We start from the raw sequence: 121896 nt of genomic DNA, 5'->3' as shown, positions 1-121896 counted from the left end.
ATTTTCAGGGCACTTAAATACATCCAAACATAGCTTGCCCTATCACCACTTCGGGGCAATAAAACCAGAAAAGCCACAGACATTATTATTCATCATCAATCATCATTCATCTCACTCTCCCTTTATGAAACAAAACTCGCGGCTTTTTCTTACAAATAAGAAATCATTAAAACTAATGTGCCATTAGGCTAGTTGCCTCAAAAAATTTTTTTAGTCCGTAATGTTTAATATCAAAAAATATTGGACACGTATAATTTTATTTGTCAATCTAACAAATAATTACATAGTTATGGTGCGTTGAAGTTGCGCACGACGTCACAACGTGCGGCATTTTTAAGCAAGCGTTGACGTCACGGGCCTCTTCTTATGAACTTTGGGGCGCTTTATCTCTTTAAATTTTCATTAGTTTGAAAAAGTGAAAAATACGAGTAGAGTATTTTTTGATAAGTTAACTGACGGACTAATTAAAACTCTTGCTTTTTGACCCAGGCAACATCCCCATTGCTGCTGAAATAACTCAAAATATTTTCGATAAACACAACATTTTCTTAAAAATACTACATCCTGGATTTTCCGAAACTGTAAACACGTTGTGAAATGGACAAAAATAGATTTTGCAATAGATATTTTAACAAATAAGTCAAATTTTACAAATTTGACAAATACCTTAGGCACTGACTGAGTTAGATGCTAAACCTATAATTGGATTATTATTAACTAGCTTTTGCCCGCGGCTTCATCCGCGTGAAATATGGTTGTCATAGATCGTTATAAATTATAGCCTATGTATATGTTTTTCTGGGTTATAAATACTATTACTGTAAAGTTTCATCAAAATCCGTTCAGTAGTTTTTGCGTGAAAGAGTAACAAACATCCAGACATCCACACAAACTTTCGCATTTATAATATTAGTAAGATGTTGCAACCCTACTCATAATCTTGGACAATCTCATAAACATGCTTTAATTTTTTTCAGGTCTCTCACTCACCGCAAGACGAACGAACGGCGAACAAGTGAATGAAGTGAATCAAGTGAAGTGCGATAAAAATCGAAAAAGTGAATAATGCTGTGTGAAGTGAAGTGAAGTGAAGTGACTAGAAGTGGAACGTGTATGATGTGTTCAGAGTATGGATGAGACCAAAACCATACACAAGACCTGCGTGAGGGTCAACTCGGCTGACGATGACGAGTCGAGGGACGAGGTCGACCATGACTTACCAAAGAAGAATCCTTTTGTGCGGGTAAGTCTCACTTCTACTACTTCTATCGTGTAATAGGGTCTACTCCCCACCTTTCGGTCCCACCGCTGCAACTCCTGTGTAGTCAGGATCTAAAGCTTGATTGCTAATAAAAACAAAACAAATATAGGTCAAAATAATTGTGCTTCACGGAACAAAGTAAATAATATACAAAAAACAGCGAAGTGAATTTAATAATAATTGGGAGTCAAAAAGTCATAACATAAAATTAGGCCAATGCCTTATTTCTGAAACTTTGGAACCATCAGGTTGAATCGTCAAACTTGTAATGTCCTTAATTTCACACATCGTAGAAAGTTCACTGAATCGTCCTACAAACCAATGCCCATGACATAAAACGAGTTTGAGAAAATCAATTTGCGACTCGTCCCCTCTTAAATCCCATCTGGACATCAAATCTAGAATTTTTGAGTCGACAAAGTATTTCCCAACCCCTTGTCACTATCGACTGAGTCGCTTCATTTATTACCATGAGATAAAACACACGTGTGGTGTGTAAAATAATTGCGTTTACGTGCGAATGTAGGGGAGGTGAGCCCAAAGCGGGTATACCGCCCAAAGCGGGTAGCCTTCGTTATTCACGTATACAAGCCGATTGGGCACATGTGTGCGTTTCGTGGCAACGCCCGAACTCGTTTCGACACGAATCAGTTTGGCCGAAACATCGGCGACGCGCGGCGGAGCTCCGAGACGCGAATGTTTTTATTTGCCTGTTTCACAAAAAAATATCAAGATATGTGAATATGAATTACTTCATTCTGTTTAAAGTTGTGTTGAATCTGTTACTTGTGTATTATTCTGCATTAAAACAGCGTAGAATTCTTATTGTTTGAGCAACATTTCTGATAAAGATTTTGAAATTATTTTACAAAACGTGAAAAAGTATCTTTTGGGCAAAGCGGGTATGGGTAAAACGGGTAACCGCTTCTTATTCTTATTCTAATTATATATGGATACAAAAATGGTACTTTCATAGGTAATTTTTGTTGTTTTGGCTGAACAAGAATATGAATTGATAGAAGTCTTGTTTCACATGGATGATCTTTTTTTTGGTCTGACAAAATCGGACTTTTATCTCACGTATATCAATATGCAGAGAGCAATAGAATTCCGCACCCTTTCAAAAGTCAAACTGCTGGAGAAGATTGGTGTAAAGCCTTTGAAAAGAGATATAGAACTAACATTAAGAAAGCCAAAGCCAACGTCAGTACCTCGCCTTGCCCAGTCTCGACCCGTTTTGCCCCAGGGGCCATACCCGCTTTGGGCACCCCCTGCGGGCAAACCGGGTAAAATGACCGACTGATTACTTCTTAAATTTTTGAAGTGATTTGTTACAAGAGAAGTGATTTTTAGTTTTTATTACAAAGTTTAATACATACTTGTACGAATTATTAAAAATATATAACTTTGCAACTGCAGTAACGTCTTTTTTATTGACACAAACCTTAAGTTACCCGCTTTGGGCCCATCTCCCCTACTCGTATATTTTGCGTATCAGTTAATTCATGTTGCACTATAAAGTGAATCATCACTTCTATGTATACGGCATCCCGTTTTTTTGCAGGATCTCGTTTTAGTATTAATACGTCCTTCATTACTGGATTCTGCAAATCTGGATTGCCATGGGAATGGGCCCTCACGTTACTGTATTTCGGTAGTGGGTACCATAGGCGTCGTAAGGCAGTTCCCCTGTGGTTGAGGATTCCGGGTGGAGCTCGCGGTTTGCAGGCCAAAAATTCCCTGTTGTGGTAAAAAAAAATCTGTAATGTACGTACCTATATCGGGTGTGTGACGAAAAAAACTTTCGAGTCAGGAGTCAGGTCCAATTTTCTAAAAAATAATAGGTTAAAATTAACAAAAAATTAAATAACAACTCATTGCATAATTCATATTTTATAATCATTATGTAATTTCTACTTGTAATTATTGTGCCTAACTAACCGAACGAAACGTTTAAATCTATTAATGATATAATTATCGTTTAGTGTAAAAAATATTTAATAATGATTTTTATTGCAAATATAGCAGGTATTTCAAGCAAAACGTCCGTCGGGTACAGTAGCCTAAATAGTTTTGACAGCTCATATTTTAATTAAAAAAAAAAATTTTGTAAATTCAATGCTACTATGCAGATTGCAGATGGTACGATATTATAACCTAGGTACTTAATTACTTAAATATTTTATTATGTTCGTCTCCCTTCTTCACATAAAAATACTGGCAGGAGTAAAACAAACGAAGAGAACCGTTAAATCAATTCGCGAAGTAGATCTGAAGATCGTAATCGAAAACGTAACATTGGCGACAGTCGCCCCAAATATTTTTTGTCGATACAGCGGAGCAGACAATCGATCTGTACCAACTAAGTACCTAATGAGAATTGGCACGTAATTTTAAGTACACTACAGACATTTATGCAGTTGCATGTTATTTAGAAAAATAAATTTAACATCTAGTATTTACACATGTGTTTCATAAAATATGACATTTGTTTTACAGGTTCGATAAAAACTTGTTTTTTTCCAAACGAAAATTATGATACACATTTCGTCAAAAATTCTTCCAAAAACATTTTTATTTTCTCTCTCAAAATAGACACAAACAGGTGAATTTACCCCATAAAAATATATTCGGATTGCAATGGGAAAATTAAATGTTGACCAAACGACATAGCAATAGGTATGTTAAAATTATTATAAACTGTTAAAATACACTGTTCTAAATATGTAAAGTTTCGTGAAATCATATGATTATCTTTATTGTATTTTATGACTCTTGATAAAATGGTCACCATGTGAAGCCCAACCCAGATTTTTAATGAATTATTACCGTTATACGATTAGGATTACTTTAGATTAGATAGTAACTAATGAGTCTTTTAGTAAAGATTAAATCATAGCTGTGGCCGCAACTTTGCCTACTCGTGAAAATCTTACTGAACTTTGCGCCATCACATTTCGGCATTTCGCTTCCCACTCGGTGGACCGACGATCCGGTGAAGGTCGTAGGAAGCAGCTGGACTCGGGTAGCAGGACCGGTCGTTGAGGAGAATATCATTGGGGGAGGCCCTTTGTCCAGTTGTAGACGTGTTCTTTTAGTTGAAACGAACAATTGACACACCTGGTGCAGTTATAAAAAAGTCATTTAAGTCCTTATTTTTAACAAACAAGCTTTAAAACGTACTTTATACGTCCTAGTTAAATCCACTATACCTACTGCTTCCAAACAAAAATGTGGGTCAGTGCTGAGAAAATGCAGCACAAGGAATTCAGTCAGCAAGTGATGGTGCCATGGGCAGCGTAACGTTGCACGCTGTGCTGGTCAGATTCAAGTCGGGTCGGATCTGACATTGGAAACCAGGCCGTACCCATGTCATAAGTTTGCCTGATATCTTATCCCCTTGTAATAAGTGTTATTTTGCAATTAAATTATGACTGAAGTGCTCTCGACTATATTTTGAGCTAGTCAAGGCATTTCTTGACAAATTCCTCTTAACCGACCAACTTGTATACTTGGAAACGAGCTGGTGACTTGCGATTTCTCAATAACTCGGAATGGAGTTGTCGCAGTCTACCTGTTTCAGTGCAGGAATGCGGGAAAAGTGCACGGCATTCCCGGGGTAGGGTTGGCACTTTCCCATTAGTTTTCCGGTTTTATTTCCTCGTGGAAAATTAATGTAAATTTCTAATGTTGCTTACGAACTTATGTTAACTTCTCTGTGACGGGATTTGGCAAACACAAAAACTTTTAAAAAAGTAATTACTATTTACCTTCCCGACGTTTCAACTCGGTTGCACGAGTCAAGATCGCGGGCTGACTGATTATGATAATTTTGATAAGTAACTGATTATGAACTTATGTTAATTTTCCATGTGGAAATTTAAACTGCAAACTCAGGTTTCGGGCTAAACCAGTTCGTGACATTGTTCGTCAATGACAGATTTACCAAAGATTTTATATTCGACGAATCAATTTAATATGTATTTAATACATTTTAGACAGCCCTACTAAAATATTTCGACTGCCATATCCACTGGTTATAAGGACGACAGCATATCAATCTTAACACTATAGCACCTTACCTAGCTGTAATAGATGCTATTTTTCAACAAAAAAGTACAGCTCGATATGCTGTCGACTGTACTACATTATTCGTATTCGAATACTTAGCTCACAAACGTCAGTTTCTGCTAATCGTCCTTTGTTTATTAACGATCCTTTATTATTCTGAGTACTTGTCCAGACAAGGGGTGACTCTAAAATATTTACATATTTATGTGTTTAATGGAGCGTAAATCACAAAATAGAAATGGCGTAAAGGACTGATGTGCGTCAGTGGACTGATGATCTGGCGAAGGTTGCGGGAAGCACCAGGACCGGTCTTTGTGGAAATCCTTCCGATTTCGTTATGGACACCTTTGTCCAGCAATCAATGAACGTCTTTTGGTTAAACCAACGATTGGGTTCTCTAAATAGATAATATCTCATGATAAAGTGATATTTTGAAACTAAAAAGTATACTTACTCTTGTACAATGTACAATGTATTGCTACAATGTATTCTGTCAAAGGGCTTCCACTGCTGGACAAAGGCCGGCCTTCCCCAAGGATTTCCACAAGGACCGGTCCTAGCGCACGCCCGCATCCAAGTTGTACTATGCTTTCCCGCTGTTACTATGGTAAATAATAGGTGCTATGAGTCTTCCAGCGACTTGGCCCACTTTTAGCTTGGTCCACGGGCTATGTCGCTGGATTGATTTTTATGTTGACTGTACATAGTAGAAAAGTGTACGAAAGCGGTCCCACCTTACCTGTTGGTTGAGTAACGTCCGTCTGTCTCTGTACACAGTCAGCGACAAACACTGGAGAAAACCACCGGTCTTGCGATATCGCTTTTGCTGCCATTTTTCCTGTTGATAACGTCTTTTTGGCTGGGTTGCACCATCCATCTTAATTACAAACGTCAAAATCTGTCAAACTCCATACAAAAAACACCGGTTATCGTTATAGTTTCGGTTAAAGTTAGATGGTGCAACTCAGCCTTGCCTAGACTTTTACTCATCTCTACATAGAATGGGAAGTATGAAAAAATACTGGTGGTACCCTTCTGAGTGGGGTCCGTGGCCGAGTCCCCCAGTATTTGACGCACCCGTGGTGGACGCCCCCGATTTAAATAAATTTAATATCATATTTTTTTCGGCTTTTGCACTAAGTACAGTCAACGAAAAAAGTTTCACAAGCTAATTATTATACTAAACTATGCATGTTTTACGCTATTTATGCAATCTGGGAGCAAAATTTTAACCCAAAACCAGCAGTAGTAAGAAACAAAAAACTTTTGTAGGAATTATTTTCATTTCATTAGATTCATTTTTGTGTTTAATTCTACTGGCCTAATAAATATTTATTCGTTTATAAACATTTTTGTGCCTGACTGTACATTTGATTAAAAATTGCTTCAAATCGAATTTAACTGACCGGGGGCGTCGACCACGGGTGCGTCGAAAACTGGGGGACTCGGCCACGGACCCTCTGAGTGTTGGTCCCCGACATATGAAATACATAGAACTTATTTTCAATTTCCTAAACTCTATATGACTGCGACTTCGCCCGCGTGTATTTCGTTAAATTGTAGCCTTTGTGCAATTCTAAGTTATAAGGCTGACGTCATGTGACATTGTTAATTGTAATCGGAATCCGTCTAATATTTTTTGTGTGAAGGAATATCAAAAATCTGACCACCGCCTGAAAGTTCGCCGTTTCACAACGGCTGCCACGGATTCGAATCCTACCCCTTTCAAAAACTACTGGACGAATTTTGAAGAAACTTAACGCTATAAACTTAACAAAACGGCTGGTAGAAGCAATTAAAAAACACTTTCTTCACCACTAAATAACCATAGACTATCAGAAAAATAAGTAATTAAACCGTCCAAAAAGAAAGTGTCCGAACAATGAGTAATCAATGGTGTGTTTTGGCAGAAAATAATAGTCGGTTTTGGTAGAAACACGATACTGAGCATTGTCCGCCATCATCATGGGAATTCACTTTCTAACAAAGGCGTTAGGGTACATCAATTAGTTTGTGTTTCACGATTAAAACACGACCCAGGAATATCACTGCTGTTTTAGACTGACCCTTCAACCGTAAATAACCTTAACCGGTGTTTTTGGATGCAGTTTGATAGACTTTTTACTTTTTTTGTTAAAGGTTCTCTAAGGCTGAGTTGCACCACCTAAATTTTACTGTAACTGACGATAACCCGTATTTTTGTATGGAGTTTCACAGACTTTTGATGTTTGTTAGATTAAGATGGTGCAACCCTATGTATTCAGTTATGTGGTACAGTCTTGAACACAAAAATGTGCATATTAAGACACGGGTCTTAACGCGACGTTTATTAATGAGTTACATTATGTACTCACGGCTTGACGTTTCGGCTGCGATGCTGCAGCAATGGTCTGAAGCAGACTGATTTCTCTAATTGTTCTGATATAATGTAACATGGTTGAAATATGTACTTTTTTAAAGGTTGTCTTTAATTTTTAACCTCATTTTAATAATAATATTAGTTGTTGAATACCTACTACAAGGCAGTAGAAAGCCAAAACCGAACCCTAAACATGTGAGTCCGACTCATAATTTATTTAGGTACTGATTTTTTTAGAATAAATAGCTACCTTAATGTGTGCATATTAAGCGTAGTTCATGTGGTAATAGTTAAAGTTTTTCTTGGGCTAATAGAGGGAAATAAATAAATAATTGTGTCGGTTGCGACGACGTAGGTATGCAACTAGCTTTAGGACGCGGCTTGACTGGGAGAGTGGCGGCGGATTTCTTGCGGACTCTACGGAAAAAGAATAATAAGAAAAATTCGTTAAATTATATACCTACCTATTATAAAATCTTCCATTTCTCTACCTTGCTTAGACACACGTTGAAAATTACTATGTCTGTAGAGGTGTTTTATGGGAACTTTAAACCTGGGTTTCATGCACGTGTGAACTGTACTTCATTTGAGAGGAATGATATTTAACACAATTTAGGTAACATAATGTTTACTAAGTATTCTGAATAAAATTCATGATGAATTTATTTTTACAAAACCCTCATTCATTCCAATTTAAATTAAAAATACAAGGCCCTCGTTCAGTAAAACATTCAAATTTTATTGAAAAAAACTTATTGAATGCCTTTTTCATGTTCTATTTTATTAAAAAAGGCAAATTGAAAGCCTTTTTCATTCATTTCAAGATTCGTGCCTAAACCGCTACCAGTGAGGCCACGGACTGCATTCATTCAAGTTATTTATTTATTCTGTGACCCCAATACTCTTGTGCAATACCAAGCCTACATCAACTTATCTGGATTCTGCTATCGAAAAAGTACTTTATATCATCAGCCATTAGGTTCTTTTTAAACTGCCTATTTATACCATTCAGATGATTGCAATTTTTTTACTAGATACCTGTTCATGTTCAGTCATTGACGATTGTATACTAGCTTCTTCCCATGACTTTGCTTGCGTCAATTTTGATACATAAAATAGTCCATTATGTGGAAGACTGCTAGTCTTACGTCACGGGCGCCATATTGAGTCCCGAGTGTAGTTTACGAAGGAAATTAATACAACTTTAAGCCTTGTATTCATTAGGCAACATTTATTGATAAACTGTTTATGAGTAGTGTGAAACATGTTTACCATAAACACAGGTTTCTGAAACTTGGCCACCACGTCTTGCTCTCTACTCATAGCGGGGAGCACGGCAACATGTATCATAAACAATGGTTCTTAACCTATGTTTATTGACTGTTTATAAACTGTTTACAGAGATGATGAAACATTATGAAACATTGCTTATGTGTTCATAAACGTGTTTTTATAAACAGCGTTTATCAACAAATGATGCCTAATGAATACATGGCTTTATCCTCGACCCCAGTAATACATCAAAGAAACTGCTAAAGAAAATCCAATTTTCCTTCTAATCCTGAAAAACGAGTTTTCAATTTTCAAGCTGGAAAATCCTATTTAATAGTTTTGAAATCAATACTGTCAGTCAACGTAGAGTTCGCGACGTGTTGACGTCATATTCCCCCTTGCCATAAAAACCTATGGGATAGTAATTTTGAAAGCTCATAAAAGTTTGTCAATTACAGGTCTAACACCTGACCAGAAAGCGCAGCGCTGGACGTCCACACACAAGGTGGACCGACGACCTCATAAAGGTAGCAGGAAGGCGCTGCATCCAGCGCTACCAACCGGCCTTTGTGGAAATTATTGGGGGAGGCCTATGTTCAGCAGTAGACGTCCTATGGCTGAAATGATGATGAATAAAAAATCTAAAACTGAAAATCTTTTTGACGCGGACAAAGCCGCAAAACCAGCTAGTATGAAACTAATAAAGCTTTCAATGGACAAAATAACTGTCGAATCAATTGAATAGTTATCTTTGGATTAGCGATAGTTATGCTCGAAGGTCGAATTCCGACGAACAATGGACGGTTTTAATTATTTTATAGGGCATTGTAAATGGAATTACTCTGACTGATTGTGAGTGGTTTGCACTGGTTGTGAATTGGTTTGATTGATGGAATTAACTCAGTCACTATCAATAGCATAGTCACTAACTTAAGTTAATGGAATGGAAAATGATCAAAACGGAAGATGCTAACTAATTAACTATCAAGTTTAGGCTCGAGTTGACGAACTAGTCCATTTTTCTCATAATTTTTAACCTAATATTTTGTGCTATTATGCAGACAGCCAGTGGCAGCCAAAAAAACGCTTTATTTATAAAGTGCTTGGATCCAGTAAGTACCTCATCTATCTCTATGATAACTCTAATCAATATCGACTCAGTAGTTTACTCGTAGTTAGGGTTGAGTGAACACGTAAGACTCTCCCACTCGGTGGACCGACGACTGAGGGCAGCGGGAAACCCTGAATGCGGGCAGCACATTGTTAGTGAGAATCATTGGGAGTAGACGTCTTTTGGCTAAAGCGAACCGTTCGTTCATCGCTAACTGCTGTTTTAAGCAAAAGTTAATTGTTGTATGACCTTTGTCCAGCAGTAGACGTCTTTGTTTTGGCTGAAACGAACGTTCGTTCTTCGCTAACTGCCGTTTTAAGCAAAAGTTAATTGTGGTATAGGTTGAGGCCACCTCATCATTTGACAAGTAGGCGGCCATATTACCATACAATGCAACCAATTTGCTTTCTTGTTGGCGTGACCAATAACGCAATTTAATTGAATATTCAGAGCTTTAAAAGTTTTAGTGTAGGAGCTTAAAAGATGTGAGCCCACTTGTTAAGTTACCTACCGTACTCTTTAAAAGTTCATTTGGGTATTTTGGGTTTGGATGAAAATGTAGGTATGGAACTGTCAATTCTATATGGAATTGTCAATTCATCTAGCATAAATAGCAGGAGGACCAAAAGATCATAGAGATTTGGTGTCGTGGTGAAAAATGATAAAATTGGCTTAAATAAAATATTTTACCAGTTTCTACTGAAGCAGAGAGGAGACAAAGGACAATTTAACCACATAGGTCTCGTTAGTGGTGGACATTTGGACCACACTCCATACATTTTTGGTCATTGTCCTTTGTTTGAATGACCAATCACATTTAGTTATTTCCACTACACCTCTCCGTTCAGCTTCAGAGGGCTGAGTGTGAGTTTACATCAAAAGTCCTCACTAGTGAGCGCGTTAAAAAATATATGAAAATTTTAGTTCTTGAAAGATTCCGCTACGGGCATACACAATCCGTCATACATTTAGACTGAGTAGCACCACCTAATTTGACCATAACTCCGGTGTTTTTTGTATGGAGTTTGACAGATTTTTGACGTTTGTCAAAGTTAAAATAAAAACTACGCGCTCACTAGTGACTACGTTTGATGTAAACTCACACTAAGCCCTCAGTTGACAAATCTGATTGGCTATTTAAACACATCTTTGCTGGAAAATGGGACTGATCCAGATCCGCTTGTCAAACATGATTTAATCTATATGACATTGCGCAGCCAGTCAGTTCGTTTAACCCGCTATAAACCACAAATAAAGCTTACAAGACATGTGATTATAACATATCAAAGTATTTCAGATCGAACCGATAGTCTGATGTCATAGTACAACAAAAAATCGCCGAGTCACGATCTCACGACGCGTGCGCACGTTTGTGGCAGTGCCCTCTAGCGAACGGTGAAGTGTAGAATGAACTTGATATGTACTGGTTGGGATATTATTAATTACTTATTACAGGTAAATATACTCTTCTTTAGCTCCAGATCTTGGTGCTATAGCCTTTTGAAATGGTTCAATATTTTGATCAGAACGGGAGCAAACTAAAAATTGTCAATTTTCAGTAAAAACGGTCCATTATCTAGGTCTTTAACTTAAGTTTAAGGTGTAACTAAAATATAATGAACTTCAAAGTTTTATCTAGTAAAATGTATAGTTTATACCTGTAGAAGTTATACAGCCAAAAGTTTAAAAAACTGCCAACATTTCTCAAATTTTCATGCGTTGCTCAGCGAGCGAGCAGTCTTTCGAAGCTGCAATCTTGAACTTGCTGATAGTTTGCGATTTTAGCAATTCAAATAAAGCTACTAGCCGAATGTCGAAGGTATAGATCTAGCCAACTCGAGATCCGAAGAACGCTGATTCGAATCCTGGACTATTGTGGTGAAACCACTCGTGTCGTAACACTACCATAATATTTCGTCTAGTACGAGGGGTTAATGGGACTTGCAATACAAATGATGTACTATTCGGGACTATTCCCACCTCTCGTTCCCACCACTGCAACTCCTGTGTAGCCATGATCTACAGCTTGACCGCCATAAAAGCCCAACCAATGAAGGTCAAGTTTGTCCCGGGGGAAAGTTAAACTGTCATTGGACCCGCAACAAAATTAATCAGAAGAACAATTAAGGTTCGACTTCCCTCCATTGCAAAGCGGATGACAGGTGACAAACAAAGGTTTAGAACCTTTAGGAAAAGATTATGTACCACGGACAATAAATATCAATTAATAGGGCCTATCTTATGAGCAATTAGCAAACCTATCTTATAAAAACATAGGCTGGCCTAAGTCCCCTTTATGACCTAATAACCAAGCCATATAAGGTCTTAACATCCCGATCATATTGTCCGTATAACTCGGCGATGGGTCTCGCACGCGCAAATGTCACCGCGTTCTCAGCTGCGCGGGTCTAAGGTCGCGTGCCTCCGCGCATCTCTCAATGCTGTAGCATTTAGACCCGTATGTATTGTAGCGTTCAATACTTGATTCGATTTGGCCTGGATTTGGTCGCATGCTTAGGACAATCTAAGTCCGTATAACAAAAAAATTAAAGCTATTCTTGAGTTTGAAACTTTTTTTTCCACGACGAGGAAGCTCTTGGCCTGTATCTCACAGTGGTAAGTGACGATCAGGCCGAAGGTGGAAGGTGGAATTTTGAGCGTTGTCTAAGAATATGGGCCAAAGACCCTTATTAGGAAAATGCTGTTCGTCGTTTCAGCTAAATGACGTCCACTGCTGGACAAAGGCCTCCCCCAAGGTTTTCTATAATAAACGGTCCTGCGCTGCCCGCATCCAGGCTCTTCCCGCGACCTTTACCAGATCGTCGGTCCACCTAGTAGGAGGCCTGCCCACGCTACGTATTCCAGCCCGTGGTCGCCACTCGAGAACTTTCGAAGTTGTTGACAATTATGTATACCTGGGACAAACAGTCCATATAGGTAGGTCCAACTTCGAGAAAGAGGTCAATCGTCTAATCCAACTCGGATGGGCAGCGTTCGGGAAGCTTCACCATATACTCACGTCCGAAATGCTGTTCATTTGTTTTAAATTTGAACATAGAGCTCAAGACTATTTTTTTAAGTAATACATAGAGTTTTAAGTATGTCCCTAGATTGTAAATATTTAACAGGAATCTTGTTTTAGTTGTAAAAGGTGTTCTTTTGCATATCTGATGTGGTATCGACTGTAAATCGCGCAAGATAATTTTAATCACTGATTCATTGAGTACCTACAGCAAGTTGAAGCGTTACATAATCGGTAAATGCATCGCAATGTTGCAATCATTGACTCGATCGGTCAGCAGGTGCATCTGCAAATGTTAGTGTTTTGACAGAACGCTTTGAACTCTGAGCCCTGTGTTGCATAACCTTAATATTAGCAAGCGAATGGATTAATATTTATTGAGCACAAAGCCTAAATTAATGACTGTAGGACGATGTCTATCCCTTTATGACTGTGTTAATTCTAGATACAAAAATCGTAGAAAAAATTACCCTAGTTAACTCAATAATTGCTCTTTATTTGATGTCCGAATCATCGATTTTTAAATTATTTCGACATTATTTTTGAACAAAAATTTTAAGAGACTAATGCTAATTGGAGGACCTAAGCAATCATCAATCTTAAAAATAGGATAGATAATTATGAAACCATTTATTTGGATTACAAAATGTTAGTTCAATTTGACATACAAAAGACAAAAGTATCATAAAATTCAAGTGCTGTAGACAAACTTCAGTGAAGTTGTTTACCTAGTTTGAATAGTTTTATTACAACTTCATTATAGAGTTCTATATTGTTTCTATGCATTTATTTGTACTTTTGCAGTTGGAATTGACTGCTTTTTCATTCGAGTCGAACCAACACACGCCTAACGTTAAGCGCACGGCAATGTTTATCAACGCGAAGAGTCTAATGTTGATGTACGAACAGGAGTCTCAGTTTATCACAGAACTAGATAGCGCTGTGCAATGTAGGTACACATCACAGTCATGTTAGCAGATATTACAAATTAATAATATTGTAATTTGAGTTACACGTTTAATACAACTTTATGACGTATGCACTAGACTTGTATTTTTAAAGTTGTAACTTAAGTTACATATAGGGTGTCGAAATATCAAGATATGTACCAACCTAGACTGCATCCCACTTAACACCAGGTGCGATTGTGATCAAATACCTGCCTTGTTATGCATAAAAAGAAATTGCACAGTGTGCTTTACCTTACTTACCACTAGACTTGTTGTTAAACAAAGTAGGTACCTATTGTAATAATTAACATGTGACAGGTGTAAATATATAATTTAGTTGTTTGTACAAGTAACTCATCACTATGATTGATAATCACTTGTAGCATGACTTTACGCTACGCCTTGTTGTTAGTTATTTGAAGTTATAATTAAATAATAATACTCGTCACAATAACCATAATCATTCTAGTAATTTGAGGGGTTTTGCTCCTGCAGTGAAGACCAAAAATTACCTGAATGAACTGAAAAGATAGAAACAAGACAACTAAGGCTGAGTTGCAATAATTTACTTTAACCGTGTCTATAACAATAACCTGTGCTTTTTGTATGGACCTTCACAGTTTTTTGACATTGTTAAAGTTAAAGACCCAGCCTAAGGCTGTGTTGCACCATCTTACTTTAACTTTGACAAACGTCAAAAATATGTCAAACTCCATACAAAAAACACCGGTTACCGTAATAGTTACGGTCAAAGTTAGATGGTACAACTCAGCCTTTATGTTCATAAATGCAATCGGACTACTTTTGTTACTGATATGTACTTATTTTTGATGCCTCTGACTGCATATGTGAACACTTGTCATGTTTCTATCTTTTCAATAATTTCTCCAATATCCACTATGCACCTACAATACCTACAAAGGCTACAAACAAACATTGTTAATATGAATTGTAATGTAAGACCCTTCGCCTACTCAATTTCAAACGGCAATTTCCTCATTATGCAAATGTGCATGCGTTTTTTGTCCACGTATTAATCGGTGCATTGAAACGTGCAAAATTATATGCGTATTGTTGCAGTTTGTGTGATAATAATGTTGGCTACACGGATGGTCATAACGGAACGATGTTTTTCTATGGAATAATTGATTTCTAATAACCATAATAACGTTTTGTCATGATTTTTAGAAAATATTGTTATTATTTTAGTGAATTAAAAAAAATGTTACGATTTTAGTATATTTAAAGTTAAAAAGTGGCAACACTGTTAAAAACTTCAATCTTGTTTGGCAAGGAAGTGGTAATGTGGAGGGGATAGAGAGGCTTGTTGTAGGCCTAGAGCTCACTCAGAATCATTACTCTGTTAGCTTCGATAGAACTCAGACCACTTGACGAATCTATGTCCGATAGCTGTTATAATAATTATTGTGAGTTGAATATTGAGTAATTGAAGTGTAAGTGTGTAAGTGGAAATATACTCGAGTTTGGCTGGAATAAAGTGGTTTCTTTTTATCTCAGAAGTGGGATAAGAACAGAACAAAAGGTATGTAACGCTAATTTCTTTTTTTTCTACGTTTGAAAATTATGAAACTATCTGATCAATTTTTTTTATTATTATTATAACATTTGGCCAATTTTCAAAGTAAATTAACAGTAATTACTGTGTTATTCACTTTGCTAAGGATATTCTTTAGTTGTGCAAAAATGAAATTGCTCAAACGGCCAGGGTATCGGACACATAATACTTATGGTCCAGATTCCTTTTGCCTTAAGCTTACAACGAAAGTACGCATTTTTTTAAAAGTAATTTCTACTGCATGGTGGCAATTTTAAATTAACTTGGTAATGTAATTGATTTAATGGTTTGATTTACGCGTTTAGATGCTGACAAATTTTGTTCTCTCCGTAAAATATAGATTAACTTTCCACAAAGTTTGAATTACCAATGATTTACAATTGAAATAACAAAGTTAAAGTGTTTTTTTTTATTTGAATGGTCTACGTATGCTTAGGTTTAGTATACTGATATCAATTGAAATTATTGCTAGATTGAGTGGGCTATGTATGTTCACTGGACTAGTTAGGGGGCAGTGTATGTTTGGTCACTGGATTTTTGAGTGGGTATGTTTCCCGCTGGATTTTTTGAGTGGGTATGTTTCCCGCTGGATTTTTGAGTGGGTATGTTTCCCGCTGGATTTATGAGTGGGTATGTTTCCCGCTGGATTTTTGAGTGGGTATGTTTCCCGCTGGATTTATGAGTGGGTAGGTTTCCCGCTGGATTTATGAGTGACCTGCATACATTTGTCGGATATTTTGAGTAAGCTAGGTTTGCTTACTGGATAAAGCTAAAATGTTTGTTAATTAAATAGGCTATTTTACTAGATCAAATGAAATACCAATATTTTCAAGATTTTATTTAATAGAAAAGCTACATACAATAATAAAATAGTTTTAGATTGATCATGCCATTTTACATACAGTCTGGAACGGTTTATTTCGGTGAATTATTATAAATTACAGAAACAAATGACTTCTGATGACGAACACGGTACACCACGGGGAACGCCGCCTGGTTTGCTTCCGAAGCGGCGTGGACGAGTAAAGAAGTCTAAGCGGAGAAGGAGTCCTTCTTCTTCCACGTCGAGCAGCGAACCTGCACCTAGGAAGTCGCTTCTAGCGAGCTTAGTAGTGAATCTGAATAACCATTCAATTAATTTAAGTTAAAAGTGGAAAATTATATTTTTAAATTATAAAGCAGTATAAAATTTATAAAAAAAGTGTGCATGCCAAGTGTATTTAAATATTGATATTATATTTTCATCTTATTGATTTATGAAATATTGTATGTATTGATATTATATTATGTTAAAACTCTATTGATTGAATTAATGTATATTGATAATAATATATTTACGCTCTATTGATTTAGAAAATGTATAATGAACTTAATCAGTAGCTAATCTAATAAATGTACCTAAGCGAATGTCATGATTTAACATTATCAAAATGTGTACTAAATTACAATTTACATAATTAAGTTCATGAGATTTAACTATGTATAATTTTTTATACCACTAAGGAATTTATGTACCAGTATTTATTTCATTTATTTAATCAGATCCACTAACTATGTTTAGTTATTTTCATTTTTCTTAAATAAGTGTGCGTCGGGAGACAGCACAGTATCGGATGGCCGAATGTCATGATTTTTAGAAAATATTGTTATTATTTTAGTGAATTAAAAAAAATGTTACGATTTTAGTATATTTAAAGTTAAAAAGTGGCAACACTGTTAAAAACTTCAATCTTGTTTGGCAAGGAAGTGGTAATGTGGAGGGGATAGAGAGGCTTGTTGTAGGCCTAGAGCTCACTCAGAATCATTACTCTGTTAGCTTCGATAGAACTCAGACCACTTGACGAATCTATGTCCGATAGCTGTTATAATAATTATTGTGAGTTGAATATTGAGTAATTGAAGTGTAAGTGTGTAAGTGGAAATATACTCGAGTTTGGCTGGAATAAAGTGGTTTCTTTTTAGTTTCATATTAATAATACCACACGGTGCGTTTTAACTGGTGCGAGACTCCGTTAAAAACATAGAGTCAGTCGTTTAAACATCACATTAATGCTGAGTTGCACCTTTAACTTTGACACACGTCAAAAATCTGTCAAACTCCATACAAAAAGCACCGGTTATTGTCAATGTTACGGTTAAAATAAGGTGGTGCAACCCAACCTAAGTAATTCAAATTAGTGACTTGACAGATGACATGAAGAGCTAAGCATTGGTCACAATGCGTTTCTGCGGTTTGCGGTCAGTCAAAAAAGCGCAGCCCGCACCTGTCAGTTTGCGTTCTTTGCTCGTGCGTGCCTGACCGAACTGTCAAATCGCATCTTCATCAATACAAAACCGACAATGTTTTTCATACACTGCGTTCACTTTAATCTGACCGCAATTCATAGAACGGATCCAGTGTGGCAACTCCTTAAAATATCTTAGTAGTATGCAATTTCAAATGGATTGGATTAGTAGCGACTCTTAGAAATAAGATTCAAGGAGTCTAGAAGTTAAAAAATGCTCATAAAATAAAAACTACTCAACCAAATAAAATTAAATTTTTATGGGACCAAATGACATTCCGCATCGATGAAAACAAGAATCACGTAAATAACCTCCTCCTTTTGTTGAAGTCGGTTAAAAAGAAGAACGGTCATTTGTGACCCAGGCCCGACAGAAACGAGACATACCTCAGTTTTTTTGTCATGTTTTAATTAGTTAAATTATATATTTTTTATATTCGAAATCTATGTATAACACCAAAATATTACCCTTTGTTTTTGTTCAGGCGTCATACAAAAACTAATACAAAATGCCTATTTATCACCAAAATTGGTAAATATATGTACCTAAATGTCTATTACAGCTGCTGTGGAATGTATCTAGGTGACCTGGAGATACAGCCGGATTATACAGGGTGGAAACGAGAAGTTACAAAATCCAAAAATTCAATGTTACCAGCTTCCATAATCTGTAACCTATTATTGGTACCATTTGAAAGAGCTCGTGAAGCACTTTCAGAATCAGTAACTAGTTTTTCGATATCTTGTATAGTTTAGAAATAATCGAGTGAAATCACTTATCGTTCCATATGTATAACCACCCTGTATAATCCGGCTGTATCTCCAGGTCACCTAGATACATTCCCTAGCAGCTATAATAGACATTTAGATACATATATTTACCAATTTTGGTGATAAATAGGCATTTTGTATTAGTTTTTGTATGGCGCCTGAACAAAAACAAAGGGTAATATTTTGGTGTTATACATAGATTTCGAATATAAAAAATATATAATTTAACTAATTAAGACATGACAAAAAAACTGAGGTATGTCTCGTTTCTGTCGGGTCTGGGTTTTTTTTGTATGGGGCGTGACCGTTCTTCTTTACACTTACTAAATAGTAATCGCTATTAAAAAACCAAGCTTGACATTTATTTATTTATTTATTTCATTTATTTCATTTAATTAATGTAATGCTGTTAAGTATCGGACCTTTTAATAGGAGCCTCATGAAGTCTTATTAGCACATAGATGACCCTGAGCTTGGACCCTGAGTTATCATAGGGTAGGTCATGTCATGTGTTGTGTTCCATGATCGAATTGGAATGAAAAAACCGAAGACCATTTTAGGCTGGGTTCCATCATCTTCCTTTGACAAATGTCAAAAATCTGTCAAACTCTATACAAAATACACCGGTTGTCGTTATAGTTACGGTCAAAGTTAGATGGTGCTGTTTTTTAAACTGACTCTTGAATGGACGCTTTCTTTTTTTCTTCCTTTGAGAATACCGCTGTAAAAAAAAATCCCACCTCTCGTTCCCTCCCACCACTGCAACTCCTGTGTAGCCAGAATCTACAACTTAACCGCAATATAAAAACCCAACCAATGAAAGTCAAGTTTGTCCCGGGGGACAGGTGACAAACAAAGATTTAAAACCCTACCGGTTGAAGACAGACTTTGGGTAAGAATTCATTTTCTTGCTTTCTGTTACTGTTGCACACTACATTGCACTCTACAAATCACGACCCCTCAGCAAGGGCCAACGAACCATGCACTATACTGCATATAGATCAATTGCTATGTCTTCCAGTCCCGGCTAGATCCCGTTAGTGTTTGTAGAAGTGCGCCGGCGCTTCCGCGTACGGACAGAACCTCATCCTGTTAAGGGGAAGGCGATTAGAATGGATTATTCCACTTTGTCCACCTGACCCTCGGTGATATCGTTCGTTCGTTCGTATCAGCCGAAAGACGTCCACTGCTGGACAAAGGCCTCCCCCAAGGCTTTCCACAAAGACCTGATATCACCTGGATGAATACAGTGGAATTTTTAGTGTCCTCACATCACATCGGAACCATCCCTCCACGATTTTCCATAATGAACAGTCCTGCGTTGCCCGCATCCAGGCTCTTCTCGCGACCTTTACCAGATCGTCGGTCCACCTAGTAGGAGGCCTGTCTACGTTATGTCTTCCAGCCCGTGGTCGCCACTCGAGAACTTTCCTCCCCCTAACGGCCATCCTCTCTACGAGCTATGTGCCCCGCCCACAGCCACTTGATTTTAGCTTAACTTAATTTTAGGAAGGCGCTTAGAATGGTTTATTTATTCCACTTTGTCCATCTGGCGCTGGGTGATGTCACCTGGATGAATACAGTGGAATTTTTAGTGTCCTCACATCACATCGGAACCATTTCACCCAGCTTTATTTTCCGAGGTTGGAAAGAAACTTTGTCAGATTGAAAATTTTGCACCTTCATTACCTACCTATTTTACGCCTTGCATTCTCTGCCTATGATTGACTGGTAGAAAATGTCTTCTGGCATTAAATCCACAATTGTAGGTACATAATTTCTATTATTTCTATTAGAAAATAGGTAAAGGTAACTTTTTTTCATCAAATGTCTTCTTTCTTTACCCGACTGCGCCAGAAGGAGGGTTATGTTTTTTACTTTAGTTGTAAGTAAATTGTAATCCATTCTAGGTAACTGGTTCCAACCCTTTCTGCTACCATCTGCATCCCTTTTATCAATAGCCTTCCCCTTAACAAATCAAGTGCGCCCGCGCCGACCGCGGGACCGCGACCGATCGCGCGCATTCTCCCGCGACCAACCGCGCGGTGTAGACGTGTAACCAGACCGCGAGTGCAGTGTTCGTATAATAATAGTGTATGTGCATCGACATGTGATTTAATTTGACATTGAGTGACACATTCATTGGATTTCTAATGAAGACTTACGAAGCGATCGAGGTGATTGAATTACTGATTTATTTTTGCGATAATTTCCGTGATTTTGGGTCGTTAACGACAGTGAAATGGCACATTTTCGTAACTTTTCTATTATGTCAAACACGCATCTACTATTTGACTGTAGTAATATTATGTACCTCTAACGTAGCTTGATTGTAATTAAGGATAAATTAATTTTCTATTCCTTTTATAATTAGTTACTAGATAGATACCTCTAGGAAAGTTGGATCGTTAAGTTCTTCAACAATAATATCAAGAGATTGAAAATTGCAGACTTTTTGCTCCGCCAATCTTGGATCTGTACTTTCGACTCATTGAGCTCGGTTTGTTTTTATTGGCGCTTAAATAAATTTCATACTTTCCACTTATCTTGTCTCTCGCTTTCCGAGTTATTTGATACAAGACGGCACATTAGCCTTTACATTTTTGTTGCAAAATCGCTTTTATTACAACTATTTAAGATCCTACAATGTTTAGCTTAAAACGCCGTCTACAAGAGAAACGGCTACACCGAAAACATCTTTGTTTAAATTCTTGGGTGCTTGCGTTTAGAATTGTTGAAGATAACATCTACGTTGATGGTCTTTTGGTAAAGCAGGAAAACATTTTTGACCCAGAAAAATGAGGTGACCGTCATTTGTTTGGGATGAATAGGTTGATGAACTTTATTTGGAGTGATTACGCCCTAAAATTAGATCAAAAACATTTTTTATGAAGTTAGGTTTATACTGACACTGCCTCATGAGCTTAATAAACGAATTTCAAAATGTAATAGCATCTTTTCTCCATTTAAATCCTTTACAATATTTACCTAGACTGTGCCTAGACCTCACTAGAAGTTAAAGCACATCTTCTTTCTACATATTTACTGTCATCATCATTTAAACTGAACTGTAACCAACCGGTCATTATGGAAATCATTGGGGGAGGCCTATGTTCAGCAGTGGACGTTCTATAGCTGAAATGATGACGATAATTTAGTCTATAGGTAGGTACAACTTGTAAAATACTAAATCCTCCGCTCACACACTAATAAGGCTTAATGGACTAAAGCCAAAGACTTAAGAAATAGATCACTGCATAATACAGCAATACCCGTACAATCCCATCCTGGATTATTGACCGGGGCATATCCCGGAACGACAAGAAACCCTCCGGCTATAAAATGTATGGACAGGTCGTAAAGACGCGTGCGCATCGGATTTATAGCAAGGCGTGCCTTTAGAATGTGACACACATTCTTGGACTACAATGATAACCAGTTTTGGCTCTCCGTTTTGAGTAGATAAGCAATTGAGAAGTGTAAAGCGAAATATGAGATGAAACGTAGGTAAATAGTAAAAGTAGTTATGAAGTAGTAGTAAAAGACTTACCTTCCTGCCTTATGTGTCATAAACGTTTTCTTAGGCTGTTGCACCACCTACGGTGCTTTTGTATGGAGTTTGACAGATTTTTGAAGTTTGTCAAAGTTAAAATAAGATGGTGCAACTCAGCTTTAAACAATCGGCTGTCGTAGCTACGGCACTAGATAATCTTGAGTTCGGTGAGACTCTAAAATCTAACTTAAGTTCGATCTTGGTATGCTATTAGCAAGGGACATTTGTATCAAAAAGTCCGTTTAATTATAAAGAATCCGGTAGTAGGTAGGTAGTACAAGAAATTCAATACAAAGCGACGTAAGTTATAAACCATACAAGCCATACATCTGAAGTGGTGCTTGAATGGGATGATAAAATAATTGGGCAAACGCGATAGAAGATTAGATAAATAGAAAAGTAACAAATAGGTTATCTACCTACATACTTTCACTCTTCAGTACCTACGCTCTCGTTGCGACAAGTTTTTTTAGGTATCTTAGAATTTGACGTCGAATTGACCAAAAATTTACTGCTATAACTAAAATTGTACAAAAGGTATCAATCTAGGTTAAGCGAATTCCGTCCACTGCTGGACAATGGCCGTCCCCCGAATATTTCCACAATGATCGGTCCTGCCGTCCTGCGCTGCCCTCATCCAGGTGCTTCCCGCGACCTTCTCCAGATCATCGGTCCACTGAGTGGGAGGACTGTCGTCAAGTTGTTGAACCTCAATATTTACGATAATATAATATCGTTGTCACAAAAAATATCTGAATGAAAACTTTTAACCACATTTTTCTTTCTTTAGCACTCCATCTACATTTGATGGAATAACTTGTAAACTTGACATTTGTACAAACCATGCAGTGACAGTGAGTGTGTGATCCATGTGTATTGTAGTGCGATAATCGGTTGAAACATGATGAAAATGGCAGCTGTTATGATGGTAAGGTTCATTACAATCTAAGCATGGACCTTCTAACTTTATATTACTTTCAATTTCTTCTCATTATGAATCCTAAATACTTCATTAGAGAGTTTTTGAAATTCTCTAACAACCTTTATTTTATTCCGCTTATCTTTACTTCTTTTTATGATATTCTAATCGTAATCATACTCTATTCTCTATCTGTAAATATTATGTACTTTTCAGTAACTTAACTTGCATGGTGGCATGATGATTAACATGAATGACTGCAAAAGGTCAATTTTTATAAATAACGCCTAATTTAGACTCCATGGCTCTGTGATAAGAGTTATAACCTTTCGACTTTTCAGTTCTGAGTCCGACTCCCAAGTAGTAAAAACAGTGTCAATTAATTGTCTGTAGGTGTACGTGTATCTGTTTCCAGTTTCATTTAGACAAGACAATCCGGGACTATTCCCACCTGTCGTTTCCACCACTGCAACTCCTGTGTAGCCAGGATCTACAGCTTGACCGCCATAAAAACCCAACCAATGAAGGTCGAGTTTGTCTCGGGGGAAAGTTCAACTGTCATTTTACCCGCAACGAAATTAATCAGAAGAACATAGGAGGAGTTCGAGTTTAAGATTCGACTTCCCTCCATTACAAAGCGGATGACAGGTGACAAACAAAGGTTTAATAACCTTTAAGAAAAGATATGCACCACGGACAATAAATATCAATAAATATCTTATGAGCAATTATGCTACCTGCCAATAATATTTTTCACAAAATCGCTTAAAAGCACGGAAATTTTTCCTTAGACAAGACAATGTAAAAATCTCCTGCTAACGCTGATTATAAACTGATTGTTAAACATCAAAGATGCTGATAGCTTATTCACCTAAATGCAGCTGCTTCTAATGTACCAATCATTTGATGGGCATTTTCTAACTAGATTAATTAATCTGTTTAATAACTTCAGTGTTATCTGTGGTGGAACCGATGCATCTCCAGATTAAATTGAATTACAATCACGCGATACGGCCATGTTTGCGTCGCCATAAATCTGAAATTTCTATTTATTTAATGAATTATTGTTGATAACTATCTAATGAAAATAGAGATGGAGTTACTTCCCTAATGGGTTTATAGCAGGAACTGATCAGATGTAGTGGACTCGACATGATGGGCATGCAAAATAATCAATAAGGCTGAATTGCACCACCTAACTTTGACCGTAACTATAACGCTAACCGTTGTTTTTTGTATGGAGTTTGAAAGATTTTTGACGTATGTCAAAGTTAAAATAAGATGGTGCAACCCATCCCAAAACTTTTTTATCTACACCGAGAAAGATCTGGGATTGCATTGCATCTCACCCGATGGAAAATGATGATCAGGCCAAAGGTGGAAGCGAGCTCCACCCGGAATCCTCACAGAGGAACTGGCTACCTTACCTCCAACTGCCGGAACACAATACTGTTAACATTGTTGAGACGAAAAACTTTAAGATGGTGGTAGCTAGCCAGGTAACAGAACTAGACCGAGCAGAAAATATTGCCCCCAGTGGAAATCGAACCCGGGACCTCTGGGTCTAAGATAGATTATCTTACTACGAAACTTGCAAGTTGAATTAGTAAATACTTCTTAAGTGTTTTTTATACTTGTTTATGTAACTACACTCAACATCAAATAAACCGCACCTTCCGCGACGCGAACTTTAAAGATTTTCTTCTGACACAATCATGGTACCCCAACAATATTGGTGTTATTTGAAAGCCCAATAAATATCCTTAAAGAAAAATACATTTAATTTCTAAATAAATGATTAACATATACCATAAATGTGACTTGAAAATAGACCTCACTTTGGGCTCACCTCTGGGATCAATTAGACCAATTTTTATGGTTATAAAACCAAATAAAGATCTCACGTGTCCTCTTTAACAGATGGATAGCGATTAATCCCAACTTAACAGTTTTATAGTCATAAAAAATGGCTATAGCGTAACTACCTATTTTTTGAAGAAATGACTCTGGATCCTTGTAAAGACACATTTTTGGGTTAAAAACCTTTCCATTAATGAAATAAAGTTTAGAACTAGGCTTTCAAATGGTACCAATGTTGGTGGGAAGTGGGGATGCATACGTTTGATAAGTGCTTGTCGCGGGAGGTGCGATTTATTTGATGCCGAGTGTATTTTATTTATAACTTAACTTTCCCCGGGGTCTCCAAATGGTCTGAAGGGGAATGGCAAGTCCAGTCCAGAAATGACAGCCCATACAGGGGCGGTAGGAAAATGCTAGTTATTTATAGCCTTCTACTTAATGCTAGTAGCACTGAAGTTAGGCCGTTTCACCGTAGTGTTGCCGAACCATCGATAGCTTTTATAAAAGGATGTTAGCGATTAAAAAATTCTTCTAATAGTCCCGTTAACCCCTCGTGGTAAGTTAATAATACTAGTAAGTGGGTTCACCACAATAGTCCCAGGCAGCGAAGTTCGAACCGGCGTTCCTCGGATCTCGATTTAGCCAATCCGACACCGGCACGCAAGTGGTCGCTATTAGCTGTGTTTTTAGTTAGTCGAACATCAGCAACTCCAATCACATCACATTTATTATTTTCCACAATTTTGATAACCCCGTCTTGCCAGGGTGGGGAGTCTGGGAAATGTACAGTCGACAGCACGTCAACGTAAACACTGTGGTATCTTACGTAGTTGCGATAAGGGCGACTTTGCAACGAAAATTATACATTTTCTGATGTCTGATGTGCTGTCGTCTGTACCTAAGCCAAATCGGATTTGGCCTAGGCACTCCATCTTACCTTTTTCATTTGTGAGCATCAACAATATCGATGTAAAAGTCACGTTTTGAGCTATCGACGGACCATCGACGCTATTTATGAGACTGCTATCGACACTGTCTGGTGCTGTCGATATTCGACTATCGATTGGCAACACTATTAATAACATATTTTCTAAAGGGGCGGTCACGTTACATTTCTAGAGCCAATCTTGTAAAATGTGATGTGTTTTCCACAAAACATTACATTTCCCATTTTCTTTCTTTGTTTGCATTTAACTATTACATTAGACATGACACTGACAAAAAGCCACGTGCCTTTCGTTCACACCTAACACTTCATCATCATCATCATCATCATCTCAGCTATAGGACGTCCACTGCTGAACATAGGCCTCCCCCAATGCTTTCCATGTTGCTCGGTTGGTACCGGCCTGCGTCCAGCGCCTTCCTGCTACTTTTATGATGTTGTCAGTCCACCTAACACTTGACAAGCATAATATTTAGCTCATCAGCCGAGCAAGGATGCCCACCATCATAAAATCTTATCCATAATTTTAGACGACAAATGTATGGGTTTATCGATAAAATGTCGCGATAAATGCTTATCGTGGCGCGCATCTTAGGCCTACTGGAGGGGTTTACTAGGCTACTAATATTTGTGTAAACGAACTAAAGTCGCTGACATAGCCCGACGGATTAGCAAGCTGAAGTGGCAATGGGCAGGGCACATAGTACGCAGAACTGACGGCCGATGGGGCAGCAAGGTTCTGGAATGAAGGCCGCGTACCGGAAAACGCAGCGTGGGACGTCCACCCACAAGGTGGACCGATGGCATCATAAAGGTGGCACGGAAGCGCTGGACGCAGGCCGCTACCAATCGATCAACATGGAAAGCATTGGGGGAGGCCTAATGTTCAGCAGTGGGCGTCCTATGGCTGAAATGATGATGATGATGATGATGATGAATATTTGTGCGAAACAGTACAATATTTTCAAAAAACGTTTATTTTCCGATCCTCCAGTGTGGACAGCAGTTTACATTACTTTGTCACTTGTCGCGTGGCTGGACGACTCATTTCCCGTCGTACTAAGTATAGGGTCCTTCTGCCGCCGGAACAGGGAAACCGTGGAGTCGCACGATAGCATAATTTACTACTTCCTTTACTCACAAGGGGATAGCTTTCGTAGTGGAACTAGTTTGATTGAGATCGAACAATTTAGCATAGATAATTTAAATCGAAACAGCCAGCTAGCTAATAGACTATGAGCTATTAGTTTGTCACAGGATAGGCGTCGTGCTTCAACATATCGGCTTCGTCTTCGTCTTCGTTTCAGCCAAATGACGTCCACTGCTGGACAAAGGCCTCCCCCAAGGTTTTCCACAATGAACGGTCCTGCGCTGCCCGCATCCAGGCTCTTCCCGCGACCTTTACCAGATCGTCGGTCCACCTAGTAGGAGGCCTGCCCACGCTACGTCTTCCAGCCCGTGGTCGCCACTCGAGAACTTTCCTGCCCCAACGGCCATCGTCTCTACGAGCTATGTGCCCCGCCCACTGCCACTTGATTTCATTCAACATACATACAATTACAACATATCGGCTACCCAACATTTATTTCATATTGAGCGTCTGCCCGCGATAGTTATTTTTCACCAGAAATCATCAAGCAAGAATCAACTTTCATGTCTGTTAGCTAATCTAGGAGAGAATGCCTTTTAAATTTAAGATTCTAGCACTTGTAGTTTCTGAGATTTTGTGATAAGTGACAGAGTCAGTCACTTTTATAGTATTTTAGATTTTTTCTATCAAATATTTTTTTTATATCCTTGGACATTTTACACTGCGTTTCTAGTCCCAAACTAAGCAAAGCTTGTCTATGTGTGAAATGTTGTTTAGCTGTGTGTGAAATGGAGTTTTAAAATGCTTCTATCTTCAGCTTGATCATCCCTTACCATGAGATGCAGGCCAAGAGATTTTTCATTAGTAAACAAAATAAAAGTTGAAATGAATGTCCTCTCCACACAATCCCTGTCCCACTCGGGTCATCGCTCCCGACCAGTTGCATAACTGCTGACCTGTCCAGTTCTATGTTTATTCATATATTCTGCAAACGGCTCCAATAAGGCCTCCTAATTAGCAGGATCATATGATTTTATTACTTAATTCCTCGGTAATTTATTCCGCAATGAAACGACGAACGTAATCTCGGACTAGACTAGTCTAGTTGTTAGTTGTTACATATCATTAGTTGGATCTGGTTTGGGCTGGGTAATATGCTTCCGGCAAAAAGTTAAAAGAACACTCCCAGCCATCCCGTGAATGTCGTAAGAGGCGACTAAGGGACAAAATTTAATATGCGAGGTTCTGATACACTTGCACGAAAAGACATCATGAGCGCGAACGGACGTTTGCGCGAAAAAACATGAGCGCGAAAAACACTAGCGCGACAGACATGACTTCTGCGCTAGTGCAGTGGTTCTTAACCTTTATGTCACGAGGGACCATTTTACCAAATTTGTCAGGGACCACCATTTTTTTCAAAATCCTATGAAAGGGGAGGTTGATTTCTCGCCCATTGTGCGCCGTTTGCGTAAATCGACTCATCCATCACGTCACGTCACATGTTTATTACGATGTCTTCGTGGACCACTTGGAATGTCTCCAGGGACCACCAGTGGTCCGCGGACCACCGGTTAAGAACCACTGCGCTAGTGTCTTTCGCGCATGTGTCCCGATACGAACGAATATGTACTCGTATACGAATATCAGGCCTCCGCAACCCGTCTGGCGTGGAGAGTGTCTGTGTAAATCCAAATCCTCCATTTGCGGGGTTTCAAAAATTGTTTCGATCAAAAACAATTTTGTCTCAACTTAACGTAACACCACGTTAACGTGGTGGTTAGTACGTACCCCGTTTCCGTCTGGTAAATTACTGGTAAACTAAGCTAGCGACGACCGATACGCGTAAGATGCGATGTTTATTACCAATTTCATACTTAATTATGTTGCAATCATATTATTATGATAAGTAACATGCATAATGCAAAGCTAGAGCTAAAACTGTATCGATTGCATAATTTAGAAATTCGCATTGATGGGCTGTCGATGTCGACTTTTCGATTTGCGATGCAAATATCGTATCGGTCTAGTAAGGTTTGGTGGCACGTTCACCGGCTCCTAATTATATGACTGATAGCAAATTATTTTCTTTAATCCTTTCTTTCTTTTAATTACCTATTTACAAAAATATTAGTAAAGTCACAGAATAATAAATAAATAATTGTATTGCTACACATATTATGCGAAAACATGTAAATGGTGTATAGTTTTTTAAGCAGTGGTTAATCTATTATTGTTTCACTGTATTTTTTCCAAACAAAATAAAATAAAATAAATAAATAAGTAATAGTGGTATCCTTCCGTTTGGTCAAATTACTTTTCGCCAAATTTCACTTCGCAAACAACTTATCGCCAAAGTTTCATTTCCCAAATGAATTTTTAGCAACTGTACTTTTTGCAACTAATTCATTTGGCCAAATTATCATTTGGTAAAATTTTACTTGGTTTATATAGCAAATGTTTTATTTTGCCAAATATTATATACCAAATAATTTGTTTGGTCAAATTGACACTTCACATACTTACCCACCGTTACCTACGTCGTCGCCGTCGGCCGTTTGGTGTAGTGGTTCAGAACGGACTACTATGCCGAGAGGTTCCGGGTTCGATTCCCGGCCGGGCGGAAATTGAAATGATGAATTTTAATTTCTGTGACGGGTCTGGGTGTTACTATGTATAATATGTATGTATTAAAAAAAAAAAAAAAAGTATACAGGGTGTTAGGTAAATGGGTATATGAGCCGACACTAGCCCATGTTAACGTGGTCATATAAATGGTATGGTGAAGTCAGAAATTTGATATCATCATTTTAATTTTTTTAATTTTCATACAAAATAAATTTTATAAAATCCGATTTGTATGAAAATTAAAATAATTAAAATGAAGATATCAATTTTCTGACTTCACCATACCATTTATATGACCATGTTAACATGGGCTAGTCTAGTCGGCTCATATACCCATTTACCTAACACCCTGTATAAGTAGGTAGTATATCCGTTAAGCTAGCACCCATAACACAAGCATATTAATTGCTTACTTTGGGGCTAGATGGCGCTGTGTGAGATTGTCCAAAAGATATTTATTTACCTACAAATCAAAGCATAAGGCTATAGCTGATGATCATGTATCATGGTTTTCACAAGAATTTTATGTTAAACAAAGAGATTGCAGAAAATGGTATGGTTGCAAAAAGTAGGTATTGCAGAAAATAGTAGGTTAGGTTAGGTTAGAACAGTGACCCTTGCCGCCGAGCGCTAGAATCACCTATATTGTTAATTTATCATTTGGAAATTTCGATAAAAAGAATGAAATAAGAAAATTAATTTAGAACAAATTTTATATTAACTATCCACTAAACAAAATAATAGCCACAAGCTAATTTGTATTTCATTCTATGCACCAATCAAATTATTTTGTAAATAGTTTATCGTGAAATATTTTTGCCAAATGAAACATTTGGCAAAACATACTTTGCCAAATAATAATTTGCTAAACAATAACACTGCGGAACAAAAAAAATAAAAAAATCTGCGGCATCTATTTTGTTAATGGATTTTGTAAATACTTGTATTAGACATAAATGGTGTGCATTTACTTTCTTTGGATTGACTCTGGTTCTTGAGATAAACGAGACACAAGAAATCAATGAAAAAAATTAAACGACCCTCCCTAAACTTATATTAATTTGATTATACCCACTAAGTTTTATGTGGTTTTATTTTCTACTCATGTATTAGTGTAGTTGTAGTTACAACAATTTAGATCAGCTACTAGACCTTGAAATTAACAGTTTGTGTCTTTTAAATTAATTTTTAAAGAGCTTTTTTGTCTCAAAAATATGAGTTCATTACGAAAACCTTGCGTTTACAATCCCAACAGTTTTTGTTAATATGTGGCTTCTAAACTTACAAAAGCAAAGAAATAAGATCACGGAGGTAGTGATAAAAACCTACCAAGCACACTGTCTTATAAAACTTCCATAAAATAATAAATATTGGGGGTCCAATATCGTCTGCAAGACTCGTGAAGACTCTTTGCCATACTGGAGTCAAGCTGGACGTAAAAGACTTCAATTTGGAAAGCCAAAGATATGAACTGAGCTTTCTAATCACTAAAATGATCAAAAGTCAGCCAAATTAAATTCCTTTACGTCCTGAAACGTCCGTTTGAATACGGAAAAATAAATTCGATTGACCGCAAATCCGTACTCTTATTAAGACACTGTATTTGTAAACCACATAACACAAATTGAATCTGAAGCATGGCTAAGCTTTGTATTAGTAATCAAACAATATTTGGGGAGTCATAGAGCACCAGACTTTTCAAAATTGGTTGTTTGAAAAATTTAACACATAAGGATCTAATTTGAGTATTTTTTTTTTTAACAATAGCCATTTGGACACGTTCTCCCATAATCTGGGTGATTACAGTGAGGAATAAGCAGAACGGTTCTACCAGAACATCAGGATAGTGGAAGAATGATATCTACGGTCAATGGGACCGCCAGATGATGGCTGATTACTGTTGCCATAATTATGGAATTTTCCTGACCAAAACCATAACATAAAAGCTTACAGAAAAAGCTTTTTGTAGTTTTTTTTCTATTATTTGACGAAAAGCAAATATATTTTTAATTTTTATATCGTTCTTAAATAGGATCTTAGTGTAAATATTTTTTTTTATACAGATTGGTATTTTAATTTTGTTTTTTTTCATAAAAATAGTTAATAGTATTTATCTCAAGATCTAGAGTCAATTTGACAAATCTAATATTTTTCTAGTATTCAGCACACTAGTCGCATACAGAATTGACTCTAAACTACCATGCCGCAAAATGACTGTTCCCCAGTGTAATATGCCAAAAACGACATTTGCGAACTAAAAGTTTGCAATAAGTTGTTTTGCCAAATGAGAATTTGCCAAATGAAAATTTGCGAAACGTTGTTTGCGATGTGATAATTTGGGAAACGTTTTTTGGCCAAACATTAGTAATCCAAGTAATAGTAGGTACCAAGGTATTGCACAAATTACTGGGACTGTTAGTTAACCCCTCGTACGTACTAAGCTAAATTTTTTCCTTCGTGATTTTGTCTCTTGACACCAGAAGCCGTAATTTTGAAGGATTCAAATTCTAATAGTCATTCCGTACAATTTTTAAGAGTTTGAGTGGTTTTACATGCAAAATGGAATTGAAATACTTCAAAATCATAATCATCATCATCAAGTTTATTTAGTCTCCACTGCATGAGTATGATCCTCTTTAAATTACCCTTAGATTAATAAAACCTAGATGAATAGTCTTCATACAAACGCTTCGTCAAGAGTGAGGCAAAAATCTTATGTCATTAGTGTCAATTTTGTTGGGGAGTGTAGACAGTGAAGGCGATTTTCCCGAAAGTAGGGAAATTTTTAATACGTTTTTAATTATTTTATAATTAACAAAGACAAAACGCATCATGTACTTACTTATTTATTGAATTCAAAGTACCTACCTACCTAATTACAATAAGATAAATCGACTTAAAAGTCTCGATTTCATAAAAAAGGAAGTGTATTTGTACGGCGAACAATTGGGAAATAAATTTTCTTGTTACTGGTATCATTCCCGTATTTAATTTTTGAAAGCCAAATTCAAGCAAAATACGCGTCGAATCGTAGTACTTACTTATGAAATGTAACACTGGTCACTTTCTTTCGTTTTTCTGATGTATTTAGACACCCTTTCTTTCACATCACAAACCATCTTAATTAATTAAAAGTCGTCGGACGTGTTTACCAATTTTTCACTTTGACAGTTCATATGACGTTTACGAGTGAGCCATTCAGGCTCACTAAAATCTGCCTCACCTTTTGTGCACTGACTATCTATCTAGGTTTTATTAATTTAAGAAATTACCAGAGACGAATGGATTAGCCTACATAAAAAGTCAGCTGCTGAATTTATTATTCAGTTCTAAAAGCTCACAATTTCCCTACTTCGCGGTATTGGCCACCGTAACTCCGACCAATTTTATGATTTAATTTTAGTACTTTATTTCCATTCGGCCTTCAAAGTTACAACATTTTATTATTAACACCATTAATTAGTGCCGTGTCACGTCGCTTTGACACGCCGATATCTTTATGGTGTCTATAATAATTTGCATATTTGTTATGGTTTCGTGTTACTTCACCAGCCCATTGGCGGTACTTTTAGGGTATTTTATGGTTTGAATCTTGCCTTATAAGGTTTCTAATATTGCTGTGAAAACGGTCCTAAAACGGTTACTAAGAACCGCGGTTGCTGGAACAGCTAGGGACTGGAATTCACTTCCTGCTGCTTTTTCCCGAGCATTATAATCCAGGTCTCTTCAAGACGAGAGTGAATAGGCACTTACAGGGCTATGTATACCATCCTAGATTGCAACTCACTTATCATCTGGAGTGATTGCAGTCAAATACCTGCTTTAATTGAAGCCACGATAGCCGAACGTTGAAGGGGTCGGACTGGCTGACTCGTGATCCGGAGACGCGGGTTCGGTCCCCGCCGCCGCTCGACTATTGTGGTGAGCTCACTCGTGATACAAGCATATAGCTTAGAACGAGGGACTAATGGGATTAAGGTACAAGTCCAAGATGGACTGCAGACCGCAGACTGCAACCGCAAGCTGCAAAACTCTATCTGCAGCGCGGCGCGCGGCGTAGCTGCAAGGCCTGCAAGCCGCGGTGGGGATTTTTATAGAGATTTGTTGTTGGACTTGTACCTTTAGTAATTTCTGTAGTAACAAATTACTAATAATCTTTAAAAAAGATGCGGTCTGCGGTCAGGTCAAAGTAAATGTCGCAGGCCGCATCCAGTGTGACATGTCCTTAAGCCACGATCCAATCACCAGTCGATGTTGCTAATTGCCATTCAGGAAGCCATGTTATCATTTAATTTTATCGTAATTCCACGTCTGTACTGGAAGTGGACCCCGACAAACTTGTTCTTAGTTAATCTAAGACCTAAGTCTATGCTTCCGATTCCAATCTGCTAATCACTGAGTGCTTGTATCATTTCTCTTTTGCCTTAGAAGTTAATATTTGAAGATTTAACAGAAGCAGTTTTTTTATTGCACACATTACTCTATTTTATCCATAACGAGGAAGCTCTTGGCCTATATCTCACCTGATGGTAAGTGATGATCATGCCGAAGGTAGAAGCGAGCTTCACCCGGAATCCTCAACCACGGAGGAACTGGCTCTTACCTCTAACTGCCGGAACACAACAATGCTGTTAACATTGTTGCTATGGCGACAGACTTAGGTAAGATGGTGGATGAACTAAATAGTCCCGTTAGCCCCACGTAGGTACTAAACTAAATATGCTTGTGTTACGAGTGGGCTCACCACAATAGTCGAGCGGCGGCAGGGATCGAACCCGCGTTCCTTGGATGTCAATTCGCCAGTCCGACTCCTTCACTTTTCGGCTATCGTGGCTTCAAAGTTTAGTATTCTTACGAGTAAGTTTTGTGTCCTCAACCCGTATGGCCAGCTTAGGGAATGTAGGTCATATTCTCCCATTTTCCTTCTGGGAAATCAAAGTGGGCGTGCGTAACTACTCCTGTAGGACTAAATAACCAGATAATGATTTTTTTTTTAGAAATAACCTGCCTGTTTTCTATTGCCAGTCTAGGGTGACTTAAGTTTTGACCAAACAGTTTGGTATTGATTTTTGAAATGAATTCTTTTTGATTGCCTGTAAGTTCTTAACAAAAACAAAAATAAACATTAAAAATAAAGTTGCTGCAACACTTTCGCGACAACGAATCAAGATAAGACCAGTTTCTGATGACCCAAATCTGATGGTACCGTAAGCGTCGCTTCCGACCGCCGCGTGCGCAGCGATCGGATGCTACGTTCATTGGATATTGACAGGCCGATGATAGTTGAAGTTGAACTAATCTATATCTATACTAATATTATAAATGCGAAAGTAACTCTGTCTGTCTTGCTTTCACGCCTAAACCACTGAACCGATTTTGATGAAACTTGGCATAGAGATAGTTTGAGTCCCGGGAAAGGACATAGGATAGTTTTTATCCCGGTATTTGAAATAGGGACGCGCGCGATAAAGTTTTTCTGTGACAGACAAAATTACACGCAGGCGAAGCCGCGGACGGAAAGCTAGTAAACCCATAAAACTCATATTTTTGCAAGTTTAAAAAGCACTTTTACACAGCCCAGTATTAACCCTACCACTGCTTCGGGACAACAAATGGGTCAATGCTGAGAAGAAGCAGCAGTAAAGAGTCATAACATGTTTTTTTCAACCGAAGAACTAGCTTTCCCTAGTTGGTGGGGTTGCTGCACACAACCTGCACCGATTGGACCAAGCTAATATAACTATCCTGGATAAACAGGTGGGAAAGAGAGCTGGGATTAGTTTTCAAACCGAAAATGTCCTTGTGGACAAATGTCTGGATTTAACAATGATCGTTCCAGCGCTGTACCTACAGAAGTTTTTCGCAACCTCTACTCATTGGTTCACCGAGATTTCGAGAAGGTGTTTGTCCCAATTCCCAACGGCCTGTTCTGCTAAAACTGTAAAATAGATCTGGGGACAAAAAATGAACACCGACATACCTACATCATAAATTCTTACAATATGAATGTGATGATTCATCATAATTACTTAATGAAGAGTAAAGTAAAAACAGCTGCATCATAGTGTGCCATTCTCCCAAACATGTTCTTTAAATCATTTACATAATGATTATTAATATTGGCTTAAAGACTATCTAAATTATTTAATTTTCGTAACAACTCATCTATTTGTTATGTGCCATCCAACATATTGCTGCGTTAGTTATGGACATTGAATAAAGTTCATTTATTAAAACAAATATTAATGGTATTACTGTGTTATATGGGGGTAAAAACAATGTGGTAAATGCAAAAAACTAACTTTTAACTGATGACTATTTTCTTTGTTACAGGTATGTTTCGATACGCATTTTTATTTTAATAATAACGTCATACGTATCATCAATTAATCGGTAAGTACTTAGGTGCCTATCTTTTTCGTTACTTGTGAACCCTTATTTTAAAAAGCATGATCGCTGTAATCTCAAATTTAACAAACTATTCAAATTAACATACTTCTTTACCGTCCCTAGTCAGATGTATGTGTCAACGCGAAATTGTGAACTCTGCCAGTTTATAATATAACGCGTTAGATTGTAAACTAACAGTGGGTTTGGTTAGGTTAGATTGTAATTTAACTACCTACGTCAGATTACAATCTGACGGAATTTACAATTTTACGGTGACATATGCATTGCGTGCATCTAAGATATAAATTAGTCAATTTTCAAATTTCTCTGCATTAACGAACATTCTTGCATCCTCTCATAAACAGTTATCAAACGCAATGGCATTGCAATGAGGGCTATCATTTTTATACTTAACAGTTGGCACCCCTGGCGATTGACAGGACCTTACTCTACAGTGGCGCCATCTTGATGAGTGCAAATGCGATAGTCCTCCTACCACTTTAGCGCTCACCAGTTGGTGCCACTGTCTTTGCTACTACCAAGTGACAGGACCTTACTCTACAGTGGCGCCAACTGGTGAGTACTAAAACGATAGCCCTCATTGCAACGATGGGAACGAGTATGCTGCGATACGTCATCTCAAAAATGAGGAAGTGTGAAGTGACGTCACAGCTAGGTTTATGTCTGTTGCAGAGCAGATCCCTCAAAAACAGTAAATAAATTAATATGTAATTAAATTAATGTAATACTTAAATTATAGTCTCCCATCCCATCCCATAACTATGACTCCCATGAGCATGAGAGCTTGCTCCTTAGCACGCCTTAATGTCATTTAGGTTATATTATAACCATCAACATTATAACCGTTATAATGTTGATGACCTAGTGAAATAATATATCGTATGCGTGTAGTTTCTTCTATGACCTTATCGTGCACATATTCTAATGCTTATTTACGTCATTAAGCTCGGAGAAATTTGATTTGCAGCGCCATAGAAATGATGGCTTTTGACAGCTTTTACAGCTTGATTGACGGTAACTACTCGTAGTTCGTTCGTTATGGAAATCCTTGGAGGCCTTTGTCCAGCAGTGGACGTCATTTGGTTGAAAGTGAAAAAATACATTTTGGCAATCGATTTACGAGAAATCTTTATGAATGAAATTTTATTATTCATTAAAACGATACAAACATTCTCACTGTCTCTTATACTCCTCCAACCGGAACATAACAATGAAATCATGTTTAAATAACATTGTTTTTACAAAGTACTAAAGTAACTTTTTTAGTTAGTTCATAAATAATAATTATAAGTAAACATAATTTCCAAAATAATACTTTTTGTTGTTCGAAGAGATGGGTTTTGTAACAGCATGAGAAAACAGATAAGTTTGAATTTAATTTAACAATCGGGTTCCGCATAATGCTACTAGGTACATATAATTATTTTTCCAACGAAATGATAATACATCTTTTAATTACTGTAATCAATAATATCATTATTTGTTTGATAAAACATGACACTGGGAAAAAATCGGACTGAGATTTATGTTAACAAAGCATTGGAATTTGGAGTAAAATATTGCAAAAGATACGAACATCAACTCCTCCTAATCCGTCTGGCTAGAGTGTGAAATCCTGCAATTGAGGACCATTTCCTCTTTTGCAAATTATAGTTTTTCCAGCTCCTGCAGTGGAGACTAAGTGGTCTGATGATAATTGATTTTTTAACCACATCGAGGAAACTCTTGGTCTGCAACTCACCTGATGAAAAGTGATGCCTAGGTAGGTGGAAGCGAGCTTCACCCGGAATCCTCAACCACAGAGGAACTACTAGTATCATAATCATAGAAGAATGTGATCACAATTTCAACTGCAGCTTATGATTTTTATTTTTAAAGTGGCACATCTTTCTTCGGTCCCATAATGGAGATGACACTTGTGCTCGAGGACTAATGGTCAGTTTTCGTTTTCGGAACCGCCGCGGCGCCGTGCGGAACCCTAGCGTTTAGCGACGCGGTCTGTTTGCCTCTACGGAATTCGGCCGCGCGGCGCCGGGGGGAAAGCCTCTCTCTTTGATAGAGATCATGGTGGTAGACCACATTGTTGTTATTACACTAAACTGTAAAGCTGATGTATCTCTTTAGACCACATTGTAGTTATTAGGCTAAACTGATGAATGGGCGTACCCAGCCAAGTCACAGTATCTGATCTAAAAAATCTGACGACCATGAACTGCTGTATTTTCATTATGTGATCCTCTATCTCATCTTGCTTAACTGTGTAAATATTCAATAATTTACCTAGTACTACTACTGTTATTTCTATTTACTTATTTATAAATATTAACCGGCAGACAGTGGTGACTGAGTTTGTTGCGGCGCTTCTTCTCAGCACTTGCCAAATTTTGGTCTCGAAGCGCTGGTAGGGTAACAAGATTATGAGACATGTAAAGGCTCTTTAAGAGCAAAATATTTGATGATTTGTAAGTACTATTTTATTAGTCTAACTAAACGAATAAAGAAATTTTGACTTTGACTTTGTGAACTTCGTGGTTTCGGACGTCACAGAATGTGTCCATAATAGTACAGAATATCAATAAAATAGCAACTTCAGAGAAACTTGATCCTCATATTTATTATTGTACTAGCACATTATTAGATTTATATCATCTTTCGCGGTACCTACTATTTCCTAACGCATATTGTCAAATCACGCTAGCACAATGCATATTTTATATGCTTTCACAAATTCGCTTCATTCCAAAAAACATGATCTTAATAATGCCGGCGCGTATAATGTTATAAATTCATAAATTGTATAAATTCTTGAGCTGTGTTCATGATTTATTGTTAATCTGATGTAGTTGTTCAGATTTTATGAAACATAACTTATTTCAGCGATAACTTTTTATCTGTCGGACATACATATTGGAATTCGAAGAGATGTTCGCAAAACTGACACGTATTTCTAATGAGCTAAAATTTAAATTGAAATACGCGACTACGATATACAATTTTGTATTAAATTCAATTATTATTTGTGATACAAAGAAAAAATGTGAAGATTGACTAAAATAATATACGAGTAGGTACGTGCAGAAAGTTCCACAGGTTCAACTGTGTATGAACCAACCACATATTATTATGAACTATGAACATTCACTTAACCAATTAGATGACGAAACTGAGGGCTTATTAAATAAAGTTTATTTATCTATGTATTACAAAAGTTTTGTTACTTTATTCAATAAACTAACAAAGCTGTTGTAATACATTATAATATTCATGGGTATTTTAATATCAGTAAAAAACATAAAAGACATATTCCGTGTAGGTACGTATGACGTGATATACATACTTTTCACGTTGAAGAAGAAAAACATAAGTATTATAATTTTTAATTGAATGTTAGATTCATGTAAGTACAAAGCAATAAAATATAATTACTTATTACAATAGGTATTGGCAAAGAACTCAAATCGTAAATCCGATGTGAAATACTAGCTCTAAGTCCGTTATAAATAATGCATTTTGAAATAATATGTTCAATATTAATTAATATTTTACTAATACGCCTAATTAGTTTGAAATAAAGTCACTGGCCTGTTGCAGAATAACGGCAAACCAATGCCGAATAGCAAGTTAACAAAAAACTTATTTTGATTTGCAATTTTATTTGAAATTATTTTTAACCGACTTCAATAAAAGAGGAGTTTTTCAATTCAGTTGGTTTTTTTTCTACGTGGGAGACAAAATGTATTGAATTGAATTTCCTTGCAACAAGACAAATATCTCTTGTAGTCTTGTTCTCTTCATTCCATTTTTGTTTCATTTAATGATTAAATCGATTTGAAATAAAATATAAATCGATCGAGTAAAGTATTATGTAAAGAAAAAAAAGAAAAAGAAAGAAAAAATGTTATGTGAGGTTGTAACTTAAATAAAGCGCTTTTAGATAAACTTAATACCCTAATAATATGTTTTTGGAGAGTGTTCAATAACTATTAATACAACAATTTACCTCACATAATGATATTCTTTGATGTTACAATATACAAAAAATTTAAAGCAATATACATATACAAAAAAAATACAAACGCGTGATTGGTAAATTAATATTTTCAACTACTTGTTATACTGCTAAAATATTCAACAATTAGTACCTTAATATACCTACCAAATTGCAATAGAAACTGCACGCATCCGACAAATCCTTCAATGTCAACGCATTTACGTTTTTTAAATCTTACGTAACTCGTTTTCTAATCACTTGAAACATAGCGTGTGCTACACTAATTTTATAATATTGCATCTTTATTTCGTAACTATAGAGCACAAAATCGGTGTGTTTATGTTTGGTTATTTCACAGATTACTGTTAAAACTGCGATTGCAAAACGTTGCTTTTTTGTAATCACCACACAACAAATCTATAATAAAGGGTGATCCAATTTAAGTTTTCTGTATATTTCTATGTAGGTTTGAGTTAATTCTACAGTAAGATTATGTTCACGTCTTACGAACGAATGCCCATTCAAGCACTAGTAGGTATACATATTTTTGATTCCCACTTTAGGCAATTTTTTTTTTTCGAGTTATTTATTCTTAATTAGCTTTATGTTTAGCAAAGCTGTAAGGTTTAACATGATTAAATAATAATTATGTGCATTTCACATTACTAATAAGTACTCTGTACAGAAAACAACCAAAATAAAGTTTAATAAGTACAATTACTTACGATGTAGCACGTGCAGTGTGAACGTCGCGTGCGTAATTTTATTCGTATAATATTAGGTTTTGATTAGTATTGTAATTTATTGGTGTTGTTATGTTTGTCGGCCCGGCCGTCAAGTGGTTTGTTCCGGGTGCATAGCATTTAAAATATTCGCGGTTTTTCTAAAACATAAATGAAACGTGCAATATAATTAATTGCCAATTACATGAATGCTAAAATAATTCGGTAAGCAATGAGATAAAAAATATTAAGAAACTATTTTTATACGAGTTCATAAGAATTTAGGTAGGTATCTGTTTTCTTTGCTACAAAAATGATTTTTTTTAATTCATATTTGCAGTATCTTTTTATCTTTTTTGTTTTAAAATGTTGTACCATTACATTATTTTTTTAATTAACATGGTAAAGTTGAATAATAAACGATAAACTCAAATACTAATATTGTGTAATACGCGTATAAATGTCGAACACAAACTTACAAACACTACTTATTTTTTATACCGCGAAACTAGAATAAATATAAAATGTATTTTCCAAGAGTCACGGCCCCACGGGTGACCCACGCGGCGTCTAACGTGTTAATTCAGTACGCAAATGATTCTTTGACAATTTGACAGTACAAATATTCGTAATAATATAGTATTTTATAAAGCAACTTCAAAAAGGTTCTCAGTATGGTATGTTTTTTATGTAACACAACTTCAAGGCATAAATCTTTCGATATCAAATCCGGTTATTATCAGATAAAAACTGTAACTTTTACCGGACCAGTCTTGGCAAGAGTAATTATTAACAATTCGCAGAGAAAGTGCGGTAAGATGGCCACTTGGTTTGCAAATAGAAACTGCTTTCTAACATGGTCATAGAGGCACTTGAAGGGACGATACTAATGAAGGCATCTTTTGTGCCTTGCCCAGTTTGTAGGGTTGCCACCATAGAGATATAGAGAGATGCCAACTAATGCGCTGAGTTCGAACTGCCATGCCACTTGCCAAATCGAATGACTCTATTGACACTACTTTGTCTCGTAGCATATACATACAACGTACCTACTTACTCGTGTTTTACAGCTCATAAGAATGACAGTTGACTGTGGTGACTGGTGCCACAGTCAATTGTCACATTTATGAGCTGTCACAGCGCGGCTTCCATTTCCGATTTTGTACTAAAGGGCATATGACGTCACTAGTTGGAGAAGTCAATTGACTAATTTATTGATTTCAAAGCTGCAAATTGAATATTTATTGAAAACTCACTATTTTCAGGGCTAGAATGTTTTTTATAAAGAAGTTGTGCCTTGGTTAATGGTGTCAGTCAACTACCCATAATTTTTAAAAGCCCTCGGACGCAATACAACCTCATCTGTAAAGTCCAAAATGGCCGAATGTATAGAATAAAGAATTCCAACCATTGTCCAGTGTTGCGCAGTATTGCCACACCTATTGTGTTTGTTAAACCGTTGGCATCAGGGAAAATAGGAATCGTTGCTATTTATGAAAAAACTAGGGTTTTAGCGCAACTGTCATTAGGCTTTAAATGTGCATTAAATGACATGCACTGTCTGTCACAACGAAACTACTCAGCATGAGTTAAGGGCCTTTAATAGCACACTTTTTATTTTGCTTACCTTGTACCATTTCTGGCCATACCTGCGACTTCGTATGCGTGAAAATATTTTTTCCCGTTTTCGCAACATTTTTCATTGACGCTTAGCTCCTATTGGTCGTAGCGTGATGGTATATATCCTATAGCCTTCGTCGATAAATGGGCCATGAAACACAAAAAGATTTGTTTATGATTTACAAGATTTTTTTTAAATTTACAAAAACGTTTTTTCAAATCGGACCACTTTAAGTAGTTCCTGAGATTAGCGCGTTCAACCAAACACTCTGTTGCTTTATAATATTAGTAAAAGTAAGGATACAAAATATCTTTTAAATACTTACGCGTACAAGTTCTCTTGGCGGCTCGTCAAGCGTGACATTTTCACAGCAAAAGTCGCTCTTATTTCGAGCTGAATAAAGGCAACCTCAAGGTCAACGTGTTACGTCTGTTGTGCTGTTATAATATGGTCATTGGTCAAGGTTCCGCTTCTGGCTCCGAAATGGATCTTTAAATTAATTTGGTTAATTTGTTAATTCATCTTTAGGTTGAGCCGCTTCTCAAAATCTGCTGGTTTTGGAACTGGGCTTTTTCAGACTTACTGCGCCGACAATAAGACTCAATCTTATTATTCTATTGTTCTAACCAATCTGGGAACAGTTATCCAAATATTTTCTTGATTTTTGTGTCACAGCATGTGGGACTTCAAGCTTTTAGCATCAGCTTGAGATATTCCTAGATTACGATGATGTGGTGTGGTTATTGAAGAATTTAACACAAAATACTACAAGAACGTCACACATAATTATTAATACTAATGTAGGTAAAAAAGACAACACTTCGAACTTTACACTACTGCATCATAAATTGTTGTATTAATTGATATATACACACAATTGATAACACAAAAAAAATACTCGCATGTTCTGCAATCTGCACAATTTTCAAATCATCATCATCATTTCAGCCATAGGACGTCCACTGCTGAACATAGGCCTCCCCCAATGCTTTCCATGTTGATCGATTGGTCCGGAAAACGCAGCGTGGGACGTCCACCTAGAAGGTGGACCGACGACATCGTAAAGGTAGCAGGGAAGCGCTGGACGCAGGCCGCTACCAATCGATCAACAATTTTCAAATAAACAATGGAAACTGTCCATAGGTTTTATGAAACGAGTGACTTATCCTTTCAACTATTATAATAGCCCTCAGGCCAGTCACCAGTATTCAATAAAGCGGTGCCATCTTGCCACCTTTAACAAGCTCCCATCGATTCTGAGAAGCCCGTATGACTTTAGAAAGCTATTCGAAACCACAACTTGATGCGCCCGCATCTTTACTATCCAGTCCTCTTACCATTTAATATAAGTACGAGGCAATAAATAGATTGTGAACGCAAAATATGGGATCTCAGTTTTCTTCAGACCAATCTATCTATCGGCCGACAAAAAATCTGCAGTCTGCGGGGTGTCTCTAAGGCTCCAGATTCGAGGCATAAAATATAGTTTGTGCACGCAAAATATGGGATTTCGGTTTTCAGACCGACAAAAAGTCCCTGCGAGCTGCGGGGTGTCTCTAAGACTGCAGATTAGCTCTCACTCAACCTCAAAAGTTAGGTACTAATAAAAAAAGGTAACTTAATTTAATTTAAGACTGACTTGACATTTTAGGCTGATTTGCACCACCTAACTTTGACCGTAACTATATCGGTAGCCGGTGCTTTTTGTATGGAGTTTGCCAGATTTTTGACGTTTGTCAAAGTTAAAGTAAGATGGTGCAACCCAGAGTTCTAGGTCCCACGATACAGTATGGAAATTCTCACAAAACGCCTCTTTTATTTTATTTCCATATTTTATAAAAGCATTGACAGCGCATGAGATATTAGTGATAAAAACCTTATTTCAAGTATAACAAGTAATATAATTATAATCTAGATTTTATAAGCGGCTGAGCGTGTTATTATTTAAAAATTAATGTTAACTAATTCAAATTGAATGCATCCGAAATTCCAGGCTAAGTTTGCACATAATAAGACCTTGATGCTGCAAAATGCCAATTACTAGAGGATGTTATGAAATATTTTCGTTTTATTCGGAATTTAATTAAATTAGTTTTACTTTTATTGCTCGCAATAAATCAAGGCTTTGAAAGTGAAAGAATTTGGGTTCAAATAATAAAGTAACAGAATGCGAAATTGCTAATTATTCTAATGCCAAGTGCGGACGAATCCAGGAAGACTTAGGTCTAAGATGGAGCACACTCATTCTAAAAATAAATACTAATATGTATTATACAGGGTGTCCCAAAAAGTAGTGTCAAGCCGAAACCCAGAGGTTAGAGCATCACTAGGGCTAGGGAAGAAACAAAAGACTGTGAGTTGTCTCCCTTTGTCTTACTATGACCAGGAAATCTATATATTTCACCTAGAATCATCAATTACGTATTTTGTTTGAACCCTAATTTAAAATTCGTCTTTAATGGCATTAGGCAGTCTGCTTTTTTGGCTGTCGTTGATTTATCTAATGACATTTTAAACCTAATGTGAATTTGAATGTCCTTAACCTCGTAAGCCCGGATGTGCATCAGAAGGAACTAAAACTTTGTAGTCAGTAACGCCGAGACATTTTCGGAGGTGATTTCGAAGTATCGCCGGATGTGCCTTCAGAGGAACTAAAACTTCAGCGATAAATTTAAGTTCAAATATTCGCGCCTATCGAAAAAAAAGAGTGATAGTCTATGGCTTAAAGTATTCAAAATCAGGTATCCAAACTTATTAATGTAAAAAAAACAAAACGTCACTGTCAAATTATCATTTTCCTTTGACAAGGTGGTTCGTCCGAGAAGACGTGATGTGCGATTAATTTTTTTTCTTCGCGTTAACGTAGTTTAATTGCAAAACTGATCAGTATAATTTAAGTTAAAATACTGCTAAAGAAGCAAAAAAATTATTTTTCCCAATTTGAAGTAGTTTTGTAAGATTTTTTTTCGTTTGAAAATAATAGTTCTTTGCAAGGAACATTCGGTCTTGATGGTGAAAGTTTTATTTTTGTATATTTTTTCTATTGAGATGGAATTGAGTATTGGACTTTTAAAATTATGATATCATTGAGAAAATTTACCATGAGAACGTTCTGATTTTTAGTTTAGTAAATATTATAATTAACATGAATTTTCACTTTACTTCTTATACATTCTAACCTATCATTAGTGTATGTTATAAAACCGATAGTACTTTTAAAAGTACTAATTATGAAACATTAAATAAAATAAAAACCGTTGTACCTTTTCGGTTAAATTTATTAATATCATTATTGTATCTTTATGTAGTATTAATTTATTAAGAAGGTTACATTTATGTTTTACTTTAAAGCATAAAATACAATTTATTTACTTTTCCTTTTTAAAGTCTGTAATACCGAATGTTCTTTTAAGAGAAAACATTTTTTTATTATTTTTCACCTAAAATAAGCTCTATGCACTATTATATAGGGCCCCTGAAAATATGAATGCAAAAGAAAATCTCTAACGTAGAAATTTTTTTACTCGAAGTGCTCGGCGTTTACTACTTCAAATTATTCGTTCTTCTGAAAGCACATTCGGCGATACTTAGAAGTCGACAAAATTTACTCTTCGGTCTTACGAGGTTATATAAGCGGCAAATAAAATGGCCGTTCACTTTGTCCATTATTCCTAAAATTAGAATACAAAATACAATCAGTCAAATTATTGATTACCACAGGACATCCACTGCTGAACATAGGCCTTCCCCAATTATTTCCACATCGCCCGGTTGACGGCGGCCTGCATCAGGCGCCTTCCTGCTACCTTTATGAGGTCGTCGGTCTACCTTGTAGGTGGACGCTGTTTACGTACAAACAAAACTTTCACTCATACCGTATTTATCTCAATATTATTCTAGCTACTCTAATTATTCTATATGACGAATGAATCTATCTGTAAACGTAATAATTAAGATTCGCACCGGCCAGGTCGGGACGTTACGTAATTAAGTCGGGTCAATTGCGCAAACGCAGCCAATCGACGATTCGATTCCGGTGTATTGACGGTCCGTAGTGCAGATATAACGGCCGTTCATCCCAGACCCCGTTTCTTTGGGGGTCCCAGCTAGTGTTCCCGAGGCCTATAGGCTTTTAGGCTTTTTTTTAAGGCTAGCCTATGAATTAGGGGCTATAGCGGGAAAAAAGCCTAAAAAGTCTTTTAGGCCTTTAGGCTAGGCCTTTTTCATAGCCTTTTTTTTGTCCACCCAATTACTATAGGCTTTTAGCCTTTTTGTAGGCTAGGCGCATATTTAAAAGGCTTGAAAGGCTAAAAAGCCTATAAAGGTTTTTAGTCCTTTAGGCTAGGTCTATTTTATTTAGGAAGAGGTTATATTCGACTGTATGTATTTTTTTTTCTATGTATGTTCACCGATTACTCCGTCAATTTTGTGGACCAATTTTGAAAATTATTTTTTTGTTCGATATGGTACACTTGTCTTCTGAGGTGGTCCCATTGTCACCAAGTCAGGATCTGATGATGGGATCCTAGGGAAATCGAGGACAACCCTCAAATTTTATAGGCACGTATATCGTTTTTTAAACTTTTTAAGTTATTCAAGTATTCGCTCCTGGAATTAATCATGATCTCATAATTTATTGATGAGCTGATGATAGAAGGTAAAACTACTTAATGCTTAGGAGTTGGAGGATAATTATTTACCTATAATAAGGTACAAATAGACCAATAGTTGTATTCTTTCATGTTTTTAAGGTGGGCTGACGGTTTAAGGTCTTTTTAGGTTGCCGATCTGGTAACCTGTATTTTGTAGGGAATATTATTTTACACTAGACATGAAGAATATGGTCTCAATGTACTGCCTACCTTCGGTGGTAACATCAAGGTAATAATTAGTTAACTAAAAAGCAAGAAATAAGTTAAATTTTATAAAAAAAAATATATAAAAAAAGAAATTATATATTTTGGAAACAATGTATAACGTTTTTATTTAATTAGAAAATAAATGCAATACAAAAATACTTGTTTAATTCATACGAAGCCATAGCCTGAATAATGGCTATAGCCTTATAATAAGCCTACTACTCGAAAAAGACTTTAGTCGGAAATAAAGCCTAAAAGGCTATTTTAGGCCTACAGGTTCTTTTAAAACCTATAGGCTTTTTATAATGAGTAGCCTTTTAAAAGCCTAGTAGTCTATCATGGCCAAAAAAAGAACTAAATAGGCTTAATTTTAGGCCTAAAAGCCTATAGGCCCCGGGAACACTAGTCCCAGCAAATTGACGACACTGTAGCAGACGAGGCAAAGAAAATCCGCAAGACTTGGAGCGAGATCAAACGCGAAGCTCAAGACCGATTGCGATGGTGGGCAGTTGTGGACGCCCTCTGCCCCATCTAGCGGACGACTTTAAGGTCCTACACCTTAAGGCAAAGTCAAGTCTTCCTAGACCCCAGAGCGAACCTTAGCCTGAGACAGAGCCGTCGACGAGTGTCCAGGTTAGAAATATAACTCGCGGCTCCGTTTCATTGGGCTCCGAAAGACACCGTCGGCCAAAAAGGGGTTGGATAACATACTGATTATTCTTTTTTCTTTGTAGCTCTTTAAGTACTGAGAAAATTGTTACTATAGGTACTCGTACCCCTTTTGTTCAAGAAAAAGTAACCTCGTGATTCAATTTTGCAAGAGCTTCGCTTTACTTAAAAAAAGTCAGAGCATAGGTAGTGAAATTGACAGACGACAACCTAAACACTCTAGCATTTACTTTTGTTACACCAGGAGCTATTTGGCTAATCTAATTCTGCTGTCAATTATACCTTAACGAGGATTGATGTATTTCACTCATTTGCAAATCAATTTCGTAAAATCTAATGAATAAATAAATGGTCTAGCTAGCGTGTAACAATTTATTAACTAAGCAGGCATGTCGCATGTCCAATCAGTCATACATCAGAGTGACTCAATGTAATGAGACAAAATTTTTGTGACGTTTTTATGCTTTCTTAACTTGTTCAGGTCAGTCCCTCATCAGCATCACTGTATAATGTTATAAATGCAAAAGTAATTATTGCCACTCTGAAGTTTTGCTATTTTTATATGTTGGATTCACTGGAGATTTCTGTTCAATGTCGCACCTCATGTTAAGTGAGATGCACTTTAGAATGGTACATACCATGCCCTATAACTATTCACTCTCGCCTGCCTGGATTATAATGCTCGGAAAAGATAGAAGCAGGCAGTGAATTCCAGTCCCCTTTCTTTTCTCATGATAAGTGTTAGCGAAACGCTTAGGGAGCTGGTGGAATATCTAAAATGTTATGGATTCAAAAATGTATGTTTCTTTCCGCCGGGCCCTACTTATGGCCGGTTTCTTTGGGATATGTCAGGGGCGACCATCCGTGACTGCTTCCGATTGGACGCATCGATTGTCGCGTGACCTTACCGATTTGGATCGATGATTCCGATTGTCCGATTCACTGGAGGGAGATAGAAATGTTTACAAATAAAACTAGTGTGGGTCGTGCTTGCACAGTGGAGACTCAGACTAAGTGACCTGATTGGTGATAATGATTTTTGAGGCTATGGGAAAGGAATAACAAGAAATCAACAATGTAGCTAGCTCCAGCAGCAAGCATTTGGAACGTATGATACACTAAAATCACCAAAAAATACACTTTTTTGTGTGCGTATGTCATCATCATCATCATTTCAGCCACAGGACGTCCAGTGCTGAACATAGGCCTTCCCCAATGATTTCCACATAGCCCGGTTGCTAGCGGCCTGCATCCAGCGCCTTCCTGCCACCTTTATAAGGTTGTCGTTCCACCTTCTGGGTGGACATCGCACGCTGCGTTTTTCGGTACGTGGCCTCCACTCCAGAACCTTGCTGCCCCACACATCATCATCATCTCAGCCATAGGACGTCCACTGCTGAACATAGGCCTCCTCCCCCAATGCTTTCCATGTTACCCGGTTGGTAGCTGCGTCCAGCGCTTTCCTGCTACCTTTATGAAGTCGTCGATCCACCTTGTGCTGCCCCACACACTATGGTTGAAACCAATTCCGTTCTTCCAAATTTGCCCAATGCCTAAACATCTTGCAACTAGCATTTATGATCAAAAATCATAGAGCGTATCAAATAGCATTTCTTCATCGAAACAATACATCTGCCAATTTAACTTTAACGATGCAAGACTGAGGATTTGGACAGCAAATTGCAGTGTTGAAACTTTAACAAGATCAATGAAAAAGTTACATTTTCTTAAATTGCCTCGTTATATTTTGTTCCCAGTTTGGTTAGTTAGGATATTGCAAGTTTCAGTCAACCTGTTTGAAGTATTTTCAGACATCTCCCTTTCTAGTTCTTAGCCCCATAAACGGTTATTATTATCATCATCATCATCAACAGCCCTTTACAATCCACTGCTGGACTATGAGCCTCCTCCACTATAGTGGAGGGTTTTGCCATAATCTCCACGCATGGCAGGCGGGTTGGAGATCGCAGTTTAAAAGATTGATGTTTTTCAGAGAGCGCTGCGGTACGGATATTATAGCAAGTCAAATTTTGAATTATTACACCTGACTGCACGAATAGTATACCTACAACACAGCAACCTTGTGCTGGCTGCTTGTGTATTTGTTGACAGGTCGTTTTCATCCAAAAATTACCAGCGCAATCTGCGCAATATCGTACATAATATAAAAAATTGTGAAAGTGACAGTGAGTTTTATGGCACTATATTATTTTTAAAAACCTTGTCTAGCACATTCATACAAGGCTGACCACTGGCCTATTAATCGCTATTACTAAAAATATCATCATTAGGTTAATTATTATAAAAATATTACATGAAAACCAGTTTTGTCTATAACAGATTTATAACGGCGCACTAGTTTCATTAACATTTGATAGAACGGACACTTATGACGTAATGGTATTTTCTATATTACCGGAATGATTACCGGTTATGATATCCAGGTCACAAGGATATTATAACTGGATTTGACCGGATAACACCGGTGTGGGAAGTGCGGGTAATTTGGTATAACGTTATTTTCGCAGTAAGTACAGTTAACTGGTTCGTGGGATGAGTTTATGGGATAATTATACTGTTGGTTAATTATAGAGACGAAGTATCATAGGTGTATTGTCCGAGAGGCGAACACTTTATTGTTATTAAAAGTTCATTCTGTAAGGCAGTCGGGTTTTTATAATTTTATACTAGCTGTGCGTCAAGCTCTATTTTGAAGCTTGAATAATATTTCCCGTTTTTGCAACATTTCTCTTTACTGCTCCGACCCTATTGGCTGTAGGGCCCCCTACCCTATAGCCTAAAGCCTTCCTAGATTATTATAGATAATAATTTTCCCTGGATTTTTAACTATCTCTGCCAGTCCCAACCAAATTAATTTAAATCGGTTCAGTCGTTTAAGCGTGAAAAGATCTGACAGACAGAGTAATTTTCGCGCTTATAATATCAGTTACTAATGACCGTTTTCACCATCAATCGCAAATTTTTAAGTGACCCCTATGAAAACAGTTCCTGTTACGTATTACCATAGGGATCACTTAAAAATAGGAATTGATGGAGAAAACGGGCATAAATTACTTTACATAGACCATGGGTAACGCTTTCTGCAATAACATTTCCAGTCCATAAAAGCCCTTTGCTAACCACCATTCTATATAATACCTTAATTAAGTTACCAATGAATCCGTATTAACACCATCGATGCCATGGAGGATTGGCTAAGTAATAAAACATGCAGTATGTATGAGGCAGCGGGCAGCCATATAAATCATAGAGCGAATAGTAGGAAGTCTAGTAAACCGTAACATATAGTCTTGTGTTAGGGATGGGATATAGGTCATATCGAGACATCGATAGACCATGGAAAAAGTTTAAGGAAAAAGCTAAGCGCTGGATGCAGGCCGCCACCAACCGCCCTTTGAGAAAATCATTGGGGGAGGCCTATGTTCAGAATGGACGTCCTATGGCAGAAATGATGATGATGATGGAAAATGTTTGAATTGAAGGCGACCAGCAGTAATGAGACGCAGCAAATCGAATTAAACTTTTGTCTTGCATAAGCGTAGCTAATAAAATCTTTCTCATAATAATGTCCAAGACTGCAAATTACTTTTCATAGAGGCAGTGGCAAATTACACAATCTAGTCTAAAATGTTTCATAGATACAGGCATGTGTCGTACCATACCATTTATCGCGAATTCTGCAAAAGAAAGGCACAAGGAAATGCTTTTATCCAATAAAATACATGCTTTATAGTAAGTACCGTTAACGGAATCCTCCAAAAGACAGCAACTTTCTCATCGTTACACCGCATTTTTATGACATGTTTCCTTCAAAACATCGACATTGCTATGACATCTCTACAGTCGCGGGCGCAATCAGTATCCTCAATTTTTCCAAATAATGCCAACTTTCTCATAGATTCATAGTTGCACTGCATTTTTATGACGTGTTTCCTCCAAAACATCGTCATTGCTATGACATCACTACAATTAGAATCCTAAATTTTTCCAAATACTTGAAGCCAACTTTCTCATACTTGTACTGCATTTTTATGACGTGTTTCCTCCAAAACATCGACATTGTTATGACATCACTACAGTCGCGGGCGCAGCGTAAAAATTAATTGCTTCTCAAAGCGAGCGGCTATCGACCGGCCGCTAGGGCAACATAACGGTGCGCTGCGCGTACGCACGGCATTGTAGCTGTGTTGCAGCATTGGCATTTGGTTTGTGCTAGGAGAAAATGTACTGTGAGTCTGGGAGTCAACTTTGATGCTTTGATATATGGTGATAGATGTGATTTGCCTTAAAAGCCTAAGATGGATTCTTCATACCAGCGCTTTGTCTAAAATGAGGCAAAAATCTTATGTCATCTGCTAATGTTACGTTGTTATCACTAGTGTGACTTCTTCAACTGGAAAAAAAAATAAAGAAAAATACTAAGCCAGTGGTTTAACTAGGCTTTAATCTAAGCTTAACAAATTGTGAAAAGAGCAGAATGTTAAAACCGCACAATATTAAAGGTCCAAAATAATACTTTAATTGGTTAAATAATTACTGGCCTAATGTCACACAGTATTTCTGATCCTATTTATTATGAGCAAGCTAGGCAGGTAGATATTCGGTTTGCATGGACCTAGTGTAATCCTAGACATCTTTTTGAGTCTTCCAGTGACTTGGCCCACTTTTAGCTTGGTCCACGGGCCAAGTCACGGGATTGAATTTTTAAATACTTCTTCCTGTATCTGGGCCTAAAAGTAGGCCACGTCACTTGAAGACTCCTCATTGAATTTTCTAACGCTATTTTATTTAATGGACGAATGCAAAACAAAAACAAAAAACCAACTTGCTGCCCTCTCTCTTGTATGTATCACCCGCACCATACATGCCCAAATGTGAAAGCCTTTCACTCTTATGTCTCATTACATAAGTACTTACCTTGAACACTAAATTATTCATCAACACAGTCTAGGGCATTGTTTCCCAAACTTATTTGAGACGCGCCCCCTTTCGACCATACAAAAAATTCCGCGCCCCTCCTCCAGTCAAGATTATTTATAGGTCGTATCGAGCAGTCTGGAATGCATCTCTCAGCGGTCGCAGGTTTTTTATACTTAAGCACACAGATGGCTCGCGCCCCCCTTTAAGCTGGTTTTAGAATCGCGCTGACCGCTCGCTGATCGTCGGCGCTGACAGATATGTATATAATTGAAGGGAACGTTCCTGAGTGACGCTGATCGCTCGGCGCCGACGCTTCATACATTTCGGCTGTCAGCGCTGACGGTCAGCATGCGTCAACGTGACTCTAAAACCAGCCTTAAAGGTCTTTGCGCCCCCCACATTGGGAACCAGTGGTCTAGGGCAATAAGAATTCGTACCGTACCGTAGATTTCTAAGAGAAATGTGGTGAAATGAGCCACCGTGCATACAAATTATATGGTAAATGTCCTTAATAGACATTTACAAGGTTTATTGTTGCACTTACACGGTTTTAATGGATTTTAATGGTTATTCGTTTGGAATTAGTGTAAAAGTTTTATTAATAACACGTACTTACTTCATTAATAAAAGTAGAATGTAATCCAAATTTTTCACTTGTAGGTAAACGTTGTGTGAATTTTTGACATAATATAACATAGTAACACACTTTATTGTACGCCTACCCTACAATTTAGGCGGTCTTCGCTCTATAGCGATCTCTTTCAGATAACCTAAAGGACATTTGTTTAGAACATAATTAGTAGGGTGAGTGTAATTAATTATATTATACATTGTATAAGTTTTAACTTTAACGTTATTATACAATCTTTATTGCGTCATTTTGGTATTTAGAATTTTAGATCATATTAAATATGTACCTGCTATATCATCATTAAACTTGTTAGAATCGTTTGTCACCAAAAGTTTACGTCTCACCATTAAGTAGTTACTTTTATGGTGAGACATAAACTTATGTTGAGTTCTGTGGGCGTCACAACACCATAACTGTGTGATAGCCCAGTTAGTTAACATTTAGATACTTAGGGTTGTCACTTACGTTCATAAAATAGGTAATGGTCTCTCTCTGAAATAAAATGAGATAATGCCCTAGAATCATAATTTTACCCAATTCCATATCGGAAACAACCTAGGTAATGTAATACTTACATTGTAAATATTATTTTTTGCATTTCAAATAAAGTAGAGTAAGTTTCAAAGCAAGTGAAGAGTTTTCGACACCTGCCTTTTTATGATTAATGAGTCCTATGCTTATATCGATACCTCTGGGCTCAAAGGTCGTAAAGGACAAAGTACGACTTTTCAGGAGAAGCAAAAAACGCGTTTTTTTATTTTTTTGTTCGACAGTAACTTTTTTGTTTTTTGAGCTTATAAATGTAATATGGTAATTGGAATTATTTATGATATGAAAAAATACACAAATAACAAGCTTAGTACGAGGGGCTAACGGGACTTATAATACAAATAACTAACATTCCTTAAAAAAGTAATTTTGTATAACCCTACGACCACATCAGGCGACATAGTCTCGCGGTGAAATTACTATAATCAGTACTAGAGATGTGCCGCTGAGAAAGTTCTCGTTCCCGGCAATATTCCCAGTGAGAATATTCTCGAGAACCGAGAACGCTCCCGGGAATATTCTCAGTGTTCTCGACAGAATACATTTAGTTTTAATTTTAATTTTGTTGTTTATATGTGATATTATTTGTAATGTTTCGATGTTTTATTAACTGGGCGTTAAGACTAGTCGTTATAAACAAGACATGAAACGTGTGAGTGAGATATTGCTGTCTTGCTCACTCTTTTCGTGGCGAACGCGTACCGCGGCTTTAGGACTCGGCTACGGTATTTGAACATCAGTGTGCCTCTGAGTTTTAAGGCCCTTGCCACCCTGGCGGATTGCAAGCGGATTCAAAGCGGATTCAAAGTGGATTTAAAGCGGAGTGGCGACGCGACGGAGAAGCCGCGTGAAAATATCGTAAAGCTTCCCAAAGGCTGCCCAGCCGAGCTGGATTCGATGATCGACCTTTTTTTTCGAAATTGGACCTACCTAACTGGACTATTTGTCCCAGGTATACATTATTGTCAACAACCTCATTTTTAAATCTTGTCCATGTTCATTTTGAGACCCACTTGTCGAGAGACATATTTATGCTGAATCCGCTCCAGCCCAGAAGCTTGAAAACATCTTCCAGGGCGGTGGTGATGACGTCTCCCTGTCTCATCCCTCGCTGCAACTGGATAGGTTTCGGGTCCTGATCTTCAAACGGACTGTCACTGTGGCGTGTTTGTACTTTGCCTTTAGCTTAGCCTTTCAACACTTTAATGTATCAATAGTCAATTTGGCACAGTTGAAGAGACTGAAGCACTGCACCCATGTTTCAAACGAATCGAAGGCTTTCTCATAGTTTACAAACGCAAAGTGGCTGATTATACTCCTTGATCTTCCGTATAATCTGCCGTTGCGTATATTATTATGGTATATGGTACTAAAGCATTTTCGGAAACCGGCTTTTTCGGGGGGCTGAAAGTCGTCGAGCCTGCTAGTGTGACAATTCGTAATGACTATCGAAAACAGCTTGTAGACATGGCTCAGAAGCAAAATGGGTCTATAATATTCTTCAACAAGGTTTTGTCACCTTTTTTAAAGAGGAGTATTACCATTCTTCTAAGTGTCTGATCAATCTAGATAGCACGTATTTTCTATAAAAATGTGTCAAATGATCCGTCAGACAGGCTATCCACAACTTATCCAGAAGTGGCGAAACAGGCCCTTACTAACTTGACTTATGGTCCTATGTCCCCTAGATGGGGCAGAGGGCGTCAGGCCCTTACTAAGCGATTGTGAAATATGCCCTTAATGTCAAATAAGAATAGTTTAAAAAACTAAAAACACGCTTTTATTACTAACAGCACTAAAAAGCCAAAAAATCATCAGGACCCTGGACATCATCTAGCATTAAAGTGCTCGAAAAGACAAATTCAACGAACCCAAACTCGATTAGTTTCCGCCGTTTCGTTTAGGAGTTCCTATGGCTACCTTCTGACTCCATTATTAGGACCCTGGACATTATCTAGCACTTAAAGATCTCGAAAAGACATCCAATGAACCCAAACTCGATGTGATTCCGCCGTTTCGTTTAGGAGTTCTTTTGGCCACCTTCCAGTCCCATCATCAGACCAGCTGGTACCACAATATTGTATTGTCATTTCTAATCTACATATAATTGTCAAGTTTCATGATGATACAAGACTTAGAAGTGCGTGTAATTCAGATTCTAAGATTCCATTGCATAGTTAGTTACATACACGATGACCTAATAAGAGCGTGTTAAAAACGAAAAAATGGGCAGTTACATTATTTAATTACGTGTAAAAAGAAATTTCTGTCATCTTACATATCATTAAAACGACATTTCACGACGAAAAAAATAAAATATAATCAAGGTGCAGTTGCCAAGAATATTGCCGAGAAAGTTCCCGAGAATATTCTCGGGAACACTGAGAATATAGCCTTTCACTGCAAATAAAGTGTATTGTTTAATATACACTTATCTGTTGACTTAATTTAATACTATTTTACTTAAGAAAGTTCGTTTATTTCCATTTGATAAACATGATTCTCAACCTTTCTCACTTAGGAGAACGCTCCCGGGAACGCTCCCGAGAATATTCTCAGTCGAGAGAGCGTTCTCGGGAACGGCACATCAATAATCAGTACGCATGCGCGGATCAACTGACCTTATTCCCCACCTGGACTTAATAGCTTTATTTTTAGTTTCGTAATAATAGAACTGAAGTATTAATAATATCTAATAGCAGGGCAATTTGAAGACTACCCTTTAGTTCATCTTTGGAACGTGCCATCTAGTCTATGGTCTAGTAAGTCTATGGCATAAGCGCCATTTTGTTCTTTTCGCATTTTTAACATTGTTTCCTTGTCTTATGGTTCAGAATACAATGGAATTTGAATTTTCTATGCCTGTTAAATGGTTTAGTTTATTTTGGGCATAAATGCCATGAATAATATTCATATTCATATTCATTTATTTATTGCATCACATATGTATGTATGTACAGTAAGGTCTTATAAAATATGTAAGGTAAACATATGGGCCCTGCAAGGGCATTGCAATTTTACTCGTATTTACAATAGCAATCAAATAAATTATAGATGTCTTTGATAGGAAGTACATAAAGCATTTGGAATATAATGTCTATTATTGTATAAAAAATATATTTGAAAAATTACGCATACTGGGCCGACACTTTTTTTTTTATAAAGTCTCTCCAGGGAATAGGAAAAAATAATTCTAATAATTATTATAATGAGTATAGTAGGTAACTGAATAACTGAATGTCATATAATGGGTGATACAATATGTAGATAATAGTTAAATGTATGTATTGCATAGTACTGTATATGTGGGCTTATCATTATAATATTCATTTAAATCATAGTAACACTTGCTTAGTAGAAATTTTTTTAGCAAATTAATAAATTTATTTGTATTTGGTTCAGATTTTATGTATGTAGGTAGTTTATTATAGACTTTTATCGTCATTGCGTATGGTCCTGTAGCAGCCATGCCTAGTTTGAATAGAGGTAATATTAAATCATTAGGGTATCGAGATCTTGCATTTACATTTCCCTTTTTTGTGTATAGATTTGGATATTTGCGCACAAACTTACATAATTCCAAGATATAAATACATTTTAGTGGTAGTATTTTATATTTCATAAAGTATGGCTTACAGCTTTCAGTATTCTTTATTTGTGCCAGGATACGTATACACTTTTTTTGGAGAATAAATATGTCATCTGAGTCCGTGCTGTTGCCCCATAGTATGATCCCGTAAGAGATCCAAGCGTAGCTGTAGGCATAATAAGCAGCGAGTGTAGTTTTTAGGTCGGAGTTTCTTTTTAGTTGCCTTAGGGCGTAAGTAAATTTAGATATTTTCTGTTTAATTTTAATAATATGCTGTTTCCAATTTAAATTACAATCTAAGTCAAGTCCGAGCAATGTAGCAAAATTTACGCATTCAATACTTTTACCATTGAATGAGTAGTTAATGTTTAATGGAGTTTTTTGATAGGGCCTAAATTGTATTAATTTCGTTTTTGAGTAATTTATTTCCAAGTTGTGGTCGTCCATCCATGCTTGTATGTTATTAAGGTTTTCCGTCAATTTTTGGTTAAGATCAATATTAGATCGGCATGAGGTCACCACCGATACGTCATCCGCGAACATAACACAGGGGATGTTAACGTATTTAGGAAGGTCATTAATATATAACAAAAATAGGACACATCCTAGGACGCTGCCTTGAGGTATTGAGCTGGTCGTGGCGATCTCGTCCGATCTTACCGACTCGATCATTCCCGTTTTATAATTTGAAAATTGTATGTCTACGACCTGTTTACGATTTGACAGATATGATTTAAACCAATCGTGAACCACTCCCCTGATCCCGATATCATAAAGTTTGTTTAATAGGATCCCGAATTGGACCTTATCGTATGCTTTAGTCATATCGAGTAATATTCCTACTGCGTATTGTTTGTTTTCCAAAATACTTAACACTTCCTGTACATAATTATAAACTGCAAGTGTCGTAGATCGATCACGCCTAAATCCATTTTGACTACTGTCAAATATATTATATTTTTCGCAGAAGGAGTACAGCCTATTGCACATAGCTTTCTCATATATCTTAGCTGATGTAGGTAAGAGGGCAATTGGTCGGTAATTACTCGGGTCACGCTTAGAGTTCTTTTTGTGGATGGGTTTAACAATCGATTTTTTTAGGTCGTCGGGAAACACTCCTTCTAGGAATGATTGGTTTATTAATAGATAGAATGGTAATGTTAGTTCGTCTGCGCATTGTTTAAAAATCGCGGGTGGTATTTCATCAACTCCGCAGCTATACTTAGTGGTGAGGCTTCGTATAAGGCGATACACCTCTCGCGGGCTTACGGGACTCAAGAACATAGTGTCGCTGTGCGCGTGCTGCACAGGGCGGCCGGCCGCCGCGGCCGCTCCAGGCGCACTGGTGCTCGTGCTGCCCACTGTCGCGAAATATTTGTTGAATGCATTCGAAACTAGCTTAGGATCGCGCGTAGGAGTATTATTGATAAGAAGTTCGAAGTCTTGTTGCTTAATTTTGTTATTGGTTTTATTCATATTTTCGTTTATTATTTTCCACATGCATTTTATTTTATTTGATGATTTTTTCATACGATCAATATTAGCTAATTTTTTAGACTTTTTTATTGCGTGTTTTAGGATTTTAGAGTAAGTTTTAAAGTAATTTCGTAAGGTTTTATTTTTTGAGTATGTTACTAGTATTTTAATTAGTCTTTTATTTTTACAAGAATTTTTTATTCCTTTAGTTAGCCAAAGTGTTTTATAATTTTGTTTTAGATTTACAAGTTTTTTGGGTATAGTTTTATTTAATATTACAATAAGCAAGTCTATGAAGGTTTTATAATTGTCATTGGCACTTTTATCATTACACAAGATATATTCCCAGTTAATTTTTTTAAGTTCCGTTTTAAATTTATGTATGTTTTGGTTGTTAAATAATCTTTTTACATTTTTCCATTGTATATTTTTAGGTTTAGGCGTATCAAGTATGAGAACAGTAGCTTTATGGTCTGAGAAACCGAAGTCTTCGACACAAGCAGTTATGTAGATATTTGGAACATTTGTAAAAATCAGGTCTAAACAAGTGGAACTAGTATTAGTGACTCGAGTAGGGTCTTTTATATGTTGGATTAGATTACATTCCAACATAGTGCTTATTAGAGTTTGGGATTGTTTATTATTTTCTAATAAGTCAGTATTTAAATCTCCACCTAAAACAATATCATACCCATTATACAGTGTGAGTCACGTTAAAGTGTACATATGAAAATAGATGAAACTAGACCTATTTTTATCGACAAAAAAGAGGTCAAAAAATTTTTGAGATTTTTTTTAAATTTTTTATAGAATTTTTTTTCTTCCAATTACTTATTGTAAACAAAACGTAATAACTTTTCAACTAAGCGGTATATCCTGATAAAATAAAAACAGTAATAATGCTAAATAACAGACGATACCGAAAAAATACATAAAATACCCAGAAAATGCCAACAAATAATAAAAAATGATACTTTTTAAAAAAAATCTGCTTAAAAATTCGTATTTTTTTGGTTATTTGATAAATTTCTCAAAAAAATGCCCCTATAACAAGTGGTTTTTATTGCTCTGTATTATTCTCTATCGTATTATCTTTGTTAAACCAAAAATCGCATGTCTCTATCCATATCACAACATTTGCTATGATCGTTTGAACAAAGGCCTGCCACAACATTATTCTCCGCTACAGGTAGAGACAATTTTAATTGTAACTAAAATGCTTATTTTACTTCGAAATCTTTTGTTTTTATTTGAAATCTAACTTGTCTTTATCAAAATTACAAATCTAGACCCAGTTTCAGTTTCGTTGTTAACGAAGCGTTGAATGGCGCGCCCGGAGAGGCTTAGTTCAAACGATAATTGCAAACGTTGTGATAGGGATAAAGACATTCGATTTTTGGTTTTACGAAGGTAATACGATAGAGAATAATACAAAGTAATAAAAACCCCCAGTTATATGGGCATTTTTTGGAGAAATTTATCAAATAACCAAAAAAAACACGAATTTTTAAGCAGATTTTTTTCAAAAAGTATATTTTTTTATTATTTGTTGGCCTTTTTTGTGTATTTTATGTATTTTTTTAGTATCGCCTGTTATTTAGCATTATTACTGTTTTTATTTTATCAGGATATACCGCTTAATTTAAAAGTTATTACGTTTTCTTTACAATAAGTAATTGGAAGAAAAAAAATTCTATAAAAAATTTAAAAAAAATCTCAAAAATTTTTTGACCTCTTTTTTGTCGATAAAAATAGGTCTAGTTTCATCTATTTTCATATGTACACTTTAACGTGACTCACACTGTATTTGACAGTCAACAAATTTAAAAGTTTATCAAGTTGATTAAAAAAAATGTCGGACTGTTTTCCATTCCAGTAAAGAGTTATTAATAATATATTAGGTTTTAGAATTTCAATAGAGCATATTTCGATAACATATTCAACGGTCAGGTCCACAATATCCTTTCTCTCAGTAAATTGCACGTTATCTTGCAGTAGGATACAGACGCCGCCGCCCGCGTGATTCTTTCGGCAGTAGGATGACGCGATCTGATAGCCATGGACGTGTAGCAGGTCCCTCTTTTCTTCATTTAACCAGCTCTCAGTTATACATATGGCTTGGTATTCGCTTTGGTTATTATCTAGGAAGTCCTGCAAAATATGTGTTTTGTTGTTTAGACTCTGCATATTCTGGAAAAGGATTTTAAATCTATTATTTATTTCGAAAGGAACTGTTGTCGTGTTTCTCTAGTGGTTCGGTGGATATATTCAGTGAGTCGCTGTTTATTTGTGATGTGCGTCGAGTAGTGTCGGCCTTATTAGTTGTGAGTTGGGTCTCAACCGTTTTTCCGTTTACGATCAGTTTGTTGTTGCGGATGATTGCATGGTGACCGCTTTGTCTCGCTGTTTTTAGACCGTCGCGTAGGTTTTTTCTTATCTGGAGTGATCGTTTATCTAGGTATTCAGAGACTCCCAGCCCTGTGCCTCTGAAGTATTTTGCGTTCTGAGTGATATATTTAGTCATTTTCTTGCTAATTAATTCGATTATGAGTGGCCTTTGTTGTCTTGGGCGGTAATTTCCTATTCTTTTTACGTCTTCTATGTATCCAAACAAATTTATATTCAATATTTCATTAAATACTTGTGTCACTCGATTATATAGATCATGTTCCGGCTCTCTGTGGTATTCTGCGAGGCCATATAAGACAATTTTCTTGTTGTTATTTTGTTCCATGTCTGAGTACTTTTCCTGATTATTTTGCTGGTTTTTTATTTCTTGTAGTTGCAGTTTTAATTTTTCATTTTCTTGTTCTAAATTTTCTATTTTTCCATTGATTTTTGTTATATCTTTTTTAATGCTTTCCTGTCCTGTTTTTAATTCATTGTTGTGTAGATAAACTTCCTGTTTTAATTTGTATATAGCCTTATTTATTTCACTTTCAATTGTGCTTTTTAGGTCAGTTAGTATAGACTTTTTATTGTTTTCCAGTTTAATGTCTAGGAGTCTACTGAATTCTTCCAAAGTTGGGTAGTTTCCTTGCCTCGTTGGGATGTTGGAGGCTTCAGTCGGGCTCAAGCTCTTAGGTTGAGGGTTGTCGTCTATAGACATTGTGGTGTCATCTAGGTTGAGTTGAAACTGTTTTCTTGTGGGAGTGTTATCATTTCTAGTGCGCCGGGTTATGTTTTCGCAAGCGTGGCATCGCCAGGTCCTAGCTAGTTCGGTTTTGTGGTTTAGATAATAAGCAGAGGTCATGTTTATTAAACAATGTTTGTTAATGGCAGTTTATTAAACAAATAATTACACAGTAGCTACATTTTCATTTAAAATTTAATTTTAAAGCTTACTTATTCTTATATAAAAATCCTAAAACTTCCTAAAACCTATTATCTCAACAAAATAAACTGGCATTTAGAAAGAGAAAATACTTAATTAATAAAGTACCTACCGACTAATCTCTATTAAAATAAATAAGTAATGTAGTTTACACATAGAAGGTCCCATAATAAAACAGAAAAGTTTATAAAACCTCTTTTCTTTCAGGTTTCCCGCGTTAATTATGTGTAATCAAAAATGGCGGCTGCTGTCAACATAACTTTTTTACCTGCCTGCCAGTTACGCAACGGCCAATTTTATAAGAGCCCTTACATTCTAACTTTTTTGCTCGGCGAATGAAAAGGTCATGCGACGCTAACCGAGAAACTTTTAAATATCGAATTTTATAAGGCCTGTTCTATTTCTTTTTTTTTTGTGTTTACAACCTAGTTCATAATGACTATTTTTCTTTTATGTGCACAATCTTTGAATATTTTTAGGATGTTAAACTAACTAAAAATTAATAATTTAGATTAGCGGATTTGATTTATCTAGTATGGAAGCATTTTTCGACGTTTCCTTTTTTTTCATTGCTAGAGATCAAGAGACTACATAGACTACATAATAAAATTATTATGTATTTAGTTAAAAAAAAAACGGACCCAGTATTTATATTTGCGTCAGATTATTAGATTTATCCAGTGAATTAAAATCATCTTCGTTTGTAATTAAGTTATTGTTGTTTTGTTTTAAAAATCTTGCAAGTGTGCATAGGCCCTTCAATAAAAGTGCGAAAACTTATCATCCTGCCCTATTATTATTGAATTACAGAACACGAGGCAATTTATTATGATAATAAGTAAAAGCTTTGTCATTTTTTGTTGAATAAAATTGCATTGTGTTTTTTGCTTAATATTAATAACATCAGATTCAGAAGTTATATTAAAGCAAAAACTTTTGATGAAATTTAAAACCATTTATAAAGGGGCAAACTTAATACTGTTACATTCTCTTCTAAGTAGTAAAATTCTGGACCAAATAAAAGTTAGGCAAAAACTTTAACTTAAAGCAAAAAATAATTAACAAGTATGTATCAGTTATCTTGCGGTAAAACCTCCTAAATTCTGCATCTATTCTCTATTTCTGTTATTTTTTTACTTAATCCTTTTTAACACTTCTCCATTCTTAAGACTTACCTACAAATTGAGCAGAAATTTTTTATCTTATTTTAAATTTGAATATGTAATGTTTCCAAAAAGTGGTAATTGAGCACCTGATTTCTGATCATACAGGTTTTTAACATGCTGTATGATGCCATACAAATGAATGAATGTTTCCCAAAAATAGGTCGTTGTCATTGATATGAACTACAAAGAAATAATGGCCCATAAAAATACGAGCGACCCATTCACTGAAGTCAAAACACTCATTCACTGTCATTAACGGCAGTTATCGTACCGATCTGGTTACGATTAATCGTTTATCGATTCTGGCAACGCGATATCTCGGATACCTGTCCGAATAGGATTTCTATCCTTGATCGTGTGACTCAGAAAACTGTAATGTGAAACATTTTATAACCTTAAATTAACGTATTTGAGTTCATTTTACTTTGTAAAACTAATTTATTAGACCAAAAGGCGCGAAGGACCGCGGATGTCTTGCATCCCTCAACCAACAAATTTGCTAAATCAGTAGTTTGAACTTCGACGACGTCTATTTGTGGTGAATCCACAAATTACTAATATCTAAATAAAATATATAAAAGGAGAAACTGACTGACTGACATATCAACGCACACTACGCACAGCCTAAACGGCTAAACATAGGCACTTGACATTTGGAAGGGACGTAACTTAGATACCGTAGAGGTGCACTAAGAAAGGAATTCCCGAAATTCCCACGGGAACGGGTCCCTAAGGGGGTAAAACGGGATCCACGCGTACGAACTACGAAGTCGCGGGCGGCCGCTAGTTATTTTATAAATCGGTTAGTAGTACCTACTAACCTCTAACTAACTACTAACTAACGTTTTGATAACCTCCTCCTTTTGTTGAAATCGATTAAAAATACTGCAATAGATAAAAAATATTTAAAAATAGGTAGGTATGTAGGTATAATGTATGTCCCATTAGATGCAAGATATCGATAGATCGATTCCATCAATAGTCAATACTGAGAATCTACCGATGAATACCAAATACTTCGGGGAAAGCAAATGTTTGTTTAAATAACATTGAAGAATGTGGGAATGTTGAACGAAGTAACGAAGAAATAATTTACTGTGTAAAAAATGATAATGTGATCTTAAAGTTTTATGATTAATAAAAAATATAGTTTTAAAATAAACAAAGTTTCAGCCTTTCAGACTTTGCCCCAGATCCTTCAAAACTGTAATCCCAGGCGCAGATTACAGACTTTGAGTCGGCCGATAGTTGGGCTCGATTCTAATTTGTATGAAGAATCGGCCATACTCATACATCTCCATACTGATTAATAGCCTAAAAGTCGGTGGTCGGCGTCTAGGCTAACTAAGAGTGCCTGTCTACTTCTGGGACAGCTTTGTTATCCGTATTTTCGAGTCTACCTATTCATCCTTTTCACTCGAACCGCGATACCGTGACGAGCGATAGAGTCAGATAGCTCTGAAAATAACCAAACACGCTACTTACCTTGTTCTAGATATTTGTGATAGTCATTAATATAATTTGACTTGATTTGAGAAACCACTGATTAAAAAATCTGCAAATTGTCGATGCGTTGGTAAAGTCGGTTTCTAGGTCGTAGATGCATTTAATGCAATTTATTCAACACATCTGCGAGTTGACATTAATGTATGGCTCTGAAAACCGTCAGTTATGCTCTATAAATGCCGAAATGAACGATGCAAGTGGTCTTACATGTCGATATCGCATTTTACAACAGTATATCGACAGAGGTTGCGGGCGTAGGGTTCTCAACTCTATTTTTTTTTTTAAATAGTATTGTACTTTTTAACCGACTTCAAAAAAGGAGGAGGTTATATGTTCGACTGTATGTATTTTTTTTTCTATGTATGTTCACCGATTACTCCGTCAATTGTGGACCGATTTTCGATTTAAAAAAAAAAACCGACTCCAAAAAACCCACACTAAAAAGTAGAAAAATAATTACTAATTTCCTACTTATTTATTAGAACGAATTAATATTTATGTAGGTATACCATGATTGATACTTTTGGAGTCGGTGCAGGCAAACTTTACATGTTTCATAATTTTGGCACCGACTCCAGAAGTATCAATCATGGTATACCTACATAAATATTAATTCGTCCTAATAAATAAGTAGGAAATTAGTAATTATTTTTCTACTTTTTAGTGTAGGTTTTTTGGAGTCGGTTTTTTTTTTTTATAAAATTTTTTAATTATCATGAGGCAGTTTTATTTCGTCTCCACTCCAGAAATGCAGAAGCACGACCCTCTCTACAATAAAATTACCCGAGGCAAATGCAGCATTTGGCTTACACTCCCCTCGCTGGCCAAACGGTTTGGGTTGGGAAGGCCTGATGTTCGCATATTTTTATACCTTCATCCACGGGAAGAGTACGGATCATAATTTTATGTCTCTGTCGGATTCGGAACCACATGATTATAGTTATTTATCACTCATTCATTAGTCAAAGTCAATCAGAAATTAAATAAGAAACAAAAAGTACTGTAGACTTTAGGCGATGTTACCTTATTTCAGAACAAAACTATGTCAAACAAGAAGCTCCGAAAAATATCATTTAAAAGTCATAAAAATAATATACTATTCGTCATTATATTTCAGTATAATAATATGTATAAAGTCGGTAATTTAAGATAAGTTTTAGGATAAGTTCCATACTTTTTCGTCGTAGGTACCAAAAGTTGAGAACCCTACGCGCCGCTACGAAATTCTTGCAGTTGCGCTAACTTTATGAAACTATTTATTACTTATAATTCATTGCAAATAATTACTCATGTGGAGAAGCAAAATAACGAGGTATGAAATAGTCGTTGCCATTTTGTTTGAGGTTATTTATTTTGCAATAGATTATTTGAATACTTCGTTAAAAACCATCGTAGATAATTTTTAGAGTTACGTGTGTATTTATTTGTCGAAAAAATGGAGCTACGTGCTTAGTCTTGTGATTACAATGCCATGTCACTTGTGGTTGTGGATTCGAATACCGCTGGGGTCAAACAGTGTGATAAGAACATGACTTCAATGTTCAAAATGTCACGATTTGTCTCAGATCTAAAATCATGGTCATTCAGTCCAAATAGATTCATTTTATGCGGCACTGTAGATATAAGTACAAGTGTCTATGCATAAGACGGTAGTAGATCAAGCAAAGCATAGTAGTTGCTTCAAAGCAACCCATTACAATAAATAAATAATAATAAATATCCTTAGACATTTTACACTGCGCTTCTAGTCCCAAACTAAGCAAAGCTTGTACTATGGGTACTAGACAACGGATATAAACATACTTAAATACTTTTTTTTTGTAAATACATACTTATTATACATAGAAAACACCCAGTCCAATACAAACAAATATGTTCATGCACACAAATGTTTGTACTGTGCGGGAATCGAACCCGCTACCTCCGGAAAAGTAGTCCGTTTCGAACCACTCACAGTTTTGGGACTAAAATTAACACACACAGCCACGAACAATTAAAAACTTTAAGAACATAGTTTAAGAAGTAGGTACATGTATGTATTTTTTTCTCTATTCTCATACATAGCTATCCCTGCTGACCGCTATGCGCTATGCAGTGCACTTGAACCATTTCCATTGCAAATGTCGAGATTGCAGTGGTGTGGCAACACCAGTAATTATTGATGCATCATGCATTTTTCATGACCACGTCGCAGTTGGCAACTATGTTTTTACTGACATTTTCATAAAGGTGTGCCAGTATTGGCAATGTGACGAAATTACTTGTCAAGAAATGAAATGATGATTTTAACACGATGTTAGACTGACAGTTTAACTTTCCCCCGGGAGAAACTTGACCTTCATTGGTTGGGTTTTTGTGGCGGTCAAGCTGTAGATCCTGGCTACACAGGAGTTGCAGTGGTGGGAACGAGAGGTGGGAATAGTCCCGATGTTAGACTGTCTTAGAGCGCTTTCACATGGGTGTTAGAAGCGCAACTACAGCACGGCAGTGGCGTTTTTATAATGTGTAGGGAGGGATGCATCCGCTGTCATATCCTACCTATAGTCCGATTTTTAATTCGACGGAATTCTGACAGCTGTCATTTTTTGACAATTCAGATGTAATAAGCCTTTTTTGCTTTGAATTATTAATAATTAATAAGAAATGAAATTTCATCTGGTACAACTTACAAGAATGAACTATTGTTTGTTTTGTGAATTCAAAGTACACTAATTTTATTATGTACATTTTAGAGATTAAATAGAAAAAAACGTGTTTTTAACACAGTAAAACAACATATTATCATAAACGAAAATATGTATTGATCATCAATCATCATAATCGTCATCATAATCAATTTGGATTATAAAATTGGCATCTTGTTAAATTGGTTATTTTATGAAGCTAAGATTTTATTAACAAAAGGATTTTCATAAAAAGGGTTTGTTTGTAACCCATGGATTATTGGCCAGGGAGTCCAGTAATAGAAAAATAATTTCCCAATTTTTTTTTGTAACTTCAAAAATATGATAATAAAAATTCAAATAACCATTTTGAAATGATCAGTACATTTTTAAGCCTTAGTTTTTCAAGCAAAACCTTAAATTCAAGAAAGGATTATTTTTTCATTTGTGAAAATGCTCTCCATTCTTAGTGGGAACGTTTCAATGTTGGCAACACTTCTGAAATGTCAAAATTCCGTCGAATTAAAAATCAGAGTTTAGTATGAAATTTTCGGCAGCGTGTCTGTCGCGCGTTTGACGCGCTGCTAAATCTGAAAGCGCTCTTAGGTATGATTGTGGTTGTTAGCCACTCTTTAAACATGCTCTTCCACCAACCCTCACTTGGAATTAAATCCGGGACCTCTTACCCGCCTTACCATTTGACCATAGAGGTGGTTAGACCGTAATCTACATAGTACCTGCCTTCCGCCGATCTTGAAATGAACTTGCCCGAAAATGAAATCGAAACCCGCTGTCAGAAGCTAGTTTACTCAAAAAATTGTCAATGACATCGAACCCAAAGCTAATAAAAAGTCCCACACACATTCCTTCCAAACCCCAGTCACGTAGAGCCGTGGTTTACTGCCTTCGGTGCATTCGATCGGATCTTACATTCCGACGGCCTTTCGTATTCTGGAGGGTACTTGAAGACGCGTGTTTGGTGATTTATTGTATGGACAGGTTACCAAGGTTAAGGGGTGCGTCATTGAGAAAAGATGGAGTCGTGGAGAAAAGATGCGCTTCTGAATTGGTGGGAACCACCATTCACTAGTCTAGGAACGAGCTTTTATCCACAAGGATCAACGTGTCACCTAGTTAAAAAAACGTTGATGCCATAGACCTGAAAAAATTATAATAAATTACAGAATACAGTATATGGGACTATTCTCACCTCTCGTTCCCACTGCTGCAACTCCTGTGTAGCCAGGATCTACAGCTTGACCGCCAACAAAAACCCAACCAGTGAAGGTCAAGTTTGTGCCGAAGGAAAGTTAGAATACCAATGCAGTATAGTAAACAAACTGATTACCAAAGATTCACTGTTTAAATAGTAAGTTAAAATATGTGAAACCTAAATATCAGACTACAAGATTTATGACATTTAACTTTAATGTTAGACTTTTAAAATGAAGTAAAGAAGTTTGCTGTAAACTATCCACTTTCACCATCTCCCTTCATCTTTTAATCAGATGTACTATTCAAAACCTTTCTATTACAATGTCACGACAATGAAATCGGTTTCACTTGCATTTTACTTTATCGTATAAGTAATCCAGCGCGTGCACAGAGTTCGTTCATTCGCGTGCTGTGAATCTGTGAGCGTCACCAAATGTCGATTAGCATTCGATTTTGTATCGATACATTTCGAATAATTAAGTCATGTATTTTAATAGTTTGTTATGTAAATAACTGTCAAACTTAAAAACTTTTGGCGCTAATTCACTCAACTTTCGTTTGTTTTACGCAAAATGTGACATGGGAACTTTATGAACTTGCCTATTGCCTCGTTCACTTGCGACGACAGTGTGACAACTCGAATTACTCGAATTGTGTTAGGTATACTATATAATAGTACACTCTGACTCTGTCGTGGCAAGTGGACGATATGTCAAGACAGTCGTCCTAGTACTTCCCGAATACTACGAGTATACAAAGATATTAAGGCAAGGATCTCAATTTCGTCGATCCCTGAATTATTATACAAGAAATTGTGGGCATATATCACATATTTTATAATAAAAAAAATAGTTACAGAGATGCAAAAATGACAGGCTTTCGAATTTATTTTGTACAAAATTTATTTCCTCTTAAACAAAGTTGAGCTCAAATCTGTCTAATATTTATGCAATATCCATATTAAAGCAGTTAAACTACTTTTGGCATTGACGATCGGTGATTTAAATTATTTTAACTGTCTACGCGGTCCCGATAATATGCCGTTCTCTATGTCTAGTATTTTAACCTTTATTAGTTTAATTTATTAGCAGATAAACTAAAAACAATAAAAATATAACGCTGTATCTTTATTACCCATTATTCACCAAGTTACAGAATTTCAAATCAAAACCCCGTTCTCGATACAAAAAATATCGTATTCTAGCATCGATATATTATTATCACACCGTATCTCACTCGGCTTGTCAAGAATTTCAGATCGTCTTCATAGCTTTCTATTTAATAATAACAATACATTACAAATACTTGCCAATTAGCTGTGTGTTGACCTAATTATTGGCTGATTTTTTTATACACTTCAAAACTGGACGAGCAATTAGAAATATTAAATAATGACATTCGTCAGGCAATGAAAAACCAGTCAGGTGCGAGTCAGACTCGCGCACGAGGGGTTCTGTATGGATTTTTTTTTGTTGTATGGGAAAGCCCTCCTTTAATATTTGTATTTTAATTTAATTATTTATTTTAGAAGTGAATATTACAACTAAATATTATGTGAAGATTTCAAGCGTCTACCTGTCGCCGTTATTAATATCGAGCAAAAAACGGCAAAAAAACTACGTTTATTGTATGGGAGTCCCCCTTTTAAATATTTACTTTATTTTATTTTTAGTATTTTGTTTAGCGGCAATTGAAATACATCATCTGTAAAAATTTCAACTGTATAGCTATCATGGTTCATGAGATACAGCCTGGTAAGCAAAAACGGCAAAAAAACGTTTTTTTTATTTTATTGAGGTCCCATTTGGTTTATTCTGTTTTTGGTCCCGTTTTCACCCTTTGGGTACGGACGGAACCCTAAAAACGCAAACTAAAAATAGGAAATATTGTCCACATTGATTATATTTCTTCTGTCGGACATGTCCATTAAAATAATCAATTTAATTATAAATTATAATTCATTATTGGGACTGTCTCTGAGCGTAATGTAAATTACTTATCTGAAGGTAATCAAAATCAAGTTTGATGCAATTAAAAAAAATCTTTATTAAGTTACAGCTACTCGTATAGGTGACTTTAGTATATTTTCTTTTATCATTGAGTAGGTACTTCTGTCAGTTTGTTCATTAATTACACAATTATTTTTCTATATTTTATGATATTTCATGACGAAATATTTATTTGGTTCTATCATTTTAAAGGAGCTAATAAAACAACCGTTCTTTGTGTAATTTATTGATGAAGAACTTACTTTAATATACAATCACTAGCGGCCGCCCGCGACTTCGTACGCGTGGATCCCGTTTTACCCCCTTCATCTATCTTACGCGGTTTAGATTTTTTCATACAAATGTTTTTTCCCGCTAACTCCCGTTCCCGTGGGAATTTTGCAATATCCTGTTGTAACTAAGCTTGAAGTTTACTAAGGTACCTACATGCCAAATTTCAAGCGTCTAACTTAAGCGGTTTAGATTTTTCATACAAAAGGATTTTCCCGCTAATTAAAGTTACCGTGGGAATTTCGGGAATTCCTTTCTTAGTGCACCTCTACGGTACCTAAGCTACGTCCCTTTCAAATTTCAAGTGCCTACGTTTAGCCGTTCAGGCTGTGCGTTAATATGTCAGTCAGTCAGTCAGTTTCTCCTTTTATATACCTATTTAGATTTAGATAAAGTAAAGTAGGTATTTTACCCATTCATAACTACGACGTAAAATTAGCTAGTAGAGCTGATGATCATTGGGTCAGAAGACGTTGTGTGGGTAAGTCTCCCACTAGAACTAGATGAATAGACGATCAGGTAAAAGTCACGGGATGACGTCCTCTGCTGAACAAAGTCCCTTCACCATGGATTTCCACGGGTCCTGCGCTGGGCGCATCCAGCTTCCCGCGACCTTCACAGTCGTCCATCCACCGAGTCCATAACTCCAGGCATCCAAAAAGACAGTCTTTTGTAATAGCCGCACTTTTAAGGTATCACTGAATTCTGATTGCGTTCATAGTTGGGTCGTCCGTACGCATAACACGTACGTTATGGCTCTGTTTCGTAACTTCACAATTAATGCGACGAATGTTATGAAGTACAGAATAATTTATTTCGTATGATTTTTATTATGCAACTTAAAAATTTAGAATATTATTATAATATTTTGACAGCGAATCATTAATTGGCATACCTATTAGCACACAACGTGTTACCTATTTTCACAACTTTCCTATTTTATTGTTTTTAAATTTTTTTGAAGCAGTGTTGTTGTAGGTACCTACGTAATTTACTGCCGTATTTTATTTAATTTGTGGCACAGATTATTAATGGTTACTTAATTGTATCGTTATCTGCAAATCAAAGGTATTTAAGGCTACGAATGAACCCTAGGGCCTATTGTTTATCGGCAAAGAATTCTGCATTAACTTCAGACTATTGCTTGCAAATCGGACAATGTCATGAATTCTGACCACTGCGAGTCAACTGACGTTGCCAGTATTGCCACATAATGCATTTTGTACACTCGGACCCTTGCGTGAAAACGTACCGCGGTCTGACCACTGCATGTATAAAATTCTGACGGTGACACAAATTCTGACCGTTGCGTGTATATTTGCAGGGCTCATACCCTCGCATGGCAGTGCCGCGGTCTGACCATTTCATGTATAAAATTCTGACCTTTGCGTGTATTGTTGCAGGGCTCGGACCCTCGCGTGGCGACGTGCCGCGGCCGCCTGCAGACGCGCCGGTGCCAACTCAACCAGGAGATCAACAAGGAGTTGCGTCTCCGAGCTGGTGCAGAGAACCTATTTAAGGTGAGTTTTTCAACGCTATACCTGCCTCTGCGTGACGTCACCCGAAACCAGTGCTAGTGCGAGAGAAAACGTGATATGCACTGTCTTAATTACACCGCCTGCCACGAGTCTGCGTCGAGCATAGAGTGAGTTTTTTTTAATTGACATAGGTAGGTGTACTTTTAAAGAGCTGGCAGTACGAACATAGCATTACGAACCTATGACGTCAATTGTAGGCCCTTTTTAATTCACTTATACATACTCGTCTCAATATAGCTTGATCTATCACCACTTCGGTACAACATGTAGGCTGGTGCTGATATGAAGTGGCGGAAGAAACTCATGCCCGTTTTCACCATCAATCCCTAATTTTTAAGTGACCCATATGAAAACAAAATTCCTGTTATGTGTTACCATAGGAGTCGCATAAAAATTAGGGATTGGTGGTGAAAACGGGCATCGGTCACCTTTTCTTCGGGCAATAAGGGTAATTATCCACCGCACTGAATCCGAGAAATGTCGGTCCGAAGTCGGATGCAATAACTCTTAAACCGCACGAGTCGTACATCATAGATAATTCGCGTCGATCGATAAAAGGCAAAACCACTACAGACCGCAATCCTGCAATTCCACACGGAATGCCATCACACCTCGGCAAATCGGTGAAACCACTGCAAATAGACTGAAGATTGTCGCCGCAGCCATAGCCTGGATATAACGAACAGGTCACTTTGATCACCTAGGTGATCTTATCCATGGTCAAAGGGAAGACCCTCAAAATGGGTGCGCGCTCCTCCCAACAACGTCATTCAATTATAAGAATATTTCCATCCTTCTCACTTAAATTGAGATGCCAGGATTAGTAACAGTGACAGATAGACCTAAAATTACGAAGATAGATGTGCAGCCATTTATTTTCATTCCGCAGCTATAAATTCTCCCCAAGGATCTTCAGCTTGGTCACCTATTAAAACTTTACTTAAAACCCAAACTTACCCAAGTACGCATGACGGCTATAACACTGTTAGCATAAAGGCCTAAAGAAATATTGTACGCTAACCTCCTACTACCACTAGGTTGACCGACGATCTGATGAATGTCGCGGAAAGTACCTGGATGCAGGTAGCCCGTGACCGGTCGTTCTAGAAATCCTTGGGGGAGGCCTTTGTCCAGCTGTGGACGTCATTTGGCTGAAACGAACGAGCGTGCTACACAAAAACGAACATGACCTGTAGGCCTAGGATGCGCGCCGCGATAAGCGTTTATCACGTCATTTTATCGATTTTACGCGATAAGCCCATACATTTGTCGCCTAAAATTATCGATTAGATTTTATCACGGCGCGCATCCTAGCTCGGCTGTTCGTTCTATTTGACCCATCCGATAGACTGATCGTCGCCACGTAACATTGTTGCTTAACACTTTCACCGCCACTTAGTCATAACTCAACTAATCGAGACCAGCTTTAGGCTATAAAAACTGAAATAATGTGGGCAGCTTTCTTCCAACTTGTTCTTTAGGCTTAACCTTTAATAATGCTTGTTTTATGAAGAGGTTTGCAATTTGAATCTCTTCATAAAGTTTCCTGAATTGCCATCATGTTTTGAACCTTATGCCCTTGTGTTAAGGTCTAACAATAAATAAAATTTTCTGCTTGCTGCGCCTGTTAATAAAGTTATTAACTAATCCTTTCACACAGCTGTTATAAGCCTAGTAATTTTTAGTTTATTACCTTGTTTGTCTTAGGACGTAAACAATATAAACTCATATATTATTTAACTTCCTAGGCCTAGTAAACTATAAAGTTTAAGGGCCTTTTTAAGGCGAGAGTGTTTAGGCACTTACAGGGCAGAATCATAATTTTTACCCGACTGCGCCAAAAGGATGGTTGTGTTTTTCGAGTGTATGTATTTGGACGTATTATGGACAAAGTAAAAATTTAGTAGTCTGTAAATTTAGGCTGTATTATGTACTTAGTTATTGTTTTCTAACGATAATTATAAGAATCTCATCTCAACGCTATCTGAATTTATTTTTTTAGCACATCAGTCTCCCCTTTTTGTTGAAATATAGCACCTATTACAACTACATAAGACCCCACAATGTTACTGTTCATTAGGTAATACATCAAAAAGCTTCTACCCTACACATGTAAACATACTCTCATAGTCCATTTCTAAGCAACAGTCCAAAAAGACCAGCGAAGACAAAGGACTATGTAAATTAGGTTCTCACCAAGGTCAGGGTTCAGAGACCGAGCGAGAAAGGGTGTCACGCACACTTGCGCGCGCGTTTCGACCGTCGCGCGTTTATGTTATGATGGCTAACGTATCTGGCATAGTGTAGAGAAGCGGTAGGTGAAATTTAAAAAATATATTTTGAGAAAATGATGGAACAGTCAGTTCTGTATTACGCATTTAATAAAATAATTTGAAAATCGAACAGTCTTGGAACAGAAGATTTTAGTATCTCTGTAAGCGATCTAGCACAGATGAAATAAGAGAGGAAAGTTCCAAGTAGGAAGATAGAGTAAAGGCAGTAAATAATAGTGATTGAGTTGAGAGAGAGTTGGAGAGCTGCAGTCTAGGGAAATGTTATCGTACAATTTTTTTATTGCCGACCTGGAACGCGATAAATTCTTCCAACGTTTTCATGGTTCAGAAAAGTACCTAATGGATTTTTTCTATTTATTCAGATAGGACTGATATTCCTTAAAATATTTTTTCTTATATCACTAACTGCTGTTTAGGTACTATGGCCGGTCAAATCACTTCTGTCCAAAACGTACAACAATCATCGAACCCATGTCGTCCGGTCAACGCACCGAAGAAAGGTGATTTTCTTAATGGTTTCCCATTCACGGTGACGTCAGCAGCGCCCGCGCAGGATGTTACGCCGCCATTGTTCTATGGTTACGCGTGAAATTGCACAAATCCATTTAGACGGATTACTGAGATAGGGAATATCCTATGAAGACATTGTTGGGGAGTATGGGCGTGAATGGGTTAATAAAACTTCTATGGTATTTGACTTTATTCAAATAAAAAAGTTTACAATAAGTATAGCAGTGGGCTCGTAGAGACGATGGCCGTTGGGGCAGAAAAGTTCTCGAGTGGCGACCACGGGCTGGAAGACGTAGCGTGGGCAGGCCTCCTACTAGGTGGACCGACGATCTGGTAAAGGTCGCGGGAAGAGCCTGGATGCGGGCAGCGCAGAACCGTTCATTGTGGAAAACTTTGGGGGAGGCCTTCGTCCAGCAGTGGACGTCATTTGGCTGAAAGGAACGAATGAACGAACAATAAGTATACCAAAGTAGTGTTCGTGACAGTTCTAATTTCTAAATCGCTTCTCGGCGCGAAATAACTACCTACGCCAGAGCGAAGCGATTCCGGAATTATTACAAACGATGTGTCCTTTTCAACCGACTTCAAAAAAGGAGGTTCTCAATTCGACCCGTATGTTTTTTTTTTTTTTTTTTTTTTTTTTTCTATGTTTGTTACGCGATAACTCCGCCAATTATGAACCGATTTGAACAAATCTTTTTTCGGCGTATAGGTAATACCTCAAGGGTGGTCCCATTTAAATTTAATAATAAAAAAAACAACCCCCAAGGGTGGAAAATTGGGGATGAACTTTTTTATACGCAATATTTCCGCCGATTATAAACCAATTTGAACGATTATTTTTTTGTTGAATAGGTATTATCAAAAGGGTGGTTTCATGCGAATTTGAAGAAAATATTTCACCCCCAAGGGTGGAAAATTGGGGATGAACTTTTTTATACGCAATATCTCCGCCGATTATGAACCAATTTTTTTTGGTCTCATTGTACTGCCTACCTTCAGTGGTAACATCAAGGTAATAATTAGTTAACTAAAAAGCAAAAAATAAGTAAAATTTTATAAAAAAAAATAAAACCGACTCCAAAAAACCTACACTAAAACGTAGAAAAATAATTACTAATTACCTACTTATTTATTAGGACGAATTATTAATATTTATGTAGGTATACCATGATTGATACTTTTGGAGTCGGTGCAGGCAAACTTTACATGTTTCATAATCTTGGCACCGACTCCAGAAGTATCAATCATGGTATACCTACATAAATATTAATAATTCGTCCTAATAAATAAGTAGGTAATTAGTAATTATTTTTCTACGTTTTAGTGTAGGTTTTTTGGAGTCGGTTTTATTTTTTTTTATAAAATTTTGTAGTTTTGTCTACGGGGACTGTAAAAAAGTTTACTGGCTATTTGGAATTTCCAAAAATCTAAAACACAGCTTTACAATATAAAGAAAAACTCAAGAAATAGTAAGAAGCGAACTAGCGACCATGGACTGAGTGTAGGTAGGGCTCCCTTTCAATGGACCTATGATCTAGTGCAGGACGCGGAAAACGCAGACGCCTGGCAGTTCAGTAGTTCCTCTTTTGAAACGAACAAGAAATATTATAGAAAGTACTACTATTCTATTATTTATAATATTTTTTTCTTTTGTTTCCAGGCTACAACGAACAGAAAGCTCAGGGAGACGGTGGCACTCGAGCTCAGTTTCGTGAACTCAAACCTCCAGCTCTTGAAGGAGCAGCTGGCTGAGCTCAACTCCTCGGTTGAGCTGTACCAAAGTGACAGGTAAGAACTGATTCTGAACCTTATAGATATTAAGGCTATGGTCTTGTATTAAACGCTAAAGTTAGCGTCAAACGTTCCTATAGACGCCATTTGCCGACGTCAACGTCTGAAAGCAACCACAAAGTACATTATTTTTTTAGTAAGCATGATGACGCAGGATGCAGGCAGCTACCTACCAACCGGGCGATGTGGAAAGCATTAGGGGAGGCCTATGTTCAGCAGTGGACGTCCTGTGGCTGAAATGATGATGATGATAAATTGTGCAGCCGTTTATAGGAGACACACAGTCTAAATTAATAACATTACCATAGAATAAGTAATAGTACCAACATTACGCTTTACAACCTCTATCGCTTCAAAAATTCCTCTCTCCCTAACGTCGTAACTTCTCGTCGTGTCTTTGAACTTCATTTATGGTATCAACCACATATAAAAAAGGCAAACAAAATCGCTATGATGAGCTGAGCTACCTCATAAAGGTCATAAAGGTAGCAGAAAGGCGCTGGATGCAATCCGCTACCAATCGGGCGATGTGGTAATCATTGGGGGAGGCCTACTCGTATGTTCAGCAGTGGACGTCCTGTGGCTGAAATGATGATAATGATGGACGGACTACTATTCCGGAGGTTGCGGGTTCGATTCCCGCACAGTACAAACATTTGTGTGCATGAACATATTTGTTTGTATTGGACTGGTTGTTTTCTAAGTATATTATGTACTACTACAAAACTGTATTTACAAAAAAAAAGTATTTAAGTATGTTTATATCCGTTGTCTAGTACCTACCCATAGTACAAGCTTTGCTTAGTTTGGAACTAGAAGCACAGTGTAAAATGTCCAAGAATATTTATTTATTTATTACATGTGCGAAAAAATCTTCCTGTGACACAGAAATTCTTGCGAACGAAGCCGTGGGCAAAAACTAGTCTATAAAACCGTAATCATACCAATAAGACTTGTGCGGCGACACCTGATTTTAAGAAGTGATTCTAACCCAGTTTGCTCAAGTAAATACACGTACGTATATCAAAGTAAGTTGAAGAATGTGAAAGTATGTCTGTAGTGTAGATTGATAGTCGATGAAATGTCGAAACATAAATATCGGCTATGTTTTGCCGGCGGCGCGTCGCGCTTGTTTATGTAACTGGCAAATTGCATGTTTTCGAGTTTTATGTGTGTCCGCTAAACTAGTGTATTTACTGTGTCCACTTGTGTAGCTAAGTGATAGGTAGATGGTACATAAATGTATATGTTACGGTTAATGTGATAAATTGAAAATTATTAATAATAACCGGTTATTATGAATAATTACCGACAGTCGCGGTAAAAGTGATAAATGAATCACATTTAACAGTGATTATTTAATAATTCAAGCTTAGTACTAACAAATTTCATAAAAGAGAACAACATCTTGTGTACGTGCTCGTGTACAGCCAACCTTTTGAACGTTTTGATATCATATATTAATATAATTTGGCATAATGAGTTTGGAGTGTTTCTTGCATAATATTACTTTTCCATGATGCCTATAACATAATGTTTTGACTTAAAGTGAAAAATAGGTTAAGGTGCGGCGGGGGTGGCCCTTGGGCCACCCCTAAGCCGCCTATTTAGTTTTATACACACATAAATGACCTCATATTAATCACATTTACCAAATCATGCGGTAATTATTCATAATAACCGGCGATTATTCATAATTTTTACATTTATCACTTTGACCGTAACATATACATACTTACTGTACCGTAGACACGGTCATTACACTCGGAAAGCTAGTCATCCTCTAAGTGAAATTGAGAAATTACTCATGATGTCCTTACAAAAAAGTTTTATTTTTATTTTATAGTACATTTAAAAAAACAACATAAATACGTAATATGTTTAAATCCGTTGTCTGATACTCATAGGCAACTTATATGTATATGTAGGTAATCTGTGCCCATAAATTGTACTTTTGTACTGTAATCTGTGCCCATAAATTGTGCTAGGTAAACAGTACATGACGTAGGTATATACTTTGCTTTAATTTGAGACTAGATAACGCAGTGTAAAATGTCCAAGGACCGCTAAAGCTGTTGAAACTGCCCAAAGCTTTCAGCGATAGCCTCTTTAAAAAAGAAACCGTAATAATTATTTACTAAATATTTCTAAGACATAAAACAAAAATGTACCTAGGCCTAAAGCCCGGTCTATAAGCACGTAGAATTTTGTCCAATGACCCCAAGCTACCCATCCTTATCGCTCGCGCGTAATTATGTTGCTGTCGCGACTACGTGCTCACAGACCAGACCAGACTATAGTATAAACATTTACAGGGTACCTAAGTCCTCAAAATAAATAAATAAATAATACTTCTCGATATACAGGTTTGAAAAATTACATTGAAAAATATTTTTAAACTCACTTGTTCAACATGAAAGGGAAAATCCTCTTGGATGCGTAATCATGGTACTCATTTTAGTATTCTGAAATTTACATACCTAATAAGGACGATTACGGAAAAAATCAACCAAAACTACGTTAGGGTTGTGAATGGTGTCACTTGGAACAGGTACAAAAGTAACTGTGACAATTGAAAGTATTCAATGTTTTAAAAAGCAATATTATACACGATACTTCACGTTTTTCTCTCTCATCTTCTTATCATGAAAAACTTCTTTATTTTGGCCTGAACATAACTTTCCATCAGATGAGATGCAGGCCAAGAGCTTACTTAATTCTAAGAAAAAAAGAACTTAAAAAAATATATGGCTTGTCAGTTTCTTGATGCCTTAAAAAGAAGCTTTGATGTATAAATATCACTCGCCCGTAATACATCCTGTCCTGTGTGTAACAATGATAACATACACTCACTCGCAAAACACAAATATCCATCCACAGTTATGCAATTATTTCTAACGACTCATTCACCCACATTTCCTATATGGCGAAAAGCTATTTTCTGTTGAAACAGGGAAATCCATTTGCCCACTTGTCTTTATCGCTTCCGAGGCTATTAATGATTGATAAGTGATATAAGCTTGTATTGACTTTAGTAAGCACTAGCTTTCCGCCCGCGGCTTCGCCCGCGTGGAATTTTGTCTGTCACAGAAAAACTTTATCGCGCGCGTCCCTGTTTCAAAAACCGGGATAAAAACTATCCTATGTTCTTTCCCGGGACTCAAACTATCTCTATGCCAAATTTCATCAAAATCGGTTGCGAGGTTTAAGCGGGAAAGCGTAACAGACAGACAGACAGACAGACAGACAGACAGACAGACAGACAGACAGACAGACAGAGTTACTTTCGCATTTATAATATTAGTTGGGATTATGTTTCTTATATGGCAAATTGCCATTATATTCATGCAATCATTGGTTTCTAACGCCCGTATTCACAAACGGTGCATGCTTAAGTGAAGCAGCAAATCGAACGCACAGCGTTGAATAGAACTCTGTGATTGGTTCGTGTGTCACCCTGTGCGTTCACGCGCACTGTGAGACCTCATAGTAATTTTTGTGAATACGGGCGTAAACATGTTTTAAAATTTTCTGTAAAGAAACGAACTCAGAAACTTGCTTATTTATATTAATTAAATAAGGCCTAAAATCTGTGAAATTAAATAAATAAAATATAAATATTATGTAATAGACCAATGCCAAGATATCAAGTGACACGCACCCCTCACTACAAGCCACTGTGGCGGGCTTACAAAAACGAAATGGCACATAATGGGCAGCAGCGTTTAAAGCGCAGTCCTTGCCTTGTAACTGTTGATGTCGTCGTCGTCGTTATAGCCGAATGATGCCTTTGTCCACTGCTGGACGAAGGCCTCGCCCAAGGATTTCCATAAAGACCGGTCCTGCGCCGCCTGCATCCAGGCGCCCCTCCTGCTGTTATTGTTGATGTAGGTAACTTAAATAAATTAATATCAAGTGACACGCACCCCTCACTGCAATCTTCTGTGGCGGGCTTACAAAAACGAAATGGCACATAATGGGCCGAAGCGTTTAAGAAACAGCCCTTGCCTTGTAACTTTTGCTGTTATGTACAGTCGCGGAATGAAAAGGTTCGTCACCTTAGTGTCGGTTTTCGCTTGTACTAAGTAGGTACTGTAAGAGTCAAACCTGCCAACATAACAGTGCAAGAAACAGTGCTACTAACATTTAAATAAATATGACGTTTGCTAACGAATAAGGTTTTGCTTGTTTATTTTTCTATCCCATCAGTGCAATGCAATGATGACATTGACCAATTGACAATAGTTTTTGAAATAATAATGGCAGATTGAACCAACAAGAAGGTTTTAGTTTATCAATCATAATAACCTTCTTGACAAGATAAATCGTCAAACAACATTGATCTGAATAATTTTGAACTTTACTAACGAACAGTTAAAGATTATTTTCTCTAACTCGAGATTATTCTGTAACATAGTTTCAAAAGGTAATATGTGCTCGCGATTCGTTGAAGGAATCAATTTGAAAACTGACGAACCTTTTCATTCCGTGACTGTACTTTAATTAATAAATATCAAGTGACACGCACCCTTCACTACAATCTCCTGTGGCGGGCTTACAAAAACTCGAAATGGCACATAATGGGCCGCAGCGTTTAAGAAGCCCTTGCCCTTGGCTGCCCGACACATTCGCGCCAATGTGGTAATAGGCATAATAATAATGCCACAGGTAATGCGTCCGTCAGTCAGTGTTGCCAATTTAATTTTACTATGTTGCGGGACTTAATTTTGGTTTCAGGCAATATTTTCGTTGTTTTATTGGTTTGATTGATATTATGTAGCTTTTGCCTGCGGCTTTGCCTTCGTGGATTTAAAAAGGCTATAGTGAGTACTATACTAGTACTAAATGTACTAATACTACCACAGACAATATGATATACCTACTACTAAAGTATTTATTTAGTAATCGCTCAAAAATAATGTTCCTTTCTATTGAAATAAATGCATATGTATGTATACTTACATTAAACCTACGACATAACACTGCACTTACTTATTTATATTAAAGAGACAAATGCTTACATATTTTTGTGCCTGTATTCTTCATAATTTACTTCGCAGTGCGTAATTATGTCGTTTCTTTAAAAAATCCACCAACAGAATTCTTCGCATAGCCCAGTATTGTTGCCATGAAAAATTAATCTCTGCAAGAAATCGTATTTATTTAATTAATCCGTTCACGGAGGCAATTACAATTAAGAAAGAGCGTGTAAAAAGTTCTATTTCCGCCATTGTTGTGGTTTCCCGCGCTCGCCGCCGCCATATTGTATTTGTGAACAGTGGGACCGGTCTTGCCAAAGTATGAAAAATAATTTAAGATCATTACAGTATTTAACTTGATAATAGGCCTCGGTCCATGGGCGTGCCCAGCCTCTGACCACATTGTGATCGGACCGGCAAGCCATACCCAGTCGTTTGACTTAGCTCCTTCAAAGGGACTGTAGCGCTATTAGGCGAGTTCATAAATTTTCTGCGAGATTTCCATGGGCAGGGAAGGGCAGCTGGGTACGCCCATGCCTCGGCCACAGATACGAGGATGTCTGGTGGAGGCTGAAGGGTGCTGAAGGCGTAACGACTTGGTTGGGGCCCCACACTAAACGAGCCGAATTCCGAACAGGAACGAACGAATTCTTGGGGCAAACTTCTTAGGGCCGATAGTGATGTCCCGCGTTTTCGGCTCATGGCTCACCGAGGGCAGCGTTAGGTTTTTAGTGGGTAGTCCCTGCCCTTCTGGCAGAGACAGCCCCACATAATCCACTAGCTGCCCCCGTGACCGGTGGGTATTCAGTATGTATTTTCCTGACGATAAAAAAAGTTTTTAGCTTGATGGACTGTCGTCTGTGCCTACTTAGCAAAGTAAAGTAAATTAGTAGTAGACCTTCTGTGCCGATGCTGTGGGTATGACTGGTATGACATACGCGGGAATTCCATTTGTTCCATTCAATGAAAGTTCAGTTTTTGGATTATATTTTCTCTAAACAAACCTTATGTGTATAAGTAAATCATTTTGGCACCTATTTTTCTCAAAGGCTGTTAATATTTTACTAAAGACCGATACGATAGTAGAGATGAGACGTATTTACTAGAACAGATCCACACACTAGGTATTTTACAGTACTAGGCGGCACCTATTCCATTTTAAAAAATACTTGATCCACCTAGTATTTTATAAATTACACGATTTCCGACCCTACCCTGAAAGTAATAGAGGTTATTAATATTGCGTAATCCGTAGTCGTGTATTACGCGCACCTAGTATTTCTCGCTAAGCTTATGTGCGAACGTAGAGATTCACTCCGTCTCTGTCTAACCCTCAGGTCTAACCAAACAAATTTGAGCGCGACGAAGCAAACGCACACAAACGTAGTCAAACCATATTCATGTAAATACGAAAAAAGTATGTAAATATTTTTATGAAATTGATATCTTTTAAATACGCCAACTTTTAAGTTGACAGTCCAAAGCCTGTTGAAGTATGAAGGGAGGAATTATATTATTATTCAATTTCAAATTGCATTATTCATACTACGGTTGTATCTTTTCAAAGAAAATTGTATTTTAAAGTCATATTACTTGGATTAGTCCGCACTAGTCGCGTCAAGTATGCTAAATTACTACGTACTAGGTGGAACAGGTATTTGGATCGAGTATTAATAAATACTTGGAATAGGTGCACCTAGTATCAAATTTACCTAGTATAACCCATCTCTATACGATAGTATAATCATTCAAAGTACGGGATGATGGTATGAAAATCACGAGGGAAAAAATGCTTCAATCGTCATAGAAATAAGATCCAATTTTCAATCGCACCCTTAGCTAGCGTACGTCGTACATACAACGTACTGTTTTTTAATACTGCCTCTTAATTAGAAGCGGCTCTTTTGTACACATTTCCCTCAATTATCAACTTGCCTTTTTGTAAGAAAAAAACTACAGTATTAAAGTGAAGCTTTTACATGAAGAGATCTGTCGGTTGTACGGACGACAGCACATCAAGGTAAACACTGTGGCATTTTAAGTGGATGTAATAGGGTCTATTTTTGATCGATGTGCTGTTGACTGTACTAGGGGTGTTCAAAAAGTAATGGATGAGAATGGGATATTTCTAGCCATCACAAAAATCTAAAAAAAAAATGGGTAGGTAAAAAATAATTTAAGTTCACCATGCGTTTAAGTCACCTGAACACGACCACAGCATTTTAATACACGAACACTGCATTTTATACTAAAGAGCGATAAGGATGGGCAGCTTGGGGTCATTGGACAAAATTCTACGTCCTCACGGACCAGGCTTTAGTTATTGTATAGAATACCTGAATTATACAAATTACCGGTAACATAGACAAACTTGAAAATTATCTAGTTTTCCCCTTATTTTTTTTTTTGTTAATAGATCTTATGACTTACATATGTTTAACCTTTGTCTGCAGCAAAGAATGCGTGATGCCGATGATCCCCCTGGGCCTGAAGGAGACCAAGGAGGTGGACTTCAGGGAGCCGTTCAAGGACTTCATCATGGAGCACTACAGCGAGGACCCGGCCACGTATGAGGATGCCATATCAGACTTCATGGATATGAGACAGGTAAAGATGCCAACTTTAATTTTAATCAAGAAGACGCTGGATGCGTTGCTACCAACCGGCCAATGAGGAAATTATTGAGGTAGGCCTATGTTCAGCAGTGGACATGGCTGTGGACCCTGGACACTTTGCTGGAAAGGCCTTCCCCAAGGGTTTCTACGACAATCAGTTATGCGCTGTCAGCTTCCAAGCGCCATCCAAAGTTTCCTTAACAGACTTGATGGAATGGATATGATGAATCTTTTTAACTTCTTCTCTCCTCTTCTTCTTTTTTGATTTACGTAAAGAAATCTTTTTTTTTTTTTCATATTTAATTAGAGGAATTCCTCTATGGCAGCGCGCGGTTTCAAAATGGGTACACGTGGATAATTTACTTCGTTCATAGAAAAATACGTATACACAGCTGCTAACTGTAAAGCATAATAGACATAATGGTGCGCGAAAATAAGCCTTAACCTTTAAAAATTAAGATATGGGCTTGGGCACCCACCCGCGAATTAGATTTTCATTTTTTTTTCGCGAAAAATACTGAAGAATATAAAAATAATGAAGATAAAGTATTGTTTTAAATTGTTCTATAGAGCTTATTTAAAAAAAATGGATAATGTTTTTGTAGTCAATCTGTATAATATACCTACATCCGAATAGGTTCAGTGGTTTAAAGCATGAAAAGCTCTTGCATTTATGATAATTCTTCTTCTTAGTCGGGCACTCTTGTCAGAGTGGTCGTGGTTGAGCTGACGAGGTACATGGTGGGGTGACGTTATCTCCGAGGGTAGCTCTCCTGGCGATGTGCTTCCATTTCTGACGGTTAGAGGCGTCGCGAGTACATTGGACCATGGTGGACTCAGTGGGCTTTTATGATACTTAGTATGGTTTTATTCCAGGCTATGCGAACGCCAGTCCGCTCCACCGCGGGTGTGGCGTTGCTGTTCAAGTACTACAACCAGCTGTACTACATCGAGAGGCGGTTCTTCCCCCCGGACCGATCCCTCGGCGTCTACTTCGAGTGGTTCGATTCGTTAACAGGTATATTTTATTGTTATTTTATTAATTTTCCTTTATTATTGAATTTTTTTTTTATTCCTGTAAGTAGGTATTCCTTTTTATATTTATTTTTTGTATATTTTTTTGTGTTCTGTGTTCTAAACTTGTGAATGTGGAACCAATAGTACATTTTGTGGAAATGTTTAAGAAAACGTAGAAAATTATGCTAACAGACGTATTACGACGACGTGTTCCTTAAAAAGGGATAATAATACAAATGAAAAATCTTAATTATACTCGTACCTAGTTAACATATTTTATGCTTTTATGTCAATAAAGTTTTTACATAATGTATTTCTATTTCTTTTTACCAGGAGTCCCATCGTGTCAAAGAACAGTGGCTTTCGAGAAAGCTTGTGTCCTGTTCAACATGGCTGGAATCTACACACAAATTGGCGCTAAACAGGTAAACATTTATTTCAAATTAAATGTCTAGTACTTATTATTATTCTGTGGTTAAGTATAGTTTTCAAATTCAATGCACAATAGTAGCGTACCTATACCATGGTTCTTCGATGTGATCTAAAAATCTGCGAAAGTAAAACTGTTAAAGCCTGTCACGTAGAATCCCGTCCAATGACCCCAAGCTACCCATCCTTATCGTTCGCGCGTAATTATATTGCTGTCGCGACTGTGCAACGCGCGCCCGCAGTGAGTGTGCAAGTGCGACAGCAACATAATTACGTGCGAGCGACAAGGATGGGCAGCTTGGGGTCATTGGACGGGATTCTACGTGCTCACGGACCAGGCTTTAGTTGACTTACAGCAGAGATAGTATCTCGACTCGAAGAAGGATACTTGCAAAAAACCCGGTCGAGTTAACTGCGCACCTGGTACCCGTGAGGTCACATCGACGTTCTGGTACGATGTGCGAATAAGTCGGAGGGAGAGCCGCATTCCAGCGCGGTGCGTAGGTTGGTTGGTTTGTACAGGATCAAAATCCTAGCGCACAATATCGCAGATAAAAGCGTTTCTGAATAATTACTATCCATTACCGTTTTTGCTCTCGCTCTCATCAAATGGTGATTCTTTGCGATAGAACGAGACGACATGACCGGCAAGGGGCAGTTAACACTGTTGCTGAACCTTAATTTCGAGTTTCCGATATTTCAGCACTGTTGCAAGCGCCATAATCACGAAATTTCTCATAAACTTTGATGGTTACAGGACCGAAACACATGTGCAGGCCTGGACGGCGCGGTGGATGCGCTGCTCCGCGCCGCCGGCACGCTGCGGTATATCCACGAGAACTTCACCAACGCGCCGTCTGTGGACCTGGCTGCGGACACCTTGCTGGTACTGGGGGCGCTCATGACGGTAAGAGACTCCTCATCATACTTAGGGGCTCCCTTTGGACCATAACACAAGCCTAGACGGTGTGGTAGACGCACTACTCCTTGAGTTACATACACGAGAACTTCACCAACGCGCCGTCTGTGGACCTGGCTGCGGACACCTTGCTGGTACTGGGGGCGCTCATGACGGTAAGAGTCTCCTCATTATACTTAAGGGCTCCCCTAGAACCAAAACACAGGCCTAGACGGCGTGGTAGACGCGCTACACCTTGAGTTACATCCACGAGAACTTCACCAACGCGCCGTCTGTGGACCTGGCTGCGGACACCTTGCTGGTACTGGGGGCGCTCATGACGGTTAGAGACTCCTCATCATACTTAGGGGCTTCCCTAGAACCAAAACTAGCCTGGACGGTGCGGTAGACGCGCTACACCTTGAGTTACATACACGAGAACTTCACCAACGCACCGTCTGTAGACCTGGCGCGTACTGGAGGCGCCCATAAGGGTAAGAGTCTCCTCATCATACTTAGGGGCTTCCCTAGGATCGAACACAGGCCTGGACGGCGCGGTAGACGCGCTACACTCCTTGAGTTACATCCACGAGAACTTCACCAACGCGCCGTCTGTGGACCTGGCTGCGGACACCTTGTTGGTACTGGGGGCGCTCATGACGGTAAGAGTCTCCTCATCATACTTAGGGGCTCCCCTAGACTGTGACAGACATGATGATGATGAGATACATGGACCTTGTTGGTACTGAGGACCCTCATGACGGTAAGAGTCTCCTCATCATACTTAGGGGCTCCCTTTGAACCAAAACAAGCCTGGACGACGTGGTAGACGCACTACTCCTTGAGTTACATACACGAGAACTTCACCAACGCGCCGTCTGTGGACCTGGCTGCGGACACCTTGCTGGTACTGGGGGCGCTCATGACGGTAAGAGATTCCCGATCTTATCTATGGACACCCTGAGATACATAGGGGCACATAACTCGTAGAGCTGATAACCGTTGGGGCAGAAAAGTTCTCGAGTGGCAAGTGGTCCTTGACAGGCCTGACCGACGATCTGGTGAAGGTCGTGGGAAGTACCTGGATGCAGGAAGCGCAGGAGCAGCTGTTGTTAAAATCCTTGGGTAAAACCTTTATCCAGTGGACGTAATTTTTCTGTAACAGACGAACGAAGTTCAATCTGGAAATAATAATCGGAGGAGACCTACGAGTATGTTCAGTTGAGGAAGTCTTGTGGCTGAAATGATGATGATAAGAACCTTTATGAGAACTTAACCAAAGTACCGTCTATGGACCTGGCTGTGGACGCCTAGTTGGTACTGGTTGCACTTATAACGAATCTTCTCATCTTGTTAATATCTTTACTGGATCTTGTCCAGTTCTCGCTACTCTTACTAAAGCGGCACATTTGAAGCGATCTTATCGTAGTAAATCCCGGCTTTCTGTGTTAAAATTATTATCTATATGTTCCAGGCCCAAGCCCGCGAGTGCCTGTTCGAGAAGCTGCAACTACAAGCGCGCGAGGCGTGCGGGCGCGAGCGCGAGCTGCGCGACGACCTCGACATGTGCCTCGACCTGGCGCAGGAGAGCGCGCAGCTGGCGCACACCTACACGCAGCTCTACGAGAAGGTAGGACCCTCCCCTCTCATGTATAGGCAGAACCCTCTCCCAACATAGGCAGAACCATCTCCCCTCGAAGATAGACGACGACTTTGATATGTGCCTCGACCTCGCGCATTAGAGCGCGCAGCTGGCGCACACCTACACCTCATGTAGGCAGAACCCTTACCCACTCTATATGGGTGCATTTAGAGGCAAGAACCCTTCCCCATATAGGCAGAATCCTCCCCCACACAGGTAGAACCCCCGTAATAGCAGAACCCTCCCCCAAAATAGGACAAATGGCAGAACCCTACGCCACAAAGGCAGAATCTTCCCCAAATAGACAGAACCCTAACTCTCTCCCGCATAGGAACCCTGTCCCCACATGGAAATCTTCTCCTACATAGGCAGAACACTCCTCTATAGATAGTAAGTAGCGCGAGGCGTGCGCGAGCTGCGCGACGACCTCGACATGTGCCTCGACCTGGCGCAGGAGAGCGCGCAGCTGGCGCACACTTACACGCAGCTCTACGAGAAGGTAGGATAGGCAACCACCCCCTAAAATAGAAACCCCCTAGGCAAAAGAACCTCCCACGTAGACACCCCCCATTAGCAGAATCCTCCCTCAACTAGGCAGAACCATCCTCCCTCAAAGAACCCTGCCCTCCATAGAAAGAACCGTCCTAAATACGAATCGCGACATAAGCCTCCCCTCATAAAGCGAGAGCTGCGCGACGACCACGACATGTGCCTCGACCTGGCGCAGGAGAGCGCGCAGCTGGCGCACACCTACACGCAGCTCTACGAGAAGGTAGGACCCTCCTCGTTCCCCCTACATAAACTCCCCCCCTAGGCAAAAGAACCTCCCATAAGCATAATCTTCCCCCCACAAAAATGCAGAACCCTCATCTAACTAGGCATAACCATCCCACTTTCATAGACAGTACCCTCCCTCCATAAATACGAAGCGTGCGACGACCTCGACATGTGCCTCGACCTGGCGCAGGAGAGCGCGCAGCTGGCGCACACCTACACGCAGCTATATGAGAAGGTAGAAAAGGCAGAACCTTCCCCGCAAGATAGACACTCCCTTTAGGCAAAAGAACCTCCCATATAGACACCCTTCACAAAAAATCAGAAACAACACACAACAAAAAGGCAGAACCCTCCCGTAACTAAGCAGAACCATCCCCCCCTCAAAGATAGAACCCTCTCCTTCATAGACATAACCCTCCCTTAACTAGGCAGAACCATCCACCCTCAAAGACAGAACCTTCCCCACAAAGACAGAACCGTAACCCTCATCGAACATAGAAAAGCTCACCCCACATAGAAACCTTTTCCTACATAGACAGAACACTCCTCTATAGATACTAAGTAGGGCGGGAGCGCGAGCTGCGCGACGACCTCGACATGTGCCTCGACCTGGCGCAGGAGAGCGCGCAGCTGGCGCACACCTACACGCAGCTCTACGAGAAGGTAGGACCCTCCCCCTTCCCCCCACATATAAGGAAAGCCTTTCCCCATGCGTAAGCAGAATTCTTCCCCCACATAAAGCAGAACCCTCCCCCCATATAGGCAGAACCCTCCCCCACCTAGCCAGAACCCTCCCTCCCCCACCTAGCCAGAACCCTCCCTCCCCCACCTAGCCAGAACCCTCCCTCCCCCACCTAGCCAGAACCCTCCCTCCCCCACCTAGCCAGAACCCTCCCTCCCCCACCTAGCCAGAACCCTCTCTCCCCCACCTAGACAGAATCTTCTTTCCCCCATCTAAACAGAATCCTCCCTCCCCCATCTAGCCAGAACCCTCCCTCCCCCAACTAGACAGAATCCTCCCTCCCCCACCTAGACAGAATCCTCCCTCCTCCATCTAGACAGAATCCTCCCTCCCCCATCTCGACAGAATCCTCCCTCCCCCACCTAGACAGAATCCTCCCTCCCCCATCTAGACAGAATCCTCCCTCCCCCACCTAGACAGAATCCTCCCTCCCCCATCTAGACAGAATCCTCCCTCCCCCAGCTAGACAAATCCTCTCTCTCCTCACATAGGCAGAATTCTCCCTTCACTAGGTAAACCCCTTAATCTACATTGACAGAACCCCCAAATTGGCAAAACTCTCTCTCTGCCACATAGACAGAACCTTAACCATCTCCCCATAAAGGAACCCTCACCCCACATAGGAACCTTCTCCTACATAGGCAGAACACTCCTCTATAGATAGTAAGTAGGGCGCAAGCGCAAGCTGCACGACGACCTCGACATGTGCCTCGACCTGGCGCAGGAGAGCGCGCAGCTGGCGCACACCTACACGCAGCTCTACGAGAAGGTAGGACCATAAGCAGGACCCTCCCCCAAACAGAGGCAGAACCTTCCCCCTTATATAGGGTCCTTCTAAATCAGCTACGTTCCGTTTAATGGGAGCATGTATACGTCACACTGAATACGTTCCCAAAGTTTGAGCCAAAAATTCAGGCTAGTTTCCGAGATAATTAAGGAAACAACTTCATTTCTTATCAACCCAATACAACACCCTGTTCAGCTGATTCACTACTACACTGACAAAAATCCGCACGCACACGAGCTTACGTAATGGCCGCCATTGCGCTTGTGCTGCCGTTGGGCCACTGGCCGCGAACACAAGAGTGCCGCCGGACGACGGACCGGGCGCCACACAAGCTATTCTAGGGCTACTACTAGTTATTTAAGGAATTAAATTAAGCAGAAAATTAAAGTTTATTTATTTTTGGTAACATAAAAAAATCTTATGTGGTAAGTACTTATTTAGTGGCCTTAATGGAATGATGTTTATTCAAAAGTTCGTTAAAATACTTTTGCGCTTGTAAAAATCTTTTATTTCAGACGTAGCAACGAAACGAAGCAAAAAAGTTAGTTGCCGAAATCAATGACTTATTTTTATGCCATACACAAATGGGATAGTTACCATGACTATGAAATTTAGAATTACGGTTATTATTACGATAAAGCAGGCACATTTTTCATGTTAATTTTAATCGCTTAATATCCCCTTAGCAAATTAAAAATGTGATTCGTAATTGACTCGATCATAGCAGAAACTAAACGCTATCGAATTATCTACCTGTGATTATCGGCAGGCTTTAGTATTCCGAAGTAAATAAGTAAATAATTGTTCCCAACTATCAATTTTAAACTGAAATAATAATCATTAAAATCATCGTAGAAACAAAAAAAAAATTATAAAAGTAAATAATGATAGTTTTATTATTATTAAGATTAGAAAGAATTTTGGAGTTGACATCCTTATTTATGCGTGGCGGAGTCGGTGGTATCAAAGACAGCCGTCCCTCACAATAGCCGACCGCGCTAGTGTTGTAAGTAAGAACCTCGAGTCTTTAAAGTCTTTATTTTGAGACTTGAGTTTATTTTTAAGACTAGGACTCGTTAGTCACATGAATAAGGGAATAATTGAGTCTTCCGAGTCCTTTCGAGTATTTTAAGTTCTTTGAGCTAGACTGAATCATGACATGAACTTAGTTGGTGTATACTAATAGGCAATAATGAGTGATTTCATATCATCATCCGTATGTTATATCCTTACTAATTGAAAATAAAATAAATCGCACAATACAAATGTAATATCAATAAAATTGCATTAAACGCAAATAATCGAATCAGAAGTATCCATCTAAAGACTGACGATTTTCGTAATCAAAAAGTTAAAACGGTCCAATAAAATAATAAACACACAGTCTTAATTCATAGCTATTTTATTTTCTTCAAACTTTTAATAAGTAAGATTCCAAGACTCGAGTGTCGTATCGTACAACACTAGCCGGCGCGCAGCAAACGAACTTTTAGACACGTGCCGCCGCCTTTTGACACGTGCCGCCGGCCGCCGGCTAGCGCAATGTACACTCACCAAAATAAAATTAAGAAATGCAACAAACTTTTTTTTACTATTCAAATTAAAATTGTGTTTATTGTTAAATCACAGGTACATAAGATAGGTCATAAATAAATACCAAGTTGGAACGGAAATGATTCGGAAATTTTATTTAACTAATTAGGTACCTACCTACCTCATCTACTTTTCTATTGTAATAGAAATGATGACATTAACGATTAATTTAAGAATGGACTTTGATTTAGGATAAATGGAATATCAATACAAACAAATTGAAGAGTTTTATTTGCTTCAATAGTCTAATTTCATGTTTCTAAATATTTGACTAGGCCATTGAATTACCTTCACAAAACAATAAGTTCGATTAATTTTTAATTATTATCTGTTATAGGATATTTTACCATGAAATACTCAACACCATAATTTAGATTCGAATCAATTGAAATCGAAAGCAAGCAGATAAAATAATAAACAAATAAGTTTCTTTTTTGTCGACTGTACGCTTATGCCAACTTTTCGGCTCTTGCTTTGGCGGCGTCGGCGTCTTTGTGTCAACAAAAGGCGTGCGGCTTGTCGGCATTTGTCGGCGCGTGCGCTTTGATTTAATTCAGTTTTTGACTAGCTTTCTTGTGTGAAGGTGCGTTTTGTAGTGCTCGTGAAGTGAACTATGACGCACAGATGCACAAATGCAAATAAATTTACTAAAACGCGCCTTAAAAATCATGGCCTTTGCTGGTTGATTTTTCGATGGTATCGTGAGTTCGTTTTACTGTGATTAACATAAGATAATAAGGATAGACAACGATATGAGAGTAGGCCTGCAACATTGAAGTGATAGCTCGCCCAATCAGTCGATCAGCTTAATCGGCTATCAGCTGTGACGACTGCTGTGAGTTGTTATGACGTGAGTGTAAACAACAAAAAAGTGTGCAGTGGTAGTGAGCGTTGTGTGTGTTGTGTCTCGTGTTCCTGTGCAGAATGAATACACTACAGCTTTGTTGTGTGAGTAAAAAATACAGCATGTTCCATTATGTAAGACGAAATGAATTTTTATTTTTGTTAGAAAATGTAACTTTGTAAAATCATTATAAAACACATACTCAAATTTGGTGAACTTGTTCAGTGTACCGTATAGATGCCCCCATTAAAAGGAATGTAGCTAGTTTAGAAGGACCCTGTATAGTGACATCGCCCTAGGCAAAAGAACCTCCCACATAGGCAAAAAGGCAGAACCATCCACCCTCAAAGAAAGAACCCTCCCCTTCATAGAAAGAACCCTCCTTCCATAATTACGAAGCGAGACATAAGACGACCTCGACATGTGCCTCGACCTGGCGCAGGAGAGCGCGCAGCTGGCGCACACCTACACGCAGCTCTACGAGAAGGTAGAAACATAGAAAGAAACCTTGCATAAAGGCAGAAACCTTGACACCTCCACCTAGACAGAATCCTCCCTCCCCCACATAGGCAGAATTCTCCCCCCACTAGGTAGAACCCTTAGGGCCTTGCCAGTTGGCACACTGGCGGATTACAAGCGGTTTCAAAGCTGAGCGGAGACTCGCGAAAACGTTGCGCATCCGCGGCGCATCGCCGCTCCGCTTTGAAACCGCATGTAATTCGCCAGTGTGGCATCTACATAGACAGAACCCCCACTTTGGCAAAACCCTCCCTCTTCCATAGACAGAATACCCCATATAGGCAGATCCCCCCCCCCCCCCCTTATACAGACTGCAGACTACTACGTAGCAACCTCCATCTCACAGAGTCGAGCGTTAATATCTATACGCTCCCAATTTTACAATGTCCAAGAATATTAAAAGTTTTCCAATCCAATTTGACGTCTTTATTTATTATGCTTTCCAGATGCAATCCGAGGGTGTGTTCAACTACGTGCCATACTCGTGGGTCTCCCTGGTCCACGTCAAGACTGAATATTATAAAGGTACCTACATAATATTTCTAAAGATTTATTTTTATATTTCTCTTCTATATTCAAAACAGCCGGTACAGCCGTGTGATTCCATTAGTGTAGATAGAACCACCCCGGTCATCCCGTGGATTTCACTGGAGGCGACTGAGGGAGAAATATGCGAACACCAGGTCTCCCCAACCCGGTCATGCCTAAACCTTTTTTTTGTGACCGGTCATCCGTTTTCCACAGGTGGGAATTCGATCCTCAACTTCGAAGTCGTCCTGTGTTCTTCGATTAATTTCGTTGGACATTACATGCCCTGATAATGATGACCCAGATATTTTTTTAGTCAGTAAATAAATGATTTATTATTCTTATTTCAGCGCTAGCACACCAATACTGTGCAACTGGTTTGCTGAACGCGCCATCTGGTGTCAGGGCGCGGGAACGGCTCGCGGCTCTGTACTCGCCAGGCGGGGATAGAAACGTCGACAACGGTGAGTGAAAACTAACGCTGAGTTGCACCACCTAACTTTCAAAGTCAAAGTCAAAGTCAAAATTTCAAAAGTCAAAGTCAAAGTCAAAATTTCTTTATTTGTTTAGACTAATAAATAGTTCTTACAAATCGTCATATTGCTCTTAAGGAGCCTCTACATGTCTCATAATCTTTTTACCCTACCAGCGCTTCGAGACCAACATTTGGCAAGTGCTGAGAAGAAGCTTTGACCGTAACTATAACGATAACCGGTGTTTTTATATGGATTATGACATATTATTGACCTTTGTTAAGGTTAAAGTAAGATGGTGCAACCCAGCCTAATAATATATTAAAAGATTCAAGACAAAACACCCGACATTTCTTTGTAGGCGCCGAAAACAAATGTCGGGTGTTTTCCAAATTTTGAAAAAAAAAAAAACGTTTCGGATCTCGCTCGCCGATTGGCGCAGTTACACTATGCGCGAACTTGATAGAAACTTGCGCAAAAACGTGCACAAAAGTACGGGCAACGCACGGCAAAACGAACTGAACGTGTTTACACTATCTGATTCGATCAAGTTCGGCAAAGTGTACTACGCCATAGGAGTAACTATAACGCTATCCACATCAATTGTCGGTTGTCGGGGCCATTATCGCAAATTCAAATTATAATATTTTGCTAAAATGGATTTACATCAGTAGGTGTTACAATTCAACAAGAGATTCGTCGACGTCCATCGTATATAGTCGCTTCCGTGAAAATGGCACCAACCAGCTCGACTGGAGTGGTGTGAACAGAACCGCCGATGCCTGGTTAAGATCCGGCCCGTCACCTGACAAGTATGAACAAGCTCTTAGGGCTCAAACCATAGAGAAATACTATGCTTTCTAGGCTGGTTGTAATATTTATTTCAACATTCCAGGCTCAGCCAACCCTCCCTCGCTGAAGGACCAGGAGTTGGACTACATGGCGCTGGGACGAGCTCACCTGGTGGAAGCACTGGCCTTGTATGAGGAAGCGCTGAGGCTGCAGAGAATGTGCAGGTAATTCAACACTATCCATCTTTTATAATGCGAAAAACTAGGGACTGGAATTTGTTGCTACTGTCTTTCCCGAGCACTATAATCAGGCCTCTTCAAGGCGAGAGTGAATAGGGCAGAATGCACCCTACCATCCTAGACTGCATCTCACTGAACATCAGGTTCCATTTCAGTCACATACCTGCCTTGTTCTGGATAAGAAGAACTTTCATCCACAATGGAGTGTACGTGTACACTGCTTCAGAAATAATGGATAGTGAATGGACTTTGCCTGGCTAGTTCACACTTATTGCATAACTTTTTTTAAATTCTTCTCAACCCGATCCTGTATGTTGTCCCGAAGTGGTTGTTTACCACTTTGCCCTGTAAAGGACCTATAATGATAGTAAAGAAAAATTAAATTTTTATCTGTTGTGAATTGTGATACACTGTACTCATCAACGAAACTGTAATCCAAAATCTGCGCTGTCTTTTGGAATAACAAAGTCGTATAACTTTCCTAAAACATTTCTGTAAAGTGGATGTAAACGCTACTAATAACCGGTCATTATGTAAATCATTGGGGGAGACCTTTGTTCAGCAGTGGACGTCCTATGGCTGAAATGATGATGATGATGATGATTAATCTATCTGCTTTCAGGGAACTCCGCGGCAAAGAGGCGTTATCACGAGCGGTGCGGGCGGCGTTGGAACGCGCGGCGGCGGCGCGGGCGCTGGACGGCCGCGAGCCAGACTTCGCGGAGCTCATCGACGCGCCGCACATACTGCGTAAGTGTACCTTATCGTTTCAGCCAAATGACGTCCACTGCTGGACAAAGGCCTCCCCCAAGGTTTTCCACAATGAACGGTCCTGCGCTGCCCGCATCCAGGCTCTTCCCGCGACCTTTACCAGATCGTCGGTCCACCTAGTAGGAGATTCCCTGCGTGATCGAATCAGAAATGAGGAGATCCGCAGGAGAACCAAAGTAACCGACATAGCTCGCAGAATTGCTAAAATCAAGTGGCAGTGGGCGGGGCACATAGCTCATAGAGACGATGGCCGTTGGGGCAGAAAAGTTCTCGAGTGGCGACCACGGGCTGGAAGACGTAGCGTGGGCAGGCCTCCTACTAGGTGGACCGAAGTGTACCTTATGTGTATGAGAATAGAGTCGAATTTTGAATGACAAACTTTAACCTCGCCGAGATGTCAGTCGCGCCGCACTGCGTTAGTAGTCTTATACGTATGAGGATAGAGTAGAGTCGTTATTTGAATGACCGGTATAGATCTTCTTCACGAAGATGTTGAATCGTCGGAATAATGCGTTGTACAGTCACGGAATGAAAAGGTTCGTCAGTTTTAAAATTGATTCCTTCAACGAATTGCGAGCACATATTACCTTTTGAAACTATGTTACAGAATAATCTCGAGTTAGAGAAAATAATCTTTAACTGTTCGTCAGTAAAGTTCAAAATTATTCAGATCAAAGTTGTTTGATGATGTATCTTGTCAAGAAGATTATTATGATTGATAAACTAAAACCTTCTTGTTGGTTCAACCTGCCATTATTATTTCTATTAAATTAAAAAAAAACTACATTTTGTAACATTGCATGGGATAGAAAATTAAACAAGCAAAACCTTATTCGTTATCAAACGTCATATTTATTTCAATGTTAGCAGCACTGTTTCTTGCACTGTTAGGTTGGCAGGTTTGACTCTTACAGTACCTAGTGCAAGCGAAAACCGACACTAAGGTGACGAACCTTTTCATTCCGCGACTGTACCTTAACCTTATGCATAAGAGGATAAAGTCGCTATTTGAATGACCGCCTTCTCTAACTGACCGACAATCCTCGATTATTTGTAAATAGTGTCGATCACCTCAATAAATATGGCAGGGAATGAAATCAGTGGGCCTATAAAAAGTAACAGTCGCGACAGTTTTTATTTCGAAATCGCTTCACAATACTTACAAAAATAACGCCAGAGCGAAATGATGTCTAAATCACAAGTTCTGTCACTTTTTTAACTTTGTCCAGTGCTCTTATTTAACCACAACATTATTATATTGTTTTAAGACTGCGAAAGAGGGTAGATCGACATCATTTGTACTAAGCATTGCTGTGGCGAGGTAGTATGTAGTAACTCTGGTGCAAAGGCTCACTAATTTTTTAAATTGTTTTTTTCCTGTGGGAACCTATAAGTGGTTTACTTGTTGCCTATCTTATGTCATTATTACACACTGTAAAACCCTTGTTTTCCTGAATAAATAAATGTCTGCCCGCCAGTTTCCACAGTTGTCATGGCGCTTGCAACAGTGCCGAAATATCAGAAACTCATAATTAAGGTACTAGCAATCCCATCAATAATTACAACATTATTATTTTCCTCCGCAGCATCATCGAAGTTCCAGCTAGCGCTGACTCCTCCGGACTTCGCCCAGCACCGCGTGGACGAGCTGTTCCGGCCGCTCGGGCCCATCGCGGTGTTCTCGGCCAAGCGGCACTGGAGCGCGCCGCGGCTGCTGCAGCTGCAGAAGCAGGACAAGCGAGGTAACTACAACACTCACGCCCGTATTCACAAACATTACTATGAGGTCTCACAGTGCGCGTGGACGCACAGGGGGACACATGAACCAATCACAGACCTCTATCCAACACTGTGCGTTCGATTTGCTGCTTCACATAAACAAGCATCGAATATGAGCGTCATACAGTTTCGTGTTTGTACCGCTAACACTCATCTACACTCATACAATGGGTCGTACTCCCGGTTGGTTCTACTCCAGAAGCAAGATTAGCGAGGTAACCATACTAAAACACTCATCTACGTTTGATAATAGCGTTGCTAACGCTCACACTTCCGACTGCGTTCACCCCTGCCGACTGCGTTCACCTCTGCCGACTGCGTTCACTCCCGACTGCGTTTACCCCTCTCAACTGCTTTCACCTTTACCGACTGCGTTCACCCTTTCGAACTGCGTTCACTCCTCCCGCCTGCGTTCACCCTCCCGACTGCGTTCACCCCACCCAACTGCGTTTACCCCTCCTGACTGCGTTCACCCTCCAACTGCGTTCACCCCTCGACTGCGTTCACACCCTCCCGACTGCGTTCACCCCTTTCAACTGCGTTCATCCCTCCCGACTGCGTTTACCCCTTCGACTGCGTTCACCCCTCCCTTCTGTTACCTGCGTGTTGTAGTTACAAGCGAGGTAACTACAACACGCAGGTAACAGAAGCAGGACAAGCGAGGTAACCACAACACTTAGGTAACAGAAGCAGGACAAGCGAGGTAACTACAACACGCAGGTAACAGAAGCAGGACAAGCGAGGTAACTACAACACTTAGGTAACAGAAGCAGGACAAGCGAGGTAACTACAACACGCAGGTAACAGAAGCAGGACAAGCGAGGTAACTACAACACGCAGGTAACAGAAGCAGGACAAGCGAGGTAACTACAACACTTAGGTAACAGAAGCAGGACAAGCGAGGTAACTACAACACGCAGGTAACAGAAGCAGGACAAGCGAGGTAACTACAACACTTAGGTAACAGAAGCAAGACAAGCGAGGTAACTACAACACGCAGGTAACAGAAGCAGGACAAGCGAGGTAACTACAACACTTAGGTAACAGAAGCAGGACAAGCGAGGTAACTACAACACTTAGGTAACAGAAGCAGGACAAGCGAGGTAACTACAACACTTAGGTAACAGAAGCAGGACAAGCGAGGTAACTACAACATTTAGGTAACAGAAGCAGGACAAGCGAGGTAACTACAACACTTAGGTAACAGAAGCAGGACAAGCGAGGTAACTACAACACGCAGGTAACAGAAGCAGGACAAGCGAGGTAACTACAACACGCAGGTAACAGAAGCAGGACAAGCGAGGTAACTACAACACGCAGGTAACAGAAGCAGGACAAGCGAGGTAACTACAACACTTAGGTAACAGAAGCAGGACAAGCGAGGTAACTACAACATTTAGGTAACAGAAGCAGGACAAGCGAGGTAACTACAACACTTAGGTAACAGAAGCAGGACAAGCGAGGTAACTACAACACGCAGGTAACAGAAGCAGGACAAGCGAGGTAACTACAACACGCAGGTAACAGAAGCAGGACAAGCGAGGTAACTACAACACTTAGGTAACAGAAGCAGGACAAGCGAGGTAACTACAACACGCAGGTAACAGAAGCAGGACAAGCGAGGTAACTACAACACGCAGGTAACAGAAGCAGGACAAGCGAGGTAACTACAACACGCAGGTAACAGAAGCAGGACAAGCGAGGTAACTACAACACGCAGGTAACAGAAGCAGGACAAGCGAGGTAACCACAACACTTAGCTAACAGAAGCAGGACAAGCGAGGTAACTACAACACGCAGGTAACAGAAGCAGGACAAGCGAGGTAACTACAACACTTAGGTAACAGAAGCAGGACAAGCGAGGTAACTACAACACGCAGGTAACAGAAGCAGGACAAGCGAGGTAACTACAACACTTAGGTAACAGAAGCAGGACAAGCGAGGTAACTACAACACGCAGGTAACAGAAGCAGGACAAGCGAGGTAACCATACTAAAAACACTCATCTACGCTCAATTGTAGCGTTCACCCCCGACTGCGTTCACCGGACTGCGTCACCGGACTGCGTTCAAACGATTGCGTTCACCCGACTGCGTTCACATCTCCCGACTGCGTTCACCTTTACTGATTTCATTCACCCCTCCCCACTGCGTTCACCTTTCTCGACTGCGTTAACCCCTCACGACTGCGTTCACTCCTCTCGACTGCATTCACCCCTGCCGACTGCGTTCACTCCCGACTGCGTTCGCTCCCGACTGCGTTCACCCCCTTACTGCGTTCGCTCCCGACTGCGCTCATCCCTGCCGACTGCGTTCACGCCCGACTGTATTCACTCCCGACTGCGTTCACCCCTGCCGACTGCGTTCACACCTCCCGACTGCGCTCACCCCTCCTGACTGCGTTCACACCTCCGAACTTCGTTTACCCCTCTCAACTGCTGTTACCTTTACCGACTGCGTTCACCCCTCCGGACTGCGTTCACTCCTCCCGACTGCGTTGACCTCTTCCGACTGCGTTCACCCCGACTGCGTTCACATCTCCCAACTGCGTTCACCCCTCCCAACTGCGTACGACCTTCCCGACTGGGTTCACCCCTCCCGACTGCACTCACCCCTCCCGACTGCACTCACTCCTCCCGACTGCACTCACTCCTCCCGACTTCGCCCAGCACCTAGGACGACCTGTTCAAAAGCAAGATAAGCGAGGTAACCATACTAAAAACACTCATCTAAGTGCTGCAACTCCTGTGTAGCCAGGATCTACAGCTTGACCGCGATAATTAGATTGTGTTGTAACACGACTTTACTCATGGTACTCGTGACTAACCAGTTTTTCATACATTTTGAAAGAAAGAAAAAAAGAAACTTACATTTATTACGATGAACATCACTTTCCTAATTATGAATAATATTACAAGGAAAAAAAAGTGAACTGAGCAGTTTCACCCTGTCGCAACAGCGATGCCCATCGCAATGGGACCACAGTATTTAAATGTATTTACTGTGATGGAACCGTACTCAGCATATGCCGTGGCCCTCGGCGAGGAAGGCCACGACGCTGGTTTTCAGTGTGCCCCATGCCGAGTGGATTTTTGACTTCATAAAATATCGTGAAATGTCTTTGTATTTTTTACATAAACTTTTAATTTCAGGATCCAGAAGAATACGGAACGGCCGCGACGAATACACAGAAGACAAATCAAGAAAGAGCGAGAAACGGGATAGATCAGAAGACAATAGCACGTACTACAACCAAATAATCAGAAGCGACGAGAAATACACAGAAGAATACGACAAGAAGAAACTGCACAGGGTGATGAAACAAAACGGGGTTTATATCAACAGTTACAATAACAATAATAATTACGAGTATCATCCGAAAGTGCTGGATTACGAGTCCAATTCGTATAGGAATAATGTGAATGATACCTTCGTTAAGGAGAACGGTGTGAAGAATGGCGATGTTAATGGCAAGGTAAGTGTAATTCAGAGCAATTTTTACGCTCTTTTGTTTGACTGTAATGTTTTAAAAAAAGGATTCTTTAAATACACGTTTTAAGAGCATTCCTGTGTACCTATTTTTTCCCTTAAAATGATTCAAGAGAAATCGACCTACACTCCCCATAACTTAATTATCAGGTAATTTAGAGTCTTGACGGACCGCAATCTTCTTAATTTTACGAGTTGCTAATGAAGGATTTGGCCTGCATTAGACAGACGTGTAGACGGTTTGAGTAGAGTCTTCAATTCTTTAATACCTCAGCTACACTACTCGCGAAGTTGGCCGAAGTAAGATAGTGTAGGTAGACACGCATTTCACTTCGCCTCGAGCAAACTCAACATCCGATAACAGATTGCTGTCGCCGAGTCAAAGGGCTTACTCTCGGCTAACTTCAATAATTTTCGTATAAAACCTATCTCTTTCCAGCCTACCAAAAATGGGAGGGAGAGGCGAAAAGGCGACCTGCGTCGGGTGGCCAGCGAATACAACGTGTCGAACTCGAAGACGGACGACGAGGGCTTCGGATTCTCAGTGAGGGGCGACGCGCCCGTCGTCATAGCAGCCGTGGAGCCCAACTCCTTGGCTGATGTAAGTAGTTACTTCTCTTCGTCGCTACATTCTTGCTAGAGTGGTCGTGGTCGTCACACCAGGTCCGGTGACAAGCCTCACAATCCGTCGCCATTCCTCATCTTTGACATCTACTTACCCTATGAATCACTATGCTTGCAAAATGCATCTTACGACTTTGCTGAAAACTTGGAGCTATGACAAGACTGAAACATGTTTGCATGAAATAAACTAAGGTAAAGTTAAAAAATTAAATCTAATATAATTTACAATATAGGCTTCCCTAAACGAAATTAACCTAAAATTAATATTAATTAAATAATATGCAATCACATAACTTAACTTAACTTTTCATTAAATAAATTAGCAAAATTACTACTACATAATAACCACACACACACATACACACACACACACACACACGCGCGCACACATACGCACGCACACACACACACATACACACACACACATACTTTTTTTCAGTTCCTACTAAAATAAGTCAATAGATATGCAATGGTATTTCCTAGCTGTATAATTTCATAATGTAAATCATTGGAGAGCGGGGTTTTCTAACACAAGTATCTACTTATACTTAAAAGAAAACCCCAATCGAAACCCTGTTTTTTTAAACCTGATTCTGAATCAACAATTTTGTATTTTTGTATTGTATCCTCCCGCACTGCAGCCTTTCTTGTGCACTCGTAGAGTGGACTATTGAGTGCGGTTTTGAACTGGTCAGTCCAGCGCATGGGCGACCTGCCGCGCGCAATATAAGTAGTAGACCCAAAGCCTCACCCCTCAATACAATAGGGCACCAAAACGCAAACTTGGCGGCGCACTGTAGCAGATAAGAAGAAGAAAATCGGCAAGACTTAAGGCTAATTTACACGTAACTTTATTTTACGCGATTAAATTGCATGTAAACAGTACTTACTACTTATTTAGTTGCCAACTACCTAACTTGCAATTTACTACTAAATTGTGTGTTTACACGCAATTAATCACTTAAAATTAAGTTAAAGTTACCTACTTAGCTACTTAATACGTGTAAATCCAGCCTTTAGAGCAAGCGAGATCAAACGCGAAGCTCAATTCCGAACGCGATGGAGGACTGTTGTGGACGTCTGCCCCATCTAGGGGACATAGGACATTAATGCCCGTTTTTACCATCAATCCCATATTTTTAAGTGACCCTATGAATATACCTACCATAGGGGTCACTTAAAAATTAGGAATTGATGGTGAAAACGGGCATAAGTCAAGTAAAGGGCAGCTTGATACCAATAAATAAAAAAATCCCTTAAGACAACTTTTTCGCCATGGCGGCGGTGGAGCCCAACTCTTTGGCTGATGTACGAGTCAGTAGTTTCAATCTGGCTAGATAAAATCTTATCGACCATACGACAAATGTATGGGTTTATCGCGCAATATCGATAAAATGCCTCAATAAACGTTTATCGCAGCACGCATCCTAGGCCTACAGGAATGATTTTTGTTTAGTTTTTGCTCTCATGAAATTCAGTTTGATAAAGATCGTTAAGTATAAATTATAGCTTACAATGTTGCATCGTGTATGAACGGGTGTTAGTCAATTTGCCCAAAAAATTAAGCAATAATAAAAACAAAACTGCATTGTGATAATAGATGGAAAACTGGAAAGGCAGTTAAGTATTGGCAGCAAATTACATTCCTTTACAATGCAGAAATCAAACCGTTCTTGGTTTGACAAGAAATCTAAATATATGTGACTGACTGACTGACTGACATAGTGATCTATCAACGCACAGCCCAAACCACTGGACGGATCGGACTGAATTTTACGAAACTCCACCCCTAAGGGGGTAAAACGGGATCCACGCGTACGAAGTCGCGGGCGGCCGCTAGTGTATAACTACTAAGGCTTAGCACCTTCACACATGTTTCTAAATTATTTTTTTAAACAAATCTGTACCTTATTAAGAGCTAATAAAGACTTTCGTTCCAGATTGGCGGTATGCGTGAAGGCGACTTCATAATCTCCATAGGCGAAAAGGATGTCAAGTGGAGCTCCCATGAGGAGGTGGTGCGACTCATACAGCAGGCTGGAGACACCCTCACCATGCGGCTCGCGACGCCCATGGATAAGAGCTTGTTGAAGGTAACATCATCATAAAAAAATATTTTTGGACAATTCCACACAGCGCCATCTACTTAGCCCCAAAGTAAGCAACTTATGTTGTGTTATGGGTGCTAGGTTGTAAAGGTCTTAAACAATCAGCGAGACTGATTTGTATGCTCTATCACAGCGGTTCCCGAAAGGTGGTCCGCGGAACCCTGGGGTTCCGTGGAAAGGCCGCAAGGGTTCCGTATAAAATATTATCCCACGTTTAGTGACCGACGTTGTTCGCGCGCACCGACTTGTTTACGCACAAGGGAGGGGCAGGGCGTGCGGGCGGAGTAGTACGGGGGTTCCGCTAGGAAAAGTATAATAAATTAGGGTTCCTTGGCAAAAAAAAATTGGGAAACCCTGCTCTATCACGTCATAATTATGTCAACATCACCCCTCCCGTGCCGCTCCCATCCTATTCCTCAGGCACTGACTGACGCCCGTATTCACAAACAATTCTTGCTTAAGTGAAGCAGCAATTCGAACGCACAGCGATGAATAGAGCTCTGTGATTGTTTCATGTGTCACCCTGTGCGTCCACGTGCACTGTGAGACCTCATAGTAATGTTTGTGAATACGGGCGTGAGATAAGCGCTACACCTAAAAAACTAATATAGTCGGTAAAGAGCCCATGACAGATGATGCCTGCCTTCACATTATAAAAAAGCTGCTGTCGCGCTTCTGACATCTAAATGTGAAAGCGCTCTAATACTTGTATTTCAAACGTTTTCCAGGCGTCCCCAGAGACCCCTCGGCAGTCGAACTCCAACCAGGGATCCGTATCAGCAGCGTCGACAGCGTCCAGCGGTTCCACAGCGGTCACCGCGCGCTCTTCGGCGAGACGGGCGCCATCTTGGAACCCGTTCCGACGTCACACAGCGCGCGACAACAGCTCGCATCGCGGATCGCATACCAGCAACGTCATTTTCAGATAATGTTTTTAGGGAGCTTATGGATCGTTTCATCCACGAAGTCGCGCCCCACCATTCTTCCGCTAATGTTCGAGTGTTATCGGTACACGCTAAATTATCCATGAGTGCACACGCACACTACAATAATGACGCTCGGATTGCTCGGATTAAATTCCCCGCACCCCGCGTTCCTTCGACCAAAAATTGGTGGGGCGCGTCTTCGTGGATGAAACGGTTACACATTGCAGCGGTATAAACGCGCGTTTTACAGTCGCGTGTGTGTAAAGACATGTTTTGCGACTGTATCGATGCTGTAAAAAGTCGCAATGTAAAAGGACCTCTATCGGTGCACAGTGGGTTAGCAGAGATGTCGGGCGAAAAAAGTCTTCTAAGGGCTGATTTTTCGATCGTCAGATATCTATGTATTAACTAAAGAATAAATCTTGTCCTTTTGACATATTTCCCAAACTGTCAATGTACCAAACTTCTTCAGTTAAAAGTTATCCGACGATTGAAAAATCGGCACTAAGTTCTCTAGACAAACTTTTCCAATAAAAATTAAATAAGATTCTAGTACTGAAATTTAATTCAGTTACTTAATTGAACTAAGTTTCAGTGATAGAATTTACTTTACGAACGTTATCAAGGTAGGCAGTAGGTACTTACAGATTTCAAACCACAGATTTTCAACAAAAAGTCGAGGCAATGTCTAACAGAGCACAGACAAGCTTTAAATGCATGAATAACAGCATTTTTTTAGGCTATGTAAATAATATTAATATTTCTTGACTTGGTCTGTCTTTTTAATAATTTTACAAGAAGACAGATTACAGGACAAGGACAACGTTATCTGTGCTGTTTGATTTTCCCGCGTAAAAAGTCGGTGCGCCATAGACTAAAATACTTTTTATTTTTAAATCAAACTAAAGTTGCTGCCTACTGCATTGGATTGAGAAGAAATGTTATTGATGACATAATATTCGCCGAATCGCTTGCATCTCAGCTTATAGTAAATGTGATGTAGATACGAATCTTTACATAGATAGCTAATGGATAGACTGCCTTTATCCGTAGTATTTAGGTAGGTAAGAACACTATCTTTTATTAACGAAATCTTACCATCACGTTATCAATCACTGTGCATACGTTAAAAATTCATTCCCGCCAGCTTTCAACAGATGGCGTTAGTCATACGATAGCCATTGAGCTTTGTTTTTTGTTTTTAGCTATTTTAATACTTACAACGCCATCTGTTATCTAGATTGCGTATTAGTGTTAAAGATTCAATCCCAAACACGTTATAGATTATATTCCGTCTCTATTTAGTATTAAACTGCTGAAAGTGTGAAAAAGATCATGATTCCACAACAAGGAAAACGTTTTTGTTATTATAAAGTAAAATTAAGAAAATAATTTGGATTAAAACGATTTTTTCATGTCGCGTGTCGTGGATTCTGAACAGAAGCTGTGCTCTGGCATACGCAACTATTATATATTTAGGTTCCTAAATATATATTTAGATTATGGGGACCTAATCTCGGCTATGATGTTCCAAAGGGTTATAATATATCTTATCTATATCTTTATTGTTACTGTTTTTAAGTTTATCTCTCTTTTTTCGTTGCAAAGTTAATAATATATCTTGGAGCACGTACTTAATACCTTAGTTTTACTTGTAAAAAATACCTTTCATTATTTCCGTAGAAATTAAGTTATTTTAATGAATTATATCTAATGATGTTACGGCCATTCCTTATTTTTCTCATGTAATTCACTTATCTACACTAGAACTATTGTTTGTTTATATTAAGAAAGACATACATTTTAATAAATTACTTCGTCTCTTACATACCTAAGTATGCATATGAAACTATTTAAAAAAACTCCTCATCTTTGCCTGCTTTCCATAATCAAACCCAATCCAAATCCGTCAACTTTCAAATTGCAATCTGTTTTTGGTCAAAATATCCACATTTTCAATGCTTTTACATTTTCATATAGTTTTTACGACTATGTAAGTCGATGAAGCACATTATGTCGTACCCTGAGTGTCCGAGCAACTGCACTCAGGATTTAATGAATGCTGCTGACAACGCCACTCTTGTATCGGAGTTTTGGGCTGACACTATGTAGGTTTTTTGTCGACACTTTAAGAAGAAGAAGAATGTAAGTGTAAGTAAAAGCATCGAAAATTGTGGATATTTGATCGAAAACGGATTGGAATTGCCAGTTGATGACGGATTTTGATTAGGATTAATTATGGCAAGCGGGCAATAACGTTCTTGTGATGGTAAACGATGCAACCATTGCTTTCATATTATCTTTTCTCCACACTTACCTACTTGGTTTACGGAGACTGTCGCTTCTTTATTTAATTTTAAAAGACGTGCACAGTTATGTTTTGTTTGAAGGGTTGGTTTTATTTCACTATTTTTTATTTTATAAACGAGGCAGGTTCTTCAACATATCATTTTATTATTATAGTAAATATCTACTAAACACAATCGCTAGCATTATTAACTAAAGACTAAAAATAATGCTTAAAACCACAATTTAGTTTGGTTGTTGTTTTGGAGATAGTACGTATTTGAGTTTCGATGTCACAATATATTCTTGTTAAGTGTCTAACAGTATTTTAATTATTATACGAAATTGTCATGAACTGGTTGCGATTGAATAAAAAAGCTATCGATCCTTTTTTTAATTGATTGATCGCAACCAAAAAACGATTATAGTTTGTAGGTTAATTGAATACTATAAGACTATGGAAATTGTAAAAAGTAAATAAGAGTGAATAAAATTAAAAGAGTGTATCTATGTAAAAAATATACTACAGTTATGATTGTATAAATTGTTGTAATGTAATCTTGGTAATCAATAAAGGTTATTTAAAGGCTTTTTTGTTTAATTGCGTCTAAATAAGCAAGGGGGCTTAGGTAATAATTTTAAAAAATCTGGCATGTACGATTACTTAAACATGAAAATAATTCATACTTGACTTCACTAGAAACACAAGTATGTATTTAGCTTACTACGACAAGTATGACGAAAAGGTATTACTGGGACTAAGTCCTAATTTTTGCAATACGAATATTTCTGATGTGCTGTTCAGTTCTTATGGTCATGTCGTGGACATTATTTTTTGCTAATATGATTTCTTTTGTTTCCCCTACTGTTTCATAAAATATTTTAAGAGTAGGCGCACACCGTTGATTTTTCGTCGGCCGATAGTTTAGTCGGGCAGTTGATCAGTATGGGCATGTATGGGAGTGCGCACACTATGCCGATTCGATTTGGCCGATTCTTCATACAAATTAAAATCGGGCACAACTATCGGCAAACTAAAAAAACCGGCCAAGTGCGTGTCGGACTCACGCACAAAGGGTTCCGTACCATTGATTTATGATTTTTTTTTTATTTATTTGTAAGAAAGATTAAGCGGTAATAAGCGGTTTACGATTTACGAAGTATTAAAAAAAACTACTTACTAGATCTCTTTCAAAACAATTTTCGTTGGTAGTTTTTATAGTAATGTACATCATGTTTTTTTTAGATTTTTCATTTTCTTATTTTAGAAGTTAGAGGGGGGAGGGACCAACTTTTTTCCACTTTGGAAGCGTCTGTCACGCAAACTATTCGGTTTAGAAAAAAAATATTTTAGAAACCTCGATATAATTTAAGACCTATCCATAGATACCCCATACCTAGAGATGGGTTTGTAGCCAGCTAGTTTGGATAATAACTGATTATTATCTATTAATAGCCATTAATAGCCATCCATTGGCTAGTAACCCTGCTATTAATAGTTTCTTACGTTTTTTCTTCCACCTTTAAAATCAAATCAATATTAAAATCAAATATTACTCAAAGAAACAAAAAAGAACTAAAAAAACATCAATGTAATTTATATAAACGATATTGTAGTTAAAAAAGAATCTAAATATATAAAAGGAGAAACTGACTGGCTTAGTGACAGATCAACGCACAGCCTAAACGGCTAAACGTAGGCACTCGAAAGGAAGGGACGTAGCTTAAATACCGTAGAGGTGCACTAAGAAAGGAATTACCGAAATTCCCAAGGGAACGGGAATTAGCGGGAAAATCCTTTTGTATGAAAAATCTAAACCGCTTAAGTCAGACGCTTGAAATTTGGCATGTAGGTACATTGGTAAACTTAAAGCTTAGTTACAACAAGGAATTCCTGAAATTCCCACGGGAACGGGAATTAGCTGGAAAATACTTTTGTATGAAAAAAGTATACCGCTTAAGTTAGACGCTTCAAATTTGCCATGTAGGTACCTTAGTAAACTTAAAGCTTAGTTACAACAAGGAATTCCCGAAATTACTACGGGAACGGGAATTAGCGGGAAACTCCTTTTGTATGAAAAATCTAAACCGCTTAAGTTAGACGCTTGAAATTTGGCATGGAGGTACCTTAGTAAACTTAAAGCTTAGTTACAACAGGATTTTCCAAAATTCCCACGGGAACGGGAGTTAGCGGGAAAAACCATTTGTATGAAAAAATCTAAACCGCGTAAGATAGATGAAGGGGTAAAACGGGATCCACGCGTACGAAGTCGCGGGCGGCCGTTAGTGCTTAATAACAGGCGACACTAAAAAAATAGGTACATAAAATACCCAGAAAATGTCCATAAATAGTAAAAACTCACATATTTTTTTACTTTTTTTGTCGATAAAAATAGGTTTAGTAGTTTCGCCTATTTTCGTATGTGCACTTTCTTAAGACTCACAATGTACTAGCGGCCGCCCGCGACTTCGTACGCGAGGATCCCGTTTTACCCCCTTCATCTATCTTACGCGGTTTAGATTTTTTCATACAAATGTTTTTTACCGCTAACTCCCGTTCCCGTGGGAATTTTGCAATATCCTGTTGTAACTAAGCTTTAAGTTTACTAAGGTACCTGCATGCCAAATTTCAAGCGTCTAACTTAAGCGGTTTAGATTTTTCATACAAAAGGATTTTCCCGATAATTCCCGTTGCCGTGGGAATTTCGGGAATTCCTTGTTGTACCTAAGCTTTCAGTTTACTAAGGTACCTACATGCCAAATTTCAAGCGTCTAACTTAAGCGGTTTAGATTTTTCATACCAAGGGATTTCCCGCTAATTCCCGTTCCCGTGGGAATTTCGGGAATTCCTTTCTTAGTGCACCTTTACGGTACCTAAGCTACGTCCCTTCCAAATTTCAAGTGCATACGTTTAGCCGTTTAGGCTGTGCGTTGATATGTCACTAAGTCAGTCAGTTTCTCCTTTTAACGTGGTTTAGATTTTTTCATACAAATGTTTTTTCCCGCTAACTCCCGTTCTCGTGGGAATTTTGCAATATCCTCTTGTAACTAAGCTTTGAGTTTACTAAGGTACCTGCATGCCAAATTTCAAGCGTCTATCTTACGTGGTTTAGATTTTTTCATACAACTGTTTTTTCCCGCTAACTCCTGTTCTCGTGGGAATTTTTCAATATCCTCTTATAATTAAGCTTTGAGTTTACTAAGGTACCTGCATGCCAAATTCCAAGCGTCTATCTTACGTGGTTTAGATTTTTTCATACAAATGTTTTTTCCCGCTAACTCCCGTTCCCGTGGGAAGTTTGCAATATTCTCTTGTAACTAAGCTTTGAGTTTACTAAGGTACCTGCATGCCAAATTTCGAGCGTCTATCTTACATGGTTTAGATTTTTCATACAAAAGGATTTTCCGGCTGATTCCCGTGCCCGTGGGAATTTCGGGTATTCCTTTCTTAATGCACCTCTACGGTACCTAAGCTACGTCCCTTCCAAATTTCAAGTGTTAAATTTGTAAACTATGAAGGGATATGTTTAATCATTAGTATAACATTAATAGCAGGGTTACCATCTGAAATCGGCTATTATTGGCTATTAATGGCTAATAACTGCTTTTAATCCGTTATTAGCCAATTGCTATTAATCGGATTATTAGCACTTACCCATCTCTACCCATACCCCATACGTATGTGTTTGATGAAAAAAATTTTTTTGAGTTTCAGTTCTAAGTATGGGGAGCCCTCAATATTTATTATTATTTTTTTATTTTTGCATCAAAATCTTAATGCGGTTCACAGAATACATCTACTTACCAAGTTTCAACAGTATAGCTCTTATAGTTTCGGAAAAAAATGGCTGTGACATACGGACGGACGGACAGACAGACATGACGAATCTATAAGGGTTCAGTTTTTTGCCATTTGGCTACGGAACCCTAAAAATCAACGGTGTGCGCCTACTATAACGGAAATTATTGGAACCCACAGACAAGGTAGACTATGGACGGAAACGGATCTCTATTTTTTTTACTGAAAGTGATACCAACGCACAATTTCACTCCCAAAAATATGGGAAAATAAATACCTTGTTAATAATTTTTAGTCCTATAAAGTCGATTAGCAAAGTAAGCTCTGTCCTACTTTGGTCCTATTTGAATTTTAATTATTCAAACATTTTACAAATAATCAATTATTTATATTCTAACTTATGTCAAAACCAGATTCTTATACTTAGCAAGATTAAATTAGTATAATAATACTTAATCAATAAAGTTAAATTAACGATTAAACTATACCGACCGGCTACGCATCCCTTAATCCAAGTTCTTTGAGCAACCAAAAATTAGTACTCAAATACGTCATGAGAGGGCGCTGCTTCGTTCAGTCAAAATCCTCCATCCAGTGTAAAGACCTGCTGTGTTCAATAAATATACTGTGAATTGTGAGTTGTGAGTGAATAGGTATTTGTGAGTGCAGAAAGACCTAATAAAGCTATTGGATGTAAGCCCCGGCCGAGCAATTTGAAAAAAACCCGACTGCAAGTAAGCGACGCGTCGCCCGGCAGCGTTGGCCAAGTAAGTCCCAAAACTTCCCTACTTGTAGCAAGCCAGACAATGTAGAAACTCCCCTACCTAGGTTCAATATTTCTTCAGATGCAAAATCGGATGTTGGGAGTGCAAGTCATGTAATGAGGCAACACTGCTAATGTCAAAAAACCGGCCGGCTCGGCTCCTGGCTCGCTCAGACATCATTCATTCATTGTAGAGATGTTCAATCCGGTAACCTTATATCGATATTCTGGATGACAATGAATCATAAAAAAACTGCATCAGTCCACTTTAATTAAACCATGTCGTTTATTGACATTGCATTGCTATGAAGAGGTGGGGAATTAAATACTTTTTGTTATAAATATGCCAAAGTTATATGCTAAAGTAACTCTCGTGAAAATACGGTCGGTACCTACGTTTACGCTTGATATAAAATTAATTAATGTTCTTTCCTCGACCTAAACATTCTTGTTTATCCACACGTTTATCGATCCACCAACGAATCGAATATACTACTGTATCGGACAATGGTACAAAAATCGAGTTGAATCGATCCATTTCGACACATATTGAACATCCTTAATTCATTGCACGTTGCTTGTCATTGCTATTAATCATTCATTCAATTTCAATTTCATTCGTTCATTTTCATACTTGCTTCATCAACGTTGGCTTGTGTTTTTGTTGTTTTTCTCCCAATATTTCTTGATTTTTGAAAGATTTGTCTGAATTATTGACTGAATTTACAGCCTCACTGGTCTTAGTTTAGGTTATCATTGTTGTGGAAAAGTGATCATAATGAGAGTCGACGATTCCAAACCCTGGTCGCGTGGTTTGTTTATTTCTTGCTGTAATTTTTGCAGTATTAACGTTGTTATCTCATATCACAAAAATTACACATGATTTTGTGTTCAAATGGGCATTTTAATAGCTTTGTCTAGATCTATGATGAGGTGACAGTTACACGGTGCACATGATGGAGTTTGACACCTTTCGTATACTGTAAAATACAATGACATGCTATTTTATGTGCATTGCCATGAATACTAACTGTGTCTGCCTGATGGTTATTGATTTTCATCTGAAATTGAGTTGACCTTGTGACACAGAGCTGGCGTTTTTAATTTGGTCTAAATAAGTATTCAGTGGTTTACACTTTACATTTCTATCATTTACTTGTGAAGTGTCTGTCGTTGGTTGATTTTGTCCTAATTATTTACTGTACTAAGAAGGAGAGAAAAGGGTGGATTTTTTTGCATTTCAAATGTCAGGTAGGTTGGTGGTTTTAAAGTTTTGTAACATGGTGGTCAGAGGTTAGGGCAGCAGGTAGTCAAAATGTCTTGGATGTCTTTTAATACGGTAGTTGTGTCAAAAATTCATTTAACAACAACACAATATTAAGGTCATTGATCGATAATGGATGTTTTTCAAGTTAGCATCATAAAATTAGGTAAACCTTATTAAATCTGTGATTTTACCACAAGAGAAATGTGTGTGGTTTTAAATTGTAATAAATAAAAAAATGTAATGGTTTTTCAGCACAAATTACTTTCAAATTATTATGTACGTAGATATCTGGGAATTTCGGGAGAGCATGCATGCTTACTCACCTAATATGTACCAGACTGGTTTTTTCTAGATTTACCTTCAAGTGAGGTACATGACACAAAGTCAGCAAAACATCATATTTAAAGAAAGCTTTGAAACGTAAATGAGATATTATGGTTGGAGTAACTTAAGGTTCTTGAATGTTCTATAAAATGGTTGATATTTCTTTGGTTTTGTTTTGGCATTTCAGCATATTGGTAATATGAATATCCGAATAAGGAAAAGATGATTTAAATCTTATGTGCGTAGTATTCTCTGCATAATAATTCGATGGGTGCCTGGAATAAAGCCGCAATCGATAAAACACAATTTTACAGGAGAAGAGATTTAGTGAAATTTTTGAATAATAACTAAACTACGAGGCGTATCCAAATGGTTTGTATATCAAACGATGCGTTATTTTTTCTGGAGTAACATATAATGTGCATAAGGTTATAGTGCTTAGAATATACCTTAAAAAAGGTAGAAATACATATTGCCGCTTCATACATTGAAAGTCGGTTCCGTAAGAGTCCATTGTGGTTTTATTCCGGTAAAAAGTGCAAAAGTAATCATACAGCAATAGTGCATTGCAGCGTTGTGCGCTGATCTGAAGGATGTATGGCGAATACAGTAATAGCGGTTTGCTTGAATTTAATGATCGACTTGGAAAATGTACTGGTGAATGCTGTGTACATTATATGTTCATATGGTCCGTATCGAAATGAGTACAAAGTTGAATATCTAGAGTGTTTCGTTAATCCCAACTAATATTATAAATGCGAAAGTAACTCTGTCTGTCTGTCTGTCTGTCTGTCTGTCTGTCTGTCTGTCTGTCTGTCTGTCTGTTACGCTTTCCCGCTTAAACCTCGCAACCGATTTTGATGAAATTTGGCATAGAGATAGTTTGAGTCCCGGGAAAGAACATAGGATAGTTTTTATCCCGGTTTTTGAAACAGGGACGCGCGCGATAAAGTTTTTCTGTGACAGACAAAATTCCACGCGGGCGAAGCCGCGGGCGGAACGCTAGTATCTTTATATAAAGTAGTGGAATTCATTAGTACATAATGATAATATTATAATATTACACGCTTTTGCCCGCGGCTTTTTCGTAGTTTAGAAGTTATCAATAATTTTGTAACTTTTTTTCAATTTCATGACCTAGTAGGCTTTAAGAAAACTTATCTTTATTTCGGGTAGACTTATCTCAGATTTCTTTATTTTGACAATATCGCTATTAATTGCAAATGTTTGAAAAAAATATTCACCTTCCTATCTTTGATGCAAGATTCAAAATTTTTGCTAGTAACATAAAAAAAATGCTTTTAGCAGAACATTCTCAAAATTTCAACTTAAATGTTTAAATAATAAAAAATTAGAACTTTCATAGGTCTAAAATAATTTTAAAAACTGCGCAGTTTTCTGGACATTCATAATAATACAAAAAAAACATGTACTTAATAGGCCACTATTTTTGTAATCGCTCCACTAAAGTGGTAAGTCGCTAAATGTTTTTGACTTTCTTAAAGTGAATTAATATGGGCAATCTTCTAAGTTTACATTACGTAGGTAGAACAGATTTAGAGACAATAACTGAACAGAACATGTTTTTATTCTCAGCAAGGAAGCTTTTGCCCTTTATCACACCTGGTGGAAACTGTGATCAGGCTCAAGGTAGAAGGAAACTTCAACTACAGAGAAACTATGGCTTCCTACCTCCAATGCCGAAACATATTGTTATTATAAATAAGCTTTAATGAACATAAACCAAATATCCCTCCTTCTTCTCTTCCTAAGTCCCCATTATCTTCCTAAGTCTGTCGCCATAACAATAATGTTGACAGCATTACTGTGTTCCAGCAGTTGTCAGGTAGGTACACAGCATTGCTTGATGTAAATTCAATCAACATATTTTTATTGCATAGAAGAACACCATGAAGTATTATTACTTAAGAAAGTTTAAAGAAATTGTACAAGTAGGTAATGTTTATTGTGACTTGGTACACATAGTTTGTTTCAGGGAACAAAGCCGCAATGGCCGTTACTTGTAGAAGTTTGAAATAAAACTTTTAACATTGAACATGCCACGATTATTCTGGTAAACAAATTTCCGGGAATAACGATTCAATATCCATAGTGCTTTTGGTAAATCAGCCAGTTTCAAAGATAAAATTCTGAAAAAAAATCACAAGGTGTATAGGGACCCCCAGATTACGAAAATCGCTTAATCGGAAAACTGCTGCTATGGCTATTGCGGCTTTATTCCAGGCACCCATCGAATTGTATTTCATACATAATTAAATTGTATTTACAAAGATGTTCCATTGTCTGCTCTGTCCAATATTGAAATAGCTACCATAGTGTTGTACATCCTTCATCATATCTTTTTATTTTCTGACATAGGTATAAACTGTGAGACATTTGTTTGGTGTATTCATTGACTTATTTATTGGAGGTGGAGGGTTCTAAAGTGAAGATGAGCATGTTCATATAATATAGACTTGCTTTCAGATTCATATTATTAAATTTTGTGTTTTTAAATACATTTTTTTGAAAAATAGTAGTAAGTAAATTGAATAGTCAATTGTTGGTCCTACCATAGATATTGTGTAACCACAGAAAATAGTCCTATTTTTTCTTGACACAAAGTTCACCTCAATGGTGCATCACATACCTCAAAGACTAATGCTTTAGCATTCAGCTTCTTACTTGTTAATAAACATAGACTTTCCGTAGGATAAACGAAGTCCTGTTTCTATCAATTATGTTGCTCTTATCTAATGATAGTAAAAACATGTTACACTGTTCAGTATTAAAGTGTATTTTGTCATCAATTAAAAGATAAAAATTGATAGTACCTATTTTCAATAATATTGAAGTTACTTATACATCTGGCAACATCATACGGATATAAAACGTATCTAGAACGATATAAATACATGTGCTGAAGCAGGTGTCAATATTTGTTAGTTAATGCTAAAAATAAATTACTACCTACTGTCTTGCAACGTTGCAACACACCTGGTTTAATAAGGTGTATTAATAATATAATACACTGATATTTCATATATTCAAACACCATATTTAAGTACAATTTCTCTCTTTTGTGTGCTGGTGTTTTTATTTGGTTTGAATTCAGTGATTATAGTTTTTACAATTCCGTCTATTAATTATTTTGCTAATCTAAATAAATTTTTACAATAGGGATGATGACTGGGTGATTAAATTGAAATTCTATTTAGTCCGTCAGATAATTAACTCATATTTTTAATTTTTTTCCATAATCCAATCTACTAATTTAGTTGGGTTTTATTAAAATTGATTAACTTTTCAATAATCATTATTTAAAACTAGGTAAACTAAATTAATCAGTTACTCTGTTTAACAATAGCATCACAGATAAAATTACTCAGTCATTATGTAAGTACTACTGTTATGAACATAAAGTAGGAGGTAGGCACCTTCATACAAATATTGAATCAGTCAAATCAAAGTAGGTATAATCTGGGGTTACATCATTCATCATCGTCGTTCATTAATTCTTTAAGAATATCATCATCATTTTTGTAGTAGGATTTTCGCCGAGCTCGGATATTTTGTAAACCACTTGGACCAGGACCATCCATATTACTACATATCAGTAGTCTTCGTAAAAAGTTAAAGCCGCGAATTTAAATTTATTTTTTCTCACTTATTCAAAGTAACTTTTTCCATAGTTTTAATGTCTGATATCTTTTCATCCATATTACTACATATCAGTAGTCTTCGTAAAAAGTTAAAGCCGCGAATTTAAATTTATTTTTTCTCACTTATTCAAAGTAACTTTTTCCATAGTTTTAATGTCTGATATCTTTTCATTAGACAAAATTTTCAGTTTATTTGCTTTATTTTCCGTTGTATTTTTTTGTTGACTCGTTATTTTTGTAACGGTTTCATTCTGCATCTCGTTTATTTGTATGTCATTAATAACAATTTCATTTTCACACAGTAACATGTCGTCAAATATGATAGGCATTGTTTTTATTGAATTACTTGCTATAAAATCAAAGTCATTTAGTGTGTCAAGTAATATTTTTTCAGTGTTTTCTCCGTTTTCTTCTTTATTTTCTTTTACAGCTATATTTTGATCATTGAATGTGTTAAGTAGGAGTATTTTTTCACTGCCTTGTCCGTTTTCTTCTTTATTTTCGTTTTCAGCAGTATTTTGATTTTGTGTTTTAGTTTTTTTCCCTACACCTTTTCCTTTGTATTTTTTATTATTTTTGCTATTATTAGTAATCTTCTATGGAACATGACAGGAAAGTAGAACATTTCATTTTAAATAAATATTTGGACTATTTTAAAACTTCTCACGTGAGAATGAATCTGAAATGGATGTTTGGTATATTTTAATAATTAGAAAGAAAAAAATATATTTGGCAACAAATTAAATCATCTCTACGTCCATGTTTCATACATTCATTGATATGAATTTTTAAATTTTTTACACATAAAAGCAAATTCAGAACAATTTTTTGTTGTTATTCTTATTTCTAGGTATTAAAGCAATAAAAATGAGCCATGCATAACCCGTGCGCAAAAATACTGTAGACAGTTGTAATTGAAGAGGATTTTTTGAAATAAAAATCAAATTGGTGAGGGGAAAATGGCCTTTAATTAGAAAACAAAATTCCTTGATTTGATTTCAAAAAGCCGTGACAAATCATCAAAATCATCATAAAATAAAAAAAAAATATTAATTAAATTTTCAAAATGGCCCCCACCCTCCTGTAAACACACAATGGCCCTCATGGCAACACTTTGTGTTATTCGACGCAATTCTGCAGGATTTTCTTTTATTTCTGCTGCAGCTGTGAAAATTCTAGCCGTCAATTGCTCGCGGCTTTCTATGGGCACAGCGTACACTTTCTGTTTCATGTACCCCCAAAAATAAAAATCTAATGGTGTAAGATCCGGAGATCTTGGCGGCCAGGCAATAAATAGGTCCTCCTCTACCGATCCACTGGACCCACTTTTCATTTAAATAATCACGAACTGTACGTGCAAAATGTGCTGGAGCTCCATCTAACTGCAACACCATTCGCCTTCTCGTCGCTAATGGAACGTCACCCAAAAGCAAGGGCAACGTATTTGTTAAGAAGTCCAAATACGAGAATTGAGTCTGGAAAGATGTCTCTCTAATTACGTGAGGGTTTTCAGCGGCCCAGACATGTAAATTTCGATGGTTGGTGATACCCGCTCTGGTGAATGTGGCTTCGTCTGTCCACAAAATGTTTTTCATAAAATGTGTAAAATGGGTTGTTTCGTTGCTGTGTAATTATCCAGCCAGAAAAGACAGATCTCGCACGGTAATCGACAACCCCCAGATGTTGAGCACGCCGGAAATGATACGGATGCAGACCTTCTCTTTTCAATATTCTCCAGACGCGTATTCTTGGTATACCGACTCTTATCGACAGGAGACTGATACTGGTGTTTTAAAACAGTCTATCTTAATCATACTTTTATCGAAATCATCTATATCTTTCACTGGACGTGGCAAAATGCTTTCGTTGATGCATTGTTTGGTGCTCCCTACAATTTCCAAACTGAATACACAAATCTTGGCTGTAAGGTCATACTTGACTGAAATTGGTCGTCTTACATTTTTTGGGATCATTTAATTCCGCTAATTAGCACATTGTTGATGACAATGCGCGCTTGAGGTTGAATGTTTGTTCCAACGAGTTTAATATTGTTGTCGAAAAATGCGTCCATATTAAAATAAAAAGCTTTGAAGCTTTAAGTTTCTATGGTACAGTGGTAAGAAGTTGCTTGTGAAAAGAAATCAAATACATTGAACGTTTCAGAGTTGCTCGGTACTTCCTTTTCGTTTTTCTTTCGTCTGAACCAGCGCCGCCGCTCGCCTACTCTCCGCTAGATAGTGGCTTAACCTGTCCGCCCCAAATACCTGGAAAGAAATAACCTGTTAATACTTTTCCAAAGCCAGTTCTATTCGGAACTAGTGCCGGCGCTCGTCGTACTCTTCGCTAGCGCCAGTACCTGCTGGGTGGCGTAAAGATAGTGGCTTAACCTGTCCGCCCAACTTCCTGGAAAGAAATAACCTGTTAAATACATTTTCAAAGCCAGTTCTATTCGGCACTAGCGCCGGCGGTCGTCGTACTCTTCGCTAGCGCCAATACCGGCTGGGATCTTGCACAAGGCGTTACCCAGGACATTCGAATATCCGAAGGTATTATGCTTCGCGGTCAGGATTTTTTTATTTTTTTTTAGGTCCTTCAGAACCTTGCTATAAATAAAAACTACTGCTGTACTGCTTCCAGCAATTACAATAATATTGTTGTTGTACTGCACTGCATCCCTTCGCCATTTGTTAAAGTATGAGGCATTCATATCATGGTGGTAGTCTACCATTTTCGATTTAGTGCTAAAGACCAACAATGAGTTGGGCACAGGACCTGTCTCTGACCTGTTTCTTACCTTATTCCGTTCTCGTCTATAGGCAGCTCTGAGATGTTCTATTTTTTTCTTAATTTCGGTAATAGTCGCAAGGGGGTAATATGACTTCCATTTTTCTTAAAGTATTTGAAATGCTTGATTGCGTGCATCTTTATTACAATAAAGGCTATGTGCGGTATTCCTCAAACATGGAAGGTCTTTATACAACTCCAACAGCTCTATAACAGCTTTTTTCTCGGTACTAACGATGTCTTCATGGCGTCGTGCCGAATTTATGTCTGTGAACACGTTACGTGTTGCGTGTACGGAGGCTCAATTGCGACTAAACTGACATTTGGTTCGGTGCGCCGTCCACACGATCGAATCGGTTCGGAACGCACCGCGTTCGATATGCAAGCGCTCCGAACCAGCCGTACCGATATTAATAATAATAATGTCCGGCGGACCGTGCGCCACACGATCGAATTTGGTTCAGAGCGCAATATGTTCGTGGTCCGTTCCGAACCAAGTTCGATCGTCTGTGAATACTTTTAGCCCTGTGTTTTCCGTTGCAGCAAGAAAAACAGGGCAAGTTAGACTACAAAAGAAGGGTGAAATTACCACCTTGTCACCACTACAACAACGTTGCGGACGTCAATTTATTCCTTATCTTGCAACAGGCGGTACCCAGGACATTCGATTCTCCGAAGGTATTATGCTTCGCGGTCAGGATTTTTTTATTTTTTTTAGGTCCTTTAGAACCTTGCTTTTTTAGTTTTTTTTCTATCATTGCATGCATGCTGTCTACCTCCATCTGGGTATGGCCTACTTCTAAATATTTTTGCTCAATTGTTACATTATACAGCATGGCTGTGTTGAAGAGAGCATTACTTAAGATGACGTTTCGGTTTTGGTATGTACACCCATCTGTGTACAATATTATGTGTCTGTTATTTCCATGCAACGGACCCATGTGTGTTAGAAAACCCGTATAGATTTGTCGAAATTCTCGCTGCAGTTGTGGTGTAATAAATCTTATAG

At 38.1% G+C, this 121896-nt stretch overlaps 1 protein-coding gene across 1 annotated transcript; it reads left to right on the top strand.

The window, feature by feature from the left end:
- The first annotated feature begins 1083 nt into the window (after positions 1-1083).
- LOC135082819 (rhophilin-2) lies at positions 1084-108877 on the top strand. The gene is made up of 17 exons (XM_063977583.1): positions 1084-1243; positions 72700-72816; positions 77302-77429; positions 84865-85018; positions 85903-86044; positions 86377-86468; positions 87230-87379; positions 88845-89000; positions 94721-94799; positions 95153-95256; positions 96197-96291; positions 96929-97056; positions 98664-98819; positions 102008-102330; positions 102784-102945; positions 104909-105061; positions 105805-108877. Exons 1-17 carry the CDS (start codon positions 1130-1132, stop codon positions 106003-106005), a joined length of 2454 nt encoding a protein of 817 aa, XP_063833653.1. The 5' UTR covers positions 1084-1129; the 3' UTR covers positions 106006-108877.
- The last annotated feature ends 13019 nt before the right edge of the window (positions 108878-121896 follow it).

This window comes from Ostrinia nubilalis, chromosome 22 (genome assembly GCF_963855985.1).
Source record: "Ostrinia nubilalis chromosome 22, ilOstNubi1.1, whole genome shotgun sequence".
NCBI classification, from domain to species: Eukaryota; Metazoa; Arthropoda; class Insecta; order Lepidoptera; family Crambidae; genus Ostrinia; species Ostrinia nubilalis.
The sequence above is the reverse complement of the archived record's forward strand: the minus strand, read 5'-3'. Positions and strand labels throughout refer to the sequence as shown.

What these genes read in the sequence shown, in the direction of transcription:
- LOC135082819 (XM_063977583.1), top strand. Translation starts at nt 1,130, where the DNA reads ATGGATGAGACCAAAACCATACACAAGACCTGCGTGAGGGTCAACTCG. An exon ending in GTGCAGAGAACCTATTTAAG is followed by an intron (nt 72,817 to 77,301) that starts GTGAGTTTTTCA and finishes TTTTGTTTCCAG; the next exon opens with GCTACAACGAACAGAAAGCT. An exon ending in ACTTCATGGATATGAGACAG is followed by an intron (nt 85,019 to 85,902) that starts GTAAAGATGCCA and finishes GTTTTATTCCAG; the next exon opens with GCTATGCGAACGCCAGTCCG.